Genomic DNA, 144,179 nt, shown 5'->3' on the forward strand with positions numbered 1-144,179 from the left:
ACTCAGCTCCACCGGGCGACATCGCCCCGATCGATCAGCAATTGTCTCTCCAGATGTTCTGGGCTCGCAGTCTTTATTCGCACTGTCAAATGCCGAGATTGTTCCCTTCAGCTTGATAACTTTGATCTTGCCAGCATGTTCAGTTTGCTCGTCAGCTTCATTGTGGGCGACATATTCACACCTTCTCTACCCGTGGCTCCTCCTCCTCGCCTTCTTCGCCGGGTCACAAACACCTTCAGACACATGACACACAGGTGGAGCTCTGGCTGGTGAACCACCAGGCTGCTCACGCGACATTAGCCTGTCGACATTTTTTCCTCATGGTATAATTGCGTCGCTCATTTGACGAGCGCCATCGTCAGGGTTCACCTGTAATAAGTCAGGTAGGTCAGGAGAGGAAAACCAACCTGAAGAGTTAACCCTTCACTCCCTGTTTAACTTCAGTTACAAACAGAATACGACGTGTTCCACACGGACATTGCCAATGTGGTGTGATGTCATCAGGAGTCATTACCAGTCACAACACTTGCAAAATTAGAGAGAGTGAGACACTGAGGTGTGTGTGTGTGTGTGGGGGAGGGGGGGTGAAGAGGTCAGCCTCACTGTATTCACTCAGTAGCATCATTGTCCCATAATCACCTGACACACTTCAGGTCCATCTCATTGGCGGCGGCGGGCCTGTGACCAGCTGCTTGGCCTCAGGTGACTGATCAGGCGGGGATACCTCAACCTGATTCCCTCCTCCCTCTGTCACACAGCGGCCCAGTGAGTGTCACTGGAGGCTCTTGATTGCCCACAGGTGTGAGTGGTGTCTCTCTACCTGTCTGCGCCCAGATGAACAGGTGACTTGTCCAGGGGGACCCTGCCTCTCACCTGAGGACACCTGAGTCCTAGCTCCACCCCCACTACCACAAATAGGAAAAGTGGTTGACAACAAATTATGGAGGGATTTTTTCCATGGCAACAAGCCCATGGTGACTCTCTGGGGGTCACTTCTTGTTTTCCTTCTATAAACTGCGCTGATCCACAGGAATAAGACCAGATCCTGCAGGGATCGCTAACTTTTTGTCACAACATCGTAACAACACACTGAGGTCACATGGTACGATTCCCCTGCTGTGATTGGTGGCTTTATGACAGGACAGAAAGAGCATTGTTGTCCCGAATGAAGGACAGGTAAGAAGGCAACGACTTCACCTGAGGATCAGCTGAACTCAGCAGGTTACACACATACACACACACACACACACACACTGAAGCAGCAGGGGGTCATTCTGTCATCGTCACCGTGACAACCACCAGACAGTTTTAGGTGCATCATAACCTGATTAACCTCCAACTGTACACAGGTCACATGATGAAGGGATTTGTTGGGTATTTATGAGTTTAGATGAGTATTTATCAGCACCTTGGATGAATCAATAATCAATAATCAATCACTGATGACCTGAAACAAGTTGAAAGACTTTTATTGGTGGGATATTGTTTCTGTTCTCCCTCCTTGTGTCCTCAGACAAGGAAAAGAGTTTCTGTGGCTTTCCAGGTTTTCCAGGCAGGTCCAGTTCCAAGTGCTGAGGGTTCCGCTGGTTTGTGGTCTGGAGCAGGGAGGGGAGGCTGGGCGGGGCTCGTCTGGCAGTGGGTGGGGGAGGGTCGACTTCAGCTGCTCTGTAATTAGGTCATCAAGCGTTTTGATTGGCTGAAGGGGCCTTCTGAGCTGGACCTAAGCTTAGTCACCGCCATGCCATCATCAAGCACGGTTACTGGCTGGTTTGAAAGACCTGAACTTTTACAGAACCCTGAGAACGTTCTCCTCTGGGGTGTTAAGGTTGATCCATTGAGGTTATTTTGTGGTCATGTTGACTTCTGGGACGCAAAGAAACTGTGGTTCCCCAGAGGTCCCGTGGAAACTTTCCCAGTCTGAATATTCAGGGGAACATCCGCAGGAAGTTGTTCAGGCGGGTCGGGCAACTCAACTCAGTGTCAGTCGGATCAAATTATTCGGCAGGCATTTACAGACGAGCAGAGAGGAAGAGGCTCTCGGCTCTCTGGCTGACTCGTCCACGCGATGCCTCCATCGTTGAGCTCGCTTCACGTTTGACCGCCAGCAGAGGTGTTTACTCCCTGTCATTTTGTTTACATCCCAGCTGAGAGGAACATCCCTGTTGGCATTATTGTCTGTGGCTCCGTTGCCATGGTGACTGTTAATCACCTGAGGCTGAGGGCAGGCTCACCCGTGGCCCTCAGAACTTAATGTCTGGTCACATACGGGTCCCGTCTGTTGCGGGTCACCGGGGGAACCGTGGCCCAGATCTCCGGAGGGAGTCGACCTGTTTCTCATGGAACTGCTTTGAGTGATTCCTTCAACCTGTGAATGTGCTGAGAACACAGGTGGGTTCCGGCCTCCTGGGTGAAAACTGCTGTTCCGCCTTATCAAACGTATTACATTCAGCAAGTCTGCGCGTACATTTTTGATTTTTTATCTGGTTCTGCTGAGTGGGCTCTCCAGCTGATGTGCGCGAGCAGGGCCCAGGATTCTAGGAGTGAAGGGAGTCGTAGGGAAGAACATGGCTTCCATAGGACGACTGAGGCGTGGCCGGCGGGGGCCAATGCTTCACGTGTGGTTGTTGAGGCGCGAACGTTCCCCTGGCAGCCGTTTATGAGGAGACGTTGAGGACCAACCTCTCCTCCCTCCTCTTCTCTTCTTCTGTGACTCATCCCATCATCACGACCTTATAACGTGCAGGATCTCCCCACGTCAACGTGGCGAGTGACTTGGCCTCCCACCAGTCTCAGCACATTCAATTTGCCAGTTCAGCCAGTTTCCATGGCAACCTGACGTGGTGAGGGAGTCTCACTGCTGAATATGGAAGCTGGTAATAACACGCCAACACGCCTCTGAACAGTCGAAAGATACACGCCCCCATCATCGCCTCCATCGTCTTCATCATCGCCTCCATCTTCGTCTCCATCATCTCCTCCATCATCTCCTCCATCATCGCCTCCATCTTCGTCTCCATCGCCTCCATCATCATCTCCATCGCATCCGTCATCGCCTCCGTCATCGCCTCCATCATCGTCTCCATCATCGCCTTCGTCATCGCCTCCATCATCGTCTCCATCATCGCCTTCGTCATCGCCTCCATCATCGTCTCCATCATCGCCTCCATCTTCGTCTCCATCGCCTCCATCATCATCTCCATCACCTCCGTCATCGCCTCCATCTTCGTCTCCATCGCCTCCATCATCTCCATCGCCTCCGTCATCGCCTCCATCATCGCCTCCATCATCGCCTCCATCGCCTCATCATCGCCTCCATCATCGCCTCCACCATCACCTCCATCATCGTCTTCTCCATCCTCTTCATCGTCGTCTCAACCAGTACAGCTGGCACAAGATGCCATGTTCACTGGCACAGCAGCTGTCTGTGTGTATCTATGTGTGTTTGTGTATTTGTGTGTATCTGTGTGTGTTTGTGTATCTGTGTGTGTCTGTGTGTTTGTGTATCTGTGTGTGTCTGTGTATCTGTGTGTTTGTGTATCTGTGTGTTTGTGTATCTGTGTGTGTCTGTGTGTGTGTGTCTGTGTGTGCCTTTGTGTCTGTGTGTGTGTATCTGTGTGTTTGTGTATCTGCCTGTGTGTCTGTGTGTGTGTCTGTGTGTGCCTTTGTGTGTTTGTGTATCTGTCTGTGTCTGTGTGTGGCTTTGTGCCTGTGTGTGTTTGTGTATCTGTGTGTGCCTACTAGGACTACACTACGACTACTAGGACTACTCCAATACTACTAGGACTACACCACTACTACTAGAACTACTCCAATACTACTAGGACTACACCACTACTACTAGTACTACTCCAATACTACTAGGACTACACCACCACTACTAGGACTACACCACTACGACTAGGACGACTCCAATACTATTAGGACTACACCACTACTACTAGAACTACTCCAATACTACTAGGACTACACCACCACTACTAGGACTACACCACTACTACTAGAACTACTCCAATACTACTAGGACTACACCACCACTACTAGGACTACACCACTACTACTAGAACTACTCCAATACTACTAGGACTACACCACTACTACTAGTACTACTCCAATACTACTAGGACTACACCACCACTACTAGGACTACACCACTACGACTAGGACGACTCCAATACTATTAGGACTACACCACTACTACTAGAACTACTCCAATACTACTAGGACTACACCACTTCTTCTAGGACTACTCTAATACTACCAGGACTACACCACTTCTACTATGACTATACCACTACTACTACAACGTCACTACTACTACTAGTCCACTATACCACTACGACTACAACTTCACTCCTTCTACTACAACAACACTACTACTACAACTACACTGCTACTACTACACTTCTACTACTGCAATTACACCACCACTACAACGATTACACTACTGCACTACTACTACTACTACTACTACTACTACTACTACGACTACAGCACTACTACTACTACTACTACTACTACTACTACTCCGACTACACTACAGCACTACTACTACTACTACTACTACACTACAGCACTACTACTACTACGACTACAGCACTACTACTACTACTACTACGACAACACTACAGCATTACTACTACTACTACTACTACAACACTACAGCACTACTACAACGACTACTACTACGACGACACTACAGCACGACTACTACAACTACTACAACACTACAGCACTACTACGACTACAGCACTACTACTACTACTACTACTACAACACTACAGCACTACTACAACTACTACTACTACTACTACTACGACTACACTACAGCACTACTACTACTACTACTACTACTACTACTACAACACTACAGCACTACTACTACTACTACTATGACTACAGCACTACTACTACTACTACTACTACTACAACACTACAACTACTACTACTACTACTACTACGACTACAACACTACGTCTACAGCAGTACTACTACTACTACTACTACAACACTACAGCACTACTACTACGACTACATTACAGCACGACTACTACTACTACACTACAGCACTACTACTACTACTACTACTACTACTACTACACTACAGCACTACTACTACTACTACTACTACTACTACACTACAGCACTACTACTACTACTACTACTACGACTACACTACTATTCTGGACTATTTTCAGTTGATGTATTTTAACTGTTGTAATTTATACACTGACTCTTGTAGAAACCCCCCCCCCCCCCCGGACGGTTGGCTTGAGAACCCAGAAGTACTTCTCTCTTTCCGAACATTCTCAAGCCTGACAGTCTGGTCCTTGGACCTTGGTAGCTTCTGCCAATCTCAGAACTTGAGGTTCCTGATTAATTATTAAACCACTTTGAAGATTTCCATTTTTAACATTGATTTGGTTATTAACTCTATATATTAACGGATACTATGTTATTGGTTATAAACTCTATATATTAACGGATACTATGTTATTGGTTATAAACTCTATATATTAACGGATACTATGTTATTGGTTATAAACTCTATATATTAACGGATACTATGTTATTGGTTATAAACTCTATATATTAACGGATACTATGTTATTGGTTATAAACTCTATATATTAACGGATACTATGTTATTGGTTATAAACTCTATATATTAACGGATACTATGTTATTGGTTATAAACTCTATATATTAACGGATACTATGTTATTGGTTATAAACTCTATATATTAACGGATACTATGTTATTGGTTATAAACTCTATATATTAACGGATACTATGTTATTGGTTATAAACTCTATATATTAACGGATACTATGTTATTGGTTATAAACTCTATATATTAACGGATACTATGTTATTGGTTATAAACTCTATATATTAACGGATACTATGTTATTGGTTATAAACTCTATATATTAACAGATAATATATATAGTTTATAACCAAAAATATAGTAACAGATACTATATTTTTGGTTATAAACTTTACAGTCTGATCCACGTCCAAAAATCCCGGAGGACAGCAGGACACACACACACACACACACACACACCAGATGAGTCACCCGAAATCTCCCTCGGTAATTTATTGATCAGATTAGGTGACGTCATACATTCAAACACTTCATGACTTCAATTGTCAGTCGTGCGATGCGCCGACCTGTGACGTCACAGCGCGTGGCCACAGGTGGTCAGTGTACCTGCCATTCTTCCAGACATTAGATCACGTGATCTCCAGCCCCGTCAGTGAGTTAGCTCTGTTTGTTTTGGGGCGGGGGGGAGAGAAACATCTTCAACCCGTTTGATCGAGCCTCCACCCGCGCATCTCACGTCAATCCACCAGTCCGGTCTGGTCCGGTCCGGTCCGGTCTGCTCTGCACTCGAACGCCGTGACTCCTCAGCGTGAGGACGGCTGTTTCGACGGTTTTCCGCTTTGTCGCGCCACTCCGCGATGGCCTGGTTCGTTTCGGCCTGGTCCGGTTCAGCCGTCCTTCAGGTACACGCGCGGAACCCACTGGTTCCGGCAGCGACTCTCCTGACAGAAGCTGCTGACGTCCTGCAGAGCGGGGCACTGCAACGGCTGCACCTGCGGGTTCTGCGACACACGTCACCGGTGGTTAGTGACATAACATCCACTCACGTCAAGAATATGACGCGGGGGGGCGGGGGCTCACCGTGACAAGGATGCAGTGCAGGTCGCGCGGCTCGCTCCCGCTGGTGGACGCGTCCACCAAGAGCTGCGCGAGGCGCCGCACACCGCGCAGGCGCAGGATGTCGATGTCGTTGTCGCAGCAGAAGGCCTGGAGCAGCGTGAAGTGGATCTGCAGCGCGACGTCACCTTCATCCTCCTCATCGGCGGCGAGCACGCACACCAGCACGCTGTCAGGGTCACTGCTCGAGGACGAACCGGATTAATGACGTCATTATCATCATCATCATCATGAGGTTATTACGTCTACTTACACATTCAGCAGCTTGGCGGACTCGTACACGCCGACCGTCAGCGCATCCTGCTGCCGCGCGGCTACCAGCAGCTCCTCCAGAGCCCCGCCCACCGGCTCCATCCTGCGCGCGGGCACACACAAATGCAAACGCACCCGGTGAGGAACTCGCACATACACATGGACGAACACCGATCATAAACATTCAACAGACGTCACTGACGTACTTGTCGGTGCTACCGGAGCCCACCACCTCCTCCAGGGTCATGGTGACGTCAGCAAAATAATCCAAGAGGTCCAGGATACAAAAATGGAGGGTCCTCCGGTCCCGGTCCAGCAGCGGTAATCCAGCAGGTCAGAACTCCTTAGATCGGTATTAGAGACTGCAGATCCGCGAGGAGTCTGACAGCCCGGAGCGAGGCTCACCCTCTTATACCCGCCGACCGTGTGAGGGCGTGGCTACACCCTACCGCGTGCTCCCTGATTAGCCCACTACAGTAAATAGGTTTCCCCGAACTCTACAGCCATTGGCTGAGACGATGGTGACACCACGTGGGTGTCTCCAGAGAATCACACTCACTCAGGCATACAGACATACACACACTCACATACATAGACACACTTCCTCACACACACACACACACACACACACACATACACACACTCACATACATAGACACACTTCCTCACACACACACACACACACACACACACACACACACATACACACACTCACATACATAGACACACTTCCTCACACACACACACACACACACACACATACACACACTCACATACATAGACACACTTCCTCACACACACACACACACACACACACACACATACACACACTCACATACATAGACACACTTCCTCACACACACACACACACACACACACACACACACACACACACACACACACACACATACACACACACAGATTCTCTTTCCCAGTTGGTGTATTGGAGTTTTGAGGGGAATCTCCAGTCCCCACGGCCCCGGGAACGACCACAGCCTCTGACATCAGTCAGTCGGTTCCCACACACATACACAAACACACATGAACACACACGTCTACATGTTCTACAGCAAGATTTCAATCAATCGACTGATCAATAGATTGATGTGAACTCAAGAAGAAGTTTGATGGAAGAGAAATATCCATTTTTCGTACCAAAGATTTCTGGTCCAGCAGCCCAGTGGAGCAGTGGTCCTCCCTGTGGCCCCCCAGCAAGAAGGTTGAGGGTGGAGCCCCGGCTGCAGCACGGGGTCTTTCTGGGTGAGTCTCCATGTTCTCCCTGTTCCTGCTGGGTTCTCTCTGGTACTCCAGCTTCCTCCACAGTCCAAAGACATCAAGAGGGACCAGGTTAATCCAGACTCTAAATTGACCGTAGGCGTGGCTGGGAGAGCCAATGGTTGTCTGTCTCTATGTGTTGGCCCTGCCATGGACTGGTGACCTGTCCAGGGGGACGGCTGCTGGGATAGGCTCCACCCCCACCACCCTGAACAGGAGAAGAGGGGGAACATGGAGGGAGGGATGATGGAGGGAGGGATGATGGATGGAGGGAGGGATGATGGATGGATGGATGGTCCATTTTAATATTCCACGTTTCCCAGCATGAAAGAGGTCAAAGGTCACTAATCAGAGAAATTTGACTCTGAACGATGACCTACCTGTTGAAAACCACCTCCCCAGGTGATCGCTGCTTGATCTCTACTGATTCCTTGAACGATCCGGTTGAGTCTCCTCAACTGAAGCTGCTTCATGGCTGCAGCGGTTTGGCTCTCTGTGGTGCTGTGGCGCCTCCTGCTGGTTGGAGCTGCACCCTACAGGACATTTCCCTCCACCCCCCTCCTCACTTCATTTATTCACAAATCAGTATTTTCTCTCTCTCTTCCACCTTGAAGCAGCATTTTTAGAATGCAAGCATTTAAAACATCATTCTATCCACAGTGTTTCAAATTCAGATCTCTGATGTGTGCCTGACCAGTGCGACCAGTTATCGACCAGCCTGTCACTGGTACATCGTGCAGCTGGATGTGTTCTCTGAAAGGCGCAGATATTAAACTCTTTTATGATGCTGGCGGGGATTAAAATGGTGAAAGTAGTGGGTCCAGCAGAGGGCGCTCTGGAGCCTCCGCCTTTACTTTATGTTTTCTTGATTTAAACATCATGTATACTAATTTTAAATATTCTTAAATAAAGTAAGTTATGATTAGAGAATCAGCCTTCTACCTCCCCACAGTCCAATCACGTCGTATCACAGGTCTGTCTCCAGTCCAGCAAGTGACGGTAATCAGTGACTTCTTTGGTGGTTGGTGACATCATCGCGGTCGCGCTCCCCTCCAGAAACATTTCCAAACTCCTCCATCTGATCAAAAGAATCTCAATGGAATTTTTTTATGTAATCAAAGATATTTAAATAGATTGTAATTAAAATGCAAATGCATATTATTTTAATTTCAGCCCATGTATGTGTACTTGGGTGTTCTGATATAACATGTCTGAGATTTAATTTTCAAACAGTAAACTTCAAAAATCACTTGAAATTCAAATATGAAAATTTAATTGTAATATAAACAGTACAGCCTTTCTATCAGTTTGGGAATTATTTAAGTCACAATCAAAATTAAAATGTAATTTCATATTAAATTGAAGCGTAAATGCAAACATTTTCCTTCCTCCATCGACTGCAGATCAGGCGCAGGCATTGGGAAGGAGGTGCAGGAGCTCGACTCCCGAGGCCTGAGAGCAGGAAGACATCCAATGAAAGCTGAAGAGATTAAATATCAAATCTATCTATCCCTCCATCCATCATCCATCTATCCCTCCATCCATCAATCCATCCATCCATCATCCCTCCATCCATCATCCATCTATCCCTCCATCCATCAATCCATCCATCCATCATCCCTCCATCCATCATCCATCTATCCCTCCATCCATCAATCCATCCATCCATCATCCCTCCATCCATCATCCATCTATCCCTCCATCCATCAATCCATCCATCCATCATCCCTCCATCCATCATCCATCTATCCCTCCATCCATCAATCCATCCATCCATCATCCCTCCATCCATCATCCATCTATCCATCATCCATCTATCCCTCCATCCATCAATCCATCCATCCATCATCCCTCCATCCATCATCCATCTATCCCTCCATCCATCAATCCATCCATCATCCATCCATCATCCCTCCATCCATCATCCATCTATCCCTCCATCCATCATCCATCTATCCCTCCATCCATCAATCCATCCATCATCCATCCATCATCCCTCCATCCATCATCCATCTATCCCTCCATCCATCAATCCATCCATCATCCATCCATCATCCCTCCATCCATCATCCATCTATCCCTCCATCCATCAATCCATCCATCCATCATCCCTCCATCCATCATCCATCTATCCCTCCATCCATCAATCCATCCATCATCCATCCATCATCCCTCCATCCATCATCCATCTATCCCTCCATCCATCATCCCTCCATCCATCATCCATCTATCCCTCCATCCATCAATCCATCCATCCATCATCCCTCCATCCATCAATCCATCCATCCATCATCCCTCCATCCATCATCCATCTATCCCTCCATCCATCATCCCTCCATCCATCATCCATCTATCCCTCCATCCATCAATCCATCCATCCATCATCCCTCCATCCATCAATCCATCCATCCATCATCCCTCCATCCATCATCCATCTATCCCTCCATCCATCAATCCATCCATCCATCATCCCTCCATCCATCATCCATCTATCCATCATCCATCTATCCCTCCATCCATCAATCCATCCATCCATCATCCCTCCATCCATCATCCATCTATCCCTCCATCCATCAATCCATCCATCATCCATCCATCATCCCTCCATCCATCATCCATCTATCCCTCCATCCATCATCCATCTATCCCTCTATCCATCAATCCATCCATCATCCATCCATCATCCCTCCATCCATCATCCATCTATCCCTCCATCCATCAATCCATCCATCATCCATCCATCATCCCTCCATCCATCATCCATCTATCCCTCCATCCATCAATCCATCCATCCATCATCCCTCCATCCATCATCCATCTATCCCTCCATCCATCAATCCATCCATCATCCATCCATCATCCCTCCATCCATCATCCATCTATCCCTCCATCCATCATCCATCATCCCTCCATCCATCATCCCTCCATCCATCATCCATCTATCCCTCCATCCATCTATCCCTCCATCCATCATCCCTCCATCCATCATCCATCTATCCCTCCATCCATCATCCATCTATCCATCATCCATCTATCCCTCCATCCATCAATCCATCCATCCATCATCCCTCCATCCATCATCCATCTATCCCTCCATCCATCAATCCATCCATCATCCATCCATCATCCAGCCATCCCTCCATCCATCTATCCATCCATCATTCATCTATCCATCATCCCTCCATCCATCATCCATCCATCCATCATCCATCCATCCATCATCCATCATCCAGCCATCCCTCCATCCATCCATCCATCCATCATCCATCTATCCATCATCCCTCCATCCATCTATCCATCATCCCTCCATCCATCATCCATCCATCCCTCCATCCATCTATCCATCCATCCATCATCCATCTATCCATCCATCCATCAATCATCCATCCATCATCCCTCCATCCATCATCCATCCATCATCCATCCATCATCCCTCCCTCCATCCATCCATCCATCCCTCCATCATCCCTCCATGTTCTCCCTCTTCTCCTGTTGAGGGTGGTGGGGGTGGAGCCTATCCCAGCAGCCTTCCCCCTGGACAGGTCACCAGTCCATGGCAGGGCCAACACATAGAGACAGACAACCATTGTCTCTCCCAGCCACGCCTACGGTCAATTTAGAGTCTGGATTAACCTGGTCCCTCTTGATGTCTTTGGACTGTGGAGGAAGCTGGAGTACCAGAGAGAACCCAGCAGGAACAGGGAGAACATGGAGACTCACCCAGAAAGACCCCGTGCTGCAGCCGGGGCTCCACCCACAACCTTCTTGATGGGGGCCACAGGGAGGACCACTGCTCCACCCACAACCTTCTTGCTGGGGGCCACAGGGAGGACGACTGCTCCACTGCACCATCCAGGTAAAGGAGTATCCTTGTAGCTAGTTATATTCTACTACAATCTCCACTACAAGAGTCCAGCGTGGAGATCAAATATCCCCCAAAACATCCTGATGGAGGTGGAGGAGGAAACACCTGGTTGGTGAAACAAATATTTACAAAGTGTCCAGAATAAACACTGATGTGAGGTTGGTAAAGGATACAAGTTCAGCTCAGTTCCTAACAAGTGACCTGAAGAGCTGTCGACGCCAGGGGGGACAGTGAATGTGAGGTCCATGAATGGAAGGTGGAGGAATTCAGATTCACTACAGTCAGATTTCAAAATGGCTCCCAACTTTGTTTCTTAATTTCAGCATCATAGTCAACTGGACTGTTGCAGTTTGACTACAGCAACACAGAGGCAGGAGCTGGTCCCCCTGAGGACTAAACACCCAACACCAGACCGGCACCCTAGTCTATGTGGACCAGGAGAGCCACCAGCTCAGGTCTAGATTATGCTGTCCGCCTACACCAGGAGGAGGACATCTCATCACGACCTGTCCCTCACCTGCAACATGGTCCTGAGCCCCCCAGCAGAGAGACACTTAAGCAGATGGAAGGACAGATGGAAACTCTGCCTGCAGCTGACTCCAGCACAGACTCAAAAGTACTGACTGGCCACATCACTCAGAACCGACTGGAACCAGTGCCATATCTGAGAATTCAAAGCTTTATAGATTAACTCAGTCTGAAATGGCTCTGTTCCACTATTCAGATGCTTACCAGTCTTGTGTACGCATGGGCATGTGCGTCAGCATGTACTTTTGTGGGCGTAGGCATGTGTTGGCGCCTGCCCAGGCCCTCCGTGTCTGGGGGCGTGGTCACAGGGCAGGGTTGTACTCAGCCACGGTGGCAGACACTCCGGCATCTGTTTACCGCTACAGCAACAAATGAGAGCTCGAAAAAAACAACAAAACTCTGTGGATTGTGATCGGCACAATGGAACCAAGGACTGCATGTGAGAGAAAGATGATTCATGACAGCCAGTTGTTCTGAGCAGCTTAGTGCAGAACGTTGTCTCTGACACACCCCAGCACCACCCTGGGAGAGATCCATAAGTCTATCACAGTATGCAATGAATCAATTATCCCATGACGAATAAAAATGAGCTCGATAGTTTTTTCATTTGTATGCACATTTGATTTCCTCCTGTCTCTCTCTCTCTCTCTTCCAATGAGACTGGATGATGAGAGCGTTCACTCTGGTGTAGCGGTGCCCCCTCTCGGTTCCTTAGCGTAATGAGGAGGAGTGAACACTGGTGTCACTTGTCAGCCACACGGTCTGTGTGTGGTGCAGCTAGAGAGCCGTCTGAGGAGTAAAGCCAGAGAAAACACTGGTTGACAGTTGGAGGAATAGGAAGAATGATGGACTCTGTTTCAAAGCCAAACGTGACAGCTGCAGTGCGGGAGCGCTTGGGATTCAAACAGAATGACCGAACTGAACCACTTAACCTGAGTGAGGTGTAATGTCACATTTGTGGTAAAAGGGTCTGTCTCCTCTCTATCTACCCTCTCTTCCTTCCACAGCCTCCTCGCCCTTCCTCCGAAGCTCAACCCAGACCTCGTCCACGTCACCTTACCTGTTAATCCTGGGGGTCACCAGAGTCTGGTCCCCAAGGTCAACATCGACCTTGTTTGTTCCTTGTTGTGTCTGCCAGGACTGTCAGGCTGAGTCTCGGTGTCGCACTGACAGGACGGCCTGTTTTATCCAGCGGTGGTGCTGTGTGTCAGAGGTCAGTGTTGCCGTGTTCGCTTTGACAACTAAAACAATGAAGAGGATCAGGACATTGACAACTGGCTGAGCCCCAGTGAACTCGGATTGGGCAGAGCTGCAGCTGCCAAGGTGTGGACCTGAACCTGGACCCTCCCCATTTGAGACAGAACAACTCAGACCTTCTTTACACTCCCACTTAGTGCCGGTTCCTAAGATCACTCATTCCACTGAACCGAGCCACTACAGACCTGTCACCCTGACCTTTCACCTGATGAAGACCATGGAGAGGATCGTCCTCAGCCACCTCTGCGCCGTGGTGAGCTCTGCGCTGGCCCTGCTGCAGTTCACCTATCACCGGGCATCGGGGTAGATGATGCCATCATCGACCTGCTGTATCAGGCCCTGTCTTACCTGGAGTCCCCCAGGAGCATTGTGGGGGTCATGTTTTTTGACTTTTCCGGTGCTTTCAACACCATCCAGCCATCACTGCTAAAGGGGAAGATGGAGGAGGCCGGCGTGGACCAACATCTGGCTGCCCGGACAGTTGACCACCTCTCTGACAGACCACGAAACGTGAGGATGAACGGCTGTGTGTCACAAGTAAGACGTCACCTGCAGCACGGGGGCCCCCCAGGGGACGGTGCTCTCTCTGTTCCTGTTCACCCTCTACACTGCGCACTTCAACTAAAAGTCCGACCTCTGTCACCTGCAGAAGCTCTCCGATGACTCAGCGATCATTGGCTGCCTATCAGAGGGGACAAGCAGGAGTATGGAGGGGTCATCACGGACTTTGTGGACTGGTGTGAGCAGTACTGCATGAGCATGACCACCTGCTGCTGAGCACCAACAAGACCAAGGAGCTTGTGATTGATTTCCATAGGAAACCTCCCCCACACACAGCTGTGAACATCCAGGGCTCGGACATTGAGATAGTGGACTCATTCAAGTACCTGGGTGTTCACATGAACAATTAACTGGACTGACAACACCAACGCCCTCTACCAGAAGGGCCAGAGTCGCCTCCACCTGCTGAGGAGCCAGAGGTCCTTCAGGATTAGCAGGGCCCTACTCCGCTACGCCCTCGTGTGCGGGGGGAGTGCAAACTGGTGAGGAGAGCCAGCTCTGTCCTGGGCTGTTCACTGGACTCCATCCAGGAGGTGGCTGACGGAAGGATGGTGGCCAAGATGACATCCATCATGAACAACACCTCCCACCCCCTGCACCACACTGTGGTCACAGCCTCATGAAACTGGAACACACTTTCTGTTTCCGGGGCGATGAGTATCATCAAGATGTCTAATCAACCAGTTGAGACCAAATTAGGGTTCAGTAAGTGACGTCTCAGCACTGGAGCCAGTGACCCTACCAGGATCCCTCATTAACAGAGTCTCAGCATTTCTGTTGCTTCAATGACTCAGTGACTCACTTAAAGATGTGGTGCTATCATTTTGCCTCAAAGACAGACTCTTCTTCTGCTGTGTGTTTTGTTGCTGCAGGTGAAGGAGTGTCCCAGCACCTCTGACAAAATGGAAAAAGAAACAAACGACAAGAGAGCAGAGAGATGGACCAATCCCAGCCTCCCTGTGTTCCCAGTATCTCTGACATTGAAACATCTTTTTGAGCTTGCCATTAACCAGCAGACCTGAGACCCTCCAGGACCCCATGGCCTTCATCCATCCTCCTGTCAGTGGAGATGCCACATGCAACCTGCTGATGCTGTGGTACATGTTCGGTTCAGCTGAACTCAGCAGGTCTCTCCGACACACACACACACACACACACACACACACACACACACACACACACACACACACTTGGATAACACAGCTACTTCCTGTTTCCTGTCCTGCTCTATGGCTTCAAACTACAATGGTGATCTACACTAAACTTGCTGGAGGAGCAGAGATTAGGTCAAGAATTAATTCAATGAGTCATAGTGCCACCTGGTGGTTACAGGAAGTAAGACTGGTGGAACAAACATCACACAGGACGTGTGTGTTCTTTAGTGCCACCTAGTGGAGGCAGCAGTTGTCTGCTCTCCCTCTGTCTCTACTGAACATGCACTAGGGTCAAAGTTCACCTGTAGGGAGAAAAAGCTTTGAGTTCATATCTGAAATCATATAAATCCTTTGGAAACAACCCACGCTGGTGTGTGTTGTACTTAATTTATCTTTGAGATGAGAACAAATGAAGTCTTTGTACTCGCCGCTCCTCCTCAACACCTCTGGAGAAGAAAACAAGACACAAGGAGGAGCGGCGAGTGCAAAGACTTCATTTGTTCTCATCTCAAAGATAAATTAAGTACAACACAGGAAATCTGCGCAGCAGGAAAGGTCCACAATCCTACATTTGATTTCCAAGTTTTACTGTTTATTTTCTTGGTGGATGGATTTTGATTGTTAACACGCCTCTCAGCCAATGACAGAAGGGATAGGCTCCACCCCTGATGGTTGAAAAACATTCACTGAGAGCGGGATTTTCCCTGGTTTATCAGTGGAGAGAGAAATGGATAAGCAGTTTAGAAAATGGATGATGGATGGATGAATGGATGATGGATGATGGATGAATGGATGGATGAATGGATGAATGGATGGATGACAGATGGATGAATGGATGGATGATAGATGGATGATTGGATGATAGATGGATGAATGGATGATGGATGGATGGTTGGATGGATGGATGGATGGATGAATGGATGATGAATGGATGATGAATGGATGATGGATGGATGAATGGATGATGAATGGATGGATGGATGGATGATGGATGAATGGATGATGAATGGATGATGGATGAATGGATGAATGGATGGATGATGGATGGATGAATGGATGATGGATGGATGAATGGATGAATGGATGGATGATAGATGGATGATAGATGGATGAATGGATGATGGATGAATGGATGAATGGATGGATGAATGGATGAATGGATGGATGATGGATGGATGAATGGATGATGGATGATGGATGAATGGTGGATGAATGGATGGATGGATGAATGGATGATGAATGGATGATGGATGGATGGATGGATGGATGGATGGATGAATGGATGATGAATGGATGATGGATGAATGGATGAATGGATGGATGGATGGATGAATGGATGGATGATGGATGGATGAATGGATGATGGATGATGGATGGATGGATGGATGGATGGATGGATGGATGGATGAATGGATGATGAATGGATGATGGATAAATGGATGAATGGATGGATGGATGGATGAATGGATGGATGATGGATGGATGAATGGATGATGGATGAATGGATGGATGAATGGATGGATGATAGATGGATGAATGGATGGATGATAGATGGATGATTGGATGATAGATGGATGAATGGATGATGGATGGATGGTTGGATGGATGAATGGATGGATGATAGATGGATGAATGGATGGATGATAGATGGATGATTGGATGATAGATGGATGAATGGATGATGAATGGATGATGGATGGATGGATGGATGGATGAATGGATGATGGATGGATGAATGGATGATGGATGAATGGATGGATGAATGGATGAATGGATGGATGATAGATGGATGAATGGATGGATGATAGATGGATGATTGGATGATAGATGGATGAATGGATGATGGATGGATGGTTGGATGGATGGATGGATGGATGAATGGATGATGAATGGATGATGAATGGATGATGGATGGATGAATGGAATGACGTTGGAATGAATGACGTTGCTGCTCCCACTTCTTCTTGCCAAACCTCCATGCCACCTTTTCCCCTGAAGTCCTCAGAGATGCGTGTTTACTTGTCTTTGCCCGAAGGGTCGTTGTATTGCTCTGCTGGTTCTAACGGCCAAATGTCCTCGCCGCTCTCAATCATGAGTTGGCTCAGTCTGCTGTCAGGCAAACGGACACACCCCTCTACCTGACTCTGAGAAACAAATGAAAGCTTCATGTGTATTTTGACGTCAGTGATGATATGGCGACCCTGAACCATCAGACGCTTCCTGTCAGGTGACACAAGGAGGACAAGCATCAGATTCAGTTCCAGTGAGATGCATCCGTGTTTCAACTGCAGTGTGAATGCAGGCAAAATTAGATTAATTATTAATTAATTATTAGCTTCAATTCATTTGGGCCGTTTTGTTTTTCATAGTTGTAGTTGAGGAATATTAAAAATACTTTTGGCCCAGTTTTAGCAGTGCAAAATTCCTTTTGATGATCGTCAACATGAAGTCCCCACAAGGTTCCTGTCCTGGTTCTCTGTACTCCAGTGAAGCTGGTAGGACTCAGACAAATGGAGTCCAGTGTCAGGTGATGAGTTGCACCCCTTCGCGGGCTCTCTCTCTCTCTCTCAACACCTAAACTGGTGTTGGTCATGTGACTCGTGTCTAGACTCTAGAGTGAGGTGGTTTAAACAAAGGGGACTGAATCTCAGTGGTAGAAACTCTTCAGGTTTATTTCTCATCAACACATCAAACCTCCAACAGCGTCACAACAAATCATGAAGCTGCAAGTTTGATGCTGAGTTCACAAAAAGCAACAAGACAAAATAAAATAAACAGCAGATAAAAACCACGAGCACATCTGGAACCTTCACCTCTGACTGAAAGATGCTGATGGTCATCTGGCCCTGAATGTTCCCACAGGCTCGGTGCATGATGGGACGTGTTTATGAGCGATCAGGTATGAACGGTTCCAGTCAGCCGTCAGTTTCTAGATGTGTCAACCCGCCTGCAGCAAGGACAGACCTGATCCCATGAATCGTCTCTCCTGACATCATTGCACACTGCGACGCTCCTACAGGTCAGGTGATACCTTCAGTGAGTATTTTCCTCCGACTGGCCAGAACAATGGGAGGGGCGGGGCTTGTTGGGTTGAATATTTCTGGCCCCTGATGGCAGATTATTTCAAAACCCAGAAGTTGGTCAGCTGGTCTGATTCTTTGTCATGCTGTAATTGATTTAATAGAACAGGGACCCATGGTCCCCACAAGGGCAGTGGGCCAGTGTCTCTTCTGTTGACATTGACTGTGATGAGTCGTCTTTCATTCAAGGACACAAGGTTCCTCACTAGTGATGAAAGACGTTTGTCACATGACCAGAAATAGTCAAGTTTTTGTCTGCCTTCGCAGGTCTGATCCTGAATCAGTTGTCTTCAAAGTAAATATTTTGCAAAATTGTGCCTTTAATTCTGTTGCTAGGTAAACGTGGATGGTTTCGCGTGTCTGCAGGTTGGTTTTGGAACTGCTGGCGGTGTTCCAGAATGGAAGTCTAGAAACTGATGGATGATTTGTTTGAAAAAGAAAACAACAGTGAGAAGCTGAAGCAGCAGTCGAGTGTCTCGACGTCTGAGGCAGTCAAGAAACTGACAAGAGAAAGACGCGGTGAAGAGTCTCTGAGATGCACGCCAGCATCTCCCAGTTCACGTTAAAGCAAAGTTTGTCTCCGTTCATTCTGATGACAGCAGGACACATTAGCATCTCCATGGCGATCTTGTCCATCTGTTGGTGTGGAAGTTTTTACAGCAGTCATTTTGAGTCCCTCCAGGCTTCGCCTCCACCCTGGACCACAGTGCTCGCCGTCGAATTGACCGCCGCCACCACCATGCTGCTCCTACACACGCAAACATTCAAATTACATATTGCATATGTGCTTAAGACATGTCCCCTTGCCACTCTGTGCAGTGTGGTCAGTATGGTTGATGCCTGTGACCTGCTGATGTCATGAGCTGCAGCTTTTCTGACATCATCTCCAGCAGGGACCAGTTCAAGTTCTGATGTGTTTTGGTTTTTCACCAACCAGTAGCAGCTACAGCAGCAGGTCAATGTGGGAGGAGCTCTACACCAGCATGGTAGCAGCAGGACAGCACCCAGCTTCTGGAGGTGAGTTGTCAGAGGTGTGTCAGTGACGTGTTGTACTCACAGGTCATCAGATGAAGGCTGCAGCAGGCGAGCAGCGTCAAAATCCCAGCCAGGGGCAAGCTGGTGGCTGAGTCTTCAAGGGGGATGGAGACATCCTGCTGTGTCTGGGGAGGAGCCACAGACTCTGCCTCCTTACATTTATGCCTGTAAAGACACACCGAGTCACAGAAGTCCTTTTCATGCCCGCTATTAAGACCAGTACCGAGTGATCGATCCCTCATGGTCAGCATCAATACCAGATGTGATCCTACTTGGTGTGCCCTGCGATCACTGAAACCACTTTCAGTCCTGGACCACAGTGAGAAGCCTCATCAGCTGCTGTCCTCTGTTTAAGAGGGAATGCCACCGCTGAGCACACCCACAGCGGCGTGTTAATTACATCACTAGATCATGTGGAAAGGTGAGAGAGACATTCTTATTCTTATTCGTATTCTTCCTGAAACAAGTATTTGCTGGTTTGGTTCGTCAGGAACCTGCAGGGAAGCAGCATGGTTGGCATCTCTCTCTCCTCTGCTTCACCTTAGGAGTGAATGTCTCTCGGCCATCAGCTGGTCTCTCTCCCTCTCTTCCTTCAGTATCAAGCGTGTCGGTGCCTGAGGGTTGAGTTGATCGACACAGCAACAAATACACGTGTTTCATCTCTGCAGGTTCTGAGCCACGGACTCACGTGTGCTGCTGGCCGCCACTAGAAGCTGCAGCAGGTCAATACATGAAAATGTACTCAGAAGTATTTCTTGTGTTTATCCGGACCCCTGGGAGGTGAGTTCTGATCCCAGGAGACGCGTCACGGCCGAGTGGGAGCACCGACCACAGGTGATCAGACCACAGCAGGTGGGCTTTCTGATCATCCCCAGACTCTCTGCCTGTACGTTGGGGTTACCCCAGAGGACGAAAGGCTCGCTTCCTTGCGCCTTTGGATCTGGGAACGGGTCCTGACTGTTGTCTGTGCTTAGCAGCTCAGAGTATCCACCCTTTTTGGAGTCCCTGGGAAGGGTGCTGGATGGTGTCCCAACTGGGGACTCCATTGTCCTACTGGGGGACTTCCATGCTCACGTGGGCAATAACAGTGACCTGGAGGGGGTGATTGGGTGGAGCGGCAGGCCCGACCTGAACCTGAGTGGTGTTCAGTTATTGGACTTCTGTATGAGTCCCAGTTTGTCCATAACAGACACCATGTTAGAACATAAGGATGTCCACCGGTGCACGTGGCACCAGGACGTCCTAGGTCGCAGGTCTAAGATTGATTTTACAGTCGTATCATCTGACCTATGGCCGTATGTTCTGGACACTCAGGTGAAGAGAGGAGCTGAGCTGTCAGCTGATCACCATCTGGTGGTGAGTTGGATCAGGAGGCAGGCGAAGACGCCGCGCAGACCCGGCAGGCCCAAACGAGTAGTGAGGGTTTGCTGGGAACGCCTGGCAGAAGAACCTGTCAGGATGATCTTCAACTCCCACCTCTGGCAGAGCTTTGACCGCATCCCGGTGGGCGGTGGGGGACATTGAGTCCAAATGGACCATGGTCCGCTCTGCCAAGGTCGAGGTGGCTGTCATGAGCTGCGGTCGTAAGGCTGCTGGGGCCGGTCGCGGTGATAATCCCCGAGGAGAACCGTCAGATGCAAGACTCAAAGGTGTTGTTGAACTCAGTTATCTGTCTTTAGACCGTAAAATTCAAGCCGTGGTGTCATCCTCAATTCCTCAACTCGTACATTATAACAGAATCATGATAACGAAATATGACGGACTTGACGAATGCTATTGTCTCAGGCTGTGTGAATATTACTGCTAGTCCACAAGTCCCTCAGTGGTTTCGGTCCAACAGATCTCCTGATGCAGCACTCACCCTCTAGCCCTGTAAGGTCAGCTGGTTCTGGACCACAAGTAGTTTAAGAGTCAGTAAAAACATGGTGGAGGTGCTTTAGCCTCTACGCTGCTCACATACAGAATCACCTGCCAGAGGAGTTGAGACGCTCTAGAACCAAGCTGGAGAGGGACCTGGTTTCCAGAGCTTTTTTATTTGTTCTGTTTTTAAGTTTTTGAAGGGAAAATCAATTTGTTAACAGCCTTCTGATGACAGGAAGCTGTCAATCATTTGCACAGCTTGGCCCCGCCCCATGCTATGATATAGTGAAGTAGTGGGCGTGGCGTTAGCAGGTGCCCTTGCTGCTCAAAGAACTCACAGCTGCTTCTGCAGGTACTGCTGGCTGGACTCGCAGGCTCGGGTTTGACTCTGCGCCGCCATCATCTGACTGTCGGCCGCCGCCTTCAGGCTGAAGCAGGACTCGGTGCGGTGGACGGCCTGGGTCAGGTTCTGCTGCAGTGATTCAATGACCTCTGAGAACACAAACAGTGGAGATGGGGAACAACAGAGCTGGATTCATGTATTATTTTATTTTGAAAGGTGACTGACATTCCTTGGCTAGCATTTCTCTTTGTTCCACACGCTCTCGTTTCTTTGCCTTTTTCCAGTCTGTCCCACTTTGTTTTGCTTGGAAGTAAAAACTTTAATTCATGAATGTCACTCATAACTTTATTGTGCCAGTACTTTTTTCAGTGCATTGAACAGATGGACATTGGAGGATTCCTCAGCACAAGTGTCAGCTCTCTACTGAAATCAGGAACAATGTTCCAATGTTTATGATTCCAGAGCAAGATGTCAAGTCCATCTATGGTCCTGCATCACCATGGCAACACATCAGCGCTGACACCAGAAGCCATGAATCTGCAGATGAAAGTCATTTGTTTTTGAGGTTAAAGGTCGAGCTGAAGTGAGTAATTTTTGCTCGCATAATTTTAAATCTGAAAAATTCCCTTGAGACGTTCTGGAGATTTCCTGACCAAGAACGACAGCTCACGCATCAGCACGCTCATATGTGGAACTGGTGTATTACCGGTGTGTCACTGGATGCAGCATGGCGATATATTGCCACCGTTGTATTTGCCCCACCCTTACAATGAAGTCAGGATGGGTCGTTACTAAAATATTTCCTGAATCTAATGTACATCAGAAGCAGTAAATCTCATCTGTCAGCTGACAGCTGAATGACCATCGCACCCTGAATCAGCGGTTAACCTATAGGTGTGACGGCCATGTTGCTAAACCTTTACACATGAAACGACCTCAAATAGAAACGACAGGATATCAGCTGATGGCGTGATTGATTCGTGATGATAAGGCTGATGGTGGATGCTCTTCCTGATTCTCTCATGTTTCCATGGAGACGACAGGTGTTCTCTCAATACGCCTGCAGGTCGGGACTGATGGCCTCGCCGCTTCGACATCACAGGAGCACAACCTTGTCACTCTTGGTTGGTGGCGTGTTGGACAGATTTCCTGCCTGAGTCGCTTCTGGGCTGCTGTTTTGTCATTAAACGGAGCTCGATGTTTATCGGAGCTCGCCACGAACACAATGCTGCTCTCATATCTGCTTCATACAGGAACTTGATGGTTTCCTGCGAATGTTCAGGACAGGAAGTGCCCCCATTATTAGTCTTCCTCTCCTTCCCATCAGGCTGCTGTTTGGACGACTGGGTGATATCAGTGATGGAAAATACCTTTCTGTTTGTCAACGGAACGCCTGACCTCATCATCCGCCCGGGAGGAGAGTTTCCTACCAACCTCCTTCAAGAACCATGTGATGTGGTGGTTCTGCTGAAGAGCGCCGGCGACTGCCAGACAGTCGACGCATGCCAGCAACACGCCACAAAATGCTTGTATCTGTCATGTCTAGTCTCTTGTATCATCACACGGAGAGTTTGGTGTCCTGAATGCAGCACACAAACACCACGTGGTCCAGTGCTTCCTGTCAGAGTGCCGATTGTAACGCCTTCTGGTCACGTTATCTATACATCTACCATATCTGAAACACCTCGCCAACTAAAGTGCAGTCGATGACACAAAAAAGCTCCTGATGTGTTGATGCCAGGTTGAAATAATGAAACTCAGATGGACATTTCTGTTTTCAAATGTTAGATGACACTGGTTACTGTAGGGTGCTGGAACGTCTCAGGAGGATGGTACGCTTGGCTTGAGCCGATCCGAGAACCGTTTCCATCCTGCCCCATAACAAGATGGCGGACTCAACTCATGGTTGTCAGTAGTTTTATGGTTTTGAAACCTGAATTCTTCTGAGGTGATTCACATTTTAATTTATTTTTCTTTTAAAAGACGTCAGACACTCACCGTCTTCTCATCCATGCTGATGACAAGAAAACAGGGAAGCAAAATAATATTGAAAACATTCTCTGTAAATCTTGGTGTCAAAATACAGAACAATGTTCTTAAAAAAGACAAACTGTGTTGGTGGAATCAAACGAGATGATAGTGTGTGTTTTCTTGTGAAGGAGCTCATTGGATCAGCAGACACAGAAAACCATGTTCATTCTGATCACTGTTAAAAACCTGATGACATCATCAGATGGCACATCGAAGTTTGTGTTTATCTGTTCTGCTGACGGAACATCGTGAGTGCATTTATGCTGCAGAAACACGACTGCAATGTAGGTGACACTTGTGATATGATGATGAAGACGTTTTTGAGTATGTGGTCCATCCAGACCCAGTCTGGACCTGGAGGACACCCGAGTCTGACACTCACACCTAAACCACACCCACATCTCCTCCAAGCTTGCTGATTGGTTTGATAAAACGGTTTGTAGTGTGATGCCATAAAACCAGCTGCTGCCTCGCCAGCTACAATGACGTCATGCGACATTTCCCTCCAAGTTACCAGTGACCTCCTACAGGTACCAGATGAGGGACTGGTCTCTGTACTGGTCTTATTAGATCTCAGTGCAGCTTTGATACCATGGACCATCACGTCCTTCTACAGAGTGTATCAAATACACTTTTTTGGGTGAAGTATCACTTTAACCCTTTCAGCTTGATTTCTTCAGGCACCAAAATATCAAGTTCCAGTGAGACCAAGGCCTCCACCCATCAATCACCTTGAGCTGTTAGCAGCACGGTGCTTTGATTCATGTCGGAACGCTTCTGGACTGGAGTCTTCCTGAGGGTGGGGCCTCACTGATTACTGTTCAAAAACAACTTTATGAATCGAGTCAGACGGGGTCCTGCTGCTGCTCCGTCTCATCTCTCCTGAGGGCTTCAGCCTACCAGTCCTCTTCACCCTGGACCTGCTTCCTCTAGGTCACATGATCAGGAAACACTCCATTAATGTTCACTGCTATGCAGACGACACTCAGCTGAACTCATCAATGATCCACATGGAACAAACCAGCTGACTGAACTGGAGGCCTGTCTGAAGGACAGCAAACATGGAGGACCATCATTTCCTTTATTAAACTCTGATAAACTGAAGTTCTTGTGCTGGGCCCAAACACCTGAGGACCACCTGATCTGATGAGACAGGTACCCTGGATGGCACCACCCTGGCCCCCAGCACCACCGTAGGAACCTAGCAGTTCTCTTTGACCAGGATCCTTCAACTCCCACCTTCAACAAACCTCCAGGACGCCTTCTTCCATCTACGTAACATCGCTAAGATCAGACACATCCTGGCTCAAGAAGATGCAGAAAAACTAGTCCCTGCTTTTGTCACTTCCAGGCTGGATTACTGCACCTCCCTCCTACCAGGCTGGACTAATAAGTCCCTAAAGACTCTCCAGCTGGTCCAGAACGCTGCTGCCGCGTGTTGACTAGAACTGGTAGCAGAGACCAGGTCTCTCCTGGACTGCTTCTCTGCATGGCTCCCTGTCAGATTCAGAACAGAATTTAAAATTCTTCCTCTACCATCAAAGTCCTCAACAGTCAGGCTCCTTCATTCCTAACAGAGCTCCTAGTCCCCTATGATCCAGCTAGAACCCTTCACTCCCAGGATGCAGGGTTCCTGCTGGTTCCTAGAGTTCTAACAGTAGAATGGAGCCAGAGCCTTCAGCTATCAGGATCCCCTCCTGTGGAACCGTCTCCCAGTTTCAGTCCAGGACCCAGACCCCCTCTCTAGGTTTAAGAGCAGACTTAAGACCTCCTTGTTGATCAGGCTTATAGTCAGGACTGCTTAGGCTGGCCCTTAGATCTGCTGCTCTAGGCTCAGACTGCTGGGATCTCCCATGATGCACTGGGCTTCTCTCTCCTCCTCCTGTCCTCAGACGTGTTACTAACTCCTCTTCTTCTCCCCTCATCCCAGATCCTGGTGCTGCTGGAGGAGGCTCCAGACCTGAAGAGGCTCCAGCTGCCACCCGTAGCTCCACCTGCTCACGTCCCCGTCTGTCCATCAGTCTCTCCTCCTTTCTGTCTCTCCCTCTTTATCTCTGTCCCTCTCTGTCCTACTGTCTCTCTGTCCTCCTCCATTCTCTGTCTTTGTCTCTGTCCTGCTCTCCTGCTCTCTCTCCGTCCCCACTGATCCTGGATCTGCTCCACCTTCCTGCTGGTAAAGGAAGGTTCTGGTGGCTGCTGTTGCAGGATGTGCTGCTGATGGAGAATTGTTGGGTGGAGGTTCATTGAAGGAGGGAGGTGTTGGACCTGCTCTACTTGGACAGAGTCAGGACAGAACTTTGGTTGGAGTTTGGTGCCTCACTAATGAACCTGACTGGACTTGACATGTTTCCTTTCTTTATTCCTAAAGCTGCAGAAACAGTTCTCTTTCCTCCATTTTCTGTCTGGCTGTTGTCCCGTTCCTGCCTTCCTCTCTCATCCCTGCTTCCTTCTGTCCTACTTTTCTACTCTCGTTTTCTTCTCAGCAGATTCTCAAAGTTATTTTCATCAAACTGAATCTCCTCCCAGGCGTGATGTCACTGAACCAGACGTTCTCTGGGCCTCTTGCAGCAGAACACTCCTGCATTTTTCCTACCCTCCAATCCTGAGTGTTTATTTAGTCTGACTCACAGGTCGTCATGGTAACGGCTAAGAATACCACCACTGAGAAAGTGTCCTTTCATGGCAGTGACGGCGTTTTTCCTTCCCTCTTACCTTCCTTCAGGCCGAGCTGAGCCGTGAGGTTGGCTGCTGTCTGACGAAACTGTTCCACCATCTCCTGCAGGAGGCTGATGTTCCCGTACAGGACTCCCTGCAGAACCAAACAAACACGCCATCACTGACAGACTACACGTGCTCTCCTCACTCCAGCATGACGCTCTGAATCTTCAGCCATCCAGCTGGGTTTTTCAGACCATGAACTTTTTACATTAGGACTCTCATCATGAGGCCGTCTGGAGGTGAGGCTCTGCTACCTTGCAGTCAAAACAGGAAATGATACGGAACAAATGAACCCACCGACGCAAAATTCTGCCCAGGTGTTTCTCATCGCTCAGCCACTAGACTTTAATCATCTGAGTCTGATGGAGAGGGTTTAATCATCAACATCTCGTGATAATTAGCAAGTAATGTCATAGCCCCACTTCCACATTGGTGATGAAAGATTGTCATGTTTGATTGTGTCAACTCTGTTCTGAAGGAACCCGAATAACCTGCTGGTGTGGCTCCGCCCCTCTTCCTCTACCAGTGATATTTTTAACTCTGCTCTTCATCATGTGATGATGAGGCTCAGACGACCCCTGTTCCACGATGTTACACCATCAAGACTTTTTACAAAATTGTTGCTGCCACCACATCATGTGCTCACTCGTCCTGCTGACCTCTGTGAACGCATGAGGAACGTGGACAGGTTGGGTTGGGCTGCTAGCTGAGTGAAAGCAGGATGCTGCCGGACGCCAACATTCCTTTCATCAAACATGAGTTTCAAGTTAGCTCACGAGTCTTAAAGAAAAAGTCCAGAGAATGTCCCAGCCTGAGATGCTGCTGGTCTCCTGGTCCCAGTGTGTCCCCTCATCTGTCCCCTCATCTGTCCTCTCTCTCTAGCACAGGGGTAGGGAACCATGTGCCATGGAGGGCCATGTGTGTGCAGGTTTTCCTTCCAACCCAACCCTTTAACAGGTGATTCCACTGATTAACTCACCTTCAGCCACAGAGGAGTGTTAATCAGTGGAATCACCTGTTGAAGTGTCATCATTGAAGTCGAGCTCTGATCTCTGACTAACTGACATCGTCATCAATCATAAATGTCCTACCACTTCATCTTCAAGGACACCCAGAAAATCCCAGAACCCCTAGAACATTGTTATGAACCCTGCAGCTGCTCAGGTGTGTCTGGAGTGAGGTTCTGAATTCTTCCTACAAAGTCGATGTAAAGATGCAAAGCGTGTTCTTAAGTTCATGAAAACATCATTTTAAAGCTGTCCATCCCCCGCTCCAGACTGAAGCGCTTCAGGGACAGAGCCTTCAGTGAGGCCGCACCAACCCTCTGGAACTCCCTCCTTCCTGATATCCACAACCCCCGACCCTGGACACTTTCAAAGCGTCTCTCAGATGGACCGACTGGCCTTTCCCCTTGTCTGCTTGTCTCCACCCCTCCTTTCCCTGACTGGTTTCCTCATGGTTATGTAAAGCACCTTATAACTCCAATGCAAGTTATTATTATTATTGTGGGCCAGCAGGGTGGAGCAGTGGTCCTCACTGTGGCCCCCAGCAAGAAGGTTGTGGGTGGAGCCCCGGCTGCAGCACGGGGTCTTTCTGGGTGAGTCTCCATGTTCTCCCTGTTCCTGCTGGGTTCTCTCTGGTACTCCAGCTTCCTCCACAGTCCAAAGACATCAAGAGGGACCAGGTTAATCCAGACTCTAAATTGACCGTAGGCGTGGCTGGGAGAGCCAATGGTTGTCTGTCTCTATGTGTTGGCCCTGCCATGGACTGGTGACCTGTCCAGGGGGAAGGCTGCTGGGATAGGCTCCACCCCACCACCCTCAACAGGAGAAGAGGGGGAACATGGAGGGAGGGATGATGGAGGGATGATGGATGATGGATGGATGGATTTTTTTTTTTTATTGTTGTTGTTGTTGTTGTTATTAAAGGTTAATCGCTTGTTGTCATGGTGACAGACCTGATACACCATGAATGGTCCAAATCACCATCATGATGTCATTGTTTCAGCATCAGTTTGATCATTTGTTACAACAAAAGCAGTCCAAACTAGGATGATGATGATGTCATGACCCCAACTACAGGGGGAAGTTATGCAAATTGTGTCCTCTTTGGAACGTAGCAACAAATCAAGGTATTGATATCTGGTGATCGCGATCACACGTATTATCTTTTGTTTGCCATATTAAACTTCAAAAACACACTTGAAAATTAGAAAAAGAAAAATACAACTGAAGTATTTGAAGTGTTTAGTTTTAGACACCTTTTGTTGCAGTGTTGCATTCTGGGTGTTGCTGTTTTGTTGGAATGTGGAGTGTGTTAGCAGTTTTCTGACTCAGTAATGAAGGATTGTTGGGGAAAGACTCCAGGATGAACAAAAATGTGGTGGGGAGAAAAAGTATGGAGGGATGAGTCATGGTGAACCACCGGAGGAGGAGGAAGGCAACACTCACTTTTTCCACCCAGCCACTGTGAGACTCTGAGGCTGGAAATGTTGCGTCTGACAGAGGGAAGAGAATGGAGGGAAGGGGACTCTGACCTCTGACCTCCGCAGGTTAACATGAATGTTCAATCCTTGGCTAGAGTGAAGCCACGAATCACTGGCTGTTACAGATGGAAGCCGTTAGTGTTTGGTGAGGTGGGCGGGGCTGCTTGGGGTTGGGTTTTGGCAGCTATGCTGAAATATTTTTCTATTTTCAGTTCGGGCTTGGTGGGTTCACCAGGTCCACACATCATGCCTTTAGGTCTGTCAGCCGCTCCACACGCAACCAAGCATCAATAAATATAAACATCCACCACTGCCAGGTAGAAACATTGTCATCTCCATGGCAACGACAGTCACTAGCATACACACGACATAGCCATGACAACTAACACTAAAGCCAGAGAAAGATGTCCCGAGTGAAGTTGAAGCTTGAGCCTGGACGGAGCGCAGCAGGAGAACCAGAGCATGTGGCCTCCTCTCCAACACTCCCAGGTTTACTTAACAAGTCAAAATCAAATATTCTGTTGAAGCAGCCACCTCTGCTCCCTCACACACACACACACACACACACACACACACACACACACACACACACACACAAACATACACACACACAAACATACATACACACAAACATACACGCGTACACACAAACATACACACACATACATACACACACAAATATAAACACACTTACACACAAACATACACACACATACATACACACACAAGCATACACACATACACACAAACATACACACACATACACAAACATACACAAACACACAAACATACACAAACACACAAACATACACACATACACACAAACATACATACACACACATACACGCGTATACACAAACATACACACACACATACATACACGCACAAACATACACACACAAACATACACACACATACACACAGACAAACATACACACAAACATACACACACAAATATAAACACACTTACACAAACATACACACACATACACACACACACAAGCATACACACACATACACACAAACATACACACAGACAAATACACACACACACATACACACACATACACACAAACATACACACAGACAAATACACACACATACACACACATACACACAAACATACACACAAACACACACACACAAACACACACACACACACACACACACACACACACACACACCTCCCTAACAGGAAGGAACCCAAACTAGTTGCTGTTTCTCGTGACGCCAAAGTGTAACTGAAACTTTGACTTCAAACAGCAGCAAAGAGAAACCACTCGGTTGTCTCTTCCCAGTAAGTCAGAGTTGTAGAGCTGTGACATCATCAGTGAGTAATATAGTTGACTGGTGTACTTGAGTATCATTCAGTTACAAAGTAATTAGATACCAGGTCTCTTCCTGCCTGCTCACCTTTTCCTGCCGGCACTCATCCAGTGAGGCGTTGGTGGCGTTGAGGTGTCCCAGCAACTCCAGGACCTGGGCTCTGAGCTGGCCCTGTTCCTCCCTTGCCGCCCTCACCATCTCCTCGAGTGCCACCTTGTTCTTGCCCCACACCACTTTGGCGCCCTCTAGCTTCTCTGTCACGTCCTGCAGCTCAGAGCGGCACTGGGCTGAGCTCTTCAAGTCTGGAGACGTCGCCCACACCACGATGACCACCAGCGAGATGATGGACCAGAGCGCCAGCAGGGCGATGGCCAAGTTCTTGGCCGTCTGAGAGGACTTGGAGGAGGCCGCCATGAGAGCACACCTGAGGAAGAGGAGGGGGATGAAGACCAGCGGTGTGACTGCTGCTCTCCGTCAGGCTCTGAGGTTGAAGTGAGGACTTTCCCTTCAGGCTGGTCACACACGGGAGGGAACTGGCCACGCCCCTGCCCTGGCTCCACCCCTTCCTCCCTCCAAACTGCTGTGCCCAGAGGGGAAGGCGCGCGCGCGCGCACACGCACGCACACACACACACACACACATACTTGACACAATCATGAGAGTTTCCATGTGAGAGAGGGAGCGAGAGTGTGTGTGCGTGAACCTGGATGAACCCTGATGAAAATATCTACATGTTTGGCAGCGTTCAAGGTTCTGGAAACAAAACTCGTGTGTTTATGTGTGTGTGTGTGTGTGTGTGTGTGTGTGTGTGTGTGTGTGTGTGTGTGTGTATGTGTGTGTGTGTATGCGTGTGCTTGTGTATGTGTGTGTGTGTGTGTGCATGTGTCTGCGTGTGTGTATGTGTGTGTGTGTTCATTCCTTCTCAGCAGCCTTTTCACTTCTTTCCTGGCACACAGCTGGAGAAAGCCCCGCCTTCTTCCCACTCAGCCAATTGCAACAACTTTCACAATCCAGCAGTAAAACCCACGTCAGGCCAACTTTGTTTACCAAATCACAAGATAAGAGGGAAGTGGGGGCAGCGTGGCTCAGAGGTAGAGCGGCTGTCTAACAACTGAAGGGTCGCTGGTTCGATCCCCACTTCCCCCAGTGACCGTGTCCAAGCGTCCTTGAGCAAGATACTGAACTCCTGATGGCCCTGAGACGGACTGGTGACCTGTCCAGGGTGAACCCCGCACTGCATGTTCATGTTGATACAGACCATGGCGGTCTTCACTCGTGTTCCGCCATCCAACAGAGGAGGGGCATAGACACATAGCAACAAACAATAAAAGCAACAACAAATAACAGTAACAAGGAGGATCTACATTGATTGATCAGTGCTGCTGCATGTGAACGTGGAGGCACAGGAGCAAAATACCAATATTCAGTAAAAATACAGTACTACTGCTGATGCTACTACATTATCGAAAAGGTTTTATGTGTATTTGATTTAATGTATTTTCTGTCACTGTAAATCAAGTACAACGTATCTGAGGTGTCATCACAGTGGCTGGAAGTGCTGATGACCAGAAATGAAACGTCAGCTGAAGCTGCACCAGGAGGAGAGGTGAGTGGTGAGCCAGGTGTGGAGACCAGAGCCGGGGTTCTCAGCGTCATGAAGGCGTCTCTCTTCTGACCTGGCTGGATCACCATGGTAACTGATGTGGTGAACCTCACCTGGTCCGGAGCAGGTGAGGGTCAGAGTTTCTGCTTCAATCGGCTATAAAAGCGCTGCCCTTTCACCCACCACCTCTTCTGAAAACGGCACCACCATCTTTGAACGATCCGGTGGACCTCGGCGCCATCACTGAGCGAGGTTCTCTTCAGAGGGAGAGAGCGTTCAGAGACCGGAGTGATCCGCTACCTCTCCTGACGTCACTCCTATCAACGCTCCAGGCCCCCAGCTGAGGGAAGCCCTCATTATTCCAGCCTGCTGGAGCAGCCGTGTGTGAGGAACGCCACTGAAAGGAGCCTCGCGCTCACAGCAGCACAACTGTGTGAACGGAACCTGCATGCATTCAGATGGGATGCAGTAAACCTGAGCAAGAATACTGCACACTGCTACTGGCCAAGTTGTACTCGCTCTCACTGAGTACTGAGCGTGTTTGTAGTCCCAGTGGCCCCCATGGCTACAACAGAGGCCTTCTGGGAAGCCTCAGGCTACATTTCTAGGTCCTGCATTGATCAGCAGACCAACACCTGCGTGTGGATGAGCTGATGAACCTGGTTCCTTCAGAGGGTTCCTGCAGGGGGCGCCAGCACTCACAGGTCAAGTACATCAGGAACTGATGACCTGACGCCATCGCTGCTCTTCTCCCAGCATTCCTCTCTCCCCTCCTTGGCAGCAGCTGTGCTGCTTTTTGCTGTCATAATTGTTTGATGTTCCTGACCTCCATCACACTCACTTGTTCTTCTGGACGAAAGGAGGCGGCACGCGATCCGTCCGTTTCCTAAGAGTCACATGACGCGTTACACACCCCTTTTTATGGGGACGCCACAGAGCCTGAAGCAGAAGCCTTGATTGACAGAGAGAGATCCCACCCACCGTCCTGATACCAGTGACCTCTGACTGGGAGTTCAGGGTTTGAAGGGAAGCCTGGCCAGGAGGAACCTGCTGGTTCACCTCTCAGGAGCAGTGTTGTTTTTGGCAGGCATTTTAGATTTAGTTTTAGTCTCAGTCTTTGGACTAAATGCTTCTTAGTTCTAGTCCCATGTTAGTCATTTCTATCCTTGATAGTTTTAGTCGACCAAAACTCAAAGGTTTCAGTCAAATATCAAAGATCCTCTCAACAAAGATGTGTGTGCTGAAGAGGCCACTCCAGTGTTAGAATGAAGCACTGAACTGATCCACCTTCAAAGGGGAGTTTCCCCTCTTTTTCTCTCTCTACCTTTTACTTTTATTATTCTGTTGCAGAAGCAGACAACACACTGGCCCACAATAGGAGTATTGTATCACAATAAAACAGGATAAACTAAATAAAAGCACACTTGACTTCCATGTGAACGACCTCATGTCCTCCATGTTGGCTTCAGCTGCTGTTATTGGTTAAAGCATCCAGGTGTGTTGCTTAGACAGGGAACAGCAGCAGGTCTGAGGACTCCCGTGTTTCCCAGTCCCACAAACGTGGGTCAAAGCACTCCACCTGCCCCCCGTCCACAAATGGACAGGGTTTTATTCATAACATGCTAGATTACTAGAAGGCTGCTTTAAACCAGCCAACATTAGCGGCCCTGGCAGCCTCGTTCATTCTAGCTTTAGCATGTAGCACTAGGAAGCGCTCTCTGCTCCACGGGGAGGTGGAACCACCACCACCACCACCACCACCACCACCACCAAACTTTAGGCTTCATTCAAACAGAAACTGGATCTCAGGGCGAGCCTCACAGACTAAAGCTACGCTTCAATCATCCCTCTGTTCAGGACCACCCGACGCCGCTGCTGCTGCCGTGGTGAGAGTCTCGTCCACTGCAGACAGGCCCAGACTGTCTGTGTGTGTGTGTGTGTGTGTGTGTGTGTGTGTGTGAGAGGCTTTTAGTGCGTGTGTACTGATGATGGGGGCGTGGCCAGTAGGACCAACAGCTCCAGCTGGCTCCATGCTGATGTAGGAGCTCTTGATTGACATTGCACGCTTGTTATACATGGCGGAAAAAACCCACATGTGTTGAAACTTTGACCGTCAACCAACTAACAATTTAGTCTGGTCTCGTTCTCGTCAGACGAAAATGAATACAATTTGGTCACATTTTAGTCTTCACAGGGCGATGGTGACATTCGTCTTAGTCTCGTTTTCGTCATGGAAAAAGGGTCTGACGTCGTCATTTTCGTTTCCGTCCAGCGTGACGAAAACAACTCTGCTCAGGGGTGCCTGCTCTAGTTGCCTTGTGAAGCCCCTCCCCCCTCATAATGGCCTCTGTCCAATCTCATGCTGGCAAACATAAACTGGACACTGCTTGAACTGGAGTACATTAGAGGTCTGAGTCAGGTGATCAACAACACGCACGTTTCATTGTCTACACACAGAATTAGACAACAGTTTATCTTTTATCCTTTTATGAATTACAGTATATGTTGGTTTAACAACACTAACTGACCCCTGACCTCTAATCCAACATCCAGACACAAGAGCTGTTAGATCCTGATGAGATCAGAGGTCACACGACTGTGTTTCCTGATACATCAGGACTCAGTAGCCTGGATTTGTGGCCTGCTGCTGTGATGAAGGGCAGGAGAACATGGTTTCTGTGTGAGGTCAGAGAGCTTCTCTTCCTCTTCCTCCTCCTCCTCCTTTTTCTCCTTCTTGAGAACAGGGTGTGATTTAGATGATGTAAAAAAATTCAGCTGCATCTATGGTGGCTGATACCATGTTGACGGGATGCAACCGTGTTGAAGGGATGTTGCTGTGTTGACGGGATGCTACCGTGTTGCTAATATGTTGACGGGATGTCTCTGTGTTGATGGGATGCTGCACCTCATGACGTGTCCTAATGTGTCAGGCCTGAAAGGTCAAGTGATATGTAATCATAGATAGTAAACAATGAAAATCAAAGTTCAAATCTGTCACTTTAAGAAAGTTGAAGTTTCAACTGTCTTGTTCATCCTCACCAGTGAAACATTTGATCTACCTCTGTGTGACCTGCAGGAGGCGCCACAGGGCGACCACAGCGGAAGTAAACAAACAGTTGCAGCTGCTCCAAGATCAGGTGATTGTTGTGAAACACTTGGCTGCTCTGGTGGCAGCGGCGGTGCCCCCCGCCAGTTGGATGATGGCGTCTGTGTTGCTGCATCTGGCACTCCTGTCCCTCAGTGGTGAGTCTCTGGTAAAACTTTACACTCAGATGAAAATGATGATGATGATGATGATGATGATGATGATGGTGATGATGATGATGATGATGATGATGATGGTGATGGTGATGATGATGATGATGATGATGATGATGATGATGATGGTGATGGTGATGGTGATGATGATGATGGTGATGATGGTGATGGTGATGATGATGATGGTGATGATGATGATGATGATGATGATGATGATGATGATGATGATGGTGATGGTGATGATGATGATGGTGATGGTGATGATGATGATGGTGATGGTGATGATGATGATGATGATGATGGTGATGATGATGATGATGATGATGATGATGGTGATGGTGATGATGATGATGGTGATGATGATGATGATGATGATGATGATGATGATGATGATGATGATGATGATGGTGATGGTGATGATGATGATGGTGATGGTGATGATGATGGTGGTGATGGTGATGATGGTGATGGTGATGGTGATGATGGTGATGGTGATGATGATGATGGTGATGGTGATGATGATGATGGTGATGGTGGTGATGATGATGATGATGATGATGATGGTGATGGTGATGATGATGATGGTGATGGTGGTGGCCGTTTGGCTGGAAGTGCCGTTTGGATGAGCTCTTCCTTTTTTTTTGGACTAAACTACATCTATCTGCTGCAGCAGGAACGGCACGCACTCTGTCACTCAATAAGATCTGAGAGAATCTGCATAGCTTTGAAGCTCTGTGACATCAATTTGCCCCGCCCCTTCAATAACAATGCAGCTCTGGTGTGACTGATTCTTTTGATGTTCAGGTATGACATGGGGGCATGGCACTGACACTATTCAGGTGAGAGTTGGGCAGGACACCACCCTGCAGTGCCTCCTGTGGGTCAGACCCCCCTTTCCTGCCACTGCTGTGATCAGCTGGTACAGGAAGTCAGCAGGCCAGAGTCCTCAGCTGCTGCTTGCCATCCAGTCCACTGATGCCACCAAGGTGAGCTTTGGCCCACATGTCCATCCATCCAAGTTCTCCATGACGTCTGATGGGTCTCTGCAACTGCATGCCGCCGAGTGGAGTGACATCGCAGTTTATTACTGCGGAATTTCTGTCAGGCGGGAGGAGACCGCCACTCAGAGGCCACCAACTTGATGTTACCAACCTGGTTTCACACTCTAGTAATTTTACTACCAACAGATGCGCCTGTATGATCAGATCAAATAAAACCTGAACATCCCAATTCCAAGAGTTTCTGTCTGTTCTTCTTAAGACAAGTCACCTGTTTCCATGACAACACGCATAACTCCCACCATATTCTGTAAGAGATGGTTGGATACAAATTTTTAGAACCATCAGTAGGAAGGAACTTTCAAGCCAAAGATCATGGAGGTGAACATCTCTATTACTCTGCCTCATGCCACATGGGCTCACTTTAGTGTGGTTACTCAACCAGCCAAGCTGCAGCAGGTCATGTGACCCACACACACTACTTATCAAGAGGTGAGACTTATTTGTCCAGTCAAGAAACAATATAGATGTGGAGTCTTGGTCACATGACCTGGGATCTGTTAACATTGGAATATTGAGCAAAGTTCCTCTCCTTCAGTCATGTAGACTTTTAGTTAATGACGGGTGGAGCAGTGGTCCTCACTGTGGCCCCCCAGCAAGAAGGGTGTGGGTGGAGCAGTGGTCCTCACTGTGGCCCCCCAGCAAGAAGGGTGTGGGTGGAGCAGTGGTCCTCACTGTGGCCCCCCAGCAAGAAGGGTGTGGGTGGAGCAGTGGTCCTCAGTGTGGCCCCCCAGCAAGAAGGGTGTGGGTGGAGCAGTGGTCCTCCCTGTGGCCCCCCAGCAAGAAGGGTGTGGGTGGAGCACACAACATGAATATATTCTTTAGAAATGTTCCACGTTTCTTCTTCAGCCAAACAAAGTGACAAGAACGTTGGAGAGCAGATGTGCAGTTCCAACGTCATCGGCAGCTGAACGACTTCCTGTTTTCTGTCACTCAGAGCAACTGTCGCCGTGACCACACACACGGAACAGAGAGGTAAAACGCCACTTATTTCACCAAACTTTCAACATTCTGAACTATTTATAATTTCTTTTTTGGGTAAAAACATAGTTTGTGTGTTGGTGTCTTTACAATCACTATGAAGCGAAAAACGTTATTTAAAAGCAAGTTTGTAACAAATTTGTTTAAAATTAGAAATTGAAAACGTAGCAAGATATTATCTAAAATGAAAAAAGAACAGGCCCATATTGTATTTTTGCAAGAAACCCACTTAAATGACCAAGAACATGAAAAGCTAAGAAGAATGGGTTTCACCCATATTTTTTTCTCCTCATATAAGTCGGGTCGAAGGAGAGGAGTTGCTATACTCATCTCTAACAAGTTAAAATTTGAAAAAATATCTATAGTCAAAGACAAGGAGGGCAGATTTGTATTAGTGACGGGAAACATAGAAGGAAACCCAGTTACTTTATATAATGTATATGCACCCCCTGGAAGTGACATTAGTTTCTTCCAGAGAATTGTCAGTATTATGGTTACAGAAACAAAAGGTTTTTTGATTTGTGGAGGGGACCTAAACATACATTTACAACCAAAATTAGATGTATCAAATAGAAAAACCTGTAATACAAAGTCCCTAAATAAAAAAGTTAACACACTTTTTAGAGGTGGGTCTAGTTGACATATGGCGGGAACTCTTCCCAAATGGGAGAGACTATACCCATTTTTCAGCTGTTCACTCTATATACACAAGAATAGATTATTTTCTAACGTTTGGAAAAAGTAAAGATAAAATACACACTTGTGACATTGGAACTATAGATATAAGCGACCATGCACCAATCTACTTAACTGTGGGCTTAGGCCTAAAATCAAAAAGAAATCTATGGAGATTTAACTCAAACTTGATGAATGACAAATCCTTCAAGGAAGATATTAAGAACGAAATCTCTCTCTAGAGACAAATGATAATGGAGAAGTTTCTCCTTCTATTCTCTGGGATGCCTTAAAGGCAGTATTAAGAGGAAAAATTATAGCAATATCTTCACATAAGAAAAAAATAAGGAATAAAAGAATACAGGACTTACATAACAAATTAAAGGAATTAGAAAGAAATCATAAACAGACATTGTCACAGGATACAATAAAGGGAATTAAGGCAGTTAGAGAAGAAATTAATGATCTAATGGGACAAGAAATCAAGAAATGCCTAATGTATCTATGTAATGTAACTGGCCTGGAGATTAAAAAAGAAGGAAGTAGAAAATACCATTCACAGAATAAGAGACCCACAAACAGGTGAAATAAAAAGTAAATTAAGTGAAATTCACAGAGCCTTTGAGACATTTTATAAGAAACTATACTCTAGGATACCAGGGGCCAGTAAAACACAGACTGATGCATTTTTGGACTCTTTAAACCTTCCAAATTTGAATGAAGAACAAAACCAAACAATGATAGCGGATATAACTGAAGGTGAACTGAAAGCTGCAATTAATAAACTTAAGCTAAATAAATCACCCGGATCAGATGGATATACGGCAGAATGGTATAAGGAATTTAAAGATGTATTAATACCCATGATACTTCCTATGATGAACGGTGCTCTGAAAAAGGCACAAACACCTCCCAGCTGGAAGGAAGCAATAATCTCTGCAATACCCAAAGAAGGGGAGGATGCGCTGGAATGTGGGTCATATAGACCGATATCTGTTCTGAATGTAGATTATAGGTTATTTACTGCGATCGTGGCCAGACGGCTTGAAGAATTCCTACCTAAGCTAATCCACAATGACCAGACAGGCTTTATTCGACAACGTCAAACGCATGATGATATTAGACGGACATTACATGTTATAGACCATATGAAAAGACATAATATCCCATCTACAGTGATAAGTGTGGATGCTGAAAAGGCCTTTGACTCCGTGAACTGGGACTTTCTCTACAGAGTTTTACATAAATCTGGATTAGATGAAAAAATGATCAAAATCATACAAGCACTGTATAATGAACCCTCAGCTAAAATTAAAGTGAACAGACAAGTATCAAATAGTATAGTTCTGGAACGAGGAACAAGACAAGGTTGTGCATGGTCACCATTACTTTTCGCATTATATTTGGAACCACTGGCTCAATGCATACGACAAAATGATAAAATAAAAGGAATTACTATTCAAGGGATAGAACATAAGTTAGCCTGCTACGCGGATGACATTTTGGTCTTTTTAGGGCAACCGACGAACTCCCTGCCTAAATTAATGCAGACATTTGAGCAATTCGGCAAACTGTCAGGATACAAGATCAACATAGGAAAAACGCAACTGCTTACATCCAAATACGAGCCACCTGATAAAATAAAAAGAGGTATCCATTGGCATGGCAAACAGAACACTTTAAATACTTGGGCATTATAATACCAAAAGATCTTGAAAAATTATCAAAATATAATTATACACCTATCAATAATAAAATTAGAGAAGACATAGCAAGATGGAATTTAATTCCTTTTTTCAATTTTAGCTCTAGAATTGAATCCATCAAAATGAACGTCTTGCCGAGACTTCTCTCCTTATTTCAGACCCTGCCGATAGAGGTTAACCAAAACCAATTCAATGAATGGGACAAATTGATATCGAGATATATCTGGCAAAATAAAAGACCCCGAATTCGTCTTAAAACATTACTTTTAGCAAAAGAAAAGGGAGGATGGGGCCTTCCCTGTCTAAAAGAATATTACATAGCAGCTCAGTTAAAAGTTATCATTTGCTGGTGCAACCCTTCATATGAAGCCCAATGGAAGACCATAGAAGAGAGGACACCACCTATTCCAATACCAGCAGTTTTAGCTGACGATAGCCTACAAAGTTATATAAATGATATCGAAAATCCTTGGATAAAATTTACACTCAGAATATGGAAAACAATCATAATGACACATAAACTAGATCAAGATATGTCTGTTTTTAAGTGGTGTGCTTATGACTCTGGGTTTGCACCAAACAAGCTGGATACCAGATTTAGAGAGTGGACAAACATGGGTTTAACAGCTCTCTGTGGGATAATGGAAACAGACCTACTCTACAGCTTCGAAACACTTAAAGGAAAATTCTCACTGGATAGAGAAGATTTTTACAGATACCTACAACTACGTCATTTTTTTAACAAGGTAAAACATACAACAGAGAAAAGTAATGGTTTGGTTGAACTGATGAGGAAAGCATATGAATCTAAGGATACTAAGAGAATTATTTCACTCCTGTATAGAGAACTCTCTCACCTGAAACAATGTTCAACTCTGTATATTAAAACACTGGGAGAGGGAAGGAGGGATAAACATTTCTGAGGAAGAATGGACGGTAATGTGGAGAAACCAGTGGAAATGTACGAGTTCACAGAGGTGGAGAGAGTTTGGGTGGAGAAGTCTGATAAGGTTTTTTATAACACCCTCTCAGAAAGCCCATTATGATGGAAACCCTCCGCCTTGCTGGCGAAAATGTGGGAATTTAAATGCCAACCATTATCATGTCTTTTGGAATTGTAGTGTCATTATTGAATTTTGGAAAGAAATACATAAAGATATCCAGCATGTCTTTACTTGTCAATTTCCATTTGAAATTAAGACTATTTTCTTTGGGCTGTTACCTCAAGAATGGAGGAAAAAAGACAAATATCTGTTAAATGTGTTGCTCACAGCTGCAAAAAAATCCATCACTAAAAAATGGATGTTGCAAGAAAGGCCGACCCTGAATGAGTGGATGGACATTAAAGTGGATATTTACAAAATGGAGAAGATCACAGCCTCTGTTCACCAAACACTGGACCTGTTCTCATCACGGCGGGAAAAATGGAAAATATATGCAAGACCGCGCAGACCAGAACTCTTTCCTTCAGTTGTGTAATTGCTGTACTTACAGGAGACAATCTCCTCCCTCCCTGTTCTGTTTTTATTTTATGTTGTCATTTTATTGAAAAACTGTCAATAAAAAGATAATTTAAAAAAAATTAGAAATTGAATATTTGCTTTGAAGATAAAAAGTTGAGTGAAACTTTACAGAGAATCACAAGTCCTGAAGTATGACACTTACTGTACGGGGACATTTTAGCAATAGATTCATAATTCATCTTTAAAAAAAACAATACAAACTGATGAAAGACTTTAACTTTCATTTAGGTCAAAAAATAGTTGATGGCAATCATAATTAAATGCAGGAAACGTGTTTAAGGTAAAAAGGTTAAACATCAAGATGGTGAAAGTGTTTGTGTGACTCGCAGGACGGACAACGAGTCTCCAGGATGGACACGACAGTGACCTTCATCATCCTGCTGGGGTGAAAATGATTGAATGCTCCTTCAACAGGTAGCTCCGCCCACCACAGTCACTGAGTCTGTGTTTCTGTGCCGGTAGGACGGTCTGGTCTGGACCCAGCAAACGGTCTGTCTCATTGTCCGTGGTCTTCAGTGAAGGGACACAACTGCTGGTGAATGATGAAGAAACAGCTGACAGTGGTGGAGATGAGTGTTGTTGTCATGGATACCATGAGGCCACAGGTGGGTATGTCCAAAAGCGACCATTGTTGCCTTGACAGTTTCAAGATCCATGACATCCTCACAGCTGTCTCCAAGACAACAGGATATACAGTTATATTACAGGAAGTTGAGCATGAACACCAGAATGTCACGTGTTCATGTCGTCTCCTCTCATGTAATCTTAACATCCCAGAAACATGGTCTCCCACCGTGGTTCTGTCGTTTCCTGGGCAGGTTCAGGTCCATTTGTGCAGATCCTGTCCTCAGTCCAGCTCAGTCCAAACCCTGGATCTCCCCACCTGCTGGTCTGTTTGCTCACTGGACTCAACTCGCCGCCACTCCATGTCCTGTGGTGGGTTGATGATGCCATGATGGCATCAGCAGGCGCTGAGGTGATGACAGGTGATGGAGGCTACAGCACCTTTTCAGTTTGGGAGGTGTCGGCATCAGACTGGTGGTCCGGGTCCTCGTACTGGTGTGGGACTGTTCAGGACAGAAGAGTGTACAGAAAGAAGCTCTGCACGAACTTCATGTAAATGTAAGCCATGTATGAAATCCATTGCAACAGGACAGAAATGGCCGAAGCTCAGCTTTGATAAATACAGGAAATTAATATTTTAATTGTGAAGATGAAAAAACACACGATAAAGAAATAGAATACAAATTTGTGAATTAAAACATTGTCTGATACCATCTTGGTGCTCGTCTGCCGAAGCACATTTACACGTCACGTGCTTCTGTCGCTGAAGGAGACAAAGAAGGAAGGAAGCACTGAAGCTGGCATCAGGACTCGGATCATTCGAACCAGGGGAGAACTTCCCAGACCAGAGCTGCAGGAACAAGTCTGGACAGTTGGTTCCACCATCACGCCAGTCCAAGCTATGTGGCCAGTCAGTGTTGAGGAGATGTGGGCGTGGTTAAGGTGTGACAGCATGTGAGTGTTGGCAGCTCCTGAGGTTTGAATCACCTACATCAGGACGCCACCAAGGATTTATCTCCATGGAAACCATGGTTTCACTCTGTGACACTCATGACAGACAAATGCTCCATCCAATCTCCTTCCAAGTCAGAAGAGGAGCATGGAGAGAACACCTGCAGGCACTGACAGGAAGTAGATCAGACGAGCTTAACTTAGCTTGCTGTGCTAACAGGGTTCACTGACACATCTTACTCAAGGACCACAGTTGCTAATTAGCCACATTGCTAAAACAGGCACATTTACATAATAATGACTGATGTGTGTGTCCCTGTAAAGATTAACAAAACTACAGAGTAAAAAGGAAATAATGAAGATTTTACATCAACAATAAAGATTAAACAGATAAATTCATATTCTGTAAGAACTCCTCTCAGTAAGGAAACATGAAATTACAAAGAAAAGTTCTGCCCTTCAAATGCTACCAAAGTCAAAGCTCACCATGTAAATGTACTTCAAGTACGGAAAGTACTTGATGTACTTGTGATTTATTAAATAAATGAAAGACGACTGCAAAGCTTCCTTTATCTCTGTCCCTCTCTCTCCTTCTGTCTCTCTGTCTTCCTCCCTGTCCATCAGTCTCTCCTCCTTTCTCTCTCTCTTTATCTCTGTCCCTCTCTTTCCTTCTGTCTCTCTGTCTTCCTCCATTCTCTGTCTTTGTCTCTGTCCATCAGTCTCTCCTCCTTTCTCTCTCTCTTTCTCTCTGTCCCTCTCTCTCCTTCTGTCTCTCTGTCTTCCTCCATTCTCTGTCTTTGTCTCTGTCCATCAGTCTCTCCTCCTTTCTCTCTTTATCTCTGTCCCTCTCTCTCCTTCTGTCTCTCTGTCCTCCTCCATTCTCTGTCTTTGTCTCTGTCCTGCTCTCCTGCTCTCTCTCTGTCCCCACTGATCCTGGATCTGCTCCACCTTCCTGCTGGTAAAGGAAGGTTCTGGTGGCTGCTGTTGCAGGATGTGCTGCTGATGGAGAATTGTTGGGTGGAGGTTCATTGAAGGAGGGAGGTGCTGGACCTGCTCTACTTGGACAGAGTCAGGACAGAACTTTGGTTGGGGTTTGGTGACACAAATGAACCTGACTTGACATCTGAAGGAATAACAACAGAAAGCGTGAATCATTTAAACCATCTTTATGTACATGTGATGTCAGAGTGAAACATTCATTCATGACTCTTTCAAGCTCCGCCTCCAAAGCCATCCGCTGATAAGATGAACAGAAATCGTCCACATGCAACAACCGCCAACCCATAACACTGTCAGCATGTTCTCAACGTCGCCCTGCAGGGACAAAAAAGGGACAAAAACCACAAAACAAACCATTTACAGTTAGCCCCTCCCTCCTCAACGCCCAGCCCCTCCCTCCTCAGGCTGAGATGAATAGAAGCAAAATATTCATGTTCGTACAGAAGAGTTGAGATAAAACTCATAGTGATGTACATGCTTCGCCGCAATAACTCTTCTTGTGTTCCAGGTAGCAACAGCAACAAAACACTCGTGAGTTGCTTCATCATTCAAACAGGACATTCTGAAACGCATCACATTTCCATGGTAACGACATCAGCGGTGTTAACCAAACCTTCACGTCAAGTTGATCATCATCACATCACCCAGCTAAGGCTTCACAAATGTAGAGCAGCTGATGTTTGGTTCTTTGGGGACGGAGGCATCCCTCCACTCATCCTGCTGATGGAGACTGACCAAACACACCTGCAGGTCATTAGATCCCTGTAGTGGGTGGGAAGTGTTAGCATCAGCTTGCTCAGGTCCAGGCTAGTTAGCTTAGCCCAATGGCTGGTCGTGGGTGCGAAGTGTTAGCATCAGGTAGCTCAGGTCCAGGATGCTAGTTAGCTTAGCCCAATGGCTGGTAATGGGTGTAAAGTGTTAGCATCAGCTAGCTCAGGTCCAGGCTAGTTAGCTTAGCCCAATGGCTGGTAGTGGGTGGGAAGTGTTAGCATCAGCTAGCTCAGGTCCAGGATGCTGGTGTGTCTAGCAGGAATCCTCCTCCTCATCATCATCAGTAGCAGCAGTCGCTCTTCTAGTCCTCAACAAACCTTTGGTTCTGTTGACCCAAGTTCCAGTGGAGCTTTGGAGGTGCTGCGTCAAATCACTGCGCCCAGTCAGGAAAGTAGTTCCGGCTACGTGTCTGATTCTACCACTACAACGTCTCCTCATGTTAAACTGGTATTCATCACCAAGGTGACACACAACCCTCCTGATAGTAATGCAGGCAGAGACGGAGCTACGCTAACACTTCCCACCCACTACCAGTCATTGTGCTAAGCTAACTAGCCTGGGTCTCAGCTCCCTAGAGGAGCATCTCTAGCTTCTTGTCTCTGTCTTGGGATAATGGACTGTAAAATAATGTTAAACAATAAAAGACTGGTTATCTATTGTGCTACATCACCTAGCTATCATGGAAACACCCAATAATCATAGCAGCATTGATGCTTGTCAATAAAATTAAAATGATAGTTATGATATATGGTAGTTGAGTGTGTGTGTGGTGGGGTCCTCCACATAACCAAGATTTTTGGGGGGGTTTCAGTTTTTCATTAGCCGCAGCCACTGTACCTTCACATCTGACAGTTTCAGTTAACCTCAGTTGTGTCTGCTCAACTCCCCTCACCATCATCGATTTTCTCTTTCAAAGCCCCTGGATGGGAGGAGGTAGAATGTGTGGTTTCAGAACAGATGGAGGGGTTTGTGTTTGTCAAGAAAGGTCATATTTGGTTGTGGTGGGTTTGAACACTGAGCGTGTCTCAGATTAGTGGAGCGTTAAAAGATTTTTAATAATAATAATAATAATAATAATAATAATAATATTGTATCTACAACCAAAGAGATCATCATCACAATGTTTCACTAGAAGCTCACGAACACGACACGTCACATGTGAACGGCTGAATCTACAACTCTGATGGCCGCAGAACAAAGTTTGTACAAGTAGAAAGATATAAAATGAGCAGATTGTCTCTTAAGTCACCCGGTTCTCCTCAGAAGCTTCACATGCCATGAAATAAGAAACAGAGAAGAACAGGAGGAAGCAGTTGCTAAACCCTCACCAGAATCACACCAGAGTTACGCTGGTGTAGCTCCACAACGTCACGAAATACAATCAGTGGGCTCCGGCTGCCAGGGGGAAGAGTTTCAGGAGAGCAAGAATACAACACTGTCCCATATCACAACCATGAACACGTCAGATAAACACAGACTGCTGCTTAGCCAAGCTTAGCAGAAAAATGTGCCAATTTATTGATTTTTTTTTTGAATATGTAAGCAATAATGTGGGATCTCAGCAACTGGGACTGTCAATAGTTACATTATCACCTATAAGTCAACTTAGCTCACTCCCGACCAGCTACTGCCAGTCAAAATGAAAGTCGGCAGAGGAAGAACAGAGCAGAAAACTTATCAGTCTTCAAATGCAGCTGTCAAATGACTGGGCTCCTGAATTAAGACACCACTGTAATACAAAGCTAAGCTAACATACAGACAAGCAAGCTGGCTTAACAGACCAACGACACAACGTTTTTTCACCACAATTTGATACTGCACTCTTACAAAGCATGCTAGTTTAGAGATGCTAGCATACCTGAAATGAGAATTATACGTTATATGATTAAGACGACAATCCTGTGAATATGTTCACCCGGGACAACATCTGGCTCCCTGGTCTTCAGGTCACTGACCTGAAATCAGGTGTGTGGTTCCAAGCTGCTGAAGATATTAGCAGGTTCAGTTCTACATCAGATCCACCAGTAAACACCAGACCGGTGGATGGTGGAGGTTCAGTTCTACATCAGATCCACCAGTAAACACCAGACCGGTGGATGGTGGAGGTTCAGTTCTACATCGGATCCACCAGTAAACACCAGACCGGTGGATGGTGGAGGTTCAGTTCTACATCAGATCCACCAGTAAACACCAGACCGGTGGATGGTGGAGGTTCAGTTCTACATCAGATCCACCAGTAAACACCAGACCGGTGGATGGTGGAGGTTCAGTTCTACATCGGATCCACCAGTTAACACCAGACCGGTGGATGGTGGAGGTTCAGTTCTACATCAGATCCACCAGTTAACACCAGACGATTAAAGGTCATCAGGGGAAACACAAGAAGCCTGAAGCTTAGTGGTGGTGACCTTGAAGTCATGTGACCCTGGTGTAGCTCCTTCATAGGCTACCGTTAGCTTAGCACTGCTAACGTAGCATCCAGGCTTCCAGCATCATCAGAGGGTTCATCAGTGAAGATGATCTTGATGAACTCAACCTGGAAGATCATCAACTTTTGTTCACCAGAGCAGATTTACTGGTTCAATCACCACAATCACATGGAGTGATCCTATTGGCTGCTGGGGGAGGAACCAGGAGATGACCACCTCCTGTTGGTGGAGGAACCAGGAGATGACCACCTCCTGTTGGTGGGGGAACCAGGAGATGACAACTTCCTGTTGGACTTCAAACAAACCTCATCTCTGCACCACTTTGTTCTTAATTTCATAACATTTAACAGAAATAATCTATCTACAAACATAGAAAAAATGAATAAATTTGCTGACTTGTGTTACATCATCAAATGAACAGGACCCAGTATTTCCCTTCCATGAATCTGAACATCTGACCAAAATGGCCGATACTTCTTCACGTGTTGTGTTTTTTAGCATGAGTGATATGGGACAACAGTTGCATTATCTCTCGCAAAAAAATCTCCAACAGCTTTTAGCATGTTAGCGTAACAGCTACGTTTTTGTTCTCACCGATCCTCGTCTCTATTTTTTCTGTCACGTGATCACTGGCTATGGGCCGTCTTAATGACAGGCTCCACCGCCGATGTAAATCCATTGCTGATGCTGTTGGGACTGGAGGGTGTGGCCAGTGTGGGTTTAGCTTCAACCCTGGGAGCAGGCTCAACCACAGAACCACTCTTTAGGGGCAGCCGTGGCTGGACCAACATGGGCTTTGGGAGGACGGATGCCTGTCGCAGACCATCTGCTCGCAGTGGCGGTCTGCTGGGGGTGGAGCATGTGGGTATGACAATTGATTTGGGTGGCTTGGGGCTGGGTGGAGGGGAGGGGCTGAGGGCTCTTAGGTCGGCAGGTTTTGATTTGTTTTCTTGTGTTGAGTGCTGCAGATCTGGTGCCGTGGTGTGTTTTTCTGTGGGGGCGGGGCCTGTAGACTCCAGGGGCAGGTCCTGCTGCATGCTGCTCTGCCTGGAAGTTCCTGAACCTGGAATCTCACAGCTGTCAGTTCGACGCCGGGAACCCTCATGCATCCGGCTGGTGGCCACAACAGCCTTCATGGCAGCCTGTCAACACACAATCAAGTCAATCAACAAGGACAACTGGGCCTGGCTCTAGAAAGAATCAGACCTGGCAGCACCTCTGCTCTGAGAGACTGGAGGGGCATCAGCTGGTTAGTATAAGTTAGCATTAGCACTCCTGGTTGGTCTAATGAGTGTCGTTCATGTGATAAGAACTGATAGTTTGGTAACAAGTCACATGAAAATTTCTGGACAAGAGGTGATGTCGCTCGTGAAGACACGTAACAACAACACAGTGAAGGGTGGTTTGGAGTGAAACTGCAATACCAGCAGAACTCAAATACAAAGCTTAAAGGGCCACAAAGCATTTTTTCAGTGGGTCAAAGGTTCATTGATTGAGGTCGGTCAGGCCACATGTGATAATACTGTAATATTAAAAATAAAATCCCTCCATGTTCCCCCTCTCCTCCTGTTCAGGGTGGTGGGGGTGGAGCCTATCCCAGCAGCCTTCCCCCTGGACAGGTCACCAGTCCATGGCAGGACCAACACATAGAGACAGACAACCATTGGCTCTCCCAGCCACGCCTACGGTCAATTTAGAGTCTGGATTAACCTGATCCCTCTTGATGTCTTTGGACTGTGGAGGAAGCTGGAGTACCAGAGAGAACCCAGCAGGAACAGGGAGAACATGCAGACTCACACAGAAAGACCCCGTGCTGCAGCCGGGGCTCCACCCACAACCTTCTTGATGGGGGGCCACAGTGAGGACCACTGCACCACCCTGCTGGCCTTCAAAACAAAATGCCTTTTTCATTCAAAACAACAACAAAATAATGGACTAAAATAAGCAGCTCAGGGGGGTCGCACATTGAGGATCATGTGCTACAGGTTCATCAGGGTTAGTGACTGATCACTACAACAGGGTTTGCAGTGACCCCCGTTACGCTCAACCTTTTTATTTTCTATTTCAACTCTACTACAGTGTTGTGATCTTGATCCTGAAGGACAGCAGAGGAGGTGGCGGTCAGCTGTGCAACAACAGACAGTTTTTCTGACCTTAATCACCCAGTCAGATGTTCCAACATTCAGGGGTGTGGCCTAGGATCATGTTGAACTTTACCACTGGCTCCAGTGGCTCTCCAGTGGTTAATCATGTGATGTTGTCAGAGATGTGAGCAGGTGGTGCCTCACCTTGAGTTTGCGTCGAGCATTGAACTCCTGCAGCTTCCTCTGGGTGGTGTCCATGTGGGAGAAGCGAGCAGCCTTGCCAAGCACCCAGGGGTGCTGCAGGGCCTCGCGTACGCTCAGACGCTTGTGGGGGTCCAGGACAATCAACTTACTGACCTGCAGGAGGACAGATGCCCATCACAACACCTGTCCAGGCAGGACATTTTCAAGACCGCTCCAAGTGTCTTTAGTCTCAGGAAAAATTCTAATAACTCAAGTCCAAGTATCAGGCCCAGTATTACAAGTACACAAATGTAAGGAACTAACCAGGTCCTTGGCGTTCAGAGACACCTCGTCCCACCATGGAGACACAAACTCGTAGTCACAGTTGAGGATGCGGCTGTACATGTACTGGTCCCCCCGCGGGTCAAAGAAGGGCTCAAAGCCACAGAGTCTGAAAGAGAACGCTGTTAATGAGGAACACAAAACTCTTCAATGCCATGCAGGCAGCAAAATGAAAACACTGAAAACTGTTGCATGCAGATATTCCTACTACAACTCCACATATAACGAACAGAACTTTGATATTTGGCAGTAAAACTTTTTTTTTTTTCCAGGGACAATAAACAAAAACAAAGGTTAAGATGATGATTAAAATGGTTAGTGTGACTCACAGGATGTAGAGGATGACGCCCACCGACCACATGTCCACCTCGGGACCATAGGCATTTCCCCGCAGGATCTCTGGAGCTGGAGGCAGGTGAGCCGTTAGAACAGATGGCTGACTGGTAGTAACAATTCCCACTGAGCAGCAGGTGCCTGAACGCTTCACTGCCCACACCAGATCTCAAAACTGATATAACCCTTAGTACCACTGTTACTTCTACTGTTGCTACTACTGCCTCCTCTACAAATGCTACTGCTACTACAAACACAAGTGTTACTACTACCACTACCACTCCGCTGCTTATCCTACTGCTGCAATTACCACAATTACTGCTATTGCTAATATTGCTACTGCTACTACGTGTACTACTATTGCCGTTATAATTGCTACTGCTACCACTGCTACCACTGCTATTCTGCTACTATTAAAACTACTACTACCACAGCTAATATGCTACCAGTACTGCTATTGCTTGTACTACAACAGCTACTGCTGCAACTATAAGTACTACTGCAGCTATTATCACTAGAGTGAACTACTGTGTGTACTCACCGCAGTATCCGGGTGTACCACAGACCGTCTTCATGGTCACCTGGTCATCGATGATCTTTGAGAGACCAAAGTCAGCTGGAAAAGAAGAGACATGATTGGTTCCTATGTAGAGAGGATTACTTGGGGGGCTAAACGGTGAGCTCACAACTGCCACCTTCAGGTGCATGAGACAATGTGTGGTGAACACTGCAACATATAAGTACAACCCGAACCTGGGTCGAATGTGAACTGGTTTCTTACCAATCTTCAGTGGAGCGTCCAGCGACAGGTCGGCATACAGCAGGTTCTCCGGTTTGAGGTCGCGATGGACAACGCCGTTCTCGTGTAAATACTGAAAATACACACACACACACACAGAGTGAAGTATTAGTATTATTGTTTGTATGACTTAACATCTGCTGAGTTTTTTTTCAGCCACATTCAGACACTCAAGCATATGAGGCAAGTGTGTGTGTGCGTGTCAGTGTATGTGTGTGTATTTTCAGTATTTACACGAGAGGGGGGGTCAAGATGTTGATGTGTTGAGCAACAGCAGAATGTTTCTACATCAAAGATTAATGCCACACACATGATGCAGCAAACCCAAACTGTACTGTAATCCCAAGACACGCACATGTATGCACACAGTGTTTCCATCACTTGTGAGGACATTACTTCCATTTCCCAGAGACTTGACCTCACAACCTGTGTACAGTATTCAAGCGTAAACATAATGAAGAGTTGTGTCCCAAAAGCGGGTAGGTTGCTGCCAACATGGGGAAGTCCCAGTTCAAAGGGCGGGTGCTGCTGTCTAAGTGGGGACATCATTGGTCCCTCAGCTCAGACCCATCAGCCATTTTAGCCCAGTGGTCCATATAAATGTAGTATAAATAGTGACAAATACACAAAACACGTCACATGTACAAAAACACACGCACAGGCGTATGTTTTTCTGCACAGTGGATGTAAATTAGTGTGTGTGTGTGTGTGTGTGTGTGTGTGAGTGTGTGTGAGTGTATATGTTAATCCCCTCCAGTTTTAAGCTGTTCAGCAGCAGAATGGAGGCTCATGTTACATAAGATACCTCCTGCTTCAACAAAGCTGGCATCTGACAACACACACACAAACACATACACACACACACAAACTATCAGAGATGGCGAGTCCAGAGGTGTGTGGAAAGATGGAGTTTTCAAGATGGAAAAATAGGCACTACTTTAACTTCATGGAGGTTAAAGGTCAAAATGTGCAACAATTAACGACTGTCACTACCAACAAATATCAATGAATGTAACAAACCACAACAATTAATTAGTGTCACCAATTCCAACATTTAAAAAACAACTAATGACAACTGTTAAAAACTGTCAAGAATGATAACAATTAACTAGCAACTAATGACAAGTTAACTACTGTCACCAAGGACAACTAATAACTAGCAGCTATTGGCAACTGTTAACTGCTGATATCTTCAGCAGTTAACCACTACAGTCAGTTCTGGTGTTCCTCAAGGGTCTGTGCTTGGACCAGTCCTCTTCACCCTGTCCCTGCTTCCTCTAGGTCACATGATCAGGAAACACTCCATTAATGTTCACTGCTATGCAGACGACACTCAGCTGAACTCATCAATGATCCACATGGAACAAACCAGCTGACTGAACTGGAGGCCTGTCTGAAGGACAGCAAACATGGAGGACCATCATTTCCTTTATTAAACTCTGATAAACTGAAGTTCTTGTGCTGGGCCCAAACACCTGAGGACCACCTGATCTGATGAGACAGGTACCCTGGATGGCACCACCCTGGCCCCCAGCACCACCGTAGGAACCTAGCAGTTCTCTTTGACCAGGACCCTTTAACTCCCACATTCAACAAATCTCCAGGACGCCTTCTTCCATCTACGTAACATCGCTAAGATCAGACACATCCTGGCTCAAGAAGACGCAGAAAAACTAGTCCCTGCTTTTGTCACTTCCAGGCTGGATTACTGCACCTCCCTCCTACCAGGCTGGACTAATAAGTCCCTAAAGACTCTCCAGCTGGTCCAGAACGCTGCTGCCGCGTGTTGACTAGAACTGGTAGCAGAGACCAGGTCTTTCCTGGACTGCTTCTCTGCATGGCTCCCTGTCAGATTCAGAACAGAATTTAAAATTCTTCTTGCACCATCAAAGTCCTCAACAGTCAGGCTCCTTCATCCCTGACAGAGCTCCTAGTCCCCAATGATCCAGCTAGAACCCTTCACTCCCAGGATGCAGGGTTCCTGCTGGTTCCTAGAGTTCTAACAGTAGAATGGAGCCAGAGTCTTCAGCTATCAGGCTCCCCTCCTGTGGAACTGTCTCCCAGTTTCAGTCCAGGACCCAGACCCCCTCTCTAGGTTTAAGAGCAGACTTAAGACCTCCTTGTTGATCAGGGTTATAGTCAGGACTGCTTAGGCTGGCCCTTAGATCTGCTGCTGTAGGCTCAGACTGCTGGGATCTCCCATGATGCACTGGGCTTCTCTCTCCTCCTGTCCTCAGACGTGTTACTAACTCCTCTTCTTCTCCCCTCATCCCAGATCCTGGTGCTGCTGGAGGAGGCTCCAGACCTGGAGAGGCTCCAGCTGCCACCCGTAGCTCCACCTTCTCACGTCCCCGTCTGTCCATCAGTCTCTCCTCCTGTCTCTCTCTCTTTATCTCTGTCCCTCTCTTTCCTTCTGTCTCTCTGTCTTCCTCCATTCTCTGTCTTTGTCTCTGTCCATCAGTCTCTCCTCCTTTCTCTCTTTATCTCTGTCCCTCTCTTTCCTTCTGTCTCTCTGTCCTCCTCCATTCTCTGTCTCTGTCTCTGTCCTGCTCTCCTGTTCTCTCTCCGTCCCCACTGATCCTGGATCTGCTCCACCTTCCTGCTGGTAAAGGAAGGTTCTGGTGGCTGCTGTTGCAGGATGTGCTGCTGATGGAGAATTGTTGGGTGGAGGTTCATTGAAGGAGGGAGGTGCTGGACCTGCTCCACTTGGACAGAGTCAGGACAGAACTTTGGTTGGGGTTTGGTGACACACAAATGAACCTGACTTGACTACTGTCACAAACAGTGATGGGAATAATGGCGTTACTTTTGTCAGTAACGGGTAATCTAACTAATTACTTTCTCTATTGTTACAACGCCGTTACCATTACCAACACAACGTTAGTACGCGTTACTGAAGCCACTCACTGAAGCTGTCATGGAGCCGCAAATGTGTGGGTTTTTTTTCTCCTTTGGCGAGGGGGGAGGGGCGAGATAATTGCCTAAGTAATGATGATTGGCTAAGAGAGAGTAAGATTTCATGTTCAGCCAACCAAAGACATCAGGAGGGCGGGTGTTGACACACAAACCAGCAAATAGCAGCACACACGCACACACACACACACACACACAAACTATCAGAAATGGCGAGTCCAGAGTCGCAGGGAAAGACGGCGTTTTCACGATGGAAGTACAGGCAAGTACTTCTTGGGAGAAGTAACTATAACTAATTACTTTTTCAAAGTAACGTGCCCACCACTGATCACGAATGACAACAATTAACTGAAACAAACAAACAAAACCTAGAGCGACAGCTAGAACTCGCAGTGATGTTTGCACTCTTCTTTCAACGTTTCTCTTCATTTACTAACATAAGAAAAATCAAAGTTCATCTTCTAGACTACTGAATTGTAGTTTTCCACCTGCACAGGCGCAAGGCAGCAGTCTTACCGCCACAGCTTCCAGGATTTGCTTGATGACATGAGCGGCGTCTCTCTCGCTGTAGTAGCCTCGCTCCACAATTCTGGAACACAAGCAGCAGACAGACAGAAAGTCTCTGTACAGACACAAGAACATTTACTGTCTTCATATACAGAACTTCAGAAAATTTGCTTTTAAAAATTAATTTGTCGTCATGGCGACAGACCTGACAAATCATCACTTCACACTTTGCCCAAATCCCCATCATGATGTTGATCAGTATGTTATGACTGAATCAGTGAAATCTGTGCTGGTAGCAGCCACCATCAGCCTAGCAAAGTCCGATGCGTCAGGTCGTCACCATAGCAACGTCTCAGTAACCCTTCATGCTTATGACAGCATTATTAGAGAAAACCCAAACATTTTATATACTAGACCCCTGCTAGTGGGGGGGCTACGTGTTTGCATGTGTGTGTGAGTGTGTGCGCACGCGCGCGCGCGCGTGTGAGTGTGTGCCTGTGTGTGTGTGTCAACCTATCAAACAGTTCTCCTCCAGTCACCAGCTCCAGCACCAAAGTGATGTCAGTGTCCGTTTCAAAGATCTCCTTCAGCTGGATCTGGCACATACAAGAAGACATGAAGACCTGACCATGCTGGCGTGTTACAGACATGAACACCTTACATGTTACAGACATGATGACCTGACTACACTGGCGTGTTACAGACATGAACACCTTACATGTTACAGACATGATTACCTGACTACGCTGGCGTGTTACAGACATGAACACCTTACATGTTACAGACATGATGACCTGATGTGTTTCAGAATTGAGGACCTGACCATGCTGGCGTGTTACACACATGATGACCTGATGTATTACAGAAATGACGACCTGACCACGCTGGCGTGTTACAGACATGAACACCTTACATGTTACAGACATGATGACCTGATGTATTACAGAAATGAAGACCTGACCATGCTGGCGTGTTACACACATGAGCACCTTACATGTTACAGACATGATGACCTGACTACACTGGCGTGTTACAGACATGAACACCTTACATGTTACAGACATGATTACCTGACTACGCTGGCGTGTTACAGACATGAACACCTTACATGTTACAGACATGATGACCTGATGTGTTTCAGAATTGAGGACCTGACCATGCTGGCGTGTTACACACATGATGACCTGATGTATTACAGAAATGACGACCTGACCACGCTGGCGTGTTACAGACATGAACACCTTACATGTTACAGACATGATGACCTGATGTATTACAGAAATGAAGACCTGACCACGCTGGCGTGATACAGACATGAACACCTTACATGTTACAGACATGATGACCTGATGTATTACAGAAATGACGACCTGACCACGCTGGCGTGTTACAGACATGAACACCTTACATGTTACAGACATGATGACCTGATGTATTACAGAAATGAAGACCTGACCATGCTGGCGTGTTACACACATGAGCACCTTACATGTTACAGACATGATGACCTGATGTATTACAGAAATGACGACCTGACCACGCTGGCGTGTTACAGACATGAACACCTTACATGTTACAGACATGATGACCTGATGTATTACAGAAATGAAGACCTGACCACACTGGCGTGATACAGACATGACAACATGACCACGCTGGCATCTAGATGTTCTCATGTTCTCCGTGTAGAACTCTATCTATTCTTCCAGTTGTCGACACATTCATGCAGCACACACATTTATTATGATCCAAGACATAATGAGCAGCACCACAGAAACATGAACACAAGAACACAGGAACACGTGAGGACAGACATGGGGAGAACATAAACTTACAATATTTGGGTGGGAAAGACGCAGCAGGACACCAATTTCAGTGCGAACAATTTTCTTGTCAATCTGCAACAGAACAAAGTAAAAACAACAGCTGACAGCGTCATGTCAGATGTTCTCCATGTTGAGGCTGCCTGGAGCCTCCTGCTGCTGCACAGGTTTACTACATACATGAAGATTAGAGACGTGTTGATCCCTTATCACCTGCTAACACGCTGCTATGTTTCAACTCTCTGCTCTGCTGGTGACAGAGGGGTTACCTAGGCAACCAGAGGATGTTGATGCTGAAAATAATGAGATGATGTCACAAGAGATTTGTAGACCAACACACCTGTCAGTCATTCAGGTGTCAATCATTTCCTCCAGTAATAACTGGGATGAATAAGATTGACAGGAGGATCAGACATTCTCAGTGTGACATCACTTCCTGTCACCTTTTGTGATTAGTGATGAGGTTATAGTTTCACTGCGGACAAGGTGAAGAATCAAAGATGGCTGTTCTGTGGTCCATCTGGAGAACGTTGTAGTTTCATGAGGCTGACATACAACTGTGATGTTGTGCAGTGAGAGTGTAGCTGGGTTCTCTTCTCCTGTCTGCTCGTCCTTGACCTGTGCCATTGAGGTAAAAGACGAGTGGACAGGTAGAACTTTCCAAACGTACCTTAACTCTGCTTCAAAGCTAGGCTAACAGTTTAGCTCTGCAAGTTTGTCAGTGTGGAGTTAAGGCTGAATTTATTTTTGATGGGGTTCTTCCATCATGAATGAATGAATATGTTGTGACATCATCATGACCTCTGAACTTCTCGGTGATGGAGCACTGACCGTTTTCTTCAGGACTTTGACAGCGTAGGGCTTCTGGGTCTGTTTCTCTTCACAACGATACACAATTGACGTGGCTCCTCTAAAAGAAGAAACAACAAACCACATTCAGAGGGTAGGTTCTCTTCCATGACTATCACACCTGTCAATTATTAAGGTGTCAGTCATTTCCTACAGTGATAACTGTGATGAATATGATTGACAGGAAAGACCAATTTAGTGTGACATCATCAAGGTGGAAGCAGAAGTGATGGCACCCGTGTGTGGTCGTCTGTCTCCCGCTGTCTGTCCTGTATGCTTGTTCTATTAGCTGTCGCCAAAAATGTCAACTCTCAACTAGCTTATGATCACCAAGCCGTGCTGGATATTCAACTTGCCAGCAAAAACTTGATCAAGTTCCTGAGACAGAGAACATTTCCTCGACCACCACTGCTTGTTGGTACACCTGCAGACCCGCACACCACTCCGTTCCCCTGCCGGAAATGCCACAAAACCTGCTCCCATGGTAAATGCAGTGGCCGAGTGGTGAGGTTGGAAGACGCTCCGGTGCGTGCCTCTGCATATCCTGGTTGGAAATGGATCTGCCAAACCCTGCTCTATCTCCCCTCGCTCTCTTGAGCCGACTGGCACCTGGCTGGTGCCAGTCACTGTTACAGTTTCACCTACCTGATCCCCTCGACCACTCGCCCAGGCTCCCGGGACTGATAAATGACCTGCAGCCTTGCCTCCAGCCAGGGTCGCCCTGGTGAATGCTTGATCAGTATCAAACAAGACATTTATCCTAAACTACTTTTTCATCAGGCCAGCACGGTGGAGCCCCTGCAGCACGGCGTCTTTCTGGGTGGAGTCTGCATGTTCTCCCTGTGCCTGCGTGGGTTCGCTCCAGTGCTCCAGCTTCTGCTGCTGGGATAGGCTCCACCCCCACCACCCTTAAAAGGAGAAGATGGAGAAGATGGATGGATGGATGGATGGAGGAACAGATGATGGGTGGATGGATGATGGATGAGTGGATGGATGGATGATGGATGGATGGATGATGGAAGGACGGATGGATGATGGGTGGATGGGTGGATGATGGATGGACGGATGGATGATGGGTGGATGGGTGGATGGATGATGGATGGACGGATGATGGATGGATGGATGGATGATGGGTGGATGGGTGGATGGATGATGGATGGATGGATGATGGGTGGATGGATGATGGATGGACGGATGATGGGTGGATGGATGGATGGATGGATGGATGATGGGTGGATGGATGATGGATGGATGGATGACAGATGGACGGATGATGGGTGGATGGGTGGCTGGATGATGGATGGACGGATGATGGATGGATGGATGATGGATGGACGGATGATGGGTGGATGGATGATGGATGGATGGATGATGGGTGGATGGATGACAGATGGACGGATGATGGGTGGATGGGTGGCTGGATGATGGATGGATGGATGATGGATGGATGGATGACAGATGGACGGATGATGGGTGGATGGGTGGCTGGATGATGGATGGATGGATGATGGGTGGATGGATGATGGATGGATGGATGACAGATGGACGGATGATGGGTGGATGGATGATGGATGGACGGATGATGGGTGGACGGATGATGGATAGATGGATGATGGGTGGATGGATGATGGGTGGATGGATGATGGATGGACGGATGATGGATGGATGATGGATGGACGGATGATGGGTGGATGGATGATGGATGGACGGATGATGGGTGGATGGATGATGGATGGATGGATGATGGGTGGATGGATGATGGGTGTCTCCTTCCACTGGTGCCCTGATGACAGCCAGATCTACCTGCCTCTACGATGAGGTGACCCTTCAGACCCTTGCTTGCTTGCCTGGAAGACGTAAAATCAAGGATGGCTTTAAACTTTTTGAACTTTAACAACAGCAAAATAGGCCTGATGGTGTTTGGGCCCAGCAATGCATGTGCCTTTCCTCCGTGTCTTAGGCGTCCTTGAACCTTCCATAAAGCCTATAGCCACCTATCTAAGGGTTAAAATCGACTCTGACCCAAAGATGGACAAACAGATCAATGTTGTAGTAGGAAAGAGCTTTTTCCATCTTAGGAGGCTGTCGCTCTGTGTTTGAAACTGATACATTCTTTCATGACAAGACTGTAATGCCTTGTATATTGGTGTTGTCCTGAAGGACTCCTCCTACTCTCTCTTTCCAGCGTTCGAGAGGCTGCCATCCGGTCCCAGGCTACGGTGTTGGCCTGCAGGACCCAGCGGAGGAGATCCACCTTTGTCCCCCAGGCTGTCCTCTTCCTGAACTCCTTGACCTCCCTGCACTCTGACCCCTGGTACCACCCACAAGACCGCCACTGGCCATTTGTCATACACCGATTATACGCCTGTACTTCCTGTATGTGCTGCAACTGTATTTATACTCTATTCATGCTACGACTCATCCTGTACATACCACAAAATTTGCAAAGTACTTCTCATTCACTGATGTAATTATACTACTTATCTATTGTGCACTACTACCTCTACTGTACTACTACTTCCATCGTGCACTTTACAAAGCAACTGCTGCCAACCCTAGTAGGTTGTAGACTAGTACTACTCCTAGTCTACTCCTAGTAGGAGTAGACTTCCTGGCACTTCCTTACTTTATGTATGTTGTGCTGTTGTTGTGTTGTTGTGCTGTTGTTGTTGTGTTACCAACTGTTCTGCTCTCTGCTCCCTGAATTCCTCCCCACAGAGATAAATAAAGTTTTCTAAATATGAATTAATCAAGCCTCCATCTCTTGCTTACAGTTAGTTCAGAACGCCAGTGCTCATTTGCAAACGGGTACACGCAAGCGACAGCATACTAACCCTGTACTGGCCTCCTTCCACTGGCTTCCTGTGCGATACAGGATTGATTTCAAAATATTGCTCTTTGCTTTCAAGTGGTTAAATGGTTTGGCACCTCTTTACCTCTCTGACCTGATAGAACCTTAGGTACCTACAAGAACCCTTAGGTCCTCTGACCAGGTTCTTCTGGCTGTGCCAAAAACCATGCTGAAGCTCAGAGGGAATCTGGCTGCAGTGGCAGCTCCAAAGCTCTGGAAGGAGCTGCCACTGCCGGTTACACAAGCCCCCAACCTTCAGGTGTTCAAATTAAGCCTGAGTTTTGAAGTTTTCATGTGACACTGGATGTTGATATATGTTTTTGAATGATGTGGGCATCATGTAAGGCACTTTGGTACAACATTGTTGTTTTTAAACGTACTATGTAAATGAAGTAGTATAGTATGGTATGCGAGGAGGGGGAGGGGGAGGAGCCAGGCCAAGTGCAGCTTCCCCTGGACACTGGGGCTTGAAATGTGTGGACATTAGCTTATCCACTATTTGCTGCCTGCTACTGTCAAATGAAAATCACACAAATGCTTAAACAAAAGTGATAAACATCAGATAAGTTTCTCAGAACAGTGATTCTTAACCACAGGGCCACGGCCCAGACTTGGGCCACCAGCGCCACTGAGAGGACTGTGAAAAACTTTCACTTTTGCACCTGTGGGCCATTGGACTGCATAGGTTATCAACTGAGGAGAGCAGAGATATCCATGACACGCTCAGTTGCCATGCGGGTTTCGACCACATGGTGGCGGTAATGAACCAATCATTGGTTTACCAAGCTCTAATATCAGAGAAGAAGACTGCCCCCCTCAAAAAAAAGAACAATTTTTGCAGAAATACAATCCCGACTTCATCAAGTACGGCTTTGTGAATGGAGGAAGCGAGGCAGTGGGCTGACGCTGTCCTGCACAGCACGAAGCCCTCAAAACCACAGCGGCATCGAGAGACCGAGCATCCGACGCTCGTGGGAAAGCCGGTGGAAGTTCTTTAGAGTGAGGAAAATGAGCTGGAGAAGCAGAAAAGCTCTGTCACCGACCAGCAACTCTAAATGTGCACTGAAAGCCGGCGTGTCGGTCTCGATGTGTGTGCAGGTTCACAAACACCTTTACTAACCGTCGAAGTGATGATCCCATTCATCACCGCCTTTTAGTGAACAACGGTCATGCTTGTTAACAGGAAGTGGATCTGGTTTATGACTGAAGACGAATCAAACCAGAGTGAGGCCAACTCAACCTCTACAGTGTTGACATGCAGTGGGCCCTGGCCGCTCTGTACTATCAGAATTGGGCCTCAAGGTCAAAAAGGTCAAGAGCCCCTGGCTAAGAGGAAGTTGACACAAATCTGCTGTGTGTACGTGTGTCTGTGTGTTTATGTGTGTGCGTGTGTGTCTGTGTGTGTGTGTGCGTCTGTGTGTGTGTGTGCTTGCGTGTGTCTGTGTGTGAGTGTGTGTGCGTCTGTGTGTGTGCTTGCGTGTGTCTGTGTGTGTGTGTGTGTGCGTGAGTATGAGCGTCTGTGCATGTGTCTGTGTGTGAGTGTGTGCTTGCATGTGTCTGTGTGTGAGTGTGTGTGTCTGTGTGAGTATGAGCGTCTGTGTGTGCGTGTGTGTGTGTGCGTCTGTGTGTGAGTGTGTCTACGTGTGTGTGTGTCTGTGTGTGTGAGTGTGTGTGTCTGTGTGAGTGAGTGTGTGCGTGTGTGTGAGTGTGTGTGTGTCTGTGTGAGTGTGAGCGTGTGAGAATTAAGCGTTGTGCCTGTGTGAGTGTGAGCGTGTGTGTGTGTGTGAGTGTGTGTGGCTGTGTGAGTGTGAGCGTGTGTGTGTGTGTGTGTGAGTGTGTGTCTGTGTGAGTATGAGCGTCTGTGTGTGTGCGTTTGTGTGAGCGTGTGTCTGTGTGTGTGAGTGTGTGTGTGTGTGTCTGTGTGAGTGTGTCTGTGTGAGTGTGAGCGTGTGTGTGTGTGTGTGTGTCTGTGTGCGTGTGTGTGTCCGTGTGAGAGTGCGTGAGTGTGTGTGTGTGCGTCTGTGTGTGAGTGTGTGTGTGTCTGTGTGTGTGGCTGTGTGAGTGTGTGTGTGTGCGTGCGTGTGTCTTATGTGTGAGTGTGTGTGTCTCTATGAGTGTGTGTGTGTGTATGAGTGTGTGCATGTGTCTGTCTGTGAGAGTGTGTGTGTGTGTCTGTGAGTGTGTGTTTCTGTGTGAGTGTGTGCGTGTCTGAGTGTGAGTCTGTGTGTCTGAGCGTGTGTGTGTGTCTGAGTGTGTGTGTGTGTGTGTCTGTGTATGAGTGTGTGCATGTGTGTGTATGTGACTGAGTGTACGTGTGTGTGTGTGAGTGTGTGCGTGTGTGTGTCTGTGTGTGCGAGTGTGTGTGTGCGTGTGTACGCGCGCATGTGTGTGTGGGTGTACGTGTGTGTGTGTGTGTGTGTTATTCTGCTGGGACAGATGGAGGAAACAGATCCATCCACATACACTGCAGCCATCCTGGCTGGTCTCCATGGCAACAGGGCACCTGGCAACAGAGCTGGTTTGGGTGACTGCCAGCTTCATCTCCCTACTCCTGCTGTTCATGTTGTTACATGACTGGGAACATTTCCTGCTGTTTTTCACATTAAAAGCTTGACAGGAAGACTGATATTGAGATGGACTGGTCTTCTTCCTCTGGAACAGATTTGGAGCTGCAGGTTCTTTTCATCTCTCACTGGATTCACAATGTCACTTTTTTTGTAGTTGACTTATTTCACCGAACTCATGACAGACTGACTGACTGAATTTCTGTCGCCTCACGTTCTCTAAAAAGTTCCGTCTGGAGCTGGAATGTTCTTCTTGCACTCTTACGACCTTCAGACCTGGCTGACACAAGATTTGGAGAACAACGTAGCACGTTGGCGCTCTGTAGATGACGACTGTCACCACACAACAATGGTTCGTGTCAGTGCTGCGTTGAGGAGGTCATGTGATCACAGGTGTCTGTCAGCAGCTGAGGTTTTTGTTAAAACACGGACGATAGAACTGATGACATCATGGCCTTGGCGGCGGTACTGGCGCTGTCCCTCTGGCTTTCGTCTAGGGTTGTTGAATTTCAGTCAGTATTTAGTTTTATGGCAACATTTCTGACTGAGCTGCTTTTCTTCTCAGGAGAAGATGAAGGTGACGAAGAAGAAGATGTAGAGACGCCCCAGGTGACCACGAGTGTTTCCCCGCCCCTAGACGATGCAAAAAATTCAGCACAATGATGCAAACTACATTTTGGTCTCTCAAATGGTTTTGTCAGGGATGCACGCCTCAGCTTTAGCTCCGCCCCTGGTCATCTACTCAGCCCAAATCCATTCATGGGTTTGGAAGTGATGAATGTAATATCTGTGAATATCAATCCTACCAATCCCATCAATCCAATCAATCAATCAATCCTATCAACCCCATCAATCCCATCAATCAATCCCATCAATCAATCAATCAATCCTATCAACCCTATCAATCCAATCAATCAATCAATCCTATCAACCCCATCAATCCAATCAATCAATCAATCCTATCAACCCCATCAATCACATCAATCAATCCCATCAATCAATCAATCAATCAATCCTATCAACCTCATCAATCAATCAATCAATCCTATCAATCCTATCAACCCCATCAATCAATCAATCCTATCAATCACATCAATCCTATAAATCACATCAATCAATCAATCAATCACATCAATCAATCAATCAATCCTATCAAACCCATCAATCAATCAATCAATCCCATCATCCTATCAACCTCATCAATCAATCAATCAATCAATCAATCAATCCTATCAAACCCATCAATCCCAATACCCTTCAGTGGCGCCGCATCAACACAAGAGACGTCAGGCTCCACCCACCATCAGTGTGTATGTGTATGTACGTGTGAGTGTGTGTGAGTGTGTGTATGTATGTGAGTTTGTATGTATGTGTGTGAGTGTGCGTGAGTGTGTATGTGTGTGAGTGTGTATGTACGTGTGTGAGTGTGTATGTATGTGAGTGTGTGTGTGAGTGTGTATGTATGTGAGTGTGTGTGTATGAGTGTATGTATGTGTGAGTGTGTGTATGAGTGTGTGTATGTATGTGTGTGTATGTATGTGAGTGAGTGTGTATGTGTGTGTATGTATGAGTGTGTATGAGTGTATGTATGTGAGTGTGTGAATGTATGTGAGTGTGTGTGTATGTATGTGTGAGTGTGTGTATGTATGTGTGAGTGTGTATGTATGTGAGTGTGTATGTACGTGTGTGAGTGTGTGTATGTATGTGAGTGTGTGTGTATGTATGTGAGTGTGTGTATGAGTGTATGTATGTGAGTGTGTGTATGAGTGCATGTATGTATGTGTGTGTATGTATGTGAGTGAGTGTGTATGTGTGTGTATGTATGTGTGAGTGTGTATGAGTGTATGTATGTGAGTGTGTGTATGTATGTGTGAGTGTGTGTATGTATGTGTGAGTGTGTGTATGTATGTGAGTGTGTATGTACGTGTGTGAGTGTGTGTATGTATGTGAGTGTGTGTGTATGTATGTGAGTGTGTGTATGAGTGTATGTATGTGAGTGTGTGTATGAGTGCATGTATGTGAGTGTGTGTATGTATGTGTGTGTGTTTGTGTGTGTGTGTCAGTACCTGCCCAGTTCAGAACTCAGGTTGTAGAACTCCTCCACCGTCCCATCCCGCCTCGACCCGTCCACCCAGAAATCCACCGGTTCTGAACCGGGCCGGGAGGTCGGCATGATGTCAGCAGGACTGTCCCTGAACCAGGACCGAGAGGGCCAGTACCAGACCCGGAGCTGAGCAATCCAGATCAAATCTCAGATATATATCAAACGCAGATCAGAGGGTGTAGGAAAGATTCATGATCCTGATGAGCTTCAATCCAGACCCACCTCCCCAGAACCCTTGATCTGGTTCGGTTATCCGACAAAATGCAGGCGGAACCAGGGGAATTGAACCGCGGTCTTTATTCCAGACTGGAGAGGGATCTGGGATCCAGATGCACCAGATCCGTACATGTCGCAACCTCCATCGGGCCTAAAACATCACCGAGGTGGATCCGTTCAGTCCATCCGCCTCCTGCCGGGATTTACTAGTATTTCCGTTATGGTTAGCCGTCCGGGCGGCTCTCCGGAGCCGGCAGCCTCCTGGTGAACAGCAGACGGCGGACCGTTTCTGCACCGACACGGATTCCCGCGGCCCCAGGCTCGGCGTGGGTGTCAGGTCCCGGCAGCGATGCTCCAGATGTCCGCTGGATCTGCGACGCCAGGCGCTGCTGTAATCTCACAGCCCCGCCCCCTTCACCGCCCCGACCACTCAGCCCCGCGCAGCCGCCGAGCCGCGCTCCCATTGCACAGGCGGCCTGTCAATCAGACCACAGTGGCCCAAATGCAGAAGTAACATAAATCCACTCATGTGCTTGAGCGTGACATCAGCGGGAATCAAACCAACGACCTGCCGTCCAGGCACAGCACCGGGCAGCGGGAGGTTGGAATCAGTGTAGTACTACTAGTATTTTATCTTACAGCTAAATTTAGGGTTTTTGTTGTTGTTGTTGTTGTTTCTAATTCACTGGACATATTGGAAGTGAGACAGGTGACATTGATGTGAAACTGGCCTTCAACCCATTAACCATGAATATTATCATGATCAATGTAGCAAACACACAATTAACACATGATCAAATAAACAGAAGTGAATGAAATAAACAAGTAAACAACTCAAAAACTGAAGCCACGTCCCTCCATTACCAGCCCCCTCCAACAGAGGGTGTCCTGCACTGCTAGACAAAAGGACGCAGGATGCAGACCCCCTCTCTATATTTAAGACCTTCCATTCTGATAAAGCTGACAGTTAGGGGGGCCTCAGGCTGGCCCCGCTCCTAGCTCTACCGCTATAGGCCTACACTGGCGGGGATCTCCCATGATGCACTGGGCTTCTCTCTCCTCCTGTCCTCCTTCCTGTCTCACAGCTGCAGGTCACAAATGGGACTTCTTCCTCTGAGTCTTGGTGCTTCTCACCTCCCAGATCCTTGACTGATGTTGCTGGAGGAGGAGGCTGCAGACCTGCAGAGCCTCAGGCTGACACCTCCTACCACTAGAAGTACTGGTACTAGTAGTACTACCACTAGTAGTACTGGGACTAATAATACAAGTGCACCTCCCAGATCCTTGACTGATGCTGCTGGAGGAGGAGGCTGCAGCCCTGCAGAGCCTCAGGCTGACACCTCCTACCACTAGTAGTGCTGGTTCTAGTCGTAGTACCACTAGTAGTACTAGTACACTTCTCAGAACCCCAACTGATGCTACTGGAGGAGGAGGCTGCAGAACACTAGAGCCTCAGGCTGACACCTCCTACCACTAATAGTACTGGGACTGGTACTACGACCACGAGTAGTTCGAGTACACCCCCCAGACCCCTGACTGATGCTGCTGGAGGAGGAGGCTGCATCCATCCCTCCATCATCCCTCCATCACTCCATCTTCTCCCTCTTCTGTTCAGGGTGGTGGGGGTGGAGCCTATCCCAGCAGCCTTCCCCCTGGACAGGTCACCAGTCCATGGCAGGGCCAATGCATAGAGACAGACAACCATTGGCTCTCCCAGCCACGCCTACGGTCAATTTAGAGTCTGGATTAACCTGGTCCCTCTTGATGTCTTTGGACTGTGGAGGAAGCTGGAGTACCAGAGAGAACCCAGCAGGAACAGGGAGAACATGGAGACTCACCCAGAAAGACCCCATGCTGCAGCCGGGGCTCCACCCACAACCTTCTTGCTGGGGGCCACAGGGAGGACCACTGCTCCACCCACAACCTTCTTGCTGGGGGCCACACTGAGGACAGCTGCTCTACCCTGCTGCACCCTCCCAGATCTCTCACTGATCAAATCAAATCACATCAAAAGTCTTTATTGTCTTTGTGCAGCATCAACAAACCTGGAGTTCTTCTCCCTTTTGTGCAATTTAAAAGAAGACAAGTACAACAGATATAAAAAAAAAGACATGGCATACAAACATACATATGAACATACAGTACATACATACATACAAACATACATACAAACATACATACATACAAACATACACATACATACAAACATACATACATACAAACAAACATACATACATACATACATACATACATACGAACATACACATACAAACATACAAACATACATGCATACTTACATACCAACATACATACATAGAGACATTCATACATACAAACAAACAAACATAGATACATACACACCAACGTACACACATACATACGAACATACAAATACACATACAACCATACATACATACAAACATACATACATACAAACATACACATGGAAACATACACATGGAAACATACACATACAAACATACATACAAAAACATGCAAACATACACATACATACATACAAACATACACATACAAACATACACATGGAAACATACACATACAAACATACATACAAAAACATGCAAACATACACATACATACATACAAACATACATACATACGAATATACAAACATACACATACAAACATACATACCAACATACACATACGAACATACACATACAAGCATAAACATACATACATACAAACATACACATACATACATACAACCATACACATGCAAACATACACATACATACATACAAACATACATACATATGAATATACAAACATACATACATACAAACATACACATACATACATACAAACATACATACAAACATACACATGCAAACATACACATACATACATACATACATACATACATACGAATATACAAACATACATACATACGAACATAGATACATACAAACATACATATACATACATACATAAGAACACACAGTACATACATACATACAAACATACATACATACATACATACATACATACATACAAACATACACATACATGCATACAAATATACACATGCAAACATACATACATACAAACATACGAATATATAAACATACATACATACATACGAACATACATACATACATACGAACATACATACATACAAACATACATACATACGAACATACACATACATACAGTACGAATATACAAACATACACATACATAAATACAAACATATGTACAAACATACACATACATACAAACATACGAATATACAAACATACATACATACGAACATACATACATACAAACATACATACATACGAACATACAGTACATACATATATACAAACGTACATTCAAACAAACAAACATACACATACAAACATACATACATACATACTTACATACCAACATACATACATACAGACAAACATACATACAAACATTCATACATAAATACAAACATACGAACATACATTCATACATACAAACAAACATAGATACATGCATACCAACGTACACACATACATATGAACATACAAACATACATACATACATACATACATACATACATACAAACATACATACATAAGAACACACAGTACATACATACATACAAACATACACATACATACATACAAACATACACATGCAAACATACACATACATACATACAAACATACACATGCAAACATACACATACAAACATACATACAAACACATGCAAACATACACATACATACATACATACATACAAACATACATACGAATATACAAACATACACATACATACAAACATACACATACATACATACAAACATACACATACATACAAACATACATACAAACAAACATACACATACAAGCATACAAATACATACATACAAACATACACATACGAATATACAAACATCCATACAAACGAACATACATGCATACGAATATACAAACATACATACATACGAACATACATACATACAAACATACATACATACGAACATACAGTACATACATACATACAAACATACATTCAAACAAACAAACATACACATACAAACATTCATACATAAATACAAACATACGAACATACATTCATACATACAAACAAACATAGATACATACATACCAACGTACACACATACATACGAACATACAAACATACATACAACCATACATACATACAAACATACATACATAAGAACACACAGTACATACATACATACAAATATACATACATACACATACAAACATACAAACAAACATACACATACATACATACAAACATACACATACATACATACAAACATACATACATACGAACATACATACATACGAACATACAAACATACTTACATACCAACATACATACATAAAGACATTCATACATACAAACAAACATAGATACATACATACAGACATACAAATATACATACAACCATATATACATACAAACATACACATACAAACAAACATACACATACGAACATACACATACAAGTATAAACATACATACATACAAACATACACATACATACATACAAACATACACATACATACATACAAACATACATACATACGAACATAGATACATACAAACATACACATACATACATACATACATATGTATATATATATATATATATATGTTTATATACCATTTCTACATGTCTGTCATTTGCAGCCAACGGAGCGGCTCAGGGAAGACGTCTTCGCGGGTACACTGGGATCCTGCAGGTCAGGCTGGTGGGAATATTTACGCCATTGGCATTGTGACGTCACAAGCAGGCGTCATGTGAACTTCCTGGTCGTGGTTTACCTTCTGTCAACAAAGCTGCAGTGGGGTTCAGCTAACGGGACGTGGATTAGCTTAAAACCTAGACGTTTCCCGTCTCTGTCGCGGTTTCGGGTAAAATGTCGCTTCCGGGAGTCCCGCTGCTGCTGGGCCGCTCCTGCTGGCTGCTGCTGCTGCTGGCGGCGACCGAGGACGCCACCGAACCGCCCGGCGGCAGCACCGCAGCGCCCGGACTCGCAGTGACGAGCCCCGCCGGGATAAACGCCACGAGCAGCGGTGAGAAGAATCGCCGAGGAGTGATCATCAGCCTGAACTTGGACAGCTCGATGATCCAGAGGGCCCTGTACGTCCTGATCGGCATCACCGCCATCGGAGTCCTCTACTTCCTCATTCGAGCCGTGAGGTGAGACCCAATCAGCAGCCACCTAGTTCGTTATTTTAGATGATTTATGGGCCACCATGAGCAGAGATGTCCCCCGGTGCGCTGAACGCGGGCTTCACCAGCTCCACATTCACGGGTGATTGACAGTTGGCACAGACAAACGTCTGAGTCTTCACAGACGTTAAATCTCGAGTTCTGCGAATGGAGTTTGGCATTGAGGTGACATCACTTCGGTCACACGTCATCCAATGAAAGATGACGTCCTGCAGTAAACTTGAAGGACTCCTTCCCCCCATTTTCCTCTCCTGCGTGATGTAGTCTCCCTAAAGTTGACCGGATGTGACATCACACTAAATTCTTATTTCTCCCAAGAACTCATTCAAAACATGACCTTCTTCTTCCTTTCTGATGCTGTTAACTTTCATTGGTGTTTGTGAAGTTTTCGGCTTGTTGTCTTAGTAACCTCAGATGTTCTGATACCAATTTTTCCATCCCCATGCCAATTGTAGTACCGGGTTAGTAGTACCCTAACTTTAAGTATGGAGACAGTTACTCTTACACAGCTGTGTTGCAGCAGCAAAGAGGAAGCAGGCATCTCTGCTGGTGGAAGCCTGGGGCTCTTGACCTTTTTGACCTTGAGGCCCAATTCTGATAGTACAGAGCGGCCAGGGCCCACTGCATGTCAACACTGTAGAGGTTGAGTTGGCCTCACTCTGGTTTGATTCGTCTTCAGTCATAAACCAGATCCACTTCCTGTTAACAAGCATGACCGTTGTTCACTAAAAGGCGGTGATGAATGGGATCATCACTTCGACGGTTAGTAAAGGTGTTTGTGAACCTGCACACACATCGAGACCGACACGCCGGCTTTCAGTGCACATTTAGAGTTGCTGGTCGGTGACAGAGCTTTTCTGCTTCTCCAGCTCATTTTCCTCACTCTAAAGAACTTCCACCGGCTTTCCCACGAGCGTCGGATGCTCGGTCTCTCGATGCCGCTGTGGTTTTGAGGGCTTCGTGCTGTGCAGGACAGCGTCAGCCCACTGCCTCGCTTCCTCCATTCACAAAGCCGTACTTGATGAAGTCGGGATTGTATTTCTGCAAAAATTGTTCTTTTTTTTGAGGGGGGCAGTCTTCTTCTCTGATATTAGAGCTTGGTAAACCAATGATTGGTTCATTACCGCCACCATGTGGTCGAAACCCGCATGGCAACTGAGCGTGTCATGGATATCTCTGCTCTCCTCAGTTGATAACCTATGCAGTCCAATGGCCCACAGGTGCAAAAGTGAAAGTTTTTCACAGTCCTCTCAGTGGCGCTGGTGGCCCAAGTCTGGGCCGTGGCCCTGTGGTTAAGAATCACTGGTGTAATGCTCGCTGCTTTTTCTTCACTGCCCCAAATCACTAGCTGCAAAGGCAACTTACCTTTGTTAATTTTTAGTACAATGAGGAAGAAGATTTGTGTCCAGTTTGCCATGCTAAGATGCCACCCAGACCACAGACGCCACCAACACAACCCACACCGCTGATGCCACCCAGACCACAAACGCCACCAACACAACCCACACCGCTGATGCCACCCAGACCAGAGACGCCACCAACACAACCCACACCGCTGATGCCACCCAGACCAGAGACGCCACCAACACAACCCACACTGCTGATGCCACCCAGACCACAGACGCCACCAACACAACCCACACCACTGATGCCACCCAGACCACAGATGCCACCAACACAACCCACGCCACTGATGCCACCCAGACCACAGACGCCACCAACACAACCCACGCCACTGATGCCACCCACACCAGAGACGCCACCAACACAACCCACGCCACTGATGCCACCCACACCAGAGACGCCACCAACACAACCCACGCCACTGATGCCACCCAGACCAGAGACGCCACCAACACAACCCACACCGCTGACGCTACCCAGACCACAGATGCCACCAACACAACCCACGCCACTGATGCCACCCAGACCAGAGACGCCACCAACACAACCCACACCGCTGATGCCACCCAGACCAGAGACGCCACCAACACAACCCACACTGCTGATGCCACCCAGACCACAGACGCCACCAACACAACCCACACCGCTGATGCCACCCAGACCAGAGACGCCACCAACACAACCCACACCGCTGATGCCACCCAGACCAGAGACGCCACCAACACAACCCACACCGCTGATGCCACCCAGACCAGAGACGCCACCAACACAACCAACACCACTGATGCCACCCAGACCACAGATGCCACCAACACAACCCACGCCACTGATGCCACCCAGACCACAGACGCCACCAACACAACCCACGCCACTGATGCCACCCACACCAGAGACGCCACCAACACAACCCACGCCACTGATGCCACCCACACCAGAGACGCCACCAACACAACCCACGCCACTGATGCCACCCACACCAGAGACGCCACCAACACAACCCACGCCACTGATGCCACCCAGACCAGAGACGCCACCAACACAACCCACGCCACTGATGCCACCCAGACCAGAGACGCCACCAACACAACCCACGCCACTGATGCCACCCAGACCAGAGACGCCACCAACACAACCCACACCGCTGACGCTACCCAGACCACAGATGCCACCAACACAACCCACGCCACTGATGCCACCCAGATCACAGATGCCACCAACACAACCCACACCGCTGATGCCACCCAGACCACAGATGCCACCAACACAACCCACGCCACTGATGCCACCCAGACCACAGATGCCACCAACACAACCCGCACCGCTGACGCTACCCAGACCACAGATGCCACCAACACAACCCACACCGCTGACGCTACCCAGACCACAGATGCCACCAACACAACCCACGCCACTGATGCCACCCAGACCAGAGACGCCACCAACACAACCCACACCGCTGACGCCACCCACACCAGAGACTCCACCAACACAACCAACACCACTGATGCCACCCAGACCACAGATGCCACCAACACAACCCACACCACTGATGCCACCCAGACCACAGATGCCACCAACACAACCCACACCGCTGATGCCACCCAGACCACAGATGCCACCAACACAACCCACACCACTGATGCCACCCAGACCACAGATGCCACCAACACAACCCACACCGCTGACGCTACCCAGACCACAGATGCCACCAACACAACCCACGCCACTGATGCCACCCAGACCAGAGACGCCACCAACACAACCCACACCGCTGACGCCACCCACACCAGAGACTCCACCAACACAACCCACACCGCTGATGCCACCCAGACCACAGATGCCACCAACACAACCCACACCACTGATGCCACCCACACCAGAGACGCCACCAACACAACCCACGCCACTGATGCCACCCAGACCAGAGACGCCACCAACACAACCCACGCCACTGATGCTACCCAGACCAGAGACGCCACCAACACAACCCACGCCACTGATGCCACCCAGACCACAGACGCCACCAACACAACCCACACCACTGATGCCACCCAGACCACAGATGCCACCAACACAACCCACGCCACTGATGCCACCCAGACCACAGATGCCACTGACACCGTCGTCCTGCTGGTTTGTTAGCAGTCACTGCCTGCCTTCATGTTTGTGTTTGTTTCAGGCTCAAGAAGCCCGCCCAGAGGAAGAAATATGGTCTACTGGCTAATTATGATGACTCACTGGAGTTGGAAGCCATGGAGAGTGACGAGGACGACACACTTTATGAAGCTCACAGCCTTCGCAGGTGAGAGTTCACCCAGCCACGAAGCAAACATTCTAACCACCACATTCAGAATATTGACAAAATATTCCCCATAACAATACTGATTGTTCAAAATCAGCCTTCAACTTGATCCTATTACTGATTTTTTCTTTCTTTCCAGATGAGTCTCTCCTTTCTTGACCCGACACATGGCGACCTGTTCAGCTGTCAGCTGATATTGATGATTGATTGGTGGTGGAGGAGTGCAAGAAGATGCAGGACCAAAGTTCTTGAGCAGAAGAGCCAAAGCAGCTCGTCAGCCAGCTGGAGATTTCTTTGTCCAACATGGATTTGTTTTTCTCTTTTGTTCAGCTGATGAGCTTTCTTTTGTTCTGGAGCTCATCAGCTCACAAATGTGCCATAACTTGGCTGGACACGCCCCTGACCACCCTCCAGCACGTCATCAGAGGAGACACCTTCATTTGCGTGTTTTGAGCTGGCCGTCTCCCCAACACTGACATCAGACCCAGACCTGCAGCAGGTTCTGCTCTCATATTTATCAAACATATTTATCAAAAAGTCATTCCATTGATGCATCAGAAACAGGGCGAGATCCAAAGAAGTTCAAATACATACATATTTATTTGTAGAAACAGTGTGAAAGTTGATGATGTCACATCCAAAAGTAGAAGCAGCTCTGATGTTTGGCCAGCAGACGGCGCAATTCTGACTGTTTAACTTCCCAGCCACTTCGTTTTCATGTTCTCGTCTCTCAAAGAACTGTCGGTTTGTCAGAACCCTTCCAAATAGTTGAACATTGACTTTTACAGGATATAGAATGTAAAATAATATTTTGCCTTTTTTTTGGTTCGTGCTCAAGCTTTCCATGTTGGTTTGTTAATGCTAATTATCAGGTGAAAGACTCACTTTTCTATTTTCTTGTTAATTATGAATTTATTTCCCAGCAAATTTGCAAAAAAATGAAACCCATATTTTTAAAATGACAAGAAAGCTATATTTGTAATTATTAAAACAAAATATTTACATGTGCGATCAATGATGTGTCAGATTTCTGTGAATGCAGCTGGAAAACATTCCCCAGCTAACTGATGGCGCTCAAGGACCCGGTGGCTGCTGAACTTCACTTTGAGAGCCCTGTTGTGTCTTCCATGCTGAAAGGGGTCTGTGGAGAGATGACAGCATTGACTGAGGTCAGATGACACTCGGATGCCACCGCCTGGCGTGATCCTGGTCTGTTGGTGGCTCTACAAAATGGTTTGCAAGACAAATTTCAAAATTGTGAAAACACATGGAAGAAATAAAAATGATTTACAGTGCAGACGATGTAAAATAAATCACGATTATATTACCTAAGTTTATTAACCATCATTTGAAAAGGAAGTAAAATCTCAACTTGTCTTCATCGTCCTCCTCCTCCTCTTATCCGGTGGGTCCGGGTCGCGGGGGCAGCAGCCTCAGCAAGGAAGCCCAGACTGTCCTCTCCCAGCCACTTCCACCAGCTCTTCAGGGAATCCTGAGGCATTCCCAGGCCAGCCCAGAGATATAATCCCTCCACCGTGTCCTGGGTCGGCCTCGAGGCCTCCTCCCAGTTGGACATGCCTGGAAAACCTCCCGAGGGAGGCGTTCAGGAGGCGTCCTCTCCAGATACCCGAACCACCTCCACTGACTCCTCTACATGGAGGAGCAGCAGCTCTACTCTGAGTCCCTCCTGAAGGACTGAGCTTCTCACCCTGTCTCTAAGGGAGAGCCCAGCCTCCCTGAGGAGGAAACTCATTTCGGCCGCTTTTATTCAGGATCTTGTTCTTTCAGTCATGACCCAGAGCTCATGACCACAGGTGAGGGTTGGAACGTAGATTGACAGGTAAACTGAGAGCCTCGCCTTTTGGCTAAGCTCCCTCTTCACCATAACAGACTGGTTTAGCACCCCCATCACTGAGGATGCGCCCCAATCCGCCTGTCAATCTCCCGCTCCATCCTACCCTCACTCGTGAACAAGACCCTGAGACACGAACACTCCTCCACCTGAGGCAGGACCTCCTCCCTGACCTGGAGTGGGCAGGCCCCCCTTTTCCGGCTGAGGACCATGGCCTCAGACTTGGAGGTGCTGATTCTCATCCCTGCTGCTCCACATTTGGCTGCAAACTGTCTCAGCAAGAGCTGGACGGTCGTGGCCCGATGGAGCTAAGAGGACTACGTCATCCACAAAGAGCAGAGACGACATCCTCCCCCCACCAAACTCAACCCCCTCCACCACCCAGCTGCACCTAGAAATTCTGTCCATAAAAGTTATGAACAGAACCGGTGACAAAGGGCAGCCTTGGAGGAGTCCAACCGTCACCGGGAACGAGTCTGACTTGAAGTAAAATGTTGAGATATTTAATCACCTCTGACCTGTCAGAGTCACATGAAGACCTCAAATGTAAAAGTGACCAAAAATGTCAATTCTATTATTTAGTAAACATAAAAAATAGAAAAGAAAAACAACCCTTGAAGACTGCAACAATGTCCATGGAACAGAAACACAGCTGACGTGACATCCATGGGAACCTGGCAAAATCACATGACTTTCAAGTTACATTGCAACAAACGGAACTTGACAAAAGCTAAAAAGTACTTAGAGTTCTGTCTGCGAAAATATTAGCAGAACAAAAGGATGAGAATATTTGTGAAAAATGAAGGGTGAGCAATCTGGTCAACCTATGAAGAACCGCAGCTTCAGTCTGACCACCGCCACTGATCCGAAGCAATACACCAGTCATGTGACCAGGTCTTGGTGTGGGAGACTCTTGGTGGTTTTCCCACCTTTATGTTTGTAGGCGTCACTGACATCACCAGTCAGTGCTGATAGTAAGTTTGTGGAGGCGGCGGGGGGGACTGATAACATCTCAGCCAATCCGATGGCCCCAAGAGAGACGACGCAACAAGAGAGCAAATCCCGGAGGAGAGAGGAGGCGTGTTTCAATTAGAGAGAGAGCGTGTGTGTGTGAGGGAAATGCTGGATCATCATCCGTTCCCACGCACACACACATTCACACCCTAATTGAAACACGCCCCCTCTCTCCTCCGGGATTTACGCTCTTGTTGCTCATCATTGGCTTGTTAGAATGGCAGGCCACGCCCCCTTCCAACAGCATCAACAGTAGAAAAAAATTAACGCATTTTCCAAAGCTTCAGGATCAACATTCCACCTAAATAAGAGCGAGAGAGACTTGGTGCTTCTGGTGACGCTCCAACAGAGGTCTGCACTGCTGTCATGGCAGAGCGGGAGCCGCCGGGCTCCCCTGCCGGCGCTCGGATGCAGACGACAGGGTTACAAATGTAAAGATGAGTTTTTCCAATTCTTGGCTGTTTTGACTGCACGGAAATGGAACGTTTGTCGAGATGTATTTTCTTATCCGCTCCAATGTCATTCCGCCAGTCTTGACTCTTCGTTGAGCAGATTGATTTAAACTTCATCAGCAGAAACAAACCTCATCTTACAAAGGAAAGTAATCTGTCAAAGACACCCAGCAGGGAGGAACCTGGAAAATCAGGACACGTCGGGCGCCTCGGCCTGGTCGCATTGTCAAGATGGTGGCTGCTGAAGAAAGGAACTCGAGTTGACCTGCTGGAGCGCCAGCCTCTGTTCTCGTGTGAGGGCGTGGACAAGGACTGGACAGGAACCAGCCTCTGTTCTATCAAGGTTGATGTGGCACAGCTGACTCCGTGGATGCTAATGGCTACGTTAGCACGTTAGCCAGCCTGCTCAGAGAATGAACCCCAATGTGACCTAACAGGATCTGAAGTTTAACGAGCTCACACAGCTGAAGCGGCTGCTACGACAAGCTAGCACTCCACTTACCTGAGTGATGATTGGATTCATGATTCAAAATAATAATGGATAAGAGAATGTTAACATGCACAAAACCATGAACGAGCAAATGAAGAATCGCTTTAATAAGAACAATAAAAAATGACAACAAAGCACCAAAGGTTCTTTAACACAAGAAGAACCAGATCTGGTTACAGAGTCTTCTGCCGTGAGGGCAGAACGCCGTGTCACACCGACAAGATGAAACCACCGAACATGTGAATATCACATCAATTAGACTTCCCGCCATGGGGCTTCCTGCTCCTTCGCAAGTTGTTCTAGCCTGCGCCGCACGCCACCTCAGCCTCAAACACGTTACACGTTACGGTTTGACCTTAAACTGTAATGGTAGACTTCAAATGTGCCCCTGTGGCAGCGTTGGCCGTCCACCGTTCATGGAGGAAACCAAAAGTCTTCAGAGTTTTTCTGACGTGTTTATGCGTGATCCAATATGGTTGCCCAGGTGTCAGGGGGAGGCGCTGCTGAGCACCACGTTCCTGCTCCCCCCTCACGTAGGCTGAGGTCTGCGTCCACTGAGCCGTCACAGCTGGAGGTCGGTGACGGCACCTCATCCTTGCTTTCCGCCCAGCCTGGGGGGCCCCTGAGGTCCTGGTCCGCCAGCAGCCGGTCCAGGAAGCGTATGTAGCGGAGGGCGAGCCGCAGGGTCTCGTTTTTGCTGAGCTTCCTGTCGGGGGGGTGGGTGGGGATGAGCTGGCGCAGCTCTGCAAATGCTCCGTTCACATTCTGCTGCCGCCATCGCTCTCGACTGTTAGTGAAGACACGATGGATACCTGGACGGGAACCTGGAGGGGCAAGCAGAGGACGAGTCAGCTGGGGGGTCGCACCTACCACCTCACATGAAGACGAAGAACAAGAAGTGGCGAAACTGAGACAAAGAGACTTAAATCACAGAAAAAAATGGCGCAGAAGCTGCAGACACACACTGAATCACATGACCAGGAGGACGGTCCCATTGGAGACGGCCGTACCTGTGGGTGTGTCGGCCTCATTCCGAGTCACTCGGTGTTTCATTGTGACGCCTGCGGACACAAAAGCAGACAAACTCAGAGGAGAACAGCTGAGCGACTGGGGGGTGAGCAGGTTGGTGGTCTCAGAGGCTCTGGTGGGAGCTGTGGTGGCGCCGCTTCCTCACCTTCAGGAAACTGAAACTTGACATTTCAGGAGAAAGAACTGAATTTGTTCCAAGAACAGGAGGCCAAGGAATGAAGAGGACATTAAAACAGGCCGTTCAGAATGAAAGTTACTTTCAGGTGTTTGGTACGTTAAGAGGTCAGGGTTCGTCGCCTTTTTAAACGGAAGTGAAATAAATGTTGCTGGGGACCAATCGAAGTCCCCCAAGGACCCCCCAAGGACCCCCGACGCCAGCTTGAGAACCCCTGCAGTGAATAACCCAACACAACGACCGCAAGTAAAATGAACAACGTGTCACGCTTCTTTTTCTTCTGCGTCTGAACCTGTGGCGCGAGAGCGAATAACCGCGTGAGATCCGCATCAACTCGAACCGGACTCTGATAAAACTACAAACCGGACTCTGATAAAACTACAAACCGGACGCTGATAAAACTACAAACCGGACTCTGATAAAACTACAAACCGGACGCTGATAAAACTACAAACCGGACGCTGATAAAACTACAAACCGGACTCTGATAAAACTACAAACCGGACTCTGATAAAACTACAAACCGGACTCTGATAAAACTACAAAGCGGACGCTGATAAAACTACAAACCGGACTCTGATAAAACTACAAACCGGACTCTGATAAAACTACAAACCGGACTCTGATAAAACTACAAACCGGACGCTGATAAAACTACAAACCGGACTCTGATAAAACTACAAACCGGACGCTGATAAAACTACAAACCGGACTCTGATAAAACTACAAACCGGACTCTGATAAAACTACAAACCGGACGCTGATAAAACTACAAACCGGCGGGTCCGCACGGCTTCACTCTCAGGCGGCTGCTTTCGTTTTGTAGTTTGAAGGAACTTCCAGGTAAAAAGGAACTCTCAGACTCGAACACGAGGGTCTCCTGACTCACCTGGTGGAGGTCGCTGCTCCTCGGCCTCTCCGGAGCTCGTGCGGCCCGCCGCCTTTATACCCGACGATGATGTGTCATGACGCGGCGTTTCCATGGAGACGCCATCAGAAAACATTACAGCCTAATTAAAGAGAGGCGGCCCGGGACCCGGCTAGCTGCACCCCCGGGACCTGCGGGTCCCTCCCCCACTGTGGGAGTCGTGTCTTCCGGCGTCGTCCACGGTCACGACGCCCCCCCCCCCCCACACACACACACACATACACTCTCTCTCTCTCTCTGATACAAGAGGAGGCCTCAGACCTGACCCGCCTCCAAGGTCCACCACAGGCTGTCAGCTGAATACTGAACCGGTTCGGTTCCAGTAAACCGTCTCTACAGCTTTTTAAACAAATTCTGAAAATCATGATTGAGGGAGTGAAAGTTTGTAGGTTTATTAGTGAATTATCGACAGATTCAAACACAGCTGAACACGTTCACCCTGAAACCTTCAGATTTTTTATTTATATCTATCTTCCCGGCTCATGCAGGACAGGCAAAAAAAAAAAAAAGTCCTGCGAGGCCTGATGACCTCTGACCCACGAAATCTCTGTAGCCAATCACATGAAAGCATTCTTGAACACAACTTTATAAGCATCCAATAAGAAAATACACAAAACAGATTTTTTGCCTCTGAAAGAACATTTTGATTTAAAAATATAGAGTAGGACTGTAAACCTGGACAGGAAGTGGTGGGTGGAGACTGTCGCTGTCCTTCCTCAAACAACCGCGTTCAGCACCAGAGCGCACAACTACCAGCGTGCAACGAGACCACTTCCTCCTGATGATGAGGTCATAACGCACACGCTCTTCAGACTGACCAACTAGAGAACGACGTTCCTCAGCGTCGGTCCTCGTCCATCTGTCCTCCATCACAGTGGGCCCTTCGAGTTACTGCATTTCCCAGGATGCCCTGCATGTCCTCGCCTCCCTCCATCAACACACACCATGGAGATAAAGGGAAATATGCAGGACGCCACCTTGACCACACGGCATCGCTGTTCCCTCAAACACAGAAAATTCAGCACCAGTGGGAGAAAGGCATCTCTGATTGGTTCATTGCCATTTTGCACAAAACATTCAGTTTTTATTTTTAGGGCGAAACCAGACAATAGAAAAAACAACAACAGCCAAATAACAGATTCCTCCTTTTTGACGAGCCCTGCTGCTCTGCAACAGAAGTGGGCGGGGCTGAATGGACCCCAAACTGAGCCTAAGTACAAAAGAGTCTTTGGCAGATTTACACACAAACTGGACGAGGCTCGCTAACGTCTTCTGGCACAAGCAAAGCTCTTTTTTTCTTCTTTTTTTTTTTTTACACGCTGTGATGTCATGGAAAGTTAAAGACACTTTGTGTGACATCACATCTGAGTTAGGCAGGAAACACAGGGAGTGAAAGCCTGTCACACGTCACTCGTGAACGAGCCCAAGTCCATCTGATCAGAACTTCATCAGGCAAACCAGAGTTACAAAAGTTGTTGCTTGTCGTCATGGCAACAGACATGACAAATCATGAATTCCACTTTGTCAAAAATAGCATCGTAATGTTGGTAGGATCATTGTGATCCGTCAATTACAAGTAATCTCAGCCAGATCTATGCTGATGATGTCATGACCCAGACGAGATGGTCGACTGATGATCTACACAACAGTCAGAGCTCTTTTCCCAGATGGGAACAGCAAATAATTGTGGCGGATAATTTTACTGGTGTGAGTGACAGGAATATTTCCACGAGAATCCCAGGAGGCAAAGCGAGAGTTGGCTTTGCGGTTTCTCGTTTCAACTCTTTACAGAAGGAAGCTGCGGCTGGTTTACGCCTCTTTAACCCTGAAACCTGCCGGCAGGTTTGGCAGACGTGTCATCAGTGAACAGCAACAACAAGAGAAGATGCAAACCTTCCGACGGTCCGCAAATGGATCACGGATGGCGTCTGATGTCATATCCGCTGGCCGACAGACTCAGCTAAAAGCAACAGTCCCGTGACAAACATGTAAAAGAAGTATTTGGGGCTGCAACGGTTCAGCCGATCACATGACTAGCCTGACCTGTGACATCACATGCAAGTGTGTCACCTGACAGTGGTGAAGAGCTGTTGAGGACGAAGGTGTTTCAGGAAGAAGCTGAACACCAATGAGCACCATGATTGTTTGGGATTCATCTCGCCATTCGTCTCGAGCATCAATGAGGGTTGTTTTCACTGTCATTTGCAACTCATCAGCTGGCTGCTCTTGGGTGGGCGGGCACAGAGGAGTCTCTTCCTGCTCCACCTACATCTGATGCCGCCATCTTTGAATCATGTGATTTCTGGTCGTCTGTTCCACATCGGACTGGAAGCTGAAGATGAAATGCTGACGTGAATTTCAACAGGATAGTGACAGATCGTCAAACGCCAAACAGGAAGAGGAGGTGCTATGACAAGGTGGCCCGGAGGACGAGGAGAAGGAGGGCAAACAATATAGCAGACAGCTGGGAGAGGCGTGGCACAGTGACATCACAGCCACCAGTGGTGTCGTCGGTCAGGAAGGGCTCCGGAGACTCATAGATGGAGTCGTCTGAGACAAACAAACACAACAACAAATAAACAACTCAAACAATGACCGCTAACTTCCTGAACATGAGCTGAAGGCAACACCCCTTTAAGCCCTCCCTGCCGGATGACATCACATGTCACCTTCATCAGGCAAACCAGCGTTACAAAAGTTGTTGCTTGTCATCATGGCAACAGACATGACAAATCATGAATTCCTACTTTGTCAAAAATATCATGATCTGTCAATTACGAGTAAATCTCAGCCAGATCTATGCTGATGATGTCATGACTTTTTTACAGAAATGGATGTTCTTATGAACTGCTGCTAACTGCTGCTACATGGCTACATGAGAGCTAACAGACGTGAATAATAACAGTGACAATACAGATTTCAAATTGATACGTTTGAAAACATTTGATTCTGCTAGACAGTTGTTGATAGAAACGCCCCCTGATTCTACCGAATTCGAACATGCCCACCTGAAACAACGCTGACCACGAGGACGAATGTGACAGTATCGAGGTTTGACTCCTGGAACCCCTGGACAGAGTCAGCTGATGGGGCTGCTAACTTTAGCCACACTGCTAACCAAGCTGACTAAAAGCAGCTAACAAAATCAAGCAAAGCTATCTGACCAGCTTGCTGCTGGACTCCATCGGTCAAAGTGGCTTCTGTTCACTCGGAGGTTATTTTGGTCTGTTCCAGTCCCGTTCACAGAGGAGTACTGAGCTGGTACAGCTCACAGTAGTTAGCCGTCACTGTAGCGACAGTCAAGTCAGTTTTATTTGTACGGCGCCAAAACACAACAAAAGTTCTTTCATGACACTTTACAAGTAGAGCAGGTCCAGGATCAGTGGGGACGGATGTCTGCTTTGACCAGTTGGGGGGCGAGAGACCAGGAGAGCAGGACAGAGACAAAGACAGAGAATGGAGGAAGACAGAGAGACAGAAGGAAAGAGAGGGACAGAGATAAAGAGAGAGAGAAAGGAGGAGAGACTGATGGACAGAGACAAAGACAGAGAATGGAGGAAGACAGAGAGACAGAAGGAAAGAGAGGGACAGAGATAAAGAGAGAGAGAAAGGAGGAGAGACTGATGGACAGAGACAAAGACAGAGAATGGAGGAAGATAGGGAGACAGAAGGAAAGAGAGGGACAGAGATAAAGAGAGAGAGAGAAAGGAGGAGAGACTGATGGACAGATGGGGACGTCAGCAGGTGGAGCTACGGGTGGCAGCTGGAGCCTCTTCAGGTCTGGAGCCTCCTCCAGCAGCACCAGGATCTGGGATGAGGGGAGCCCGAAGGCTCTGGATGAGAAGAGGAGTTAGTAACACGTCTGAGGACAGGAGGAGGAGAGAGAAGCCCAGTGCATCATGGGAGATCCCCAGTAGTCTGAGCCTATAGCAGCAGATCTAAGGGCCAGCCTAAGCAGTCCTGACTATAAGCCTGATCAACAAGGAGGTCTTAAGACTGCTCTTAAACCTAGAGAGGGGGTCTGCAGGGGTTCCACAGGAGGGGAGCCTGATAGCTGAAGGCTCTGGCTCCATTCTACTGTTAGAACTCTAGGAACCAGCAGGAACCCTGCATCCTGGGAGTGAAGGGTTCTAGCTGGATCATAGGGGACTAGGAGCTCTGTCAGGGATGAAGGAGCCTGACTGTTGAGGACTTTGATGGTAGAAGAAGAATTTTAAATTCTGTTCTGAATCTGACAGGGAGCCATGCAGAGAAGCAGTCCAGGAGAGACCTGGTCTCTGCTACCAGTTCTAGTCAGGGGGGCAGCAGCGTTCTGGACCAGCTGGAGAGTCTTTAGGGACCTGTTAGTCCAGCCTGGTAGGAGGGAGGTGCAGTGATCCAGCCTGGAAGTGACAAAAGCAGGGACTAGTTTTTCTGCATCTTCTTGAGCCAGGATGTGTCTGATCTTAGCGATGTTACGTAGATGGAAGAAGGCGTCCTGGAGGTTTGTTGAATGTGGGAGTTAAAGGGTCCTGGTCAAAGAGAACTGCTAGGTTCCTACGGTGGTGCTGGGGGCCAGGGTGGTGCCATCCAGGGTACCTGTCTCATCAGATCAGGTGGTCCTCAGGTGTTTGGGCCCAGCACAAGAACTTCAGTTGATCAGAGTTTAATAAAGGAAATGATGGTCCTCCATGTTTCCTGTCCTTCAGACAGGCCTCCAGTTCAGTCAGCTGGTTTGTTCCATGTGGATCATTGATGAGTTCAGCTGAGTGTCATCTGCATAGCAGTGAACATTCATGGAGTGTTTCCTGATCATGTGACCTAGAGGAAGCAGGTCCAGGGTGAAGAGGACTGGTAGGCTGAAGCCCTCAGGAGAGATGAGACGGAGCAGCAGCAGGACCCCGTCTGACTCGATTCATAAAGTTGTTTTTGAACAGTAATCAGTGAGGCCCCACCCTCAGGAAGACTCCAGTCCAGAAGCGTTCCGACATGAATCAAAGCACCGTGCTGCTAACAGCTCAAGGTGATTGATGGGTGGAGGCCTTGGTCTCACTGGAACTTGATATTTTGGTGCCTGAAGAAATCAAGCTGAAAGGGTTAAAGTGATACTTCACCCAAAAAAGTGTATTTTATCTTCCTAGTACTCACTAATAAGAGTATGCGCTCACTAAGACGGTTTCCCTCCTGCATCACTTCCTAATGGCCCTAGAATGCAGGAAGAACCAGCCACGTATGTTCAGCTCGAAGCTGACAGAGACTGACGGCTAGCAACAGCTAAATTAGCCAAAAACATCTAACAAACTCTCCACGTCTTCTTAATCCAGCTGGATGACGGATCCAATGACATGGATGGGTCTTCTAGACAGCAGGTCAGGAGAACCTTTGATTAGTGCCGCCAGAGAATCTGTTTCCTGTTACATCCTTGTTGTGGATGCATTCATTTCCACACTGAGGACCCTAATCGGATCATAGTGCATCCTTGTGATTGTTCAGCTTTACAAGCCTGAGACACTTCTTAAGTACACATGAAGAAAGAAGGAAGTGGAACTCACTGGTTGGTTTGACGTAGACTTTGAGCTTCAGACAAGGTTTTCCTGCCAGGTTTGGATGTGGTGACGCTGCAGAAGATGACACGACAAACACTGATGTCAACTGTCCTACTGGCTCCTCTAGAGGACGATGAGGACATTACAGCCTCCATGTCATCTTATTTGTCTTCAAGCAAACACAAACACAGAGCCCTCCAGCTGCCAATCAAAGCTGTCACAGACACACCTCTCCAGCTTCTGGCAAAATAGTCTATGTGTACTCATAGATGAAGTAGTATTTGTGTATAGTAGTTGTTTGTACTCACAGATGTAGAAGTACTCGTGTCCTGGCCGGAACTCAAAGCCCAGGCTGAATGGTGTGAAGAGCTGGAACTTCTCTGAGAACTTGAGAGGTCCATTGGCGCTCTGCGGCCGATTACACTCCCAACGTTTGAAGCCTTTCCTGCGATGGTCACAGGTCATGTAGCCGTCATAGTTCACCATGAACAGCACGTAGTGTTCCAGGTGCTCAGTGGGCTGCACCCCCTCGTAGTGCGGACAGTAGATGTCCAGGTAATCGTTGATGGTCACCTCCACTGTGTACTCGCCCCGGAAGAACCTGAGGAGTAGGTAAGATGATGTCACCTCTTGTTTGCTGGCCAGATGTGTGCTGTGTGTGTCACATTATTTGAGACTCAGCAACAATCTTTCCAATCAAAACTTTCACGCCAGAGGGACAAACGCCATTGTTTCTCCCTGAATTTACACCGGGCACCGCTGCTTGACCAGAGTGACTCCTGACTAGGCCCAGGTCAAGTCCCACTGAGGCTGGAGCACCAGCAAGAACTTTCACCCTGGCACTTAACATCTTTCATAGGAATGCGCTGGCTGCGAGCTGCGAGCTATATACATATATATGTATATATGTATATATGTGTATATATACGTATATATGTGTATATACACATATATACGTATATATATAGATATATACACGTATATATGTGTATATACACATATATACGTATATATATAGATATATACATATATACCTGTACATATATATGTATATATGTACAGATATACAGTATATGTGTATACATATGTATATATACATACATATGTATATATACATATGTATGTATATATACGTATCTGTATATATACATATATATGTATAATATACACATATATGTACACACACACACACACACACACACACACTGCATTTTGCTTTCCGTGCCGACAGCATTAACCATGTTCTCAGAAAAAAAACGACATATTTTCTAGATAAAAGGTTGTGTTTTCAAGCCGAGGTTTTGAGCTTTTGACTCCGTGGACCACAAACTTCTACCAACCAGACTGATGTAGTTCAACTTCTCCGCCCGAGCTGATGGCTGGACTCACATCTACTGAACAGAAAACTGTTACAGTTGGGGGTGTCAAATTTCTTTCCCTGGACTGTCCAGAAGGGGTCCCTCAAGGACTCCTATGATGTGCTGTGGTTTGTACACAGGCAAAGATCCTGGAGAGGCCGCTCTGACGCTGACGGCTGCACGGAGGCACGCGCCAGGCTGTCCCCCCCACTCCTGTCTTCTATCAAACAGGAAGAAGACTAAATGTTTTTTTCCTTCTCAAACTTCCTGTAAAAATCACACTTTCCAAATGTTTTTGTGGGAGCAGAGAATGTGGACCACTTCCTAAAAAAGATTTAGGCCTCATTGGTGACCCCTGGAGATTTTCAAAAAATTGTCCCCTGTTGCTCGTTTCACCCACATCCGTGACGTTTGGCGGAGACATGGAACATGACAACTTCAAAAAACGAGAGCGTTAGTGCCAAGACCTGAACCGATGCCATTTTGATTTTAATTTCAAATTTTTGGGATATTTATTGGGGTCTTCACTGGGCCTCAGCAGACTCTTCCACTTGCACACAAAAGATCCCAGTGATGCTAAATTGCGAAGCGTTTTGAGTCGATTCGCATCACGTGGTCGTGGCTATTGAAGCATCAAGGGTGACAAGTCCTCCCTACGTGATCGATCAGACCTCTTATGGTTGGTAAGCGTCCCACCCTGAAGACATCAACAGTCCAATACTGACCCGTAGTCTTCGTGTCACCTGGTGGCTGCAGGAAGTAGGTCTGATTTAACAGACATCGTCGTGCTGACATCACAATTATGGTGGCTTCACCTGATGTACAACATCATAATGTAAAGGAAGTCAATCTTATCTCATGCCACTGGGTGGCCTCACAGCAGACGGGCGGTCTGCTCTTTTCTACAAAATCCAAATGTTGTCTGGTTTCAAAAGCAGCTCGAGCTACCGAGCCGCGACGCGGCCGGGGGCGCGGGCACAAGGGCCCCCTCACGGATGCTGCCAGCTTTGTCGTGGTCGCTGCTTTTACTGTCGATATGTGGAAACACTGTGTACGTTTTTGTATTTGTTACAACCCTCTGTGTTATGTCTTGGATTATGTCACAAAGATGTGATACTCCTCATCCCACCAGACTTGGCTCAGACTTTTCTAGAAAGCAAAGAATGCAAAAACTAATAAATGATCAAATATGACAGACCTTCCAGGTCGAAGGTCGCAGCAACTCACTGAGTTGAAAGGGTTAAAATGGTGCAAAATGATTTACCGCTAAAAGAAAAAGCTTAAAAAATGAAACAAATAATAAAAATGAATAAAAAAAACAAACAATCTAAATGTTTAATAAAAAAAAAGAGCTTCAGATGATTTAATTCATTTTCTGACAAATCCACAGAGGAAACTAATGGATTTCACCTGTGGATGAACTGCAGCCAAGATGAGATGAGATGAGGATCCATCACCCCACACACACACACACACACACACACACACACACACACACACACACACACACACACACACAGGACAACAATTAATGTTATCTTGTAAATATTTCATTTACTATAATTTTTGTTAAATTATATATTTTGGTCGTATCTTCATGGGTTCTTTTATTTTTTTCTTCATGTCTGTTTGATGAGGTTTTTTCTTGCTCTGATTATTTAAACAATAAATCAATAGTAAGGCACTACTTCAATGGTATTCGCTGTATATTCAGATAATTATTATTTACTTGAGTAAATAGAGTAACTTTTTATCTTAGCTACTCCACTCACCAAAATAAGATAAAAATAAACAAGCAGAAATGTAATAATTTGAGTTTTCTGACATCTGCATGCAAGCAAACAAAATAATTACATTCCAATAAATGTGTCTAATAATCTGTACTGTAGTTATGCAATTGTGTTAATATCTCAATATATTAAATAACAAATATTAGCCAAAGTGAGGCATTATTAAATATCACTGTTCCTTCACAAGCGACTGAAATGTAGCTTGAATTGTTTGAGAGCTGACGTTTCATAAGCACATTTGTTCCAATGACACAACACTGAAAAAAACTGGCTGAAATAAAATACCTTATCTAACCTGATGCATTTTTGAATTTCAGTTCCAATAATCTCGTTTCTTGTATAATTTGATTTTAATATTAATCAGATTTTACTCAGAGTAAAACAAATAATTTAGTATTCACTAAAATGATTTAAAGGATTTCTTGTTAAATGTAGAAATAAAGAAGTTATCAATGAAATTAGGATTTTGCTGTCACTGTCCTGATGCCAAATGTTCGTTCATCAAAAATTATTTTGCAACGTACGAATGTCAATATAAATTTTATAATAAAATAAATATTACATGAAGAAAAGTTTCGTAGTGGTTATTATCTAAAATAATTCAAAATAGAATTTAGTAAACAAAATGTTCCAAGATAAAAATGAGGTAAAATGAAGGTTCAGTTCTTTGTGGCCCTGCTGCCCGGTGGAGGGCTGGGGGGATGTCAGGGGGGTCAGAGCGGGTGGATTAGTTCTGCTTGGCCAACCCCCCACCAGTCTTTGTTCCCAGTGTCAGTGGTCGACATGCTCCGCCAATCACACGCCACAGCTAACAATGGCTGCCATCATTCCCAGCATTCCCTGAGAAGACGAGGAGACTCTGCGAAGATCCTCCAGAGGGACAGACTCTCACTCGTCTGATTCAGGCTCAAGTCACAGCCTGGAAGTCTCTAATCCGTCTCGACTGTTGGCCACGTCCCTCAGACTGAACGATGTCAGCAAAGCGAAATGAAAACCAACAGCTGATTGGACACAAACATGGCCCTGAAATTTCATGCATGCAAACCTCATGTTTTACAAGTTAAAAAAACGTTTCTCAAGTTGAGACTGAGACAAGTCGGTTACATTTATATCGAGTTAGGAAGGCTCAACTGAGCTGCCAAGCCCAGACAGGTGGTACAGGTGAGGTTTTCTGGCATTCTTGTGGCAATGGGGGTCACTGAACTGGAGGGGTCAATGTAGCTGTGGCCTCAGAGTACTGGGGGCCCAGGACAGTGGTGGTCAGGGGACTGAAGGAGGAAGCTTTTCAGGATATGTCATCCCGAAGGCCTGGAGACGCAGTTGCAAGGTACCGACAGGCCAGGGACACAACGGCGACCGCCACGACTGAGGCAGAGCAGCTGTGTGGGAGGGGCTTGCAGAAGCTTTGGAGAAGGACTTGTGGGCGGCAGCAAAGCGCTTCGGGAAAACCATCCAGCACTTCAAGATGGAAAGCAGGGAACCAAGCTGTGTACAGCAGGGATGGTTGACCCCTTGACTGAGGAGGTGGCTGGGGGGGACACTTGGAGGAACTCCTGAACCCGACTGGCCCTCCCGACATGCCAGCAGAGGCAGAGCTGGAGGAGGAGGATGGATCAACACCAGTTTCCCCGGTGGGAGTCAAAGCCCAGGGACTGACAAGATTCAGTCTTGGATGAGATGGGATATTTCCATGGTAACGGGACAGGCTAACACTAATATTACTGGCCTCTGCTGCTAACATCAGGCTAATCCCGCTAGTCTAACGTTATTCAACCTTGGAATTAACCAGCTAACCCACCATCTACCCTACCCCGTGTAGAGTAGTGTAAATATTGTTGCAACATTGATCCCATGAATCAATGTCAGGATAACCCACCAGTGGAACGCCGTGGTTGCGCCTCTCTCTTACCAGCAGAGCTGAGGGTTGAAGCGTAGCAGCATGCTAGCAGGTGATCAGAGATCAACATGTCTATCATCTTTTTTTTGTTCTTGACTGAAGACAGACAGGAAACAAGAGAGGGGGTGTGACATGCAGCAAAGGACATGTGGCTAGGATTCGAACTGGGGTCCACTGCATATGTGACCACCTGAGCGAGTGTGTCTCTACTCTTCATGTATGTTGTAAACGTGTGCAGCAGCAGGAGGATCCAGCAGCTCCAGGCAGCCTCAAAAATTCATGATGATTGACACCTCTGACACGCCGCCGCCCAGCAGCCGTCCTCCTCACAGCTGTATGGATGCTAGAGGAGCTAACAGAGGAAGCTGGAGCTCCTTCCTGAGAATTCTACAGAGTTCCAGCTGCTCCCATCATGGCTGCCACACAGACACGTCTGGGTCACTCAGACAGAACCCTTCCTCCTTAGTGATGTCCAGGTCGATCATCCCAAAGGTCAAAGGTGAAGACAGACAGCTGAGCAGCCTATGAAACAACTGATCAACATCCTGACAGCTGATATCAGAGTATTCTCACCAGCTGAACTTGTACAAGTACCAGGAAAGGCATTTTTGCGTCTAGCTCACCTTTGCATGTCTCTGCCAGGCGCAGTGATGTCACTCTGAGTAATTTGTTTTACGTCTTTTAGCTTTAGAGTAGATTGAGATCAGGTGAACTAATGCAAATTATGTTAAAAAAATTATGTTAAAAAAATAATTAATCTACTAAAGAGAAAAGCCCAAACTTTAGACCATTACTACAAAATCTATTTTTACTTCTTTATGGATTGATATTTTTTCGGGGTCACAGCAGTGACGCTGCCAGCTGCAGGAAGATAAACAGGCAAACAGTCACATGATCATAGTGCTATTGTTGCTCCACCTCCTGGTGTCTCTACCCTCCAGCCAACCAGCTGTGGTCACATTTCATCCTCGCATCCACCAACTTCCAGAACTTTGCTCACCACAGACGCATTGGCTGTAAAACTTCTCGATTCGCGGTTTGACTCAGATCTGCGACGCCGCTTTGTCACAGTTCACGCCGGCTTCCTGCTGGAGACAGAATATTCAACAGCCAGCATCGCTGCTGTTTCATCAAACACAAGAAGAAAACCACTTCCTGTCTGCAGGGGGACTCGCTCTTATCAGCAGCGAGACACAGCCTGGATTACACGGCCCCAGTGGCTGCTGGGACGTCTGCTAATCTGACCGCTCATTAATATTTAACCAAAGCCTACCAGGAGACTCAGACGGCGGCGCTCAGCTCAGCATCCTGGTTGGCCAGCAGCCACTGTTGTTGCCATGTCACCCTTGGCCTGGCCAATCAGATGCAGCCATTCCTTCCCACAGCCAAGGCATGAAGCAAGGAGCCAGGTCACCCAGGACACTGCGCCATAACCTCGCCATGACCTCATCGCGCATGAGATTCCTGATCAATTAGAAACAGCTTCTTGTAGACTAGACAGACTCAGGTTCAGGATCATTTGAAGGGAGTCAAACATATGTGACTGCTTTCTGACACAGCCAATGGGTGACAAGTTGATAGTATTGAACTTTGACCTCATGGGTCTTTAAATCTGTTCCACAGGAAGTGACATCAGTGTTTCCTCTGAGAACATAAGTACTCGATGAGAGCCCAGAGACTCAACTGCAACAGTCAAGTTGCAGCTTCACCCGAAGCTTCACCCAGATGGACGCCTGGACTGCAGCCTTCTAGTTCTGATGAGTGAGACACGGCAGAAGAAATCAATGAGGGCGATTTCATCGCAAATTCATGTCAAAGAAGAACTGCTTAACGGCAGGAGGCCATAACAAACATCAAAGAAAACAAGTGACATGGAGCTTTAATCTGGCAGATCAAAGAAGAAACAACTGGTACACTCACGCTCCAGTGCACCACAAACTCTTCCTCACAGCACACACACACACACACACACACTCACACACACACACACACACACACACACACACACACACACACACACACATACACACACACACACACACACACACACAGACAGGCTCTGATATAAATACACCACCTGAGGATGTGTGAGTCTGTCAGTAGAAACTCCTCCCACATACGTGCTGGTACCACTGATACAAATCGGCACCGAGAGGAGTTTTCTGTTGAGGAGCCCTGGTTCTGGATGGAGCCAGGACTCGGATCCTCACCAACGCCTCAGTACTTTGGGTTGTCACCATACTAGAATTTCAATATTTGATACCGATACCAAAGAAAAAACTCGATAGGTGAAGAAAAAACTCGATAGGTGATACCATTTTCGATACCACAGGGAAAAATGACTTCCAGGCATAAAAATGTTTTACTAACCTCTAGAAAATACAAACAATAAATAACACACAAATAACCTCTATAACAACATGTGGGTTAATTAAGCGGTGACGCGTGCGTGTGAACATCATAACTTGGGGCTCTCCAGTCTCACACATTCGCTGTGTGACACACACATTTCAGCCACTTCACATGCATGACCACGTGTTTCTCACACTTAAATATCACGTTCTAAGTACATGTTGGTATGTAGCACGTAGCCTAGCTGATGCTAGGAAAAGTGGTCGTTGATGAGTAGCCCACAACACAACAACACAACACGTCTATGAGGGAACCCCCATTCTCCCAGCTCACGCCCACAGACACACTAACCTGAGGGCGCTGATCAGAACCACGCTTCATACTTCAGTGTTGTTGAAGGGGAGCTGTGCTGCCCCTCAGCTCGGTCTACGGAGCTTTTGCTTTTGACGTTTTCAATCACAATTGGTGGCGAAGGTCCAGCAGCAGCAGCTCTCGCCAGCTCTGTCCTCCACACAGAGTTTCTAAACTCCGCCTCTTGCCTGAAGGCTGCTGGGACAGGCTCCACCCCCTGCCACCCTTAACAGGATTAGAGGTAGAAAGGTAGTACTAGAAAATGAATGGAGGGATGGAGGGATGGATGGATGGATGGATGGATGGATGGATGGGTGGGTGGATGGATGATGGATGGTTGGGTGGATGGATGATGGATGGTTGGGTGGATGGATGGATGATGGATGGATGATGGATGGAGGGATAGATGGATGGATGAGGGATGATGGACGGATGGATGGATTGGTGGATGGTGGAGAGAAGGATGATGGATGGATGGAGGGATGGATTGTTGGATGGAGGGATGATGGATGGGTGGATGGATGGATGGAGGGATAGATGGATGGATGGTTGGATGGTAGATAGATGGATGAATGGATGGATGGATGATGATGGATGGGTGGGTGGGTGGGTGGATGGATGGATGGTTGGATGGATGATGGATGGATGGAGGGATAGATGGATGGGTGGATGGATTGGTGGATGGGTGGATGGATGGATGAAGGGATGGATGGATGGATTGGTGGATGGGTAGAGGGATGGATGGATGATGGATGGATGGAGGGCTGATTGTTGGATGGAGGGATGATGGATGGGTGGATGGATGGATGAAGGGATAGATGGATGGATGGTTGGATGGATGGGTAGATGGATGGATGAATGGATGGATGGATGATGATGGATGGGTGGGTGGATGGTTGGATGGATGATGGATGGATGGAGGGATAGATGGATGGGTGGATGGATTGGTGGATGGTTGGATGGAGGGATAGATGGATGGATGGATGGGTGGATGGAGGGATGGAGGGATGATTGTTGGATGGAGGGATGATGGATGGGTGGATGGATGATGGATGGGTGGATGGATGGATGGAGGGATAGATGGATGGATGGTTGGATGGATGGGTAGATGGATGGATGGATGGATGATGGATGGGTGGGTGGATGGATGGATGGTTGGATGGATGAAGGGATAGATGGATGGGTGGATGGATTGGTGGATGGTTGGATGGAGGGATAGATGGATGGATGGATTGGTGGATGGGTGGAGGGATGGATGGATGATGGATGGGTGGATGGATTGGTGGTTGGGTGGATGATGGATGGAGGGATAGATGGATGGATGGATTGGTGGATGGGTGGAGGGATGATGGATGGATGATGGATGGATGGAGGGATGGATGGATGGGTGGATGGATTGGTGGTTGGGTGGATGATGGATGGAGGGATAGATGGATGGATGGATTGGTGGATGGGTGGAGGGATGATGGATGGATGATACCTGGGGAACGATACTCTTGACAACCCTACCCAGTACTGATCAGCTGACTGCCGTGCAGCATCAGCACTTGCGTTTTTCTGAATCGGCCGCCATGTTTGAGGATGGCGCTGGAGAAGGCGGGTTCATTCATCTCTGATCATCATGACGATGTTTTGGTTTATTAACAACTCGTCTCGATTCATGATTTATTATTATTATTGACTGTAAACAATCCATCAATTATCAGGACAGAAGCCATCACTGATATCGGCGATGTCCTCCCGTTGTCATGGTTACCAGAGAGCATAGCTGGTGGTGATTCTCTGATTCTCAACTCAGATTAAGACAGAATTCCTGCTAAAACCAGCGGGACTCCGGCGGATCCTCCACAATCAAACGCTTCATGTGCTCTTCACACCAGAACATGACGCTCTGTGATTGGATGATCATCAGAGGACGTCCCGTCCTGCTGCAGCCAGGCATGTCAATCAGACGCCACCGCAGCTGCTTCTTTCTTGTCACTGTGGCGTCTTTTCATTGAGCCGGCAAAGGTCTGAACCGCTCACCATTTCCATAATCCCCATTAAACACTTCAAATAGGCGCTTTAAGAGCTCTGCCATCTGCATAATCCCATTAACTCTAAAGCTGCAGCGCCGCCGCCACCGTCCAGCCGGCAGGAGCGCCATCTCAGGTGGAGGAACAGTGGCAGAGAAAAGGCCGACTTCGTTCCTGTCAGCTTTCTGAATGGGGCGAAAGACGAACAGACGCAGGAAACAAGATTCCTTGGTTGAGGGCGACGACAGCGATGTAGCCAAAATGGCTCAGAGAGAAACAACTATGATGCTTCATCTCCTCTGGGAGCACTTCCTGTCTCCGCCCCTCCTCAGACCACAGGATCAAGAACACTGATGATGTGAAAAGTAGGTCAGATTCAAATTCAGACTTTCACCAGCATCGCCACCTCTGCTACCGTCTGCCAGGGAAACCTGAGCGCAGGAGGGTCCAGATACAAGGCCACTTTCAGGTGTGCAACAAACTGGCCTTGTCATCTTTTGTACTTCTGCAGTGTCGTCTTGAGGCATCACAGCGGCGGCGGGGCGTGTTCCTTCTGTCGCGCCTTCTTTTGGATTTTACAGTTACATTCTCTAAAGGAACATGATAGAACTTGTCAATAGAGCTTCATTTGTGGCTGGAACAAGTCCTGGTGGTAACAGCAGCACTGACCGGCTCCATCACATTGCTGTTCAGCATTGCACCTTTACCAAAAGGAAGGCTCCGCCCTTCCAGATGCATCATCATGGCGTACCAATCAAAACCGAAAATATTACAAAAACACAGATCACAACTTCACCTGTCCAGAGGATCTGTTATCAGTTAAGGTGTTAACCATCGATGGAACCGGACCCACCAGCACCATCCATACCAGCACCGGCCCCACCCACAAGTACCGGCCCCACCCACCAGCACCATTCATACCAGCACCGGCCCCACCCACCAGAATTGAGTCAACTCAATCAGCTGATATTAGGGAAGTTATCGATTACTTCTTAGCACCAATGATGAAAGCTGAACCCTCCGGAACCAAGACACAAACACAGAACCAACATGAGGTGGGTCCGCATGGCAATTTGAGGCTGACAGCTGAAGAACAGAGAGAACACCGCCGAGTTCCTGGTGTCAAACATTTATGAGGCATGTCGGAGCAGAATTCCACCTCATCCATAATGAATCGACAAACACAAGTGAGGTTGTGACGACGACGTCAGCAGAGTTCTAAAACACTCCGAGCAGAACCGGCTGAGACCACATGGAAAGCAGCAGGAACAGAACCAAAAGTACCAGCTGAATTATTAGGAACCAGTTAGAAAGGTCCCAATGTGTTTTTTCTCTAAATCAAAACTCACACACAGACAGACACAAACTAACACATACACACTCACACAAAGACACACACAAACACAGACACTCACACACACAAACACACACAAACAAACACACAGACACACACAAACACACAGACACACACAAACAAACACACAAACACACTAACTCCCTCATCAGTGTGGCAACTGACATATAAATGTCAACTGATTTCAGATTTTTTATAAATACTTTTTAACAATAATGAGCAAGATGACAATGACAAGATAAGAACAATATTGACGATAACATCACTCTGTGTGTGTGTGTGTGAGTGTGTACGTGTGTGTGCGTGTGAGAGTGAGTACGCGTGTGTGAGTGTACGTGTGTGTGCGTGTGAGAGTGTGTACGTGTGTGTGCGTGTGAGAGTGTGTACGCGTGTGTGAGTGTACGTGTGTGTGCGTGTGAAAGAGTGTGTACGTGTGTGTGCGTGTGAAAGAGTGTGTACGCGTGTGAGAGTGTGTACGTGTGTGTGCGTGTGAGAGTGTACGTGTGTGTGCGTGTGAGTGTACGTGTGTGTGCGTGTGAGTGTGTACGTGTGTGTGCGTGTGAGAGTGTGTACGCGTGTGTGCGTGTGAGAGTGTACGTGTGTGTGCGTGTGAGAGTGTACGTGTGTGTGCGTGTGAGAGTGTGTACGTGTGTGTGCGTGTGAGAGTGTACGTGTGTGTGCGTGTGAGAGTGTGTACGTGTGTGTGCGTGTGAAAGAGTGTGTACGTGTGTGTGCGTGTGAAAGAGTGTGTACGTGTGTGCGTGTGAAAGTGTGTGTACGTGTGTGTGCGTGTGAGTGTGTACGTGTGTGTGCATGTGAAAGTGTGTACGTGTGTGCGTGTGAAAGAGTGTGTACGTGTGTGCGTGTGAAAGAGTGTGTACGTGTGTGTGCGTGTGTAAGAGTGTGTACGTGTGTGTGCATGTGTAAGTGTGTTAGAGTGTGTGCGTGTGTAAGAGTGTGTATGTTGGTAAGAGTGTGTGCATGTGTGTAAAAGTGTGTATGTGGGTAAGAGTGTGTAAGTGTGCAACAGTGTGTAAGAGTGTGTAAGTGCTTGTAAGAGTGTCAGTGTGTTTGCAAGTGTGTGTAAGTTGAGTGTGTAAGTATGTATGTGAGTGTGTAAGTGTGTATGTGAGTGTGTATGTGAATGTGTATGTGAATGTGTAAGTGTGTGAGAGTGTGTATGTGAGTGTGTAAGAGTATGTATGTGAGTGTGTAAGTGTGTGTATGTATGTGTGTAAGTGTGTGTGTACGTGTGTATGAGTGTGTACGTGTGTACATGTGTAAAAGTGTGTACGTGTGTGTACGTGTGTAAGAGTGTACGTGTGTAAGAGTGTGTGGGTGTGTAAGTGTGTTAGAGTGTGTGCGTGTGTAAGATTGTGTATGTTGGTAAGTGTGTAAGAGTGTGTATGTGAGTGTGAGAGTGTGTATGTGAGTGTATAAGAGTGTGTATGTGAGTGTGTATGAGAGTGTAAGAGTGTATTTGAGTGTATGTGAGTGTGAGAGTGTGAATGTGAGTGTGTAAGAGTGTGTATGTGAGTGTGTATGTAAGTGTGTAAGAGTGTGTATGTGAGTGTGAGAGTGTGTATGTGAGTGTGTAAGAGTGTGTATGTGAGTGTGTATGTAAGTGTGTAAGAGTGTGTATGTGAGTGTGTAAGTGTATGTATGAGTGTGTATGTGAGTGTGAGAGTGTGTATGTGAGTGTGTAAGAGTGTGTGTAAGAGTGTGTATGTGAGTGTGTAAGAGTGTGTATGTGAGTGTGTAAGAGTGTGTACGTGAGTGTGTAAGAGTGTTTGTGAGTGTATAAGAGTGTGTGTTAAGAGTGTGTATGTATGTTGAGTGTGTAAGTGTGTATGTGAATGTGTAAGTGTGTGAGAGTGTGTGAGCGCGTGTGTGTGTGGGTGAGTGTGTAAGAGTGTGTAAGAGTGTGTATGTGAGTGTGTAAGAGTGTGTGTAAGAGTGTGTATGACTGTGTATGTGAGTGAGAGTGTGTATGTAAGTGAGTAAGAGTGTGTATGTGAGTGTGTAAGAGTGTGTATGAGTGTGTATGTGAGTGTGAGAGTGTGTATGTGAGTGTGAGAGTGTGTATGTGAGTGTGTAAGAGTGTGTATGTGAGTGTGTAAGAGTGTGTGTAAGAGTGTGTATGTGAGTGTGAGAGTGTGTACGTGAGTGTGTAAGAGTGTGTATGAGTGTGTGAGTGTGTATGTGAGTGTGTAAGATTGTGTATGTGAGTGTGTATGAGTGTGTAAGAGTGTTTGTGAGTGTGTAAGAGTGTGTGTGTGACTGTGTAAGAGTGTGTGTAAGAGTGTGTATGTGACTGTGTAAGAGTGTGTGTAAGAGTGTGTACGTGAGTGTGTAAGAGTGTTTGTGAGTGTGTGTAAGAGTGTGTATGTGACTGTGTAAGAGTGTGTGTAAGAGTGTGTATGTGAGTGTGTAAGAGTGTGTATGTGAGTGTGTAAGAGTGTGTAACAGTGTGTATGTGAGAATGAGAGTGTGTATGTGAGTGTGTAAGAGTGTGTGTAAGAGTGTGTATGTGAGTGTGAGAGTGTGTATGTGAGTGTGTAAGTGTGTAAGAGTGTGTATGTGAGTGTGAGAGTGTGTACGTGAGTGTGTACGTGAGTGTGTAAGAGTGTGTATGAGTGAGTGAGAGTGTGTATGTGAGTGTGTAAGATTGTGTATGTGAGTGTGTATGAGTGTGTAAGTGTGTATGTGAGTGTGTAAGATTGTGTATGTGAGTTTGTATGAGTGTGTAAGTGTGTATGTGAGTGTGTAAGATTGTGTACGTGATTGTGTACGTGAGTGTCTAAGAGTGTTTGTGAGTGTGTAAGAGTGTGTGTAAGAGTGTGTATGTTAGTGTGTAAGAGTGTGTATGTAAGAGTGTGTATGTGAGTGTGTAAGAGTGTGTATGTGAGTGTGTAAGAGTGTGTATGTGAGTGTGTAAGTGTGTACGTGAGTGTGTAAGAGTGTGTACGTGAGTGTGTATGTAAGTGTGTAAGGGTGTGTATGTGAGTGTGTAAGAGTGTGTGTAAGAGTGTGTAAGTGAGTGTGTGTGTGTGTGAGTGTGAGAGTGTGTACGTGAATGTGTAAGAGTGTGTATGTGAGTGTGAGAGTGTGTATGTGAGTGTGTAAGTGTGTGTATGTGAGTGTGAGAGTGTGTACGTGAGTGTGTACGTGAGTGTGTAAGAGTGTGTATGAGTGTGTATGAGTGAGTGAGTGTGTATGTGAGTGTGTAAGATTGTGTATGTGAGTGTGTATGAGTGTGTAAGTGTGTATGTGAGTGTGTAAGATTGTGTATGTGAGTGTGTATGAGTGTGTAAGTGTGTATGTGAGTGTGTAAGATTGTGTACGTGATTGTGTACGTGAGTGTCTAAGAGTGTTTGTGAGTGTGTAAGAGTGTGTGTAAGAGTGTGTATGTTAGTGTGTAAGAGTGTGTATGTGAGTGTGTAAGAGTGTGTAAGAGTGTGTATGTGAGTGTGTAAGTGTGTACGTGAGTGTGTAAGAGTGTGTACGTGAGTGTGTATGTAAGTGTGTAAGAGTGTGTATGTGAGTGTGTAAGAGTGTGTGTAAGAGTGTGTAAGTGAGTGTGTGTGTGTGAGTGTGTGTGTGAGTGTGAGAGTGTGTACGTGAATGTGTAAGAGTGTGTATGTGAGTGTGAGAGTGTGTATGTGAGTGTGTAAGAGTGTGTGTAAGAGTGTGTACGTGAGTGTGTAGGAGTGTGTATGTGAGTGTGAGAGTGTGTATGTGAGTGTGTAAGAGTGTGTAAGTGTGTATGTGAGTGTGTATGAATGTGTAAGTGTGTATGTGAGTGTGTAAGAGTGTGTATGTGAGTGTGTACGTGAGTGTGTAAGAGAGTGTGTACGTGAGTGTGTAAGAGTGTTTGTGAGTGTGTAAGAGTGTTTGTGAGTGTGTAAGTGTGTACGTGAGTGTGTAAGTGTGTACGTGAGTGTGTAAGAGTGTGTAAGAGTGTGTATGTGAGTGTGTAAGAGTGTGTATGTAAGTGTGTAAGAGTGTGTATGTAAGTGTGTAAGACTGTGTATGTGAGTGTGTAAGAGTGTGTATGTGAGTGTGTAAGAGTGTGTATGTGAGTGTGTAAGAGTGTGTATGTGAGTGTGTAAGAGTGTGTATGTGAGTGTGTAAGAGTGTGTATGTGTGTGTGTAAGAGTGTGTATGTGAGTGTGTAAGAGTGTGTATGTGAGTGTGTAAGAGTGTGTATGTGAGTGTGTAAGAGTGTGTATGTGTGTGTGTAAGAGTGTGTATGTGAGTGTGTAAGAGTGTGTATGTGAGCGTGTAAGAGTGTGTATGTGTGTGTGTAAGAGTGTGTATGTGAGTGTGTAAGAGTGTGTATGTGTGTGTGTAAGAGTGTGTATGTGAGTGTGTAAGAGTGTGTATGTGAGTGTGTAAGAGTGTGTATGTAAGTGTGTAAGACTGTGTATGTGAGTGTGTAAGAGTGTGTATGTGAGTGTGTAAGAGTGTGTATGTAAGTGTGTAAGACTGTGTATGTGAGTGTGTAAGAGTGTGTATGTGAGTGTGTAAGAGTGTGTATGTGAGTGTGTAAGAGTGTGTATGTGTGTGTGTAAGAGTGTGTATGTGAGTGTGTAAGAGTGTGTATGTGAGTGTGTAAGAGTGTGTATGTGAGTGTGTAAGAGTGTGTATGTGAGTGTGTAAGAGTGTGTATGTGAGTGTGTAAGAGTGTGTATGTGTGTGTGTAAGAGTGTGTATGTGAGTGTGTAAGAGTGTGTATGTGAGTGTGTAAGAGTGTGTAAGAGTGTGTGTAAGAGTGTGTATGTGAGTGTGTAAGAGTGTGTATGTGAGTGTGTAAGAGTGTGTAAGAGTGTGTAAGAGTGTGTATGTGAGTGTAGAAAAACGCGTGTCAACGCAGGTTTTTGGACCCTCCTTTGTTCAGCATCAGGGTTCATTCCAGCTTCCAGCAGACGCGGGTCTGAGCTCCCGCTGTGAGGCTGCGTGTTGTGAGTTTTTCTCTCTCTTGTACGTCATCGCACTGACACGTCATCATTTCACATAAACGTGCGCCGGAAGGAACACTGAGAGGTAAACAAACAACAACGTGGACGTCGTCGAGTCGAACGTTAGCGCTGTCGTTGTGTGCACTGCAATGTTGTCTCTTCTGCAAAGCAGACAAACTCGGCCCAGATGGAAAATGGGGGCTCTCAGGCTGCAACTGACGATTCATCGAATTATCCATTAATCTGCGATTCTTTTATCAATTAATCAGATTATTGCACTTTTTTGCTATTACCTTTACAATTTAGCATGAAGTTGTTTTAGACATGCTCTAACTAAGAATAAAGACAATAAAAATAAAAAAATAAAACTTTTATTTTTCATTTGAAAAAATACATGCTAGTCATTTCATGTTCTTGACTCTATAATGTGGCACAGCAGGTCTAGATGTCAGATGACGTAGATGTCTCGGTTTTAAGGTGCAGGGCTGCATGCTAAAGCCTGGTTTCTATTTCTGCTCAAAGCTCGGATCCGATCTAGACCCGCCTCCTGTATCCAGTAATTACACACACATACACATACGCGCACATAGCGTTTCCGCCCCAGACCGGATCAGCAACCTGCTGAGTGACTTGATCGCGTCTTTGCGTTCATGTTTCTGTCGCACAAACAGAGCAGTAAACAGACTGACGGGACCCGAGTCCTGACCAGGACTGAACCGTAAAAAGAAACCAGGCTTTCCGCTGTGGAAAGTACATTTAAATGTTAACAGCCAAGACAACTCCGTCTGCTCCAGGCCAGCCCACAAGCTAACTTACCGAGGAGAGTCTTCATTCAGCTCCGCTACAACTCCTACCTGCTTTCTGCTCAGGTGTTCATTCATGACGGTCGCGTTCCCGTGCCAAGCGAAGTCCTCCTTGTAAAGTTTACAAGTATTTTTTTCCTTTTCTTTAGTGAGAGTGAAACACTCCCAGCCTTTAGCTCTTCTCAGCCTACCGCCACGGGCTGCTGCAGTGGACAGCGCCATTGTTGTTGTGATCTGCGGTCGCTAGTGCGCGCAACTCTTACGGGAGAAAGATGGCTCATTTCCCCCTCATGTATTCGCGGCACTAGTGTTTCTTTGCCAATGAATTATTGATAATCAAATTCGTTTGGCAACAAATTTATTAATCGACTTTGAATCGATTTATCGATTCGCTGTTGCAGCCTTAGTCTGGAAGGGAGCCGAAGAAGCTACAGGTGAAGCCTGGCAGGCGGCACAGTGACGAAATCAGGATGCAACAGGAAGGTCGTGTGAAACCTGAGACAACACGGGTTGCCTTTTTCACACTGTAGGCGAGCCGGGCCGCTAAACACTCGGGTCGCTAGGCGAGTGGGTCAACACGGGTCGAAATGCTGAGTCGTGTGTGTGTGTCTTCTTGTACTTGCTACATAGTGAGGACTAGAATAAGTATTTAACCAACAAAGTGAGGACATTTTAGCCGGTCCTCACATCTTCAAAGGGCCGTTTGAAGGTCAAGACTTGGTTTTAGGGTCAAGGTTAGAATCAGGCAGTCAGTTGAGATGGTGAGGGTTAGGAGGAGGGGCTAGGGAATGTATTACATCAATAAAAGTCCTCACAAAGACACAAGTACAAGGATGTGTGTGTGTGAGTGAGTGTGTGTGTGCATCAAATGTGGGTCAGACATTAAAATGCATGAGCGAAGCATAAAGCATAATGAAGTCCCCCCCCCCCGCTTGTTCCGACTCGTCACTGCAGTGTCGCCATGACGATTGTGTCCCATCATTGAATCTTTTGCTGATCAATAGTTCGATTGACTAAACTTTGATTGTTCTGAGGACAGAGAACAATGTTTGTGTTTCAGGGGGAACAGCAGTACCAGTCCTGAGTTGAAGTGGGAGGAACCTGCTGACGGAACAGCGGGACAGGAGAGGAGGCGGGGCCATGTGAGCGCGGTGTCCAGGCTACAGGATGTGAACTACTACCAGCTCCCGTTACGCTGCTGTGATTGGTGGACAGCTGCCACGCCCATCAGACGTTGCGCTCTCCCCAACAACAGCAGTGCAATGTTGAGGTATTTACGGCAGTTTTTGTACTTGGACTGATCTGCATCAGCAGGAAACGAGTCTGAACTGAACCACCAGGATCACAATGGTAGAACCAGAACCAGCAGAGCCTTTGGACCTGCAAACACACAACCCTTAATACTCAAACACAACTTAATATCTAGAACTTTGTACTGACACAGAGTACCTTTTCATCAGAGTAGTTCTACAGTTGTTGTGGATCAGTCATAGATCAGGTGACGCGACGTCATGTGGACCTTACATGTTTGTGATGACATCACTGATCTAACATTTAAAAATAGCCTCGTTCTGTTTTGATCGATATGAACGGACTGGTTGTCTGTGAGGTCGGAGCAACGCCACCCGCCACCACGGCGTCTCTACTGACTGGTGAGTGTGGGCATGTCAGGCTAGTAAACATCTGTGACAGATAAGACATCACCACACACACTCACAACAGTGAACCAGCAATGCTACAGTAACGAGGTCACATGACATTTCCCATGTCAGCATCACTGAATCATGTGACACAGCTGCTGACTTATTAACAGTTTATTCACTCCATCCGATGTAACTCATCGTCATCGTCATAAACTACTGATGAAGCGGCTCAGTACATTAACTCCGCCTCCTCATCGAGCCGCTGCAGGAGAAAATGGCGGCTGGATGAGTTCAGAATGTATTGACGCCATTTTGTCTTTAGTTTTAAGGTGAACTGTACTGTCCGTTAGGGCTTCAGCATTCACTGTGTCACTGTAACCATGGCAACAAAGGCGGTCTCACTGAGCCAAACAGTCAGAAACAGTCCAGAACCTGGAAGGCTTTACAGGGTTATGCAACAGCGGAGGACGTCGGCATCACCTGAGTAACGAGTCCAGGTGAGATGTACGAGGGACGGACTGAGCCGCTCGACCTTTAAAGATGATGATACACCTGACGTCACTGCGATGGCGTCCCAGCCTGATTCAGACCAGCGATGCATACACACACGACTCAGCCTGGGACAAGGATGACGCCGTCATTTTAAAAACTGAACCTGGTGGAAACCTGGTGTTGGCCGTGAGGCTTCAGCTGAGACGGCTGCACTTTCATCATGAATCCTTCACTGTGACTCTTCTCTCTTGGAAGGCGGAGTCAGCGGATTATGATGTCACAGACAAACACCTCATTTCCTCTTAAGTTAATTTAGAGAAACAGAGTTGAGCGAGTCTCCAGTCTTTAAATGCTGCGACTGCTCTGACCACCTGAGCTGTTACAGAGGGAACGGCGCCAGTGGGCGTGTCCCTCCAACAAGCCTTTGCTCCTAATATCCTGGATGATGACGCTCTGAAGGTGACCTTTGACCTCCGAGTTGGTGTCATTGTCAGTGCTCAGTGCTGATGGCAAGTTATGCGGGAAAACCTGTGACCTGTGACCTCTTAAATTGAATCACTTTGCCAAAGAGTGTAAGAGAGCGAACCAAATCTGAAGGAATTTACCTGAGACGTCTCAGAGAGGAAGAAAAGAAGGAAGAGGAAGGAAGGAGGAAGAAGAAGAAGAGGAAGAAGGAAGTGAGAGGAAGAGGAAGAAAGGAGGAGGAAGAGGAAGGCGGGAGGAGGAGGAAGGAAAAGGAAGATTACAGTGTGACAGGAATGTTGTAGTCAGACCTCAAGGAGGAAACAAAATATTTGAAATTCAAAAGTTGCTCAACTTCAGAGCCATTCAACGGTCATGTGACCACATCTGATCTGCATGTGTTCACGTAAACAAACCTCAGGGTTCCAGAGGAGCAGTGAGTTGATGAACGTGACAGAAACTCTGAAGATGGTCAGACACTCATTTACATCCATCCATCCCTCCATCCATCCATCCCTCCATCCACTCATCCATCCATCCATCCATCCCTCCATCCATCCATCCATCCATCCCTCCATCCACTCATCCATCCATCCATCCCTCCATCCACTCATCCATCCATCCTCCATCCATCCATCCCTCCATCCACTCATCCATTCATCCCTCCATCCATCATCCCTCCATCATCCCTCCCTCCATGTTCCCCCTCTCCTCCTGTTCAGGGTGGTGGGGGTGGAGCCTATCCCAGCAGCCTTCCCCCTGGACAGGTCACCAGTCCATGGCAGGGCCAACACATAGAGACAGACAACCATTGGCTCTCCCAGCCACGCCTACGGTCAATTTAGAGTCTGGATTAACCTGGTCCCTCTTGATGTCTTTGGACTGTGGAGGAAGCTGGAGGACCAGAGAGAACCCAGCAGGAACAGGGAGAACATGGAGACTCACCCAGAAAGACCCCGTGCTGCAGCCGGGGCTCCACCCACAACCTTCTTGATGGGGGCCACAGGGAGGACCACTGCTCCACCCACAACCTTCTTGCTGGGGGCCACAGGGAGGACCACTGCTCCACCCACAACCTTCTTGCTGGGGGCCACAGGGAGGACCACTGCTCCACCCACAACCTTCTTGATGGGGGCCACAGGGAGGACCACTGCTCCACCCACAACCTTCTTGCTGGGGGCCACAGGGAGGACCACTGCTCCACCCACAACCTTCTTGCTGGGGGCCACAGGGAGGACCACTGCTCCACCCACAACCTTCTTGCTGGGGGCCACAGGGAGGACCACTGCTCCACCCACAACCTATCCTCTAATATATTGCAGGAATATTCAGGAACACAGGCACAGATCCAACACCAACATTCCCTACCAGCAGTTTTCATCTCAAACTTTCCAAACTTTGTCAAACGTTGGTGTCAAATGTCGACGTTTTCCTTCCTGCTGCCCAGCCTTCAAAGTGAAAGCTGACTCCTGGAACCCTATTGGTCTGCTCAGACAGCAGGCAGCCAATCAGAGGCCAGGAACTTCCTGCTGCAGAGAAATACTGCAGGAAAGAAGACGAGAGCAGAGAGATTGACACGAGAGACAGCAGAGGTCAAAGGTCGCTGCAGAGTCAGCAGGACGTCGATCAAAATATTTCCAATGGCGAATCATTTTGAAGTCCATATAATAAACGAGTTGTGTTTCCTCATCAAAGATCTGGAGCCTTCGACTGGCTCGTGGCGCCGTTCCAAGGTCTGCTAATATACTCACAAACTGACGCGTGTCCTTCACGCTGCCAGTGAAGGGTCAGAGGTCAAACAAGATTCAAAGTTACTAGTTGGTAAAGAGGCCCCGGTCTTGACCTCCATCATGGCGACGGTGACTAGGTGGCAGCAAACGCCAGTGACCTGACCACCACTGAGCAGACAGCAGAGGACTGAAACCCAACCGGAGTGCCAGCCAGGGGCTCCAGGCTCACCGCCACCAACACTCCAGCAGCTCAGCAGGGTGGCCCACCTCAGCTCGCCAACAGTGATGTCATCATGATGATCTGAGTTCATTTGATCCAAATGAGATCAAATTTCGGCGGTGCCAGTTTAACAGCCACAAGAACTTACAGCACTGATGTTGAAGGTTGCCGCGGTAACGCGGCCTTCCAGATGCTGAACGAGTCTCAGACGGCCCAAAAAAATGAGCTGATTTATTCGGACAGAAAATCGAGTCGTCCTTTGAGAAGGCGCCACACCGACAAACAGAACTGGATCTTCCTGGTGTTTCTATTTTCCCTTAGTTCAGAAGAAAGTCGTCACGTGACCCACGAGCAGCAGAATCATTTAGAACCTCAAAACTCAGATTTGCAACTCGGCTCATTTTGACACGATCCTGGTTCTGGACTTCCAGGTGAAACCGGACTGTAGAAACGTTCTGGTAGTTCCATGTGATGAAACCGAATCTTAAGTTTTCTGTTTTCACTTCATTGGTCGGAGCGGTTCTGGGTTCTGGGGTTTTGCGGTTCAGCAGGTTTGGAAGGTTTCAAAGCTCCGCGTGCTCAGGCTCACTTTCACCAATTTCGTTCGAACTCATGAAAACGGTGATCAAACCAGAACCCTCTCAGAGAGGAACCGAACCCTCCTGAGTCGGGCTCGTTTCAGGTCCGATCCTGGTCTTACCTGGGGTTGGAGCTGTTCCAGTAGACCGCGTGCCGGTCGGAGATGATGCGGTCGTCGGTGACGGTGGCGCAGATCCGCAGCAGCGGCAGCAGCAGCAGCGGCAGAAGCGGCAGCGGCGGAGCGGCACGCTGCGTCCCGCGGGCCATCCGGAACAGGAGAACCAGAAACCAAACACACGAACACTCAGACTGTATCCAGAATGAAGATCGATGATCAATAATCTTTCATCGGTGATCAGCGGGTTTCCCGGCAGGCCGCGCGACAAATACACAGCTCAACTCTCGGAACAGAACCTCTCTCCCTAGAACCGCTGAATCGCTCCGGACCAGGTCCCGGCCCGCCGCCGGCACCACAAACTGCTCCAAACTTTCATTTTCATTCACTCACAACCGAGGCGGAACCGGATCTCCGGACCTCCGCGTCTCCGCTGCCGCCTGGAAGTTCGAGCCTCCGGCGGCGGTCCGCTCTGCCGTTCTTTTCTCTCCGCTACCAGACTCAAACTCTCTTTTCCCAGACAGAACCGAGCCGAGCCGCGCTGAACTGGGTCGGAGAAGAGAGAAACAAAGAAGTGAGGAGTTGAGCAGCAGCACGAGCGTTTGACTTGCTTACCGGCGCCGATGCCCCGGTGCCTCCCGGGGGGCGGGGCTTCTTGGCACTCTGGCTTGGGGGGCGGAGCTTCTGGGCCCTCTGCCCGCTCCAATCAGCATCAGAAGGCCAAACGTCCTGCTACGGGTCTGAGCCGCCATCTGGAAGTTCCCAGTTTTATCGACCAATCAGTCGCTCAATCAAATTTTATTCACAAAGTTCTAAGTCACAAATACGAATTTGCAACATTCTGGATCAGAAACACAAATTTGAACTTTGACCTTTGTTGACAGACTGGCGTTGAGTCAGCAGTGGTACTGCTTTGGTTCTGGTTGGGGGTTCATAGCAGGGGAGACCGGAACCATGAGAAAACTGGAGGGGCCGGTTTGTTACCTGAGATCAGAGCAGCTATCACCTGGATGGCATCGATGATCGACTCCATCGATCAAATCAATAATGTTATTGATCCTGTTCAGTTAAGACATTTTCCCTGTAAATCAACAATGAAGCACAAGGAACCTGTTGCGAGGTGTTCGGTTCTGGTTCACCATCAGAGCTTTTGAATCCTCACCTGAGATTCACACTGTGATGGTGATTCTGGTGTCCGGGTCGGAAGCTCCGCCCTCGGACGCCAGTGAATCAGCGCATGAATATTTCAGCGTGGCGGCGCTGCAGAGCGGAGCAGGAGAGAGAGGGGAGCCAGGACAACCGATGAATCTTTAATTCTGCTTTTAAACCCCTGCTGCAGATTAATGGAGCGGCGCGATGAAACTTTCAGAGGCTCCATGAATAAATACAGAGAGCGTCGGGCCTCCGCCGCCACCGCCGGCCATCTGCGCCCAGAGAGACAGAGACAACAGGAAAACCGCATTACCTCATCAGCTTCAATGAAACTAGAGGGGCATCTGCTTCTACTGACGGTGCTCTGCAGAAAACCATGTTCCTCATACGTAGGTTCTCTGGTTCTTGGAACCAATTGAAGGGCAAATCTGGAGAGTCAGGATCTGACGGCAGGCTGGAAAGCCACACCTGGTGGCGAATGGCGTTGGATGCCATTGGCTGACTCGTACTAGCTTGATACTAGCTGTTATCTTAGTCGTTGGCCACAAATTGTTTGTCTGGTTCCTCACTTAAGTACTTGTCTAATAGGACTTCAGCAAGAACTTCTGCAACAAATACTTTATTCACTTTGAGTGAAACAACTGAAACAGTATCAAGCAGAAAAATACGGTGTGCTTCATTAGCATAATTAGCACCTGTGCTACGTTAATTAGAGCAGATTAGAGTGGAAGTCATCAGGAACCTGCTGTGGGCGCGGGGGCACGGTACATACTCCTGTTTTGTGGGGACATGTCCCGATAAGCCATAATGACAAACTCCTGGTTCTACACGTTTCTTCTGTTCATTGTTGTAAGTTTGTCCTCACTCTCATGTTTGTCCTCACTCTCATGTTTGTCCTCACTCTCATGTTTGTCCTCACTCTCATGTTTGTCCTCACTCTCATGTCGCTGCTGGACGAATGATGTTATGACAACAGAACTACAGGTCACATGATGCACATTGGGACGTGATCAACAAATCAAAGGTTGCTGAGAGGAAACATCAGTGAAAACAAGCACTCATAAACAAGCGTTTTTACAAATGTTGAGTCACATTATTCATGAGCATCAGAGGTCATGTGACTTTTGTCCTCTGTCTGTCCTTGAAGCAGATGCGCATCTCTGCAGGGGTCCAACCCTGATTCAGACGGACGGACGGAGAGAAGATTTAATGGACTGTGATTTGATTCACCCATCAGCCTGCTGCGCTGTGCGTGTGTACGTGCGTGTACATGTAAGTGTGTGTATGTGTGTACATGTAAGTGTGTGTATGTGTGTACATGTAAGTGTGTGTATGTGTGTGTATCAGTGGCGGCTGCTGGTCTTTCAAGGAGGGGAAGCTCATTTTTCCAGCCTACATCATGACAGACAGAACAGTCTCCAAACACAACGCTAGTCGTTTTTAGCAAAGACAAAGTTGCTGGGGATCAGTAAAGTCTCCGGACCAGTTCAGAGCAACGGAATGAAAAACTTGGAAGATGCTCCAGTGGATGCTGATTCTTTAAGATCGCTGATTCGTTCATGTAGCTGTCAATCAAAAAATGATTCCGCCTCAGACAGCTCATCCAATCATCATGCAGAAGTTGAGCATCCGGGCCAGCTCACTGCCCCGTAGACCCCCAGGGAAGCTGAGCGTCCGATGGGCGGGACAAAGCCAGCATTTATCCAATGAGCGTCTAGTTTGGCTGCAGTGGAACAACCCGCCCTACGCTTCCCCATTGAGGTCAGCAGAAGCTGAGCGTCCGACTGTGAAGCGCTGTGGCTCTGCAGGGATGAATGAGAAGGAAGCTGCGCCGGTTACCTGTGATAAGGAGCTGATTCTGAACAAAAGATGAAGGCTCTCTAGCGCGGATTCAATCAACGACCTGAACGACAGAAGGACAGGTTTCACCACTTCTTTTTTTTTGGTGACATTTGAGGGGAAGCTGAGCTCCCCTTGCAGTCTCAGAGCAGTCGCCACTGCTGTGCACAGGTTTTTGCATGATGTCACTGTGGGGACTCGCCCACCTCCTCATCCTGTCAGTTATTAGTTTGATTGTTCACAAATGAACACAAGTCCATGAAATGTCCTCTTAAATCCCCAAACTGTGTGTGTGTGTGTGTGTGTGTGTGTGTGTGTGTGTGTGTGTGTGTGTGTGTGTGTGTGTGTGTTAAGATGTTAAACTCATCTACAGGAAGTGAAATGTGTTCATCTCTTGACCAGATGGACTCCACAGGTTAACGACTGGTCAGCTGATGTAAAATCCTCTTGGTCCATCATGATTCTATTTGCTGGCAGGCCAGCGACCTCTCTCCTCTCTCCAGGTCTGAGCCGAACCACGACCTCCACTTGTTCACGTGTGTTGTCTCAGACATTGAGTTTTTTGCTCGTGTTGTCGGTCGATCACTCCCAGCACAGAACAACGAGGACAGTGTTATTCAGACTAAACGTCGCCCTCTTTCTTTCTAACTTCATCTTCGCCATGTTCACAGTTCATGATCATTGCTCAAATGACGCTCCATTCATCAGTGCGTTGCTCCTTTTCTGGCGTTACTGGTCTTTGCTCTTCTGCTGGGTTCATCAGCGCTGGTATCGGGGAATGATAATTACTCAGTTTAGACGTTACCATTTTGGATTTTTTTCCTTCTTAGCACATAGAGGGTTTACACCACTTTCTCCATCAGTTTTGTCCTTGGCCCTGAGGTCAGAGTTACGTCAGCTCACTCCCACCTGATTTCAACGGTTCTCTTCTGTTCATTAGCAGCTGGGTTTGAGGCTGACCTGAGAGCCATTGTGGCCCTTGTCCATACTGGACCACAGATCAAAATATGAGTATAATATTGGGTGTGGCACGATAATGGATGGATGCTCATTGGGTTCCATATAGTTTGTTGTTGTTTGTACAGGGGATCAGGGGATTTGGGGGAGGAAGCTGATGTTTTTGCTTTTATCGTACTCCGGAAAACAGGACTTGAACTTTATAATTCCGATTAAGGAATAAGTATACTCATTTTGTACTCGTATCAGTCATACCAGTCAGTCTGCTTGCCACGGCTGCTGACACTACTTTTTATCATCAAGTAAATGGTTGATTACTGGTTCAGCATGTATTAATGAGTGACTTGTTGTTAATGACACCCCACAAGAGGACCAGAACTTTAATGCATCGGCAGATATTGACTGAGCTCTTCTCCAGGAGAAGCACCTGTTGGGCTGGTTTGAGCGCCTCTAAAGATCAAAAGCTAGCAACTGCAGCTTTACAATCCTGGGACAAGACTGTCAGCCTAATGGATATATGTGGCGTTACTTTAACCTTACAGTCAAAGATTACTCCTTTTTCTCAGCAAGACATAAATCATTCTCAAGGACAGAGTCTCTTTTTATTTCACGCCTGTTGCTTTATCAGGCCACAAAGGAATATTTTGCTGTGCGACCTTGGGCTGCCAGTCCAAGTGTGCTGCTAGATGGCACTGTTACACTGTTGAAAAAAATGAGGATTATGAATCCCAAATTTTGTCCTAACTAAAGGAGTTTTTGGATTTCAGTTCAGACTCAGTTGATGACCCTAGAATGGAATTGCGGGCAAAGATTTTATACGAAGCAATGCCATCCATCCTTCCATCCATCGTCCATTCATCCCTCCATCCATCCCTCCGTCCATCGTCCATTCATCCCTCCATCCATCCCTCCGTCCATCGTCCATTCATCCCTCCATCCATCCTTCCATCCATCGTCCATTCATCCCTCCATCCATCCCTCCATCCATCCTTCCGTCTATCGTCCATTCATCCCTCCATCCATCCTTCCATCCATCGTCCATTCATCCCTCCAGACATCCTTCCATCCATCGTCCATTCACCCCTCCATCCATCCTTCCATCTATCGTCCATTCATCCCTCCAGCCATCCTTCCATTCATCCCTCCATCCATCCCTCCATCCATCCTTCCGTCTATCGTCCATTCATCCCTCCATCCATCCTTCCATCCATCGTCCATTCATCCCTCCAGACATCCTTCCATCCATCGTCCATTCATCCCTCCATCCATCCTTCCATCCATCGTCCATTCATCCCTCATCCATCCTTCCATCCATCGTCCATTCATCCCTCCAGCCATCCTTCCATCCATCGTCCATTCATCCCTCCATTGATCCATCCATCCATCATCTCTCCATCCATCGTCCCTTCATCCCTCCATCCATCCATCATCCCTCCATCCATCGTCCATTCATCCCTCCATCCATCCATCCATCCATCGTCCATTCATCCCTCCATCCAACCTTCCATCCATCATCCCTCCATCCATCCATCATCCCTCCATCCATCGTCCATTCATCCCTCCATCCATCCATCCATCCATCGTCCATTCATCCCTCCATCCAACCTTCCATCCATCATCCCACCATCCATCGTCCATTCATCCCTCCATCCATCCATCCATCCATCCATCCATCCATCCATCCTCCATCCCTCCATCCATCCTTCCATCCATCGTCCATTCATCCCTCCATCCATCCTTCCGTCCATCGTCCATTCATCCCTCCAGCCATCCGTCCATCCATCGTCCATTCATCCCTCCATCCATCCCTCCATCCATCCTTCCATCCATCGTCCATTCATCCCTCCATCCATCCGTCCATCCATCGTCCATTCATCCCTCCATCCATCCTTCCATCCATCGTCCATTCATCCCTCCATCCATCCCTCCATCCATCGTCCATTCATCCCTCCATCCATCGTCCATTCATCCCTCCATCCATCCTTCCATCCATCGTCCATTCATCCCTCCAGCCATCCTTCCATCCATCATCCATTCATCCATCCATCCATCATCTCTCCATCCATCGTCCATTCATCCCTCCATCCATCCATCATCCCTCCATCCATCGTCCATCCATCCATCCATCATCCATCCCTCCATCCATCCTTCCATCCATCGTCCATTCATCCCTCCAGCCATCCTTCCATCCATCATCCATTCATCCCTCCATCCATCGTCCATTCATCCCTCCATCCATCATCCATTCATCCCTCCATCCATCGTCCATTCATCCCTCCATCCATCCATCCATCATCCCTCCATCCATCGTCCATTCATCCCTCCATCCATCCTTCCATCCATCGTCCATTCATCCCTCCAGCCATCCTTCCATCCATCATCCATTCATCCCTCCATCCCTCCATCATCCCTCCCTCCCTCCCTCCCTCCATGTTCCCCCTCTCCTCCTGTTGAGGGTGGTGGGGGTGGAGCCTATCCCAGCAGCCTTCCCCCTGGAAAGGTCACCAGTCCATGGCAGGGCCAACACATAGAGACAGACAACCATTGGCTCTCCCAGCCACGCCTACGGTCAATTTAGAGTCTGGATTAACCTGGTCCCCTCTTGATGTCTTTGGACTGTGGAGGAAGCTGGAGTACCAGAGAGAACCCAGCAGGAACAGGGAGAACATGGAGACTCACCCAGAAAGACCCCGTGCTGCAGCCGGGGCTCCACCCACAACCTTCTTGCTGGGGGCCACAGTGAGGACCACTGCTCCACCCTCAACCTTCTTGCTGGGGGGCCACAGGGAGGACCACTGCTCCACCGGGCCGCCCCAGGAAGTTCTCTTTGGTAAAATATAACATATTTATGTCTATTCTTTTTACCTTTATGGTAACAGTGCTGTGACTGTGTAGGAGATTGCAATTTCCCTGGTGGAACGTCCAAAAGGGATTAATAAAGTAATCTGTCTGTCTGTCTGTCAGTCCGTCATATCCAATAATCAATGCCAGATACGTTTGTGCCTGATAGTTTCGCAGCTTATCCAGACATGGCATGCAGCTAAGCTGCAGCGCAAAATCGCCTGCAAGAGGCGTACACTTACACCGCTCTTGAACAACCATGGCCTCTGAATTGGAGAGAGATCCATTTCAAGTTCCACCTGGAGTAACAGTTATATACGCTCTTTAAATAATCCATAAAGTGACACTGGGTAGTGCACCTTTCACAACATTAGAGACAGGTATAATTTGCCTGCACACTCTTTTGCTTTTATCTGCAACTAAGATCATCTTTACAGACGCATGGTGCCCCAATTTGGACTCTGACTTTGATTGGTCCCAGGTCTAGCAGTATACACAGGACATATTAAACACCTCGCAAACTCCACTGTATGTAGTTGATAACCAGTCCCTTTTGTAGTCTACGCTCTTTGAAAGTCTCTGGCACTGTTTTGCATACGGTGTGTAACTGCCCTCTAGTCTCACAGTTCTGGTCTAAGGTGGCAGCCAAGCTCACTGTAGTCGTATCAGTGACCATATCAGTGACTATGCCTGTCCTTTTGCTAGTCGATCCGTCAGAGATCAATATTACTAAACTTAAAAAACGCAATTGTATTGTGCTGCAATGGAAAATTAGAGTGTTGTACTGGTGTTGGTTTGGGATGGTTTTTGTCTCCTTTTTCTTCCATGTCCTTTTGGTTTTGTGTTGCTTGCTCTTTACAAAGCCGCAAGGTCATCGCTATTACTATTTTTTTTCGTTTAGTTGATACAGTCAGTTCTTCTCAAATTTTGTGCTGTCTTCATTTTCCAATTGATAAATTGTGTTTTTGATTGTAACTTGTGTTCTTGTTCAAATAAATAACATTTGATAACAAAAAAATAGTCAGACTAGGGGATAGACAGCAGCTGGAAATGGACAGTTATTCACATGTCATCACACGCGTGTGGAATCACCTGCTGATGGCCTCCAATCTCAGAAGCACTGGGACAGAGCAGCCTGGGGGGCGTTGGCATGATGGAGGCCAGTGAGCCAAATATTTGCATAATCTGGCTTTTAGGCTGTCAGACAGACGCAGGCGAGACGCAGTGGCGGTTAAATACGTGACGGCCTGTCAGCCGGACGGCCATTAGCTGCATGCTGAGCTCGCTCCTCTTTACCGCCTAAAAAAAACCCTTTTCCTCCTCTTCTCCCCTCAAACATGTCAAATCACGCGTGACTGCTCATCGAGCCGCCGTGTGTAAGACAAACATGGCGTTCCAGCAGGCTGGATTAACCATCTGACAGCCATCTTGAAGTTGTTTGCGGCAGCTGCTTGGCGGGGAGCAGTAAATGTGGGCGAAGTGATTGGTGCAGAGGTGGGTAGCGACTGGCGGGAGAATTAGCATTTAAAGTAGTTGGCCACCAGGCAGCAGCGCACCTGGAGACAGCCAATATGTCCCCCGCTGGCGCCTGAATCCCTCAAACCTCCTCCAGCCGGTCCTGAGAGAAGAATACACATCCAGCAGGAATGAAGACAACACAAGGAGGCTCACGAGGACATGAGGTTCGTGCACATCCGGGCGAGCACAAGCAACACAGTTGGACAGTGGAGAGGTGAGTTTGAGTTTAGCCTATCAAAGTGAGTTCATGCAAACGTTTGCAGACAGGAACAAGAATGTTTAGAGTCAGTGGCGAGGACGTTTAGCGACAGTGGCGAGGACGTTTAGCGACAGTGGTGAGGACGTTAACAGTCAGTGGCGAGGACGTTTAGAGACAGTGGTGAGGACGTTAACAGACAGTGGCGAGGACGTTTAGAGACAGGGGTGAGGATGTTTAGAGACAGTGGCGAGGACGTTTAGAGACAGTGGCGAGGATGTTTAGAGACAGTGGTGAGGACGTTAACAGTCAGTGGCGAGGACGTTTAGAGACAGTGGTGAGGACGTTAACAGACAGTGGCGAGGACGTTTAGAGACAGTGGTGAGGACGTTAACAGACAGTGGCGAGGACGTTTAGAGACAGTGGCGAGGACGTTTAGCGACAGTGGTGAGGACGTTAACAGACAGTGGCGAGGACGTTTAGCGACAGTGGCGAGGACGTTTAGCGACAGTGGTGAGGACGTTAACAGTCAGTGGCGAGGACGTTTAGAGACAGTGGTGAGGACGTTAACAGACAGTGGCGAGGACGTTTAGAGACAGGGGTGAGGATGTTTAGAGACAGTGGCGAGGACGTTTAGAGACAGTGGCGAGGATGTTTAGAGACAGTGGTGAGGACGTTAACAGTCAGTGGCGAGGACGTTTAGAGACAGTGGTGAGGACGTTAACAGACAGTGGCGAGGACGTTTAGAGACAGTGGTGAGGACGTTAACAGACAGTGGCGAGGACGTTTAGAGACAGTGGTGAGGACGTTAACAGACAGTGGCGAGGACGTTTAGAGACAGTGGTGAGGACGTTAACAGTCAGTGGCGAGGACGTTTAGAGACAGTGGTGAGGACGTTAACAGACAGTGGCGAGGACGTTTAGCGACAGTGGTGAGGACGTTAACAGTCAGTGGCGAGGACGTTTAGAGACAGTGGTGAGGACGTTAACAGACAGTGGCGAGGACGTTTAGAGACAGGGGTGAGGATGTTTAGAGACAGTGGCGAGGACGTTTGGAGACAGTGGCGAGGATGTTTAGAGACAGTGGTGAGGACGTTAACAGTCAGTGGCGAGGATGTTTAGAGACAGTGGCGAGGACGTTAACAGACAGTGGCGAGGACGTTTAGAGACAGGGGTGAGGATGTTTAGAGACAGTGGCGAGGACGTTTAGAGACAGTAGTGAGGACGTTTAGAGACAGGGGTGAGGACGTTAACAGTCAGTGGCGAGGACGTTAAGAGACAGGGGTGAGGATGTTTAGAGACAGTGGTGAGGACGTTTAGAGAAGTAGTGAGGACGTTTAGAGACAGGGGTGAGGACGTTTAGCGACAGTGGCGAGGATGTTTAGAGACAGTGGTGAGGACGTTAACAGTCAGTGGCGAGGACGTTTAGAAACAGTGGTGAGGACGTTAACAGACAGTGGCGAGGACGTTTAGAGACAGGGGTGAGGATGTTTAGAGACAGTGGAGAGGACGTTTAGAGAAAGTAGTGAGGACATTTAGAGACAGGGGTGAGGACGTTTAGCGACAGTGGTGAGGATGTTTAGAGACAGTGGTGAGGACGTTAACAGTCAGTGGCGAGGACGTTTAGAGACAGTGGTGAGGACGTTAACAGACAGTGGCGAGGACGTTTAGAGACAGGGGTGAGGATGTTTAGAGACAGTGGCGAGGACGTTTAGAGACAGTAGTGAGGACGTTTAGAGACAGGGGTGAGGATGTTTAGAGACAGTGGAGAGGACGTTTAGAGACAGTGGTGAGGACCTTTAACAGTCAGTGGCGAGGATGTTAACAGTCAGTGGTGAGGACGTTTAGAGACAGTGGTGAGGACGTTTAGAGACAGTGGCGAGGACGTTAACAGACAGCGGTGAGGATGTTTAGAGACAGTGGCGAGGATGTTAACAGTCAGTGGCAAGGACGTATAGAGACAGTGGCGAGGACGTTTAGAGACAGTAGTGAGGACGTTTAGAGACAGGGGTGAGGACGTTTAGCGACAGTGGCGAGGATGTTTAGAGACAGTGGTGAGGACGTTAACAGTCAGTGGCGAGGACGTTTAGAGACAGGGGTGAGGATGTTTAGAGACAGTGGCGAGGACGTTTAGAGACAGTAGTGAGGACGTTTAGAGACGGGTGAGGATGTTTAGAGACAGTGGAGAGGACGTTTAGAGACAGTGGCGAGGACGTTTAGAGACAGTGGTGAGGACCTTTAACAGTCAGTGGCGAGGATTTTAATAGTCAGTGGTGAGGACGTTTAGAGACAGTGGTGAGGACATTTAGAGACAGTGGCGAGGACGTTAACAGACAGCGGTGAGGACGTTTAGAGACAGTGGTGAGGATGTTAACAGTCAGTGGCGAGGACGTTTAGAGACAGTGGTGAGGACCTTTAACAGTCAGTGGCGAGGGCGTTTAGAGACAGTGGCGAGGACGTTTAGAGACAGTGGCGAGGACGTTAACAGTCAGTGGCAAGGACGTTTAGAGACAGTGGTGAGGACGTTAACAGACAGTGGCAAGGACGTTTAGAGACAGTGGTGAGGACGTTAACAGACAGTGGCGAGGACGTTTAGAGACAGTGGTGAGGACGTTAACAGACAGTGGCGAGGACGTTTAGAGACAGTGGTGAGGACGTTAACAGACAGTGGCGAGGACGTTTACAGACAGTGGTGAGGACGTTAACAGACAGTGGCGAGGACGTTTAGAGACAGGGGTGAGGATGTTTAGAGACAGTGGTGAGGACGTTTAGAGACAGTAGTGAGGACGTTTCGAGACAGGGGTGAGGACGTTTAGCGACAGTGGCGAGGATGTTTAGAGACAGTGGTGAGGACGTTAACAGTCAGTGGCGAGGACGTTTAGAAACAGTGGTGAGGACGTTAACAGACAGTGGCGAGGACGTTTAGAGACAGGGGTGAGGATGTTTAGAGACAGTGGCGAGGACGTTTAGAGACAGTAGTGAGGACGTTTAGAGACAGGGATGAGGATGTTTAGAGACAGTGGAGAGGACGTTTAGAGACAGTGGTGAGGACCTTTAACAGTCAGTGGCGAGGATGTTAACAGTCAGTGGTGAGGACGTTTAGAGACAGTGGTGAGGACGTTTAGAGACAGTGGCGAGGACGTTAACAGACAGCGGTGAGGACGTTTAGAGACAGTGGCGAGGATGTTAACAGTCAGTGGCAAGGACGTATAGAGACAGTGGCGAGGACGTTTAGAGACAGTAGTGAGGACGTTTAGAGACAGGGGTGAGGACGTTTAGCGACAGTGGCGAGGATGTTTAGAGACAGTGGTGAGGACGTTAACAGTCAGTGGCGAGGACGTTTAGACACAGTGGTGAGGACGTTAACAGACAGTGGCGAGGACGTTTAGAGACAGGGGTGAGGATGTTTAGAGACAGTGGCGAGGACGTTTAGAGACAGTAGTGAGGACGTTTAGAGACGGGTGAGGATGTTTAGAGACAGTGGAGAGGACGTTTAGAGACAGTGGCGAGGACGTTTAGAGACAGTGGTGAGGACCTTTAACAGTCAGTGGCGAGGATGTTAATAGTCAGTGGTGAGGACGTTTAGAGACAGTGGTGAGGACATTTAGAGACAGTGGCGAGGACGTTAACAGACAGCGGTGAGGACGTTTAGAGACAGTGGTGAGGATGTTAACAGTCAGTGGCGAGGGCGTTTAGAGACAGTGGCGAGGACGTTTAGAGACAGTGGCGAGGACGTTTAGAGACAGTGGTGAGGACCTTTAACAGTCAGTGGCGAGGGCGTTTAGAGACAGTGGCGAGGACGTTTAGAGACAGTGGCGAGGACGTTAACAGTCAGTGGCAAGGACGTTTAGATACAGTGGCGAGGACGTTTAGAGACAGTGGTGAGGACGTTAACAGACAGTGGCGAGGACGTTTAGAGACAGTGGTGAGGACGTTAACAGACAGTGGCGAGGACGTTTAGAGACAGTGGTGAGGACGTTAACAGACAGTGGCGAGGACGTTTACAGACAGTGGTGAGGACGTTAACAGACAGTGGCGAGGACGTTTAGAGACAGGGGTGAGGATGTTTAGAGACAGTGGTGAGGACGTTTAGAGACAGTAGTGAGGACGTTTCGAGACAGGGGTGAGGACGTTTAGCGACAGTGGCGAGGATGTTTAGAGACAGTGGTGAGGACGTTAACAGTCAGTGGCGAGGACGTTTAGAAACAGTGGTGAGGACGTTAACAGACAGTGGCGAGGACGTTTAGAGACAGGGGTGAGGATGTTTAGAGACAGTGGCGAGGACGTTTAGAGACAGTAGTGAGGACGTTTAGAGACAGGGATGAGGATGTTTAGAGACAGTGGAGAGGACGTTTAGAGACAGTGGTGAGGACCTTTAACAGTCAGTGGCGAGGATGTTAACAGTCAGTGGTGAGGACGTTTAGAGACAGTGGTGAGGACGTTTAGAGACAGTGGCGAGGACGTTAACAGACAGCGGTGAGGACGTTTAGAGACAGTGGCGAGGATGTTAACAGTCAGTGGCAAGGACGTATAGAGACAGTGGCGAGGACGTTTAGAGACAGTAGTGAGGACGTTTAGAGACAGGGGTGAGGACGTTTAGCGACAGTGGCGAGGATGTTTAGAGACAGTGGTGAGGACGTTAACAGTCAGTGGCGAGGACGTTTAGACACAGTGGTGAGGACGTTAACAGACAGTGGCGAGGACGTTTAGAGACAGGGGTGAGGATGTTTAGAGACAGTGGCGAGGACGTTTAGAGACAGTAGTGAGGACGTAAAACTGGTTTTGACATGAACAGGTTTTAGGGGCCTGTTGTGTCCACATAAACACTTCTGGACGTTTGTGTGTGTGTGTGTGTGTGTGTGTGTGTGTGTGTGTGTGTGTGTGTGTGTGTGTGTGTCAGGGGATTATGTCCCTGCTCGTCTCTGTCTCGCCCCCCGACAGCCATGCCAGACCAAGTTGGCATTTTCCCACAATCCCTCTTTGTGGTCTAACCTGTCGGAGTTGTGTTGTCTCCAGCCGACTGAAAGCTTTGCTCCTCCGTCAGTGACCTGAACCATCAAACCGCAGTTCTTGAACTCAGCTTGAATACTAATCCTTCCTGTCTCACGCTTCCTGCAATCATCCAAAAGTCAATGGAACAATTCTGTGGGATTTTAGTGATGGGAACTGAGGAGATGACCAGCTGCTGCTGGACTGCAACAATACCTCCTCACTGACAGGCTAACCTATTGGACTCCGCGAGTGTGACCCTCCTGCACGCCACGTCCTGGTGAAGCCATTTATCATCCACTCTACTCATCAATATATATATACATACATATATATATACATATATATATATATGTATGTCAGTGTGATCACAATAACATTTCTCCAGAAGGTGCTTTGCTGATCGCACTGCTCGTTCCGCAAGGTCATTTGAGTTGGTTCATGCTGCTGCTACTGATGTGTTTAAAGTCCCAGGCGTCTACAAATTCCTTACCAGTGAACTGGGTTCCATTGTCAGTCATTAGAGGCTGAGGGACTCCATGTTTTGCGAAGTGTTGCTTTAATTTTGCAATCACTGTGGTTCTTTCCCACATCTGTATATCACATCAAGGTTTTTACTATGTTGTTTCAACGGCAACCCTTGCAGGCCGGAGACACAGCGTGTAGAGGTTTCCTCAAAATGGTTATTGATCTGTTTCAGCAGTGATAGGACGGCCATAGATGAAGTCATGGAATTTCTTAGTTGCAAATTCAAGCAGAAACATCTCTTTTTCAATCTGGGTTTACCTGGACTAAGTCGGGGTTAAAGCTTGTGATGTGAATGCCACAGGCCTTCCTTGTTGGAGGCAAACTGCATTTAGCCCATGTTGTGAGGCATCCGCTGATATGACCACTGGCCTTGAGGCATCAAAGAACTGCAGAACCAGAACTGTTTCTCCCTCTCCCTCTGTTCTCTCTCCCTCAACTCTGTGACATCTGTGCATCCTGGGTTAAGGCAAGATGGGAGGAAAGGCACTGCGATATGAAGTTTTGTCCCATCAGTAGCTCTGAGGGGCTGTGTCTCTTTGCTAGTGGCGTAGCACGATGTGCCATGAGAGCCAGATATGGGTCCTTACTCTTTTGCAGAAGGCTCTTCACCGTTCCCACCACAAGTGTTATGAACAAAATCCCACTCAGCAGCCAAGTGGTGGAACATGGCTGCAGAAAACTGGGACCCATTATCTGTCCTGACCTCAGGAATTAAGCCGTGCTGCGCAAATATTGATTTGAACCATTCAATTACTGAAGCTGCTGTTGTAGAGCTTAATTTGGCAAATTCAGTGTACCATTAAAAGTAATCTATTACTACCAGATAATGGCTGTTATGCCAGTCAAACAAATTTGCATCAACCATTTCCCAGGGTCTGGCTGGAAATTCTGTTAGCAGTAGAGTTCCTCTGTGGTTCTGTCTTGCTTTCACACAAGTCTCTCAAGTCTCCACCATCTGAAGAAGTTGTGTGCTCAGGCCAGACCATACAGATTGCTTTGCTCGCTCTCTACATTTTGCTATGCACTGGTGACCAGTGTGCAATCTGTCCAGGATGCCTGTTTGAAGTGATTTTGGAATCACCAGATGTGTAATCAGGTGGCAGGGGAAGACACTGCGCAGACTGCAGGAAGAACCTGTCAGGATGACCTTCAACTCCCACCTCTGGCAGAGCTTTGACTGCATACCAGGCAGTGGGGGACACTCAGTCCAAATGGACCCTGTTTCACTCTGCCATTGTCAAGGTGGCTGTTGTGAGCTGCGGCCATAAGGCTACTGGGGCCGGTCGCAGCTGTAATCCCCTCACTGCTGGTGGACACCAGAGGTGAGGGGAGCCGTCAGGCTGAAGAAGAAGGCCTCCAGGGCATGGCTGGCCTGTGAGTCTCCAGAGGCAGCCAACCGATACTGGCCGACCAAGCGGTGTGCAGCCATGGCGGTCGCTGAGGCAAAAACTCGGGCATGGGAGGAGTTCGCTGAGGCCATGGAGAACGACTATCAGTCAACTCTGAAAAGTTTCTGGCAAACCGTCCATCGCCTCAAACTGTTTACAGTGGGGACGGGAGGCTGCTGATGTCAACTGGGGAGAAAATTGGGCAGTGGAAGGACTACTATGAGGAACTCCCCAAGTACTCCCCCAGGAGGGAGTACTTGGGGGTGGGGTTGTCCAATCTCTGGGGCAGAAGTCGCCAAGGCAGTTAAGCAGCTCCATGGTGGCAGAGCTCCAGGGGTGGATGTAATCCGCCCTGGGTATCTCAAGCCTCTGGATGTTGTGGGGCTGTCTTGACACGTCTCTGCAACATTGTGTGGACATCGGGGGTGGTGCCTTTGGCATGGCAGACTAGGGTGGTGGTCCCCATCTTTAAGAAAGGGAACCAGAGGGTGTGTTCCAACTATCAGGGTTCACACTCCTCAGCCTCCCTGGAAAGGTCTACGCCAGGGAACTGGAGAGGAGGGTCAGGACGATAGTCGAACCTCAGATCGAGGAGCAGCAATGTGGTTTTTGTCCCGGCCATGGAACCGTGGATCAGCTCTTCACCCTTGCTAGGGTGCTGGAGGGGGCATGGGAGTTTGCCCAACCAGCGCACATGTGCTTTGTGGATTTGGAGAAGGGTTATGACTGTGTTCCCAGGAGCACCCTGTGGGGGGGGGGGGGGGGTACTCCTGGAGTATGGGGTGGATGGTCCCTTACAAAGGGCCATCCAGTCTTTCTACCAGAGGAGTGACAGTCTGGTTCATGTTGCTGGTAGTAAGTCGGATCTAACCCTGCCCACTCCAGGTCGGGGTGAGGTCCTGCCTCAGGTGGAGGAGTTTAAGTATCTCTGGGTCTCGTTCACAAGTGCCTGTCACTCGTTTTCACACGCTGATGGACAAACTTTGATCACGCTGAGGTCTGTGCTGAAGTTGAATGTGCTGCTTTTGGCAAAATGGTTAAGTTTACCATAGCTGATGCATTGTTTATTGAATGCATGGCACTCACTAATTTGTCTGCTGGTCCCGCATTGCAATATGTCCTCCATTCGTTTTCAAATTTCTGCCTGTTGCCGGCAATGTTGCCATCAAATACCAAGGGGTCAATACGACACAGTCCTTGAGCCACGTTTGTGCATTCTGACACCCTGTAAAGATGAGGGCGAAAAGGGATTACAACTCTCGTAGAGCTTTATTTAGACTCTCCCTGAGCGGGTAGCACCTAACATGCATATGAAGACCTGGAGTTGCCACCACAGTCAAAGGTGGTTGGTGTGAAGAAGACAAGACATAAAACAAATCCTGGGTTAGTTTGCTCGTTTTATGTGTTTCTGTCATAATTTCGATGTCTTCAGTATTAAACTGTTATGAGGAACATGATACAAATAAAATACTGAATGAGGTGTGTCCAAACATTTGTCATGTACGCACATATAGCCTATAGAGAATTTGTGAAAATCAACATTTTAAATTTATTTCATGTCTGATAATTTGATTTCCTCAATAAAATCATTTTGCTCCATTCAACCTTGAGTTATACTTCCAGGACTGTCATCCATTCTGTCGTCTCACTGCTGTCAACTAAATCAGGTTGCCTGCTGCCTTCCTAATTGAATATTAATCAGTTTCCAAGCTATAATTTGATTTTTTTTTAATGGAATAAAGCAGCGAATGAAAGGCAAGGAATGACAAAACTGCAAGAAAATATTTAGGTTGCAAATAAAGTCTGCTAGAATCTGGATGCTTAGGTTTTTGTTGTCTGCTGCCACCTGCTGGTCTACATCTGGTACAGATGAACTTGGAGGCCAGTTTAGATAAAAAGTGATTTAATCCGTGTTTTTTCTTGGGTGTGACAGGAAGTGCAGGCTCAGACGCGCCGCACACTCGGATCAAAATATACACGATTCATCAGATATAAAACCAACACTCAGCTCTCAGACACCAACCTGTGGTTATAAAACACCTATGTACAGTTTCACTCCTCCCTCTGGTCCCAGCCCCGCCCCAGACCCCACCTGATGCATTCAAGTCACCTGGGAGAAAATCTTTCCATTGCCATGCTATGTCATCATCACATCTCACTTCACTTCAGTCACTTTAGGCTGGAACACTTCCTGTTGTGTTCTGATTGGTTGGCAGTTAGTCATGCTTTGCAGCAACAGTCACATCAGGCTGTTACTGGTCGATGCAGTAGCCTGATGCTTCTGATGGCTGGTTCCACTGTGAATCCAGTTCCTGGTTGGTGAAATAGTTCTGACACAAACGACTCATATTTTCACCAATTTGATGATCAACGACCAATAAAAGGATCTTGCAGCAGCTCGCAATCTTTCTCACCGTCCGAGTGACTGATGCCAGACTGACGTCCTTGGTTCAGTGGCCTTTGAGAGGAGCATCACTCCTGTCACCAACAATTAGCAATGCTAACATTCGCTGAAATAACGACTCCTCCCATTTGCCCATCAACAGCGTTTAACATTACATTTGCTCCGTTCCTGATGACCGCCGCGTGACCACGCGCCAGTGTCTTTTTATTGTCCATGAAGTCCAAGTCCAATTGGTCCCAGGTCTCCCACACAAGGACCAGGTCCCTCACGCCCCCCGAATCAAGAAGTAGACAGGTCCAGTTCAGTTCCATTTCTGCCAGTAAAAGACTGATCAGACGACTGAGTTGTTGCTAGGCAACAACCACAGAGGTCAGGGTTGATGTGAAGAGTCAACGGGTACTGGAACATTTCACTAAAGCTCTGAGGTATCTTGAATGCACCACAACTGCCTGCGGCCGTGGAGGTTGTTGGCATGGTCAGGTGATCACCACGCAGCTAGAACGTCGTCGTACTAACACTAAGACACAGAGCTGCTGGCGTCAGACGGCCGGCAGGTTTCCTCTCCAGAATCAAAAGGGATTAATGCCTGAAGTACATCTTGAAGGCACTCCACAAACCCTCCGCTGTGGAAGAGAGACTGAAGATGCACCGCCAAGTCCAGCGGCTGCCTGAAATCCAGTGAAGCGGTCAAAATAAAAACATTCCCACAGGAAAACACCACAAAGCTTGAACCACTTCACCACCTTGTTTGAGTCTTTTGGACCAGAACCTGAGGAGGCGGATTTGTTTGCATGTAGAAGGCCATTTTTGGTTTCAGCTGTAGTGGACTACAAACTTATAAATAAAACCGTTCAGAGAGGCAACAGGAGACAAGACACACCCACATGGTCAGAACACGACAGAAACAAAACAACATTCATATGTGGATTGTAGAAGGCCACGGAGCACCGAGAACCATCTCGCTCACCCAGACACCAAACCCAGCACACAACAAAGTTTAGGAATGATTAAAATATTGCTACAATATTTGATTGGAATAAAAACAGGATTGCATACATGAAATAAACAAGAATAGAGAGGAATCATATCTAGACCCAGCAAACCCGCTAAAACAGAACCAGTTCACATGTTTGATGCTACAGTAACCAGCAGTGCTAAACTAACGTAAAGACCAGAAAACACCGATAAATACAGATATATCCATCAGACCGTAAACCTTTAACACCTGTAAACCTGCTCTTTGCCAATTGCAGAGGCATGATGGGAGATTAAGTTTTACACATCCAAGTTGAGGTCATTCCTGCTCATTCAGGAATAAGGCACAGGGGTCGTGTGAAGGCCGCCGGGCCAGGATCAACAAGGGCCATTCTTAACATTTGGGCGAGATAAACCAGAACTTGAAGGGAACCGATATTTCACCCAAGAAAAGTTTCTTCAAAAAGGGGAAAAGAACTAGAAGATGAAGGCCGCAGTGAATAACAAGGGAATCTGAGATTAAGAGTCAGAATTCTGACTTCATGCATTCTAAATTTTAGAATTTTAACCAGATGAATCCATTCTAGGATCCAGTACCTCTTCTACTCTCTGAACCCAGATTCACTGAAGAATTCTGAGATTAATCTCTGAACTCCCTTATTTCTTTAATGTGACCTTTAACCTCTCTGACGGCAAATAAAACAGTTCAATAATTTAACGCCAGACTTCGGTGGTTTCTGGAGACATCTTGGAATGATCGGAGTGTGTTGGCTTCCACTCAGGGAGGATAGCGGAGGATTCAGACAAGGGAGTCGGAGGCTCAGATGGAAGACTTGGAGAAGGAGACCCGCAGGTGGTGGTTCTCTCCCAGGTCATGATTGTGGAACTCGATGAGCGACTCAATGGCCTCTTCCACTGAGCCCATCTGGATCAGAGCCATCTTATGGTCCTTCCTGGAGAAGAGATGAAGAAGAGGTTCTTAAGACACCAGGTAGCGGGAGACACAGCAACAGACGTTTGGGACAGGAAGATGATATGAACAAAAGCTTTGCTGCAGACAGGAAGCTGGTCTGGCGAAACCAGGAGGAGATGTCACTGATGGTCAAGGGCAAGAGCGAAAACTTCTGGAGCAAAGCCAGAACCTTTTTGGTCCAGGACCAGGACACCAGGAGGCAGTAGGGCAGGGGTCAAAGCTTCAGACCAGGGCCAGCAAGGAGAGGATTTATGAGGCAAAGACGGAAGATTTGGGTTTTGGTAGCCTTGTGAGACCACCTGCATCTCCTGAGCTCAAGAGCTGGGTCCTACAGCTACATCTGGAACCCCCACAAAACCAAAACCACTATGAAAAATTGAAAAGGCATCAACAATTCAGAAATACCTAACTACTACACTGCCCCCAGCAGTCATGTGGCTCAGGCTTGATTCCTGTAGTTGATGACAGCGGTAGAACATGGTGTCTGGGGGAGCAACAAGCGCCAACAAACGCAAGTAGAATTAAAGCCGCAACCAGCGTTGTTAGGGCCTGAGCCTCCCCGCGCCCACAGCTGGGTGACAGGAGTCATCCCGAATCCAACGGTATGACAACGGTAGGCCTTGAAGTTGAGGAGGTAGAAGCCTGAGTGTGAGGCCAAGCGTGAGAGCAGAGCTGAGAGCTGGCCCTTTAAGAACCCCTCCCCCACTGCTCTGTCTTTGATCTGTGCTAGAGAGAGAGCAGAGCTGAGAGCTGGCCCTTTAAGAACCCCTCCCCCACTGCTCTTTGATCTGTGCTAGAGTGAGAGCAGAGCTGAGAGCTGGCCCTTTAAGAACCCCTCCCCCACTGCTCTGTCTTTGATCTGTGCTAGAGTGAGAGCAGAGCTGAGAGCTGGCCCTTTAAGAACCCCTCCCCCACTGCTCTTTGATCTGTGCTAGAGTGGAGAGCAGAGCTGAGAGCTGGCCCTTTAAGAACCCCTCCCCCACTGCTCTGTCTTTGATCTGTGCTAGAGTGAGAGCAGAGCCGAGAGCTGGCCCTTTAAGAACCCCTCCCCCACTGCTCTTTGATCTGTGCTAGAGTGGAGAGCAGAGCTGAGAGCTGGCCCTTTAAGAACCCCTCCCCCACTGCTCTTTGATCTGTGCTAGAGTGGAGAGCAGAGCTGAGAGCTGGCCCTTTAAGAACCCCTCCCCCACTGCTCTGTCTCTGATCTGTGCTAGAGTGACAGCAGAGCTGAGAGCTGGCCCTTTAAGAACCCCTCCCCACTGCTCTGTCTTTGATCTGTGCTAGAGTGAGAGCAGAGCTGAGAGCTGGCCCTTTAAGAACCCCTCCCCACTGCTCTGTCTCTGATCTGTGCTAGAGTGAGAGCAGAGCTGAGAGCTGGCCCTTTAAGAACCCCTCCCCCACTGCTCTGTCTTTGATCTGTGCTAGAGTGAGAGCAGAGCTGAGAGCTGGCCCTTTAAGAACCCCTCCCCCACTGCTCTGTCTTTGATCTGTGCTAGAGTGAGAGCAGAGCTGAGAGCTGGCCCTTTAAGAACCCCTCCCCACTGCTCTGTCTCTGATCTGTGCTAGAGTGAGAGCAGAGCTGAGAGCTGGCCCTTTAAGAACCCCTCCCCCACTGCTCTGTCTCTGATCAGAGAGTGAGAGCAGAGCTGAGAGCTGGCCCTTTAAGAACCCCTCCCCACTGCTCTGTCTCTGATCTGTGCTAGAGTGAGAGCAGAGCTGAGAGCTGGCCCTTTAAGAACCCCTCCCCACTGCTCTGTCTCTGATCTGTGCTAGAGAGAGAGCAGAGCTGAGAGCTGGCCCTTTAAGAACCCCTCCCCCACTGCTCTCTGTGTCAGAGTGGAGAGAGAGGAGGATGTAGACATTTGTTGTGTTTGAAAGCCTAATAAGTCCCCATGTCTTGGTTAAAAGTGGAATGTAATACCATATTTGTGAAGGGATTTTTGTCAGGAATCCAGTGACGTATTTTTTGAAGCTGTGGGAGTTGTACTTTAGATGTGAGAAGTGATTGTTGGAGAGTATGTACTTGGAGAGAGACAGGCTCCCCATTGACTCCCATTATAAGTGGAGAAAGTGCCCCAACTTTGAGGGCTTATAAAATGGAAGCCGTTAACGCTATATACATTTTTTTAACAACTTTTGATCCTCAACGTGTCCTGAGTCATGTAGTAAATTTTGGAAGAGTTACCCTTAACACCCTAGGAGGAGACAGATTTTGTTCGGGGAGTGCGATTGTGAGCCAAAATTGGACCTTGTGTCCAAATTGTGGACATCCGGTTGGAGTTAGGCCAGGGGTGTCAGCGTATGGGTTTTTTTTTTTTTTTTGGTGTCGACGAGACGAATCCAACGGTGTTGGTCCCGTGTCCGTAGGACATTCCTAGGGACAGTTATGGGGCTAAACGTGTTTTTTTTTGTCTGTAGGTGGCACTATTGAGTTTTCCAGGTTTTTTTTGTTTGTTTTCAGAATATGGAATTTTTCACCGGCGCCGATGTGTGTGCCCATATTGGTGAGTTGAGCGTGTTTAAGGGGTCAAATTAAGGGTTGAAGTGAAGAAAGAAACAATTCCTACCAAAACAGATTCTCTCTTTGCCCCCCATTGTCCCATGTCTCTGTCTCTCTCCTGCTCTCTTTCCCCCAACCGGTCAAAGCAGAAGGCCCACTGATCCTGGATCTGCTCGACGTTCCTGCCTGTTATAAGGAAGGTTTTCGTCGCTGCTGTTGCAGGATGTGCTGCTGATGGAGAATTGTTGGGTGGAGGTTCATTGAAGGAGGGAGGTGCTAGACCTGCTCTACCTGTAGAGTGTCATGAGATAACTTTTGTTGTGATTTGGCGCTATAGAAATAAAATTGACTTGACTTGACACATTGAAACCAATGTTAGACCTCTCCCCCTCTCCCGCCCCGTGACCAGCCCGTGTAGTTCAGTGGGGGTTTTGGAGCTTTTTCTGTGTGAGTGTGCTGAGCAAACACAATAGGGTCTACGCCCCAAAGTACCTTCGGGCTCAGGCCCTAACAAGACTGCCCTAGTCGGAATCGGATGCCAATCTAAAAAAGTGGGTTTTCAACGGATAAAAAAAGGCAGAGGTCAGTAGTGGTGTGAATGTCAGGGGGCAGTTTGTTGCACAGTCTGGCAGCAGCAACAGAAAAAGATCGACCCACCCCACTGTTTATATCTCGTCCTGGGGACTTCTAACAGAAGCTGACCTGAGAAACGCATGATCAGGGATTGTTAAAATCTTGGATAAGTTGGCGGGAGCCAGGCTGTTGATGGCCTTAAAAAACAAACAATAGAAGTTTAAAATCAATTCTAAAACGAACTGGAAGCCAGTGGAGTGACGACAGCACAGGGGTAGTGTGCTCACGTCTGGACGTGTCTGTTAAAAAATCGGGCAGCAGCGTTTTGCACAAGTTGGAGATGTGAAATTGAAGTCTGGCTGAGGCCAACGTGGAGAGCATGACAGTCGTCCAGTCTCGAGCTAATGAAAGCATGGATTGCCTTCTCGAGATCTTACCGAGAAAGAAACTGCATTTTGACAGTTTTGACAATTTTATGGACTTCCTGTTGGTTTTAGGTTAGGGGTGTCAGAATATGTCTTGATAAGACGAATAAATCGGTGTTGGTCCCATGTGTGTACAACATTCCTAGGGCCATTTGTAGGCAGCAAAGCATTTTTGCCTCCCTAGGTGGCGCTATTGAGTTTTTCAAAATCTTTTTTGGGGATTATTGATTTCTCCACCAGACCGGATGTGTGTGCGTAATTTGGTGAGTTTTCGAGCGTGTTTAGGGGGTCAATTTTAGTGTTCGTGTTTAGAGTGTGTCGAGCAAACTTAATAGGGTCTTCGCCCCCGAGTTCCTTTGGGCTCAGGCCCTGATAAACACAGCTGGAGGTGGAGCACCATTCTTGTGACTGGATGTGTCATGTGAGGCATCAAATTTTGTTAGCCGATTATCTAAAGGAGCTTGTCTGTAAAGGCAAGTACTCCACCCTCTCATGCTAGTTCTAAATAGGAGGGGGGGTCTAAAAGTGGACAGAGGGTCTCACCAGGCAACTGGTCTGGGTCAAGGACAAAGGCTTGTGGGGTTTCAGAGAAGAACGAACCACAAGGACCTAATGGCAAAAACAGACACTTCACAGCAAGGGAGAAGGCACAGATGTATGCCTCACCACAAGGGTGGGGGTCATGGAGGACAGCTTCAGACTGGGGGAGTACAGGGACCTCAAGAAAAAAGGATTTTCAGGACAAGGACAGAGCCATAAGGAAAAGGGTAAAGCTGGACATTGTACAGGGGCAAACTTAATGTAGAGGGCTAAGAAAAAACTAAAAAGGCACAGGAAAGGGCTTCTGGATCGGGATGATGTTTCAGCACCAGGTTACAAACATTAGGACTATTACTAGGTTTTCAGACTAAGGTTTTGGGTTAGTGTACGCACCTCTGCTTCAGGGCATAGTTGAGTGCTTCAGGACAAAGACAACGACCTCAGGAAAAGGAGTTGGGCTTCATGGCGAGGATGAGGGTCTTAGGGGTTAGGGAGGAGATGGACTTGACTGGGTGAGAAGAGACTTACTGGAAGAACTTGAAGGCCTTCACAAGGGCTCCAGAGCTGGAAAACAGCATCTTCAGGTCGTCCTCAACCACAGAGGGACTGCAAAAACAAACACACCGTCACCTCGGACCTGCAGACGCTTCCTCTACTGATGCAGATGAAACTTTGGATGGTTCTATGGTGCCACCGCTGCAGGGACAATGAAGGACTCACGGGATGTTGGACAGGTGAAGGGTGGCAGACGGGGGGAAGATGTTGGAGTAGTTTTTGGAGCCAGGCTTCTTGAAGCGGTGCAGGGGCGAGTTGCTGTAGTCTTTGGTCAGGCCCTGGTCCTCATGGCCTTCGCGGGGAAGCTGGACGCTGATGTGTTTGGACAGTGTGATGCGCAGAGGCTTGCCATGCAACCTCTGGCCGTTAAGGTGACTCATGGCTGCAAGGCAGAGACATGGCTGAAAATTCTGACAACAGACAAGTGAGCTGAGCATGTGCGAGCATTACCTAGCTGGGCCTGTGTGCTGTCGGACATCTGAACCAGAGCATTCTCCTTCTTGTTGAACAGAATCTTGACTCTTGTAACGTCACCATAAACACCTTAACACACAGGCAGTACCACAATGTTAAAATCATGGTTACACATCTACAGGATGTCCTTCAAACATCATTACATCATCCAACTGCAGCTGGCCGAGCCGCTGACCCTTGGTCTTATGGTCAAACTACTGTGGAAGAAACCTGAATGCTGGACATAAATGCATTGTCACTGTGGAGACAGAGGGAGGAGTATTAGTGCCGTCAGATGTTGGCAACTAAAAAAATTTATAGTTAAATTTACAAGGCAGGAATTCTTGAGTGCTTATTCACAGGAAATATGAGCAAGGAAATTAAGGGCAGGGGTAGGAGAAAAATAAAATGGCAGATTTCACCGTGTAGGAGCTATGAATCATGGGAGTGTTGACTAAAAAACCAAGAGCAGCTGATTCAGCACTGAGGATATGCAAACATAGAACCCCAACATGCAAACTCAAAACCTGGACAGAGATGAGAACACAATAAATGCAGCTTCAACAGTGGAGGAGGAGATGGAGCGCCACAGTACCAGCAGCCAAACTGAAGCAGACATTAAGCCAAAATGGACTTGAGGGGCAGCGCCAAATAGTTAAGAGAATCAACTGCAATCTCAATCGAGGCTTCGCAGTGGCGTTAAATCACTGTGGCAACACAGGTACCACAAGTCACATGCACAAGCAGTATGGGTAGGGGTGGGGCTTGAAGCAAAGTTGATCTCCATTAGACTACAGAACATCCCACTCACTGTACTGCCACTGTTCATGATTGTTCCACTTAATAAATCTAAAGTGAGACAACCAGAAAGTTTCCACTCTGGTGTCAGAAGTTAAGAAAGATGACGTGCACACCGGCCAGGGGCGTCTGTCACCAGCTGACAAGCCTCAGGATGTAAACAAACATGCCAACCCCCATTAACTTGGGCAGGTGAGGAGAGGTAGGGAGGCCCACTGTCAGCTAGTTTTAGTTTCACCTAAAAATTTGTTAATTATTGGTTTTGTTTCAGCTCTGCTGTCTGATGTGGAAAAATGTGAGCCTATTTCACAAATGACAATAAGGATAAATGAGCAAAATTAATTAAAAACTAATGCTTTGATGATCAGACCAATCCGACTTGCCCACTCAGACACAGCACACCGGCCTTGATCCTGCTCTCAACTACAGCATCTGATCGTTGACATGTTCAATCATGCTGACAAAGTCTCTGAAATGTTTGACCATCCAGGTTTTGCTGACAGCTTCATCTTCCGTATCCATCACTAAGAGCTTCAACAACGAAGGGCCGAGGCAGGAATGTCAGGTGGGGGAATTTATGAACAGAAACGAGACAGCAAAGCAGGATCTGCAGGTGTCTCCGCCTCCAAATACAGGTACCATCAGCTCTGGCAGGAAGGTGAACACTTGATCAGCTGATCACATAGCAACAGAGGAACGAGCTGCAGATACTGTGAATAAACTCAAATCAACACTCAAATGTGACAGAAAAACAAAAGCAAACACTCATTTTGACTGGAGAGGAAACGTAAAATCAGAGCAACCAGCTGACTGGTCCTTCAAAATAAGAAGCTGGTGACACATACCGAAGAGAATAAAGAGGCAGTGGGGCGTAACTCTCTTTAGAGACGGCAGAGAGGGCAGCGGAGGGACAGGACAGGTAAAGGTGGGAGGGCAGGACAGGTGGAGGGTCCGAGGTGTTTCCATGGCAACGGAGTAATAAAAAAAAACAAAAACAAGAGAGACAGACAGGTGAGGGGTCAATCAGAAGGTTAATTACCTTTTTTGGGGGGGTATGGGAGACAAATTTATATGACTGACAAGTGGGTGAGTGAGAGAGAGGGGGAGAGAGAGAGAGAGACAGACAGAGAGAGAGACAGGAAGAGAGACAGACAGAGAGAGACAGGAAGAGAGAGAGACAGAGAGAGAGAGAGACAGGAAGAGAGAGAGACAGAGAGAGACAGGAAGAGAGAGAGACAGACAGAAAGACAGAGACAGACAGAGAGAGAGACAGAGAGACTAGTTTTAATATGAAGGCATTAAAACAGGAGTCATAAAGGGACAACGTTAAACTGACATTTCATGTCTGTTTCTAGAGGAGGAGAAACTGGAACACTGTTAGAGCAGGTTGGTCATGTGACTGGACTCATGATATGCAGAACAGTTAAACGAGTATTTCCACCTGATCGTGTACTTGGACATTGCTGCTCAGCTCATTCGAACACAGACGTTCGACCAGGAAACTGAACAGGAACACCTGGGTTCCTCTAACGCTCACACCGGTTTGATATTCTGGAATCATGACTTCACGTCGGGTTTTGAATGCCGATGTCTGGGCCACGCCTCTCACCTGCTCAAATAAAAGTCTAACTTGTCTGCATCAAGAGAAGGAGAAAGTGGTTAGACAGTAAATTCCACCTGGACACACGAGTACTGAACTTGATGCTTCTTCCTTGGTTGACGAGGGATCATTTTTTTATTTGGTCATTAGGTTTCACAGCTTTACCTAACCAGTATAGATCATTTCAGACCAAACAGAAACAGGGCCAAGAAGCAGCAAGCACCTCACAGTAATCATCATGGTACAATTTTATCGCAATATCTTACAGAATTCTACATCATTTGCTGAAAATATCCAAATAGCGCTGAAGTCCAACCAGGAAACTGAGTGCTCTGAGAACATGGACATCCCATAATAGGGAGAACTCAGCAGACACATTGGATCAAAACTTTTCAATTAATTATTCAGTCCCATGTATTCGAAAGTAATATCATGAAATATTGCAGTATGGATGTTACTGCATCACGCAAGTGTTACATGTTGATCCTGTGTGCAATGCAACAGGACCTGGCGTGCGCGTCTCAGTGATGCCACCATGGCTACCGGCTCACCTCAGGGTTAAGGTTGCTGACCAGGACCACACAGTGTCCAGCAGGGATCGGGGGGAATCCAAGCCTGGTGGCCCCGGGGAGGGACAGCGAGGCCAGGGTGCCAGGCAGAGCAGGGACCGTCAACCCTGGATAGGGGGAGGATACTGGGAGAGGTGAGACAAGTGAAAAATTTTGTATGGATGGAAGGAGGTGCCTGAGCAACACCTGAGCAGCTCCGCTCATTCTCAGACACTGGTCACATGACCACGCCACTGTCACACCCCAAAGGCTCAAATCACTCTTGAACACAATCGATGACCAATCTGATCATGTGCTCTATGATATCAGCCTGCTCTTCTTTTGAAATGAAGCTGACGTGTCATGATCACCTGCCGGCTGGATGGTGAAGGTCGGTGGGAAGGCGTGAGTGGCGGTGTATGGCGCCGCTGAGATGATACCTGGAGCTGCAGACAGGTGAGACACAGCCAAGTCTTACGAGGAACATTTGAACATTCTCAAAAACCTGTTTTATTAACTCGCTTCATGCTGCCGGACATGCTGAGGTTCCGGCCTGGTACGTGACATCTTACTGAAGGCAGTGGCCATGGCCGGGTGCTCCATGACAGGCTGGCTGTCTCCGCTGGGCAGGTCGGGTCTGGTGAAGTCACGGCTCTTCTCGTTGTTGTACTTTACGTTGAGGCTGGTCAGTTTGGAGAAGCTGATCCTCAAAGTGCAGCAGCAGTTGTAGATGTTCTGCCCATCCAGAGACTGAAACAGCAGCACAAAGATGATGTCACCCGTGTGTCAGACAGACCACACCGCCGCCGCCGATCAGAGGCATAGCTGCATGTCGCCTGGTCACCAGTTTCGCTGCCTGTGCAGATGCTCCGTCAGGATACTGCAGGAGAGCCTGGAACTGGCTGTTCTTGGTGAAGACAATGATCCTCAACACCGTGCCAAACTTGGAGAAGATCTGAAGACAACATTCACAGCAAAGAATGGTGGTGATCAGGATTGGCAAGCACACACAAGCCACCACAGACGAGACAGTCCAACTGAAACGACTCTAATTCCAATTTCCTGACCACAAATCATTATTCTGTCAGTCCAAAGAGGAAAACTCCTAAAAATGAGAAAAGGTACCTGACAGAGGGCGTCCAGGCTGACGGGGTACATCAGGTTCTCCACCACCACCCGCAGCACTGCGCTTGGTGCTGCCACGGACGGGTCCACATGGGACCCACTGAGGGCACGGAGAGCGGCCTGGGCTCTCTGGGGAGGGGCCAAGAGGGATCGGATCAAAGTCTCCCTCTTGCTCTGTGTCTATGACTTTTTGTGTATTCATGTCAACAGCCACTAACAGAGGCTGGTCTCCGTGTGCAAGCTTGCAGATGCTAAAAGTTGCCAGCAGCAGCAGCAGTTACCTCCTGGTTGGGAGAGTGGTCCGTCTTCAGCTCCTTGTGGTTGGAGAACTGAACGTAGACGGGTTGGTTCCTGATGAAAGGCATCATGGTGGAGTAGTAACCCACCACGTTCTGAGCTGCTTGCTCCGAGTTCATCTCCAAGAAGGCCTGGAAGGAAGAGGCGGAGCAAGGGCGGAGGAGGGATAAGCATTTGCATCTTATAACAGCCACCATTTCTTAGTGTCACGTGTGGTCGACGTCTTGAGAAGGTACTGAACATGGTCAGCTGCTGGAGCAGTTGAAAGATTCCAATCAACAAACACAGTCAGGTGGCACCATCCCTGATCAGCTGATTGACTGTGACCAAACCTCAGACCCTGGATGACTCCTGGGCTAAATGACCAACTGTGTAAAACCTGGAACGTGACAGCGTCTGGTTATCACCTGGTTCTTGGCTTTAAGCATCAGCAGGTTGGTGACGTCTCCAAAGGGCAGGCCAAGGCTGATGACCTCTGCCTCTGTGACATCATTGGGGAGCTTGCGGACATGAATGACCCTGGAAGGCGTCCCAGGACCTCTTATGTCACCTTTGAACTTCTTGCTGTCATTGCCATTGGCTGCAAGGGAAACAAAAGCAGCGTCATGAAGCCTGTGTACAATAAAGGTTTTGATCCAGACGAAGAGACGGACCTGTGGTGCTCATGATATACGGGCCGCTGGAGACGCTGGAGAACAGCTCATCAGATCCTCTCTGGAAGACACATCACATCACCTCGTTTACCTGTTCAAAGCAAACTTTATGTCCATGCAGCAGCAGAGCAGCTAACAGCCGCCTCTGTCACGGTGTGCTCAGACAACACAAAGCTGAAAGTTCAGCTGCAGGTACAGTACTTTCACCTGGCGCCTCCACGTCCAGCAGGTACACGGTAGACGCGAGGCTGCTGCCAGCTCACACCACAGTGGGATTCACTTTTAATATCCATCTTCTTCCACTTATCCAGGGTTTGACAAGATGCCCGAGCCACCTCACCTGACTCCTCCCCATGTGAAGGAGCAGCGGCTCTACTCCAAAGCTCCTCCCGGATGGCGGGGTAATAATCAGATCAAAACAATATCATGAATTCATGATTTGTCAGGTCTGTCGCCATGGCGACAAGCTAACACCTGTTAGGAGTTCTGATCAACAACAGTTCAGCTCACCGAAGATGAAAACGTTCAACGTATGCAAATTAATATTGAGAAATGTATGCATTCACATTAAGTTTGATCTCCTCAAACATTTGGTCTGAACACACAGAGTTTCAGAAGCTGGAGTCTCCCTGGCGGTCATTAGAAATGTTCTGCTGCTGAAAGTCACTTCCTCACAACTCGGTTCTAAATGGAAACATTTGAGGGTCAGAAGAAAACAGAACCTTTCCAGAGCAACGGAAGCAAAATTGCAACGATGTGACTGATCAGCGCTGCCACTAGATGTCAGTAGCGTTTCCTGTAGGGTCGCCAGACCTGCTGACCAAACCTGACAAAAGCAAGTTCAGACGACAGCAGAGTTGGTGAACTCCTGGAGTGGGACATCAATGTTGGGATCATCCACATTCAGGAGGGGGGAGGAGAGGGAGGAGGGGGAGGAGCTGGGGTGGGTCTCGGCCAACGTCTGCTCCCCCTGAACAAAGCAGCTCAGATCCTGTTACTGAAGCTCCACCAAAGGGGGGGCAGGAACTTGAGCTGCCTGCCAGCAGCCAGCTGCCCCTGCACACTGACGGTCATGTGACCACCGCACATATGCTGGCTGCAAAGGTACAGGCGCGTTCTGGTCATCAGACTGATAGAGCTGAGCTGCACGTACAGGTGAACCACGGGGGGTTGGGGGTGGGGTGGGCGTGGCGATTGATTATTACCTCCATCATTAATAGCAGTGAAAACAGCAGCAGAGGGGAAACGTCGTTTCTATTCTGCCACCAACATCAGGAGAAGAAGACGACCGACGTTCCAGGCTGCAGGAGGAAACACTCGCCAGACAATCTAGATACCAACATTGAGTGAGAGAACCCAGTTAGGAACATCACACAGTATCCACTCACACACAAAGTCGTGTGTGTGTGTGTGTGTATACACACGCACACACACACACACACTTAAGAGCTGCTTTTTTCTGTTACACCATGTCAATCTTCCTGACTTCACTCTGATCAGAACTCCATAAAATAAAAGAATTTTCATTGTTGGTTTGTCGTCATGGCGACAGACCTGACAAACCATCATGCCATCCTTACTCCAGAGAAATGATAAAGGAAGGATGAAATATGCGGCTCCAGATCAGTAGGTGGCGCCACACACCTGAATGTGGACAGTCGAGGTTTGAGCCATCAGCTCCTGCGTCACTCATGTTTCCGTTTAGCTTGATTGATTGTGTCAATGACGAAATCAGCTTCTGACCGCAAACATTCGAAAGGTTTGACGCGTCCTGCGAGTCCACGAGCGACGATCACACCCTCCGTCCACCCAACTCATCAATAGGGACAATGTAGCCACTGACTGAATCCTGAGCAGAGCTCAACAAGAGATTCTCCTTCAACAGCCACAGCAGAGTGACCAGCTTCCTGCCAGAGAAATGTTCGCCACTAAGCACGCCAAATCCTGGAATCGTTCCCAGATGGCTGCAGCAGCGTCCTGACATGAATGTAATAGTTGGAGCAGCAGCAAACACACCAGTGGTGTTTTGTGTGTGTGTGTGTGTCACCTACCTTCGTACCGACTGTTATATCGTGCTGGACACTGCAGGAAGAGAAGACAACCATGTTAGAGGAGCAGGGAAAATTAACAGTCAAACTGAAAAACCTGAGAACCGGAGGGTGCGGAGCCAGGGGGACCCGTACCATCACCCGCTGTGTGGTCACAGACCGCCAACAGTTCAACACAATTAGCTAGCTGAGATCATTAGCCTCACTGCTAATATTCAAACAAAACCTCATTTCCTGTTTGTCCAGTCCAGGGATCTGCCCATGCCAACCAACAGGTGTTAGAAGCTCCTCCCACCACGATGCAGCCGCTTCACCATCACTCAATCATGTTGATGGTTCCCACAGTTCCCAGTACTCTCTCACATGCTCACAATGGAACACATGAACATGGCCCTTTGTCTAACGGGTCAACCTCAACACCATAAGTTGGTGATAGACTGATGATGTCACAGTCATCTGATCACATGACACCAGCCCTGACATGAGCAGAACTCAACTCAGGTTCTCCATCACATTAACATCTGGTTATCTGAAGATGCTGGATCAGGGCTCTGCAGTCTGTTGACACTCTCCTCTCTCACTTGGTGCCAAAACACACAAGACACAGCTCCAGAGTCTCCTGACCAGACGGTCGCCACGAGCGTGAAGGTGACCTGCTTGACGCCACGCCAGGAAGAAAAACCCACTGGTCAGGCTGCAGATGAGAGGCAGCTGGAGGGACCCCCAGGGCAGGCGTGAGCAATCCAGCACAGGAACACCACTGCTGAGACTGCCTGTCAGTCCAGTCAAAGGCCCCCAACTTCCAGAGAAGCCTGATGCGCCTCCTCTCTGATCAATAATCAATTGTTGATATTGTCAGTGACGACCACCTGCCTTCATCAACCTGGACATCAACAACCTCCAGAAAATCCTGGACTGTCTGGTCCCAGCAGGAGCGTCCATCCCCGGCACAGACGACCAATCACCAGCATTCAGCCCCAGTGACGTCAGCCAGGCACCTCCTCCTCCTCCACCACGCCATGTGCTCCTTCTCCTCCACGCCCTCTGCTCCTCCTCCTCCTCCTCCACACCCTCTGCTCCTCCTCCAGCACGCCCTCGGCTCCTCCTCCTCCTCCACGCCCTGTGCTCCTCCTCCTCCTCCACGCCCTGTGCTCCTCCTCCTCCTCCACGCCCTGTGCTCCTCCTCCTCCGCGCCCTGGGCTCCTCCTCCTCCGCGCCCTGGGCTCCTCCTCCTCCGCGCCCTGGGCTCCTCGTCCTCCGCGCCCTGGGCTCCTCCTCCTCCTCCACACCCTGGGCTCCTCCTCCTCCTCCACACCCTGGGCTCCTCCTCCACGCCCTGGGCTCCTCCTCCACGCCCTGGGCTCCTCCTCCTCCTCCACACCCTGTGCTCCTCCTCCTCCTCCACACCCTGTGCTCCTCCTCCTCCACGCCCTGTGCTCCTCCTCCTCCACGCCCTGTGTTCCTCCTCCTCCACGCCCTGTGCTCCTCCTCCTCCACGCACTGTGCTCCTCCTCCTCCAGGCCCTGTGCTCCTCCTCCACGCCCTGTGCTCCTCCTCCTCCACGCCCTCGGCTCCTCCTCCTCCACACCCTGGGCACCTCCTCCTCCACGCCCTCGGCTCCTCCTCCTCCACGCCCTGTGCTCCTCCTCCTCCTCCACGCCCTGTGCTCCTCCTCCTCCTCCTCCACGCCCTGTGCTCCTCCTCCTCCTCCTGTGCTCCTTCTCCTCCGCGCCCTGTGCTCCTTCTCCTCCGCGCCCTGTGCTCCTCGTCCTCCACGCCCTGTGCTCCTCGTCCTCCACACCCTGGGCTCCTCCTCCACGCCCTGGGCTCCTCCTCCTCCTCCTCCACACCCTGGGCTCCTCCTCCTCCACACCCTGTGCTCCTCCTCCTCCACGCCCTGTGCTCCTCCTCCTCCACGCCCTGTGCTCCTCCTCCAGCACACCCTCTGTTCCTCCTCCTCCACGCCCTCGGCTCCTCCTCCTCCACACCCTGGGCACCTCCTCCTACACAACCCTGTGCTCCTCCTCCACCACACCCTCTGCTCCTTCTCCTCCACGCCCTGGGCTCCTCCTCCTCCACCTCTAAAGCCTCTGCTCCTCCTCCATCATGCTACTCAGACTCAGAGACTCAGGGAAAGGAACGGCTTCTCCCTTGGCAGAGGCCTGTGGGTCCGTGGGGGTCCCTGAAAGACCCCAGAGGTCCCAGACTCCATTGTAAAACCTCACGTTCACCATATCTGAGCCCCAAAAGCAGCACTTATTTCATCATTGATTCCAGAAACTTTCCAACTTCACGAGGCAGAATCTGTCGCCATGGCAGCCAGAGAGGACAGACCCCGGATGTTCATAGAGCTCCGAGGATGCAGCGATTTACCGGGGGACGATTCGGTGTTTCACAGCCTTCAAAGACTATTTAGCTCAGGTCCGCCAAGAATATTCGATACCAGATTCTATCGCTATGAAATCTGCCTCCCGCTGAGCCCGCTGAAATATAATCTCTTCACGCACACGTCTCCCGTCCAGCTCCGACATGACATGTAATCGGCGTTACTTCCGTTTGCCCTCGCGCAGAAACTCCGTAGTAAAACTACCACTCTGAGAATCTCCTCCAGATCCTCGACAGATCCGGCTCCTTCGAATCAGGATTTTAACTTTAAACTCTTCCGTTGTGATCGCTCTTCAACCCGGGAACACACAACGCGTGACGTCACGCTCCGTGGCGGCGGAGAGGTACCAACAGGTACTTTCGCTGGTAGAACCGCATCGCGGCTGAGCGGGCAGAACTTCGTCACGCGGACGCTGGGCTCACTAGCTCATCGGACCGAACCCACACGGCTCCAAACACCTGCTGTAGCGCGGTACTGTGGGTTCCGAGGAAACGAGGCCATGGTGTGGTTATGGACTTCACGGAGGGGTTCGGCCCGCTCCGACGACACGGCTAATTCAGCTAGCTTAGCTTCCTGCTGCCACCGAGAACACAACTTTCCAAACAACTAAGCTAACAACAACAACACCGGCAGCCGCGGCTCCGAGGACCCTCCCGGTCGCGGACATGAATCGGTTCTTACTGTGAGATGCATGTGAAAGGGCCAGAACGGGACGTGAGCTCGCTGCACACAGATGAAGAACTCACCCGTCCATTGCACAACACGGAACTGCGGAGCAACAGGTTTCCAGCCAGCGGCCAGCGGCGCCCTATTATAACCTGACAAAATGGCGTCCGGCCGGAGGCGCTCGCTGATTGGTCGAAAAGCAAACATTGTGGGCGTGTCGATGTGTGATGCGCTGTTGATTGGCTGATGGTGGAGAGGCGCAGCAACAAAGACCTCGGAACCCAGCGACCGAAGATTCCACGAGAAGATGCGCGTCTCGGTACACAAAAAGCTGACACACGTTTGACTGCGAGCCGGTGGGCGTTGTCCCGACCGCAGCTGGCGCCCGGTAACGAACCACTCCTGACAGCACACTAAACAGGTAACTGGGTCTGTTTACACCACTAATGAACCGTCAACATTTATAGGTGAGGCTCATTGTCGTCGTTCCTTATCGTCTTGGCCCCGCCCCTGAAACACCCATGATGTCACCTCCATTATTATTATTAAGATTATCATGCATCCCTCCATCCATCCATCTATCCAGTCATCCATCGTCCATCCCTCCATCCATCATCCATCCATCCCTCCATCTTCTCCCTCTTCTCCTGTTCAGGGTGGTGGGGGTGGAGCCTATCCCAGCAGCCTTCCCCCTGGACAGGTCACCAGTCCATGGCAGGGCCAACACATAGAGACAGACAACCATTGGCTCTCCCAGCCACGCCTACGGTCAATTTAGAGTCTGGATTAACCTGGTCCCTCTTGATGTCTTTGGACTGTGGAGGAAGCTGGAGTACCAGAGAGAACCCAGCAGGAACAGGGAGAACATGGAGACTCACCCAGAAAGACCCCGTGCTGCAGCCGGGGCTCCACCCACAACCTTCTTGCTGGGGGGCCACAGGGAGGACCACTGCTCCACCCACAACCTTCTTGCTGGGGGGCCACAGGGAGGACCACTGCTCCACCCACAACCTTCTTGCTGGGGGGCCACAGGGAGGACCACTGCTCCACCGGGCCGCCCTATTATTATTATTATTATGATTATTGTTCTTGTTCTTGTACCCTGTGTGCACCAGTCTCAGGGAGCTGAATAAGCTCAGAACTTCCCAGCAGCAGCAAACACGTTCATGTCCTACAGCCACCAATGTGAACATAGCTAAGGCGCCTTTAAATCAAAACAGTACAAAACTTTAATTGTTTAATATTTAATAACAATTATAAATTAGGGCTACAGGTGAGAACTAGTTCAATGGCACCTAAGCTAAAACGTGAAAGCAGGTTGAGTGAAATATAAGAATCATAATCAAATCAAAAACATTAAATGGATAGATGAGCGTCTTTATTTGAAGTTGACAGCGCATGTTAATGAACTCCGGCATAAAAACATTTAGTAACATGCAAGAGTTAGCAGAAATGCTAACTTACGTCCATCGTCCCTTGGCATGTAGATCACTATAAAGACAATCATAAAAAATATGTCAAAAACACTACAGGAGATGCAAAACTTACATCTGTTTTATAACCATTTGTGAAGCCTGCTAGTTTGGATACAGGGAAGTAAATACCATGACATGGCTACTTCAGTGTCCAGGAGCTTTGGTGATGGTGAGGTGAGCACAGAGAACGGTAGCCGGAGGAAAACGCCATGTGGAGGCTGGGACACGTGTGGAGGGCGCCTGGTGCCTTTACCTGCTGCAGTTCTTAGCAGTGACCAGCAGCACACGTGAGTCTGTGGCTCAGAACCTGTGGAGATCCACTCATCCACAAAGTCACTGACATGTTTGATACTCCTACTACGACTAATAATAAGAAGAAGAATTAACAATAACACAGAAAACAATAAGACAAACCCAGACTAAAGGAATTACCCACAGTTCATCGTGCTTGGCCCTGTATACCAGTTACCTTGGTTACCAGAGGGTTTCCAGGAAGTGCCAAGGAAACAATAAAGGTGACACTGCGCAAGAAAATGTGCTGTAATTTCTGACAGATGGACGCCCCCCCCCCCATCCTGATGAGAGCCTCCTCATGTCCTGCTATCAGTCCACTCATCTTCACATCAGTGACCTGTCAGTGTCACACAGCCGGGGATGGAACCTGCGAGTGTTCAGGTGCATCGCTGCAGGAGGC

At 47.8% G+C, this 144,179-nt stretch overlaps 7 protein-coding genes across 14 annotated transcripts; 1 reads left to right on the forward strand and 6 right to left on the reverse strand.

Moving 5' to 3' along the window:
- Positions 1-6,071: 6,071 nt before the first annotated feature.
- On the reverse strand, positions 6,072-7,599 carry gadd45ba (growth arrest and DNA-damage-inducible, beta a). The gene is made up of 4 exons (XM_086223695.1): positions 7,184-7,599; positions 6,979-7,080; positions 6,690-6,906; positions 6,072-6,610 (listed from the first exon to the last, which is right to left on the reverse strand). The coding sequence occupies exons 1-4, from the start codon at positions 7,222-7,224 to the stop codon at positions 6,497-6,499; spliced, it is 474 nt and encodes a 157-aa protein (XP_086079821.1). The 5' UTR covers positions 7,225-7,599; the 3' UTR covers positions 6,072-6,496.
- Positions 7,600-18,268: 10,669 nt separating this feature from the next.
- LOC147249336 (uncharacterized) lies at positions 18,269-31,029 on the reverse strand. The gene is made up of 5 exons (XM_086224317.1): positions 30,583-31,029; positions 26,679-26,775; positions 21,931-22,084; positions 19,755-19,897; positions 18,269-19,445 (listed from the first exon to the last, which is right to left on the reverse strand). Coding segments are annotated over exons 1-5 (723 nt in total). The 5' UTR covers positions 30,910-31,029; the 3' UTR covers positions 18,269-19,443.
- Positions 31,030-43,780: 12,751 nt separating this feature from the next.
- LOC147249337 (calcium/calmodulin-dependent protein kinase type IV) lies at positions 43,781-64,972 on the reverse strand. 3 transcript variants are annotated; one of them, XM_086224190.1, is made up of 12 exons: positions 64,588-64,972; positions 64,328-64,491; positions 56,829-56,907; positions 56,010-56,072; positions 54,688-54,770; positions 54,184-54,256; positions 50,737-50,827; positions 50,497-50,571; positions 49,952-50,027; positions 49,605-49,731; positions 49,302-49,454; positions 43,783-48,155 (listed from the first exon to the last, which is right to left on the reverse strand). In XM_086224190.1, exons 2-12 carry the CDS (start codon positions 64,432-64,434, stop codon positions 47,640-47,642), a joined length of 1,443 nt encoding a protein of 480 aa, XP_086080316.1. In that variant the 5' UTR covers positions 64,435-64,491; positions 64,588-64,972; the 3' UTR covers positions 43,783-47,639. The 3 variants fall into 3 exon arrangements, with proteins under 3 accessions (XP_086080313.1, XP_086080316.1, XP_086080315.1); XM_086224187.1 differs by lacking the exons at positions 64,328-64,491; positions 64,588-64,972 and adding an exon at positions 57,492-57,616 and having other exon boundaries at positions 43,781-48,155; XM_086224189.1 differs by having other exon boundaries at positions 43,784-48,155; positions 64,328-64,972.
- Positions 64,973-69,335: 4,363 nt separating this feature from the next.
- fam174c (family with sequence similarity 174 member C) lies at positions 69,336-74,512 on the forward strand. Its single transcript, XM_086225160.1, has 3 exons — positions 69,336-69,758; positions 73,375-73,497; positions 73,637-74,512. The coding sequence occupies exons 1-3, from the start codon at positions 69,475-69,477 to the stop codon at positions 73,638-73,640; spliced, it is 411 nt and encodes a 136-aa protein (XP_086081286.1). The 5' UTR covers positions 69,336-69,474; the 3' UTR covers positions 73,641-74,512.
- A 2,902-nt stretch (positions 74,513-77,414) lies between these two features.
- Positions 77,415-79,578, reverse strand: LOC147249339 (T-cell acute lymphocytic leukemia protein 1 homolog). The gene is made up of 3 exons (XM_086224287.1): positions 79,399-79,578; positions 78,316-78,366; positions 77,415-78,129 (listed from the first exon to the last, which is right to left on the reverse strand). Exons 1-3 carry the CDS (start codon positions 79,511-79,513, stop codon positions 77,762-77,764), a joined length of 534 nt encoding a protein of 177 aa, XP_086080413.1. The 5' UTR covers positions 79,514-79,578; the 3' UTR covers positions 77,415-77,761.
- Positions 79,579-79,673: 95 nt separating this feature from the next.
- efna2b (ephrin-A2b) lies at positions 79,674-107,730 on the reverse strand. 2 transcript variants are annotated; one of them, XM_086225175.1, is made up of 4 exons: positions 107,091-107,730; positions 85,271-85,563; positions 84,969-85,034; positions 79,674-81,987 (listed from the first exon to the last, which is right to left on the reverse strand). In XM_086225175.1, exons 1-4 carry the CDS (start codon positions 107,234-107,236, stop codon positions 81,845-81,847), a joined length of 648 nt encoding a protein of 215 aa, XP_086081301.1. In that variant the 5' UTR covers positions 107,237-107,730; the 3' UTR covers positions 79,674-81,844. The 2 variants fall into 2 exon arrangements, with proteins under 2 accessions (XP_086081301.1, XP_086081303.1); XM_086225177.1 differs by lacking the exon at positions 79,674-81,987 and adding an exon at positions 82,034-83,270.
- Positions 107,731-124,232: 16,502 nt separating this feature from the next.
- ptbp1b (polypyrimidine tract binding protein 1b) lies at positions 124,233-142,178 on the reverse strand. Of its 5 annotated transcripts, none has more exons than XM_086223637.1 (16): positions 142,091-142,178; positions 138,962-138,992; positions 138,116-138,239; positions 136,911-136,971; positions 136,665-136,837; positions 136,242-136,388; positions 135,961-136,089; positions 135,680-135,790; positions 135,408-135,585; positions 135,207-135,281; positions 134,839-134,981; positions 133,533-133,566; positions 131,887-131,979; positions 131,602-131,818; positions 131,410-131,487; positions 124,235-126,823 (listed from the first exon to the last, which is right to left on the reverse strand). In XM_086223637.1, exons 3-16 carry the CDS (start codon positions 138,122-138,124, stop codon positions 126,691-126,693), a joined length of 1,581 nt encoding a protein of 526 aa, XP_086079763.1. In that variant the 5' UTR covers positions 138,125-138,239; positions 138,962-138,992; positions 142,091-142,178; the 3' UTR covers positions 124,235-126,690. The 5 variants fall into 5 exon arrangements, with proteins under 5 accessions (XP_086079761.1, XP_086079760.1, XP_086079763.1 ...); XM_086223636.1 differs by having other exon boundaries at positions 142,026-142,118; XM_086223635.1 differs by lacking the exon at positions 138,116-138,239 and having other exon boundaries at positions 124,233-126,823; positions 134,839-134,963; positions 142,091-142,146.
- Positions 142,179-144,179: the final 2,001 nt, after the last annotated feature.

This window comes from Aulostomus chinensis, chromosome 14 (assembly GCF_037954235.1).
Source record: "Aulostomus chinensis isolate RoL2024-O1b breed Wild chromosome 14, RoL_Achi_v1.0, whole genome shotgun sequence".
Lineage (NCBI taxonomy): Eukaryota > Metazoa > Chordata > Actinopteri > Syngnathiformes > Aulostomidae > Aulostomus > Aulostomus chinensis.

Excerpts from the sequence above, each read along its gene's own strand:
- gadd45ba (XM_086223695.1), bottom strand. The coding sequence starts at position 7,224 with ATGACCCTGGAGGAGGTGGTGGGCTCCGGTAGCACCGACAA. Across the intron at positions 7,081-7,183 it reads GGCTCCGGTAGCACCGACAA|GATGGAGCCGGTGGGCGGGG; the intron begins GTACGTCAGTGA and ends GCCCGCGCGCAG. Across the intron at positions 6,611-6,689 it reads TGCACTGCATCCTTGTCACG|AACCCGCAGGTGCAGCCGTT; the intron begins GTGAGCCCCCGC and ends CGTGTGTCGCAG.
- LOC147249336 (XM_086224317.1), bottom strand. The coding sequence starts at position 30,909 with ATGGCGGCCTCCTCCAAGTCCTCTCAGACGGCCAAGAACTTGGCCATC. Across the intron at positions 22,085-26,678 it reads TCAGCTCGGCCTGAAGGAAG|AGGTCATTGAATCACTGCAG; the intron begins GTAAGAGGGAAG and ends TTGTGTTCTCAG. Across the intron at positions 19,898-21,930 it reads CAGTACCTGCAGAAGCAGCT|GCATAAATGTAAGGAGGCAG; the intron begins GTGAGTTCTTTG and ends GTGTCTTTACAG.
- LOC147249337 (XM_086224187.1), bottom strand. The coding sequence starts at position 57,601 with ATGTCTTGTTTGATACTGATCAAGCATTCACCAGGGCGACCCTGGCTG. Across the intron at positions 56,073-56,828 it reads TCAAAGTCCTGAAGAAAACG|ATTGACAAGAAAATTGTTCG; the intron begins GTCAGTGCTCCA and ends GTTCTGTTGCAG. Across the intron at positions 54,257-54,687 it reads GGAGGAGAACTGTTTGATAG|AATTGTGGAGCGAGGCTACT; the intron begins GTTGACACACAC and ends CTTGTGTTCCAG.
- fam174c (XM_086225160.1), top strand. The coding sequence starts at position 69,475 with ATGTCGCTTCCGGGAGTCCCGCTGCTGCTGGGCCGCTCCTGCTGGCTG. Across the intron at positions 69,759-73,374 it reads TTCCTCATTCGAGCCGTGAG|GCTCAAGAAGCCCGCCCAGA; the intron begins GTGAGACCCAAT and ends TGTTTGTTTCAG.
- LOC147249339 (XM_086224287.1), bottom strand. The coding sequence starts at position 79,513 with ATGTTTTCTGATGGCGTCTCCATGGAAACGCCGCGTCATGACACATCA. Across the intron at positions 78,367-79,398 it reads GGAGCAGCGACCTCCACCAG|GCGTCACAATGAAACACCGA; the intron begins GTGAGTCAGGAG and ends TTGTGTCCGCAG. Across the intron at positions 78,130-78,315 it reads TGAGGCCGACACACCCACAG|GTTCCCGTCCAGGTATCCAT; the intron begins GTACGGCCGTCT and ends TTGCCCCTCCAG.
- efna2b (XM_086225175.1), bottom strand. The coding sequence starts at position 107,236 with ATGGCCCGCGGGACGCAGCGTGCCGCTCCGCCGCTGCCGCTTCTGCCG. Across the intron at positions 85,564-107,090 it reads TGGAACAGCTCCAACCCCAG|GTTCTTCCGGGGCGAGTACA; the intron begins GTAAGACCAGGA and ends CCTACTCCTCAG. Across the intron at positions 81,988-84,968 it reads AGTCTACGTCAAACCAACCA|ACGACTCCATCTATGAGTCT; the intron begins GTGAGTTCCACT and ends TGTTTGTCTCAG.
- ptbp1b (XM_086223634.1), bottom strand. Across the intron at positions 136,838-136,910 it reads GTATATCATGAGCACCACAG|CCAATGGCAATGACAGCAAG; the intron begins GTCCGTCTCTTC and ends TTTCCCTTGCAG. Across the intron at positions 131,980-133,532 it reads CTGCCTCTTTATTCTCTTCG|GTGTTTATGGTGACGTTACA; the intron begins GTATGTGTCACC and ends CTGTGTGTTAAG.